Genomic DNA, 144,179 nt, shown 5'->3' on the forward strand with positions numbered 1-144,179 from the left:
CAAATGAGACAGGGAGGATACCAAAAAAATTGTTGTTATTACTACCAATGGATTGTAGTCTATGATTGTTCTTGGTTGACGGGTACTTGCCAGCTGGTAGCAGGTATGCAGATGGCAGATCTTTCAGGCAAGGTCACAGAATAGGATGATGAGAACCAGGCAGATAACAGCTCCAGAAGATTCTTATTAAGTTGGTGTTGTCTAACTTGAAGTGCAAAATCAAAGGTATCCTCCATTTTTTTTAACCTACTCCACATAAAGAATTGTTGACTTTATGAGTCAGATACCTAGGTTGTGACCCCAGGATATTTCCCAGTAGATAGTCAGCAGCACACAGCAGGGTAAGCTAGTCATAGGGCAAAATCAGATCAATAATCTGCGAGAAAATATCAGCTACAAATCTCAATACCAGATAGCTGGGTCATAAGTTCAGACTGAGGCTGGTACATGGATAGTCACAGAACACAGGAAGTCAAAACATTACAAACAGGAAACTAACCAGGAAACTTACCAGAGAATGATACTACGCACCGGAACTCTGGAGCTGATCTTTTTTTAAGCATCTTCACATTTCATATGCAACACTCACAGGGAGAGGAGGTTCAAGATGGCAGCGGTGATGAGAGTAGTAGACCCCAAGGTGGCTACTGTTCCTCTGCACCAAAACTTCCCTCAATTCACACCATTAACCCCTTTACCTGCTGGTTTTATTACTACATGATGCAATTCACGCATCTCTTTTCTCTACACAACATTAAGATTACAATCAAAAAAATCTTCTGATATGTTTTCCAAATCATGCTTAATCAGCTTAAAGAAATACCCACAAGTGGACTCAGCGACAAGGGGGGAAATGCTGTTGCAAGTCCCTGATGGCCTGCCTCTCTTATGGCGAATGAAAACATCTATCTATCTATCTATCTATCTATCTATCATCTATCTATCTCCTATCTATCTATCTCCTATCTATCTATCTATCTATCTATCTATCTATCTCCTATCTATCTATCTATCTATCTATCTATCTTCTATCTATCTATCTATCTATCTATCTATCTATCTCCTATCTATCTATCTATCTATCTATCTCATATCTATCTATCTATCTATCTATCTATCTATCTATCTCATATCTATCTATATCATATCCTATCTATCTAGCTATCTATCTATCTCCTATCTATCTATCTATCTATCTATCTATCTATCTTCTATCTATCTATCTATCTATCTATCTATCTTCTATCTATCTTCTATCTATCTATCTATCTATCTATCTATCTATCTATCTCCTATCTATCTATCTATCTCCTATCTATCTATCTATCTATCTATCTATCATCTATCTATCTATCTCCTATCTATCTATCTATCTATCTATCTATCTATCTATCTCCTATCTATCTATCTATCTATCTATCATCTATCTATCTATCTATCTATCTCCTATCTATCTATCTATCTATCTATCTATCTATCTATCTATCATCTATCTATCTATCTCCTATCTATCTATCTATCATCTATCTATCTATCTATCTATCTATCTATCTATCTATCTATCTCCTATCTATCTATCTATCTATCTATCTATCTATCTTCTATCTATCTATCTATCTATCTATCTATCTCCTATCTATCTATCTATCTATCTATCTATCTATCTATCTATCTCCTATCTATCTATCTATCTATCTCCTATCTATCTATCTATCTATCTATCTCCTATCTATCTATCTATCTATCTATCTATCTATCTACCTACCTATCTACCTATCTACCTATCTATCTATCTATCTATCTATCTATCTCCTATCTATCTATCTATCTATCTATCTATCTATCTATCATCTATCTATCTATCTCCTATCTATCTATCTATCTATCTATCTATCTATCTATCTATCTCCTATCTATCTATCTATCTATCTATCTATCTATCTATCATCTATCTATCTATCTATCTATCTATCTCCTATCTATCTATCTATCTATCTATCTATCTATCATCTATCTATCTATCTCCTATCTATCTATCTATCTATCATCTATCTATCTATCTATCTATCTATCTATCTCCTATCTATCTATCTATCTATCTTCTATCTATCTATCTATCTATCTATCTATCTATCTATCTATCTCCTATCTATCTATCTATCTATCTATCTCCTATCTATCTATCTATCTATCTATCTCCTATCTATCTATCTATCTATCTATCTATCTATCTATCTCTCTCCTATCTATCTATCTATCTATCTATCTATCTATCTATCTATCTACCTATCTACCTATCTATCTATCTATCTATCTATCTATCTATCTATCTATCTATCTTCTACATTAAGTGTCTTTTAAACAAAAGTTTATGGGCAATAATTCTATATCTTTTCTAATCCATATATTTTACCTTTGAGATTGCCTGCATTTGTTCTTGATGTTGGTACATTTTTCTTTCCATTTTATCGATGAGGTTCTGAAACCGAGGGAAGACCCCACCGTGTCTATAGGCTCTTTAGTTAAACAGATTTAAATCATGGCAATTATGCCACCAGTACACTCTATTGAAGCAGAAATCTTCCAGATGTCTTGGAAATTACTTTGTTCTTACTTCCTGTAACTCCTGCTCACACTAGAACCTAGATCTTATTCAAATTTTTTTCAAATGCCTCCAACTCAAAGTTACTTCCCTGCTTCCCAAAGGGAACAAAAATTTGAATATTATCAGGATAGGCTATATACCCAGGTTATCACAGCGTTTAGGGAGACAATTGCAACTGCTGGCAAGTGTCCTCTGCCCATTCCCAGGCCAACTCACTCAACCAGCACTCCACCTCCTCTGTCAGTGCCACAAGTGTCAAGAGAAGCAAAAGCAGCAGCAGCCAGGCCCTGTACAGTATCTGTAAGATGATGAACCAGAAATCAGCTTGCAGCACCAACCAGGGTCAGAACAGCTAACTGACATCCACCGGCTGCACCAGTACGTACAAAAGAACTTAGTGTGCACTTATAGTCCAGCAGATGACGCTAGGTTCACACCTGCGTTCTGGTCTCCGTTCTGTGGTTTCCTTCTTGTGGTTTCTACATGCAAGAAGACGGAAACCACAGACCAGGTCTGGCCGTGAGCGGTTGTGAGCGTTCTATGCTCTCCGCCGCGAAACCGTTTTTTTTAAAACCGGACACAGAGTACTGCATGTCCGACTCTGTGTCCGGATTTAAAAAAACGGTTTCGCGGCGGAGAGCATAAAACGCTCACCGCCGCTCACGGTCGAACAGCTTTCTCACCCATTCAAATGAATGGGTGAGAAAGAGTCCTGCAGGTTTCCGTCTCCTGCTCTGTTTTTTGCAGGAAACGGAAACCTGCAGAACGGAGACCGGGTGCAGATGTGAACGAGCCCTAACTCTGACACCATAAAATTTTGGGCCAATAAGTGTGGAAGAAACTGGCCCAGCTGATGTTCTGAAACCCATAACTTTTTTTATCTTTCCATCAATGGAGCTGTGTGATGGCTCTCTTTTTTTGTTGGGTCATATAAAATTTTCATTGTTTTTTTGGCTGCTGGGATAAACAAAAATGGTGATATTGGCTTTTTTTAAAAAAAAATTATGCTATTTATCATGCCAGTGAAATAGTGTAATAATATTATATGTTGAGTTGTTATGGATGTACACAACATATGTGTATGTTTTCTTTCATTATTATTTTTTAAAACCTGCAAAACATTTTATTGGGGATAATGGAGTTTATTTTTGGTCTGCTTAAAAAATATTTTATTAACTTTTTTCAAGCTTTCCTAGGTTACTTTAGCACTAGGAAGTTCAATCACCTGCCCAATACACTACAATACATGTGTATTGCGGTGTATTGTACCTATTACCAACTTGTAACTGGCATTCTATTAGGACATGCCTCTAGCAGGACCTATTAGAACGTTTATTATGGCAGTCACAGGCTATTGCAACCCATCAGCACCCTATGTTTGCATTGCAGGGGCCCTTTGGGAGTGCCAGTTACACTGACAAACGCCTAAGATGCTGTAGTCACTATTGACCACAGAGTCTTAAGGGAGCCACAGAATCTGTTGCAGCGGGAGCCTTGCTGTCAGTTACAGTTGGGCTCCCATAGTGATTGCATGGGGTCTGCTTCAAAGCCCCTGCAATAACCACCATGTACATGTACAGTACATGGGGATGTGGTAATTACCTGCATTTCCTGATGTACATGTATGTGAAAATGTGGGAAGGAGTTAAAGGAATACTAGCTATTAGAGATATTTTTGTCGGCAGCAGTATTATTCCTATTATTACTTTCTCTGGCATAGAATTCAGTTTAAAACGTATTTTTTTTTTATTTAGTGATGTTATCTATAGGTAGAGGTCGCTCTACACAATGGGAACTTGCTAATTTGTTCATGGGGCACATTGGGTCCAATTGTGCCGTGCAGTCCCCCTTTGCCAATAATATTATTTTTTAGAAGAGGTTTGTTGATGACCTTTTTTATTTGATCAGGCTACATAGCAGAAATGCAGGTATTTGTGGAATTTGTAACATAAATATAATATTACTTAAGGTATATCATTTATGTTGAACCATTCTTTGTCATATATAGACATAGAGATCTTAGGTTTTTTAATTACCTGACAACTCTATTACTACAAAAAATTTTTTTTTAAAGCCATAGATACAAATCTTTTGTACTATATCTTCTACACTGACAGAGAAATGTACCATATGGACAATATTTGTAAGAATAGTGCTTTGAATGGTGATTTTAAACGGCAGGCTGCCATCTTTTGTGGAAGGTATTTGGATTAAAAAAAATAACCTAAGGGGGTGATTAAAGATGCATATGTCAAAACAAAAGGAATCTCATAAAATGAGTGTTTACTCAATATGTCTAGACATACACATGATAAAGGGCAATTGGGTTCTAGAAGTGGCACCAGTGGTGATGATTATGATAATAGTGAAGGTAACTTTAATAAACATACCTTTGTGACATTACAAAATTAAAGATATTTTAAATAAGCATTGGATGATTTTACAAAGCAATCCTTTATTGAGAGATCTTTTTTACCTGACAGACCCTAGAGCATAGGTGAGCATTTTTATCATTAAGGTACATTTCAGTTGCGCATCATCATTTGTTATATATCTGATACAGTGGTTTTGCAATTTACAGTATATTGGACGTACTACACTTACCATACATATTAAAGGGATTCTACCATTAAAAGCTTTTTTTTTGTGTGGATAAGACGTCAGAATAGCCTTTAGAAAGGCTATTCGTCTCTTACCTTTTGACGTGATCTCCGCTGCTCCATTCCTTAGAAATACCGTTTTTTACCGGTATGCAAATGAGTTCTCTCGCAGCGATGGGGCAGGCCCCAGCGCTCAAACAGTGATGAGGGCGTCCCCACCGCTGCCAGAGAATTTTCTCCAGCGCCGCCTCCTTCTTCGTCCGCAGTGTCATCTTCAATGTCTTCTTCTGGCGCAGGCTCGTAACTTCTAGGTGTCAGGCCTTGAGCAGAGCAGACTGCGCAGGCGCACAGGCCATGGGAAAATGCCCGCTAACAATACTGTGCAAGCGGCCATTTTCCTGTGGCCTATACGCCTGCGCAGTCTGCTCTGCTCAAGGCCCAACACCTAGAAGTTACGAGCCTGCTCCGGAAGAAGACATTGAAAATGACGCTGTGGACGAAGAAGGAGGCGGCGCTGGAGACAATTCTCTGCAGCGGTGGGGACGCCCTCATCGCTATTTGAGTGCTGGGGCCTGCCCGCATCACTGCGAGAGAACTAATTTGCATACCGGTAAAAACTGGTATTTCTAAGGAATGGAGCAGCGGAGATCACGTCTAAAGGTAAGAGACGAATAGCCTTTCTAAAGGCTATTCCGACCTCTTATCCACAAAAAAAAAGGTTTTAATGGTAGAATCCCTTTAAGTTAAATAATCACTGCTACAATATAAAAAACAACATACTCAAACAGTACACTGAATTCTATGCCCCAGGTGAAGAGCTATCGGTGCCAGTACCGTAGCTCTTCACCGTCAGAAGGGCGTTCTTGACAGTCAGTCAGGAACACCCTTCCTCACAGCAGCGCCTATAGCGCTGTACTGTGAGAGTGGGAAGGAACACCCCCCCCCCAGTACTCGTCTATGGAGGGATATGTTCCTCCCTGCTCTCACAGTACAGTGCTATAGGCGTTGCTGTAAGGAGGGGCGCTCCTTACTGAATGTACTTGCAGTTTTCAGTTTAATCAGTGTGCAGGAGAACACACACAGCTGTAGGAGGAGGAAAAGGATTTCTTATTCTTCTGTCCCTGTCACCTCGAATGACTCCATGAGTACCATGGACTTTTCTTCATGATATCAGCCCCCAATTGTCAATCAGAGAGCCACATCCATAACAACCCCTAAAATTAAGTACTTTCAGTAATAATATAATAATAATAAATTTTATTTATATAGTGCCACCATATCCTGCAGCACTGTACAATTTGTAGGGTTCAAATACAGACAAAAAGATACATTACAAACACCATACATGAAAAAACCCATTTAAGTCAATGGGAGGCTTTTTTTTCAGCGCTGAATCTGAGGCGGATTCCAAACCACATTCTTCGCCATTTTCCACCGTGTTAGTGCACCCTTAAGGCTAAAATGTGTTACATCAACAAAGGGTTAAAATGCAGAGAAGGCACCAGGTTTACGTGGCAGCTAGATTTACATAAGCCATAAAATATGTAATGAAACAGTCATTTTTGGGAGGATTTTTGTAATGTGACTGTTAGGGGGTTAAAGGCTGACCTTCAGCTTAGCTACCATTCAGATAAATGTGATTTGGTCTGGAGTACCTGGTCTGATATTACACAGAGAACAGGACAGTCTACTTCTTATACCATTCTCAGTGTATTGGCTGCTAGTATGATCAAATATGTATTTGAAATTGGCCCATGTATGTCCAGTTTGTAAAATTTTATTATGGTCCAAAGTATGGGACTGTTGAATTATCCCCTATTTGATACTGTCAAAATCACTGCTTCGTTGTCATTTGAACTACCACTGATGTTATATTAACCCTGAGATAGTAATCTTGCTTCCTGTATGTAAAGATAAATATCTTCCTCCATTTTCCTAAATTGTTTTCCTGTAATTCTCTTCCGCCTTCTTTCTCTGTGCTGAGCATCTTTCATATTCCTTATCTATGATGTATAAACAGATATTGCAACTGCAGAAGTATTTCTCAGGATGCGGTATGGAAGGAAGGTGCAAGGTTAACTACCTCTGTGCCCTCATATATAGTTTATAACATACTGAAGCTTCGTCATCAAGGTGGCAGGAGCTGCAACAATATAAAAGAGTTAAAGGGAACCTGTCAGCAGTTTTATGCTGCCACAATTACGAACAACAGAAAATATCAACAGGATCCCTCACTACAAAGTACTATTTTATATTTCAAAAAGATGTTGGATTTAAGAAAAATCATAAGAGAAGACTTGAAATTGTCTAACACAAAGACATCCTTTGTTGCTCATTTTGAAGTACAGGGCTAGGCAGGGAGGTATGGATGATTTCAAATAACAGTTACAAACTCATTTTTCAACGAAGCTCAAATTGTATTTTTTCAATGTGTAGCTTGGATGTTGCCATTACAAAAATCAAAGAAAAACAAAAGAAAAAGGGAAATTAAAACATTGATTACGTACGAAAAATTACATCTGTTAAATGGCGTCCGTTTTTGTCCATATATTCCTGTATGAATCGTCTTCCGTAGTTGCTTTGCTGCAACTGGTGGACAGCCATCAGCTTATAGGGATGAAAACGCAGGTCCTGGTGTAAAATCTGGCAAACTGATCGGTCCGACATGCAAAGAGCACGAGCATGCCGTACGGCCGAACGTCGAGGGCTAGTTTCAACTGCTTGACGCACCATTTTGATGTTTTATGGGGTCCGTACCGTTCGGTCACCTCCTCATGCAGTTCCGGGTCTCAAAGAACCTGTTCGTTGAAAGTTATTCATCCACTTCATTATCGTGTCAAACTTCGGAACACGACCACGATGGCCAACGCTGAAATGAATCCGGAAACATCTCTGTGTTTGAATGACAGAACGGCCATTTCAATAAAGGTGTTGTACACGAACACACAATGCTCTATCGACCACGTCTCCATTGCTGCTAAAATGGCGGCTACTGACGAGCAGATACCCCCACTCTTTATCCACCAAGATTATCTCCACCTTGTGTGGCGCCCTGTTCAAATCATCCATACCTCCCTGTCTAACCCTGTTTTTTCATACTATGGGCAACAAAGACTTGTAAACTTAAAGGTGATGTCCAGGAATTGGAGCAACCTGTGTGGAGGCTGGGAGAAGTGTAAAATAAAAAATAAAACTCTGTTGTCCATCACCAGTATCCATTCAGTCTCACAATGTTGCCTGGATACCAGAAGTCCTCGACTTCACATGACCACTGAGGACTACTGGTATCCAGAAACATAATAACGTCTATAACATAACTGGTCAGAATACTAAAGTAAGTAACTAACTTAAATCTGTACATCCACCAAAGAAAAATAAATAGATAAAAAGGACACCCTTTCTATATGGAAGGCCTATTTCTCAGGGCTCGGCTAGATATAAAGTGAGCTATTATCCAGAAGCCTCTTACCTCGGCTAATACAAAGTGGCCTAACCAGTCAGTGTAATAGGCATGAAGTACAGTACATCACCCCTTTCTTCACTTATTGGGCTCTTGTCCTCCTCTCATTTCTCCTCTTGACTCACTCTGGGATTTCTTTGGAATCTGTTTTGATCTCAGAATGTATCAAAGTATCAGATGACATATAGCCGATAGAAATGTATAAGGAGGAGAGAGAGGAGGTGTCAAGTAAAAGAAAAGCAGAGATGCATGGCATACACATGCAAGCAGCACTTTCCTCTCCGCATGATTCGTGAGTTAAACAAACGGACCCCATTATAGTCTATTGAGTCCGTGTGGATTCTTAGCTAACCGCTTTTTAATGTGTTCAGTATTCTGTTGGGGGGGGGCAGATTCCCTAAATGGAATACCAAACGCAGATATGAACCAGGCCCAGTGGCGTAACTAGGAATGGCGGGGCTCCGTGGCGAACTTTTGACATGGCCCTCCCCCCCACCGACACCGAAGACCTCGACCGACCCCCCCTCGCATTCCTGCGCGCTCTATTATGCCCCATAGTGACCCCAGTACACAGTATTATTCCCCATAGTGACCCCAGTACACAGTATTATGCCCCATAGTGGCCCCTGCACACACTATTATGCCCCATAGTGGCCCCTGTACACAGTATTATGCCCCATAGTGGCCCCTGCACACACTATTATGCCCCATAGTGGTCCCAGTACACAGTATTATGCCTCATAGTGGCCCCTGCACACACTATTATGCCCCATAGTGGCCCCAGTACACAGTATTATGCACCACTGTGGACACCCATGAACAATTATTATATTCTGGGGTCTTTTCAGACCCCAGAGTATAATAATCGGAGACTGAGAGGAAATACCAACATAAAAACCATTGTCACTTACCTATCCCCGGCTCTGCTGCAGTCCTCGGTGGTGTCGGCCATCTTCAATGACGTCCGGAAGTCACATGACCCGGGACTCAGGCCCCAGTCATGTGACATCAGGGATGTCACACAACTAGCCCCGAAGCCTGTATGGAGTGCGGAGAGATACAGTAAGTAGCAGTGTTTTTATCCCTGCCAGTAAATAGGGCCCGTTACCAGCCTATTAAGAGAAAAAAATGCAGCGGTAGCGGCTGTCGTCAGGTCCTTAATGTCCCGGGCCTAAGCTGACTTAATATGTGACACTATGCATCAAAAAATGTGTGTAAATTTTGTGGGAAACTTACTGTATACTGGGTCATTACACTGGCAATCTACACAGCATACTGCACTATTGTATTAGATTTTTCTTTTTTTTTTTTTACTTACAAAAGCCGCTAAATGTACATCCAATTCACATATGAACACAAATTTGGCCAGGTTCACACAGCTGTAACAATAAGGTAATCTGTTTTCTGTATTAATCCCATTGTAATACTTCTACGCAGGAGGTTGACAACATTTTTGCATGGCATAACAAGTACCTAATACTTGATTTTTCTTTAAATCAACATATGTACCAAAAAGGTTTGCATCAGATTTTCAATTCCTTGTTAATTCATCATAATTTAAGCAGGTAAAAGGTCTGGAGTTGATTCCAGGTGTGGTATTTGCATTTGGAAGCTGTTGCTGTAAACCAACAACATGCAGTCAAAGGAGCTCTCAATGGAAGTGAAACAGAGCATCATTAGGCTGAAAAAAAAAAAGAAATTCATCAGAGAGATGAAAATGTGGAAATGTTAGAAGTGGCCAAGTCAACAATTTGGCACATTCTGGTAAAAGAAAGAGTGCACTGGTAAGCTCGGAACATAATAAGGCTTGGACATCCACAGTGATGACAAACCCCTTCCCAACATATGGACATGAAGAACACTCTCCCGAATGTAAGTGTATCAGTACATAAAGTGAAGTCTTCATGAGCATAAATACAGAGGGTTCACCACAAGGTGCAAATCTTTAATCAGCCTCAAAAATAAAAAAGCCAGATTAGTCTTTGCCAAAGAACATCTAAAGAAGCCAGCACAGTTCTGGAACAGCATTATATGGACAGATGAAACTAAGACTGATGGGAAGAATGAAGTATGGCGAAGGCCTGGAATGGCTCCGGATCCAAAGCACAGCATTTCCTCTGTAAAACATGGTGCAGGTAGTGTGATGGCCTGGCCATGCATGGCTTCCAAAGGCACCAGGTCACTAGCGTTTATTGATGATGTGACAGAAGCAGCCGCATGAATATAGGGATATACTTTCTGCTTAGGTTCAACCAAAAGGTTGATTGGTACCACGCTTCACAGTACAGATGGACAGTGAACCAAAACATACTGCGAAAGCATCCTATGAGATTTTTAAGGCAAAGAAGTGGAATATTATGCAATGGCTCAATCAATCACCCGATCAAGCATGCCATTCACTTACTTAAGACAAATCTTAAGGCAGAAAGATCCACAAACAAACAACACCTGAAGACAGCTGCAGTAAAGAGCTGGCAAAGCATCCCAAGGAAAGAAACCAAGCGTTTGGTGGTGTCTATGGGTTTTAGACTTTAGGCAGTCACTGCTTACAAAAGGATTCTCTAAAAAGTATTAAAAATGAACATTTTATTTATGGTAACGTTAATTTGTTCAAATACTTTTGAGATTTGAAATGAGGCTTTGTAGAAAAATGGTTGCCGTTCCTAAACATCTCACAGGATATGGGGCAGCACAGTGACTTAATGGTTAGCTCAGTGGTGCTGAGATTTTAATCCAGTCAAGAACAATATGTGCATGGAGTTTATGTTCTCTCTGTGTTTGTGTAGGTTTTATGCTACACTCCAAAGACATATTGATAGGGAATATCGATTGTGAGCCCTATGTGGTACAGTGTTGACAATATCTGTAAAGCACTGTGGAATATAATGACGCTGTGTAAGATTAATTGATATTTTAGTTCAGCCCCTTGAATTTAACCTTAACACTTCTACACTTCAATTGCATCCCATTTGTTTTCATTTAAATCCAAAGTGGTGAAATGCAAAGCCTAAATCATGGAGATTGCGTCAATGTCCAAATATTTCTAAATCTAACTGTATGCTCCATACTACAAGCATGAAGATCGAAGGAATCAGAATCATCAGACATAATTCCTGGTTATTAGCTGCATCAATTGTGGTTAGTGACATTATATTTGTAATATATTCTATAACATACTAAACATTCTTGTAAAAAGAAATCTCATATTAGCTAGAGTAAAATAATGGGAAGACACTTGTAGTTTTATAACTAAATAAAAAGATATAAGAGTTACATCACCATCTAGTGGAAGTTTGTGGAATTCCTAGACAATTTACAACTCAGTTGAACACATGTTCAAGTGAACAAGAACCAGCCTGTTCCTGTATTCCCCAATATAAACCCCTACAGATGTTTCTGTAGGTTTAGGGGGCCTTTACACTACCGCTGTTAATGTCCGTTGCTGTCTTCCATCATAGGATGACAACAACTGACATTAAATTGTGTCCTTTCCCATTGACTCTAATGTAAACAACATGAAGGAAATTAGTTTCCTTTTTGTTTGTTTACCTTTGTAAAGGAAGATAAAATCTTGCATGCACAACTTCATCAAAAAGTACTTTATCAAAAAGTAGTTACAAAAGTAAACTGAGTTTGGCTAAAAAAAAAAAGCAGCAAAATCTTCAACAAAAACTCTTAGTTTCTGCAATGTGAGGTCTTAGCCTCACTGTCAGAAAGGAGAAAATGATCCATTTAATGACAAAAAGTTAGTTGATCAGCGTTTAGTCTCAGAGAAATCTGTGAAGGGGGCTGTGGCACAAAAAAGGGCTCGATTACTGTGTGGGGAGAACTGACAGTGGATGAGAATGATGGGGAGCTTGTGTGTACAGATATGTGAATAAACCTTCATAGTAGTCTGGCCCAAGAAAGATATGAAAATAAATGGATAGTAGCAGAGGGCCAATAGGGGGAGGTTACACAGGGATGTCCAAGTTCAGTTTTTGCACAAGGTCTAGTGACAGACCCTATTTCCTATGAAATCTGCAACATATTTAGCATCTATTTAAAGAGGGTGTTTCATCACCTCCGCCAAGTCCAATTCTTTGCGTCATTTAATAGGCGTCACTCCACTGATTCTGACACAGTTGGAATGTTATCTCTAGGCCTTACTTTTCCTGAGCAATATGTACAGTTAGATTCTGTACTGTCAGAAGGCAAGGGCTGTGATTCTGATACTGTGAAAGTCTGATTGAAACTCTGAATCCCTTACCTGCTCCTGCCTGACATTGCCTACCTGACAGCAGAGAGACTGTGTAGAATATCAAGTGTCAAAACTAACGGCATTGGTTGCTCAGGAATGGTGGGCAGGGCCATTTTAATGCAATGCGGGGGCCCTGTGCAAACTTTTTGAAAATGAGCCCCCCAATGGCCCCCCTTAAATTAGTTTTCCCAGCTCCCTCGGCCACCAATATTAAGTTAAATTATAAAAAACACATAAACATAGAATACTCACCGAACCTCGTTCCCACAGACCTGCAGGCTCCGGCTGTAATGTCTGTGGATCGGCGCTTCCTTGCTGCACACAACATCATCCAAAGACTCTGTTCTCCTCTATGATATTCAACCTCTATCTGTGTTATAAGGACACATATAGAGTTGAAATCACTGCCTGCGCAAGGAACAGTGGGACAGCACCCAAAATGTGAGACTGTTCTGTTCGATTTGGGGTGGTAGAGGGGGCCCTCATAACCATCTAAGGCTCTATTCACACAGAGTAACGCCAGGCGTCATTTGTGTGTAATTTGTGTGTCTTTTACGGCCGTCATAAAACGTTTACATAGAGTTCTATAGGAAAAGACATCCGTAATTTACGGCCGTCATTACAATGACGGCCGTAAATGACGGCCATCTTTTCCTATAGAACTCTATGTAAACGTTTTATGACGGCCGTAAAAGACACACAAATTACACACAAATGACGCCTGGCGTTACTCTGTGTGAATGGAGCCTAATAGTATGTGGCATCCACCCCCTCATATATTGTATGTGTGTTAGTTAATGTTTCATTAATATTTTGCTCCTGTGCTCTTTTTATCATATTATGCAATCGGGGTTTGCGTGCTAGCATCCTGCATAGCCATGTATCATCTGGTATTGGGTAAGTGTGGCCTTTTTCTGTGCCACCTACTAAGAAAGCGGATGGGGCAAAGCGAACAGAGGTGAGACCTTCATGGACCAATATATTAAAGATTATTAATTTTTCTAGTGTTTTTAGTTTTAATTTCTGATGTATTCTTCTTCCAGTATGTGCCAGTATTCTTCAAAGGGTCTCGTAAAGGAGTTTTCCCTTCTAAGCAGCAGTGTACCATTCCAATCATTTCAATGGGAGTGCTAGAGATAGCCAACCACTTCTCCATTCAGAATTACAAACAAATGTTCCCCATTCTCCTGATTAGTTGGTGCCTAAGCAGTCAGAACCCCACTAATGTGTAAGTGATCCACTATTATATGGAAAGGGGATAATTTGCTTTCATGGAAAATTCCTTTAAAAACTGTGGAACATCTGATGCCAGCCAAGCTCAGATAAAGGCCTCATGAACATTATCGGATGCATTATCGGATGCAGTGTCAGTGTGCTAGATTTTTTTTATGGTTAGCAGACTGCCTCATTCCTTTCTATGGCCCCATACACAGGGGCTTAGCCATAGAGGTATAGAGATAGCAATCACTACTGAGCCCTGGAGCCTCAGCACATCTTAAGAGGGGGCCCTATAACATAGTTTGTATTGGGGACCACCAGCTTTAAGTTTTAACCCTCTGCCCATACACAGAGGCACAGGCAGCATTCAGTTGTCATCCATTTTCCCTTCATTTGTTTAATCATGGCCAGGCTACATGCTCATGTATAAAACACTGGTCTTAATGAATGGGCCATATTGTTCTTATGGTCCAAGGTCAGGAAGGAGGATTAGGGAGGGGGGATATAAAATGTGTGTCTCCAGGAAAATATATGAATATGTATATTTAGAGAGAGAGAGGCTTTTTCAGTCTAGTCATACATTAGAGAGACAGTAATTTTCTGAATCACTTGCCAGTCCAATTGGCCTCTGAAGGTTTTTCTGTTGGCCAATAAAGCCATAAGTTAAACGAACAACAATTGGCAGATCAATCTGGGCCTTGCTTTGTGGCTTTTGCTTCTAGTATGCCAAACTACATCTGACAACGACCAAAAATATTAAACACAGCAAATTGTTTTTTTTCCCACAAAAATATACATTTGGGGCTTCAAATAAAATCTGTAACGTATGACCTGACAGATGCACATTTGCTAGTTTTGGCTGTATTAGTATATTGCTATATGTGCAAAAGCATAGCTCAATGTATTGATCTGCTGTTTGTCAAGGGCAGTCACTTACAGCAATGAGGATAGTATTGTACAGTGTTGGCCAAAAGTATTGGCACCCCTGCAATTCTGTCAGATAATACTCCTTTTCTTCCAGAAAATGATTGCAAGCACAAACTCTTTGGTATTAATATCTTCATTTATTTTGCTTGCAATGAGAAAACACAAAAGAGAATGAAAAAAAAAGTCAAATCATTGATCATTTTACACAAAACTCCAAAAATGGGCCGGACAAAAGTATTGGCACCCTCAGCCTAATACTTGGTAGCACAACCTTTAGACAAAATAACTGCGAACAACCGCTTCCATCAATGAGTTTCTTACAATGCTCTGCTGGAATTTTAGACCATTCTTCTTTGGCAAACTGCTCAGGTCCCTGAGATATGAAGGGTGCCTTCTCCAAACTGCCATTCTGAGATCTCTCCACAGGTGTTCTATGGGATTCAGGTCTGGACTCATTGCTGGCCACTTTACAAGTCTCCAGTGCTTTCTCTCAAACCATTTTCTAGTGCTTTTTGAAGTGTGTTTTGGGTCATTGTCCTGCTGGAAGACCCATGACCTCTGAGGGAGACCCAGCTTTCTCACACTGGGCCCTACATTATGCTGCAAAATTTGTTGGTAGTCTTCAGACTTCATAATGCCATGCACACGGTCAAGCAGTCCAGTGCCAGAGGCAGCAAAGCAACCCCAAAACATCAGGGAACCTCCACCATGTTTGACTGTAGGGACCGTGTTCTTTTCTTTGAAGGCTTCTTTTTTTTCCTGTAAACTCTATGTTGATGCCTTTTCCCAAAAGGTTCTACTTTTGTCTCATCTGACCAGAGAACATTCTTCCAAAACGTTTTTGGCTTTCTCAGGTAAGTTTTGGCAAACTCCAGCCTGGCTTTTTTATGTCTCTGGGTAAGAAGTGGAGTATTCCTGGGTATCCTACCATACAGTCCCTTTTCATTCAGACGCCGACGGATAGTACGGGGTGACACTGTTGTGCCCTCTGACTGCAGGGCAGCTTGAACTTGTTTGGATGTTAGTCGAGGTTCTTTATCCACCATCCGCACAATCTTGCGTTGAAATCTCTCGTCAATTTTTCTTTTCCGTCCACATCTAGGGAGGTTAGCCACAGTGCCATGGGCTTTAAACTTCTTGATGACACTGCGCACGGTAGACACAGGAACATTCAGGTCTTTGGAGATGGACTTGTAGCTTTGAGATTGCTCATGCTTCCTCACAATTTTGCTTCTCAAGTCCTCAGACAGTTCTTTGGTCTTCTTTATTTTCTCCATGCTCAATGTGGTCACACAAGGACACAGGACAGAGGTTGAGTCAACTGTAATCCATTTCAACTGGCTGCAAGTGTGATTTAGTTATTGCCACCACTTGTTAGGAGCCTCAGGTAAGTAACAGGTGCTGTTAATTACACACATTAGAGAAGCATCACATGATTTTTCAAACAGTGCCAATACTTTTGTCCACCCCCTTTTTTATGTTTGGTGTGGAATTATATCCAATTTGGCTTTTTGACAATTCTTTTTGTCGTTTTCTATTGAAGACAAATTAAAAGAAGATAATAATACCAAAGAATTTGTGATTGCAATCATTTTCTGGAAGAAAATGAGTATAATCTGACAGAATTGCAGGGGTGCCAATACTTTTGGCCAACACTGTAAGCCATGATTGATAAACTACTTAAAATATCCAAATTTCCTCAGCGTCTTAAAATGACCAGTGTTCTTAGTCTTTGTGTACACATTTGTGTATACATCTACATTGTAACCTCTGGATGTATACAACTAAATACTTTCACAGCCCTAAATGGACTTTATATACAGACCTATCCACAAGATATTTTATCAGTATGTGATCTGTGGGGGGGCTGACAACAGAACCCCATACAGATTAGCTGTTCCAGCAGTCTCTAGGCTCTGGAAGTTGTTACAAGGGATGGGCCATGCATACAAGCTGCTTGTATTAAAATAATATGCAATTTCCTGGAGCCATCACTATCCTGTGGACAAGGCTGTTGTATTCCTGCTGCTTGAATAGGAACAGACTATACCTGCTCCCTGTCCACTGCATGGGGGCCAGCCGCAACAGCTGAAGTGTTCAAGGTCTAAGCATCAGATCCCAACAGTTCAGATACTGATGACTCATCCTACGGATAGACCATCACTATGAAAACTCCATTTGGAGCCAGTAAACCTCTTTAGTCTATAGACCCATGTTGCGAAAAAGCTGCTTTTTTGTTGCAGATATCGCTCCTTTTTTTTTTTTTTTTTTTGCCAAAGCCTGGATTGATATTAGCAGAAACAAGACGTGTGCTTCCTAAATATTTCCCATTCCACTTAAAGCCACTCTTGTCTTTGGCTCAAAAAACACAGAAAAATCTGCAACAAAGGAAGCAGCTTTTCCGCAACGTGGGCCTTAGGCCAGAAACGGTGCGATTTGGCCGTTGCGGTTTTGAAAATCACAGCATGTCAATTATATCTATGGAAACGCCGGCAGCTTCTCATAGATATAATTGTAACAGAAAGTCCGCAGAGGAAAAACTGTGTGACCTTTCTGTTTAAAACGCTGCGGGAAGACCCGCAATGTGTTCACGCTGCGGTTCTTCCCGCAACACTTTAGCGTTGCGTTTCTGCCCAGTAGGGCCTTAACCTTAGCTTAGAGGATGCTTTCCTCTAGAAATATTTCTTCTATAGACTTCTAGCTCAGTAATAGTTTCCATGAAACATGATGCATTTCTTTTTAGCTAGATTCTGTATGAAATCAGAGACGTATGGGGGACCCATAGACTTATATGGCTGCCATATTACAGCCACTCTACGGATACTGTAGTATGTAGAGCCTGCACCCTTAATAGTTACATCTGGAAATGATGCAAGTATGGAGCTAAAGTGCCTGTATATAGCTTATGATAGATAGATAGATAGATAGATAGATAGATAACAGAGTGTGCGAATCAGTGACAGCACTTCCCTATGTGTTTCTGTAGAAGTCCTAGTCACACACAGCACGGCGTTACTCTATCCCGGCTGACTCCCACTCTGAAGCTCAGAGCAGTGCGCGGGTCTCCAGCAGGGGGCGCACTACCGGCAGAGCCAGCGCTGTGAAGTGCAGACTCCTCCCTTTGTACTCCCGCAGACATATATATATATGTGGAGACCGGGCTTTGTAAAGTCTCACTCTCAGTCAGAGTGGAGGATCTGATTTCTCTCGCAGCCGCTACATCCGCCTCCTTTTCCCGGTACTTGTAGCGTGCTGGGAAATCACAGCCACCTCCATACACAACACTAACAAACACACGGGGAACAAAGAGGAGTGAGAGCGGCTGCCAGCAGCTCCTTTGTTGTGCAGGACCCGCGCTGCAGGTCTGGGTGGAGAGTTGTGTTGAGACGTCATTTCTGGGAGGAAAACTTCTTACACCTATTAAGCAACCAGTGCCTCCTTGTGCGGAGAAGTGGCCCGTGCCATGGGCAGGAGGGCAGTGCCCAGCGCTCTGCACATGTGAGACTCTGCTGCGCTCCGGTAAGTGTCCTGCTTTCTGTGTAGGGACTGAGGAGGCTGGAGCTGCTGCTTCGCTCTCGGCTCTTTCTCACAAGACTCCTGTCATGAATGACTTCCGTTGTGGCTTCCCATATAGGACAGGACGGGCCGCATGAGTAACAGCTAATGCGGGGAAAGGGAAAGCTGTGACCAATAAGCATTCAGCTCTTGTTGTTGTACTGAAGAGTTTTATTTACAAGCAGTGATCTGATTGGCTGCACGTCTTCTCCGTACTTTATCTTTTGCTGCTGTTGTGTGTCTGTGCTGGTAGTCACTAAGGTGTATGAGCTCATACAGATCATATGGCCACTTAGTGCTGGAGCTGAAGAGTTCAGTGCAGATAACAGGAACAATAGGTTCAGTACGTACAGCTTTGGGTTATCGCCCCTCTTGACAGCAGTCTGTCACTAGGACATTGTATTGGATAGACCTTGTAGCTACAATACTTCAGCCCTACAAGGGGCTCTGTGCTAGTAGGTATGGAGTGGTGTCTCACCCAGGCATTACCTGCTCAGGAGTCTCATGTGACATATTATCCTGTCCTATGCTTCCTGTCACAAGGCTGTGTCAGTGCTCTGCTCCTCAAATAGGGCAACCACCCAGCTTTCCTAGACTCCTGAATAGTCGGCCTGTGTATCCAATAAACTCTTGTGTATAGTTGGGTTTGCTGTTCTTAGAAAGCTGGGACATGAGCCCTTGTTGTGTGTGAATACACTCTTACAACACCACAACAGATTTGTTACAGAAATCTCTACTCCTGATATGTGTTGGAATGACGTTTTGATGACGACAACCCCATTCAGGTAGAATACTCTAGATATAATGGTTGTCAGCTAGGACTCAACTAATACGTATAGAAAGGACCGAGTTAAAGGGAGTTTAGAAGCTACCTCATATCTACTGGATAGGGGCTGAATGATGGAATCAGGGGCTTTCACTGTTTTGTTTGAGTCTGCCAGAGGTAGCAGAGCATTGTGAATGGGGGAGGCAGGAGCTAGTTTCTGAGGATCAATGTGGTACCCATCCATGCAAGCTGTTGGCCCTTTTCAAGTGGGTAGGTGATAACTTGCCATGTCGGATGGGATCTTCTACAGCGAAACAGTCATGCCTTTTTCTGATTCTGAGGGGTATCTCCTTACTTTCATCTCAGTGCTTATCAGGAGGTCACTCTATGTCAGGAGATATTTGGGGTAAGTTCACATGGCGGTTCTGTGGCTTTTACTTACTGATTATTCTCTGATGAATGGACCTAATCCATGAAATGTCTTACACCGCAGATTCTGTGGCTGAATCGGCAGCAGGAATGAATAAGACCTGGGAGTCAAATTCAGGAGGGAATTTGGTGCTGACTTTGAGGCAGAATCCACCATAAAGTGCCGGATTCCTCTGTCTGAACATACGCCTCAGATTCCTCTCTATTTTCCGGTTTCCCACATCAGAATGCCAAAGTGGCTTTCTGCTGCTAAGGCTCAGATGACTGGGCTTGACCAGAGCTGTGGAATCTGAAGCTGGATCGAGCCCCAATATCGGCGGCAGATTCCACTATGTGAACAGGCTGTTGACCGTATAATTTGCTGAACTTTGCAGAATATGGTTTATGTGATTGCCAAGACCAAACTGGAGTTGTAAAGGAATTTTTTTCCCCTGAAATTGGGCAATTGGCATGAGCCTCGTGTTTTTTTTTTTTTTTGTTTTTTTTTTCCTTCCTCTGGATCAACACTGTAGGGGATTATAGGGTTATAGGTTGGACTTGATGGACTGATGTCTTCATCCAACCTCATCTACTATGTAACATGACAACCAGGTACATCTGACTCTTCTCTCCCACAGTCACACTTTGGCAGATATGCCTAGTAGTTAATCTCGTAGTCACCATTTACTTTAAAGTACGGAATTTATTTGCAATCTATATGCTCTTATTTCTGGATTTTATTTATTTTATTCCCCCTTTCCATAGTCCATATAGAAGCTAGTTATTTTGGAGTCATGCCTTTTTCTTTTTTTTTCTGAAGCGAAAAATTGACAAAGTGCTCTGCTTGCTTCCTGCATTCAGTATTCACAGCTAATGAATTTGTTGGGGTATATTCACATGTGACAGGTCTAATGCAGTAATTTCTGAATGGGGATTGCAGAAACAATGCCTTTCATAGAGGTAAAGAGCATGCTCCATGCAGACTTCTATAGTATTTTAGTGTATGGTATACCTGGCAATATCTTCTGTAGTAATCTGTGCATATTGAGCGTATACAACAGTTAGGATGTATCAGATTGTGTTGGTTCTTGGCATCTCAGCCTCTTGTTCTTCACCACAAGTATTACTCTGATGGCATATTGTGCATTATTTTACCCAAAATGATTTTCAGATGTGTGCTTCTCCACTATTAATAAAGTTTTGGACTTTATTGCATTTTTTTTTTCCTTCTTCGTCTGCATTTTTTTTTTTTATCTTTTTTTTTTGAGTTGTAGTATTTGGCAGGGATAATTTTTTTTTTTTTTTTTTATTGAAATTTTTTTTCTTATTTCTTATTCACTAATATTTCACTTTCACTTATTCACTAAACATTCACTTATTCGCTATATTTGTACGTTGGTGAATAGCAGTTGTGATTAAATTCAATGTCCATTGTAACATTGCCAAAATAGGTCAAATGTCATGTTTTTTGTCTGCTTTCATGGACCAACCATGAAATAGCCATCCCTTGAGTGCAAAACAGATGTGAAAAAAAAAAAAAAGACTTGTAGGCTTAGGCTCTGTTCACAACTGTATTGTGGTTACTTTCATAACTCTGTTTCTCGGATGGTGAACGCCAATCTCCAGTTAGAGGGAGTCTGCCACCAGAACACAGCATATCAACCCACAGATTGATAGATGGCTAGGGTCATCTTTATCAGTGTTTTTCACTTGTAAATTATTGTCTGTTACTGATATATCTGTTTTTGTCAATCTGCAAATGGACTCTTTGGAGCTATTAAAAAAGGTAGTGATGTTTGCCTGTCAGGTCATTAAATTCTGTACCAGCACTAGTTGGGTTAGATGTGAAGAAGCTCTGCGTCTGACCACTACCCGCTGCGGTTACGGGCTTGGTAGTGATGACATGGGATTGGTCACAGCAGTCACCTGGCCCAGCCAGTGTGGGCACATGATATGATGGAGCATGTAACAAAGGAACCGAAGACCAGGGGTAGATTAATATTGTTGCTTTTATTCTCACCAATTCCTGTCTTTTCTGGAAAATGCCAGTTTTCTAGTCCCCTGGTCAGTTTTGATACTGAGAAACCTATCGACAGGAAGGGTAATCAGAATCAGATCAGTGAGGGTCTGACTCCTGGGCCCTATACCAATCGACTGTTCTGGGCAGCCCTTGGTGCCAGGTACTATACAGTGCAGTGTGAGTCAGTACAAACAGAACAGATAGCACACTGACTGCTATCTGTGTCATCGTTGAGTTTCACTGACCCATACTTCTCGATATTGTTTGGCTCTAGTCTACAATCCAGACACATAAAAACTAACAGAAGTGGATATCGGGCAATAGAAAATGTCATTGTGGATAATATATGGCAACTAACTATGGTCATGTGTGTGGGACCTAAGTAACCTGTGGCAGAATGCTCCATCTTCTACAGTGTGGCAGTGGCAGAGTACTGTACCTCTCCTGCTGTTCACTTGGATTTGGTGTGAAGACCAGGCTGGAACCTTTGCTTTATGTGCTGTAAAAACTTGATCTCTGGGCAAGTTGGGCATTTCTTAAAGAGGACCTTTCATCAGATTGGGCACAGGCAGTTCTATATACTGCTGGAAAGCTGACAGTGCGCTGAATTCAGCGCACTATCGGCTTTCCTGATCTGTGCCCCGGGTAAAGCGCTATCGGTCTCTTTACAGTCAGAAAGACGTTCCTGACAGTCTGTCAGGTACGTCCTTCTCCACAGCAGCGCCTATCACGCCGTGCAGTGTGAGCGGGGAGGAACGCTCCCTCCCCTCCTGATAATACTTATCTATGGACGAGCACTGTGAGCAGAGGGAGGGGGGCGTTCCTCCCTGCTCACACAGCACAGCGCGATAGGCGCTGCTGTGGAGAAGGACGTACCTGACCGTAAAGAGCTACAGTACCGGGACCAATAGCGCTTTACCCGGGGCACAGATCGGGAAAGCCGATAGTGCGCTGAATTCAGCAGTATATGGAACTGCCTGTGCCCAATCTGATGAAAGGTCCTCTTTAAATAAGGACTTACAGTAAATCAATACATTGTTTTAAAGACTGGAATTAAATAATGGCCCTCAACCAGACCTCAAGGAAACCATTACAACTCATGGCTCATGGTCTGGTCATTCTTTATGTGTAGTTTCATTCAGAGTCATTCACAAAACATATCTTTCTTAATGTTAGCCATCCTCTTAACACTGCAATCTCCCAAGCGTGCCTGGTGAGTCAGTGAAGTAGCTCTAGTAAGCTAAATGTGTCAGAATTTTGGCTTAAAAAAGACTTAAAAGTAACACTAGAGGTCTAAGGCGGAGATCCATTTTTATAATTTTTTTTTTTTTTTTTTTTTTTTGAGCCAAAGCCTGGTATGGATTAAGCATAAGGTAGAAGTATGTATTTCCCTTTCTTTTTGTAGTCACTCCTGGGTTTGGTTCAAGAAAATCTGCAACAAGAAGTGTTTAACTTTTCCACGACATGAGACCTTAGTCTAAATTAAATTTTTAGCATATTGTAGCAGATGTAACCTACCTGATGCCCCATTTTTCAGAATGGGATATCTATGTCCATCCAGTAGTTTAAACCTGAGCCATAGTCCACGCAAGACTAGTTTTTGTGCACTTTTTTTTTTTGTTTGTTTTTTTGGGTCACCCGTCTGGCTCTTAAACCGTACGCAATGTTTCCTGCTCTCTGCAGGGGGATATTGGTGTTAGTTTGTGTGAGGTGGCAGAAGTCAGCCTCTTTTGGCATCCGATTACTTATTTTGTTTCTACACCACGGTGGAGAGAAACTATGCCAGATTGCCAAACATATGTGAACTCAGCCTTAGGACATATTACTTCTGTTTTGCCAATTTCTCTATGTGCTATGCAGCCAGAAGAGCTTCCCTTTAATGACCTTTTTAGGTTAACTAACTTCCACTTCCACATGATTCATGTTCGAAACCAGTAGGGACAAACAGAGTTTTGTTTGTGTGAATATATTTTTCACAGGTAGTAATGTTAAAGGCAATGTAAAATTCATTTGTAGTCAACAAATAGTATTACCTCCTAAAAGGAAATCATTGCCATTTCCTTTAATAATTCAGTGTCTAACTTCAGGAAATGTTATTGAGGCATGTTCTGTAAAAAGCATTCACAAAAAAATACATCAATTACTATATAGCTTTCTCAGCAGATTGTGAACAGCGCCTTGCTGTTAATAAAGATGGCTTAGTTGTGCTGATCTTTAATGCAATCACTCCTGGAATTTGGCATGTGTATTTATTAACATAGAAATGTCAATGTCACTTAAAAAGTACCGATTCTCTCTGTATAAATTCAGCTAGTTTGTAGTGCATTATACCTTGGAAAATAGCTGTCCTCCAGAATAAACAAACTTAATCCACTGCTGCGTACAGGTGGCTACTCTTGAAGTCAATATCTGACCTATTAGAGTAAGTTCACACGGGGTTTTTTGGACCGGAACCGGAGGCGGAGGCTGCCTCAGGTTCCAGTCCAAAATACAGGTAGCTGCGACTGGATGCCGTATTAGGCCACTCTGGATTACCCGGTTTCCCCGAAAATAAGACATGTTCTTATAATTAATTAGCTCAGTGATTTTCAACCTTTTTTGAGCCGCGGCACACTTTTTACACTTAAAAAATCCCGGGGCACACCACCAACCAAAATGACACTAAAACAGTACATATTATACATATAGTTAATAATATAGATTCTAAATGGTTGATTCTTTGGTTGAAATAAACTGCCGCAAAATCTGCAACAAAAACGCTGCGTTTATGCAACGTGGGGCCTCAGCCTTACGCCTTCTGCATACAAGTGGCACGCATGTGGTTTTCACTGATATAAACATTAAAAATTAATTGACAGGGCCACAAATGCAGACAGATATAGGGTATGTATAGGACAGATATAGGGTAGGTATAGGACAGATATAGGACCTGCTCTATAATTTTCAGCTCTTCAATTTGGCCCAGATACACAGCCACAAAAAGAATGGCTGTATATATGGGTCCTTAGAAATGTATAGGTCTGTACTCTTATCCACAGTTGTGTATAAAAAGTCTGGTCATGTATATTACAGGTTACAACTCAATATGCCTCATATTAATAGCAGTGAACCCCATCATGTCCCTCACATTAACCCCCTGTGTGCTTTACATAAGGGATACTGATATGTGAGACATATGGAGGTGATAATTAAGTAAATATCTTCATTATATAGTACCCCCATATGTCACACATGTTATTAACTCTTATGTGAGCCACACAGGGGTTAATATGAGGGACATGATGGGGTTAATTGCTATTAATGTGAGGCACATGGAGTTACTAAAACTAAAGTAATAACCCCAAATGCCTGACATTCATAAGAATAGTTACTAACCTGGTGTTTTCTTTTACTTTCACTTTGTTCAGCTTCCTCTCCTCCTCTCCTATTCAGGGCTGCAGACGGCAGGAGCTCCTCCTCACATGTAGCAGCAGGTCCAGGGAGCCCTTATCCTGTGCAGTGAGAGGCTCACCTCTGATTGGTGGGCAGGGAGAGAAGGGGGCGTGTCCTACACCTCCGCTCTAGCTAGCAGAGCAGTGAAGGGACGCTCCGTCTACATTTACACAGGAACTGGCTGCTGTGCCAGCAAAATAGGTCTCCCGTGCCAATCTTGGCATGCGTCTGGGGAACTTTCCCCGCGGCACACCCGACCATGTGTCACGGCACACTAGTGTGCCGCGGCACACTGGTTGAAAATCACTGAATTAGCTAACGAAATATGACCTTTCTTATTTTCGGGGGATGTTTTATGCAGCGGCTGGAGCGGGGAACAATTAGCGGAGTGCCGGCATGACTGCTGGTTGTATGTGATCCAGAAGGTGAAGGGGGGGTCTTATTTTCGGGGAAACAGGGTAGGCCCAAATGAATTGGCCTAGTTGGGAGGGAGTGTCTTCAGGTAGATGTCATGAGATGAATCCGCCTGAAAGGATGAGCATCTCGCTGCTTTTTCCGGGAGCCAGAACAAACCACTCCCGGAAAAAAGAACTGACTGCCTCCCATTGATTTCAATGGGAGCTGTCTTTTTGGTCAGGATTTTGAGGTGGATATGGTCTCAAAATTCTGACCAAAAATCCCATGTGAACTTACCATTAGTCTTGATACTTCAGATATCTGCTAAATAATTGATATCTATCTCAACAAAGCATTTTTTCAAAGTTGTGGCTCCTCATCAGTACAGATGAGTGTTTTGGTTGGCTAGGTGAGATGCTATGAGAACTGCCTCATGAAATGTACTGATTTGAATCTCGAGAATCTTTATCTCCCATAAGGCAGCTCACAACCCATTCTTCCTTTGATGTTGGTGCAGTCTTTGGAATCAAAACACTAAGTGAAGCTATGGCTAAGCAGGACTGTCCACTTCACCAGCCCCCCCAACTCCCTGTCTTTGCCTCATTTAATAGGTGCTGCTCCATTTTGGAGCAGTTGGGAATTTTTATTTAGTCCCCACCACAGTGCACTACACTGCTTTGTCTGCTATATGACATTAATCTTGAGGCTCCCGATCAGTTATCTGATCTTTGGCCAGCTGATGGGACTCGCTCACTGCTCCCTGCAACTCTTTATTCCACTCAGGCTAGGTTTACATCTATGTTCAGGTTTCTGTTTAAAAAGCAGTTACCTGTGGACTATAATAGGGTCCATGTGGTTTCCGCTCGGCTTGCACCCAAAAAAAAGGTGAAAAATGCGGAGAGAAAAACGCTGCTGGCAGTGCTTTTCTCTCCGCATTTTTCAAGCAGAGAGGGGAATGGAATTCTCATATGGAGAGCCAACACCGCTGTGAACTCAGCCTCAGCTTGGCTGTGACAGTGTCTGTTATCTCTTTGTAAACTTCAAGATAACATTGATTTTACTGAAAGTCCTTTGTCTGAGAGCATGCAAGTGTTCGCCAACCCTGTGTAATAGACATTCACTGTGCATATTTGATCTGTATTATTATAACTTTATAGTAATTCTAACAAATATTCTCTCATGGTAAAGGTAATATATATCTACTGAGTTACTTCATAGTGTCCTGTCCATCAAACGTCAAAGCCCACCCACCAGCTTGTGGAAGAATTCAGGAAGTGAGAAGAGATGCAGGCAAACTGCTAAGACTGCTATCCCAGTAGTGCAGTAGTGTGTATGAAGCCTTAGCTTTTTTTTTTTTTTTTGCTGTGTGCTGTATCTGCAGCTCAGGGTGCATATTTTACTTTAAAGCCTGTATAAGTGCTATGAGCAATTTCCTGTGGAAATGAGGCTAGTGCACTGTAAAGTGATAGCTGTAAAACTTACTTTTTAGTAGCTAGTGTGTTTTGGCAGAGAAGTGAGAAATAATACTCAAGTCACATTTGAGATTCTGCTGGACGTCCAGTTTACAAGTAGTAGGGTTACAATGCATACATGGATGTATTGGCTCAGCATGCCTCTGCTGGTTACCCATTAGTCAGAATTTATTTTAAGATTTGTGTCCAATTACTGTACCTGTTATTTTTACAAGGTTTTTTTTTTTTTTTGTTCTTGGCAAAAAGACAAATCCACTGGGCTAATGAAAATGACAAGATCATGCGGATGGTTTGTGATCTGTGTTCAGCAGTTGTAGGAGTGGGGAGAAGGATAATGTTCAGAAAGATACAAGATACACTGCAGTCTTTTGTCGTAAGACTCTACTCCAATGTCATACTTCTACCTGTTTGTGGTTAATTTCGGGCTGTTTGTCAATGAGAAAGATATCGATCTCTCTATCTTTTTTGAGACTGGAAACTCTCCTATACAGGTGATGTAGTTTGCAAAATAACATAAGAAAAAAAAAAAAAAAACCCAATGTATAGAATGGGTTTTTGAGTTGTAGTGACTCTGTAAGGCGTGAACATACAGTTTTGAAACTGCAAATTAGTAAAGACAGTTTTCTGCCAGTATATCCCATATATCTATAAGCTGAACATCCTGGCCTACAGGCTGATGCACTGGGGCAGATTGTTGGCCAGAATTCTAGCTCCAGAAATGTGGTTTGCATGCAGTCAAAATTTCTTATTGACTTACTCCTTTGGCCCTTGTTAGACACTCTCTAATAAAGGGGAGTGACTGTATTGAGTGGTAAAGTCATGGCATGAGACAGTGTTTTAGGCTCAAAATAATGGTCAAAGTTGTTCCACCCAAGAGACGGCTTAAAGAGAACCTTTCATGGTTTGGGGCACAGGCAGTTCCATATACTATGCTTTCCCGATCTGTGCCCCGGGTAAAGCGCTATCGGTCCAGGTACCATAGCTCTTTACAGTCAGTAGGTCATTCCTGACAGTTAGAGATGAGCGAGTACTGTTCGGATCAGCCGATCCGAACAGCACGCACGCATTGAAATGAATGGAAGCACCTGGTACTTCCGCTTTGACGCCGGCCGCTTAACCCCCCGTGTGCCGGCTACGTCCATTCATTTCAATGCGTGCGTGCTGTTCGGATTGGCTGATCCGAACAGTACTCGCTCATCTTTACTGACAGTCTGTCAGGTACGTCCTTCTCCACAGCAGCGCCTATCGCGCTATACAGTGTCAGCGGGGAGGAATGCTCCCTCCCCTCCTGATAATACTTGTCTATGGACGAGCACTGTGAGCAGAGGGAGGGAGGTGTTCCTCCCCGCTCACACTGTACAGCGCGATAGGTGCTGCTGTGGAGAAGGACGTACCTGACTATCAGAAATGCCCTTCTGACTGTAAAGAGCTACGATACCAGGAACGCTAGCTCTTCACCTGGGGCACAGATCGGGAAAGCCGATAGTGCGCTGAATTCAGCACACTGTTGGCTTTCCAGCAGTATATAGAACTGCCTGTGCCCAATCTGATGAAAGGTCCTCTTTAAAGCAAAATAGGTGTAACATGCACAGTAGTATCCGACACATTTTTGGTACAGAAGTATAGATATTTATGTAGTACATAGAGTACCTCTGCCCTATGTTGTACTAAAAGTACCTCTGCCCTATCTTAGGGCAGAGCTACAGTTATAGCGAACCTTAACTGGACTTTTATTGTGATCTCTCATTGCAGAAAGTTATCAGATTAAAGTTAAAGGCCTCTATATGTACACCTCTGAAGTACAGTAGATATATATTGCATGCCTTATCTTGTGTAGTTCCGCCATACCATGTCTCTCGTGACACTGTTCTTATGAAATGATGCACGCACACTGTTTTCCTGTGATACTTCCTTTATGTAGCACATTGAGATGTGAGGGAATAGAAATGTTACATGTAGTTGTCAGTAAGCATTCATTCAAACAGCTTTCCTACCCAGACTTTGTAGTGACCATATACAGTAAATGTGGCCATGTTTAAAAAAGGTGTTTTATGTATTAAAACCATCACTTCTTGAAGCAATGGGATCAGGAAACCTGCTCTACAGAGGAAGCTTTGATGTCCCTCAGCATGTTATTATATTGACAAGGTAGACATGAAAGCGGCTCCTGCTGCCCTGACCCAAGCCCTGAGTAAAACCTGCATGGAAATACAAGCTAATGGAAAATGATGAAATATTAGTTGCAGCATGGAAGGCAAGTGCCGGTGTTCATTACAACCACAGCGCACATTCTTGTCCTGTGGCTCCCCTTATCCTCATGCTAACTTTTCCCACAAGTCTGCGCTAATGCTCAATTCCTGTAATGTACATTAATGCAGCCAATTTCAAGCAAGAAAAAAAAGCCTATAGAAGTTACTGATGCTGACTTCTGTGTTCATCTGTCTTCGTCACTATAGTATTAGGGCAGTGTGAGTTCTATGTGGTTGAGATGGTAACAAATGGTTTAGCGGTACCTTATTTATTTTTACTTTGGCTATGGTCAATTCTTACACACAGGCTCTTAGTTTCCTGATGTGAAATGGGTTTTCCCATCTCAGGGGGCATTCACACGATCTAACGCGTCGTTGATTCTGACACATAAACTCTTGTTAGAATCAGTGTTGCAAAACAGAATCCCATTGACTTCAGTGGGTTCTGTTTAGCTCACGTAACACACTGAAATAAATGGGAGGCTTTTTAACCCATTGATTTCAATGTGTTACGCACACTAAACGGAACCCATTGAAGTCAATGGGATTCTGTTTTGCAACACGGATTCTGACATGAGTTTACGTGTCAGAATCAACACTGCGTTTCATTGTGTGAATGCCCCCTCAGTGTTTCGGCAGCGTTGCCTACAGTCTGCTCTTCTCACTTCCTGTATTTCCTTCCCCTTCCCCTCTTGCTAAATGGGACACAGACCACTTATGTAGGTCGCATAATATGCAGATGCTTGTACAGAATGGACTCAGTGTTATCTATGCGTTTACATAGAGATATAGCAGAGCCGGCTTTATCAAAAAATTGTAATTATCTGAACGATTGTCCTGATGGCAAGAGCAGTGAGAAACATCACTTGTCCTGTCTCACAGGTTCGTGGTTAGCAATGTTGTGTAAACAATGAGAGGAATAATGTCACATTGCAGGCAAACAAAGCAGGATTTCTAAAGCAATATATTTAGGAAGTCTTCAATTTACATAAGCAATCAGTGTCTGACTGTTCAAGCTTACAGCACTTAACTTACAGTACTCTGCCCACTTTTTCCAATTGAAAAAAAAAAGTACACTTTAGTATATATTATCTTGCTGTATTTTCTCTATAGTTGGGAAAAAGAGTATACTGACATATATTACTGCAATGGAGATCCAAAGGACACTATCTTCCTCCGTCAGGTGAATTGGAGCTTTTTCATTTGGCGAATTGTGGCTCTAGATATATTTTGCCGATCTGAGCTTTGTCTGGTGTAATAGGTCTCGCATAAGTCCTTTAGGCTGGGCCATTTAGCGGATGAATAGTTTGCTCTAGCCGTGTATGATGGTCTATTTTAAGTGCATACAAAGGGGTAGAAGTATCAATTAGAGATGAGCGAACACTAAAATGTTCGAGGTTCGAAATTCGATTCGAACAGCCGCTCAATGTTCGTGTGTTCGAACGGGTTTCGAACCCCATTATAGTCTATGGGGAACAGATACTCGTTAAGGGGGAAACCCAAATCCGTGTCTGGAGGGTCACCAAGTCCACTATGACACCCCAGGAAATGATGCCAACACCTCTGGAATGACACTGGGACAGCAGGGGAAGCATGTCTGGGGGCATCTAACACACCAAAGACCCTCTATTACCCCAACATCACAGCCTAACAACTACACACTTTACACACTCAATACCACCTCTCTGACAGTAGGAAAACACCTTGAAACATGTGTATTTGGCACTTGCAGTGAGGAGAGCTTGTCACCAGCAGTGAATTTGGCCCTTGTAGTAAGTTGAGGTTGGCACCAACATTTGTTTTGAAAATCAGGGTGGATTGAGCCTCTAACCAGCAGAGTTTGGGCAAATTCATGGTGGAGGGAGCCTCTAAAAACCCCAGTTTGGACCAATTCATGGTGGAGGGAGACTCTAAAAACCCCAGTTTGGACCAATTCATGGTGGAGGGAGACTCTAAAAACCCCAGTTTGGACCAATTCATGGTGGAGGGAGCCTCTAAAAACCCCAGTTTGGACCAATTCATGGTGGAGGGAGCCTCTAACCAGCCCAGTTTGGACCAATTAATGGTGGAGGGAGCCTCTAAACAGCCAAGTTTTGGGAAATTCATGGTGGAGGGAGCCTCTAACCAGCCCAGTTTGGACCAATTCATGGTGGAGGGAGCCTCTAAACAGCCCAGTTTGGGCAAATTCATGGTGGAGGGAGCCTCTAACCAGCCCAGTTTGGACCAATTAATGGTGGAGGGAGCCTCTAACCAGCCCAGTTTGGACCAATTAATGGTGGAGGGAGCCTCTAACCAGCCCAGTTTGGACCAATTAATGGTGGAGGGAGCCTCTAACCAGCCCAGTTTGGACCAATTCATGGTGGAGGGAGCCTCTAAACAGCCCAGTTTGGGCAAATTCATGGTGGAGGGAGACTCTAAAAACCCCAGTTTGGACCAATTCATGGTGGAGGGAGACTCTAAAAACCCCAGTTTGGACCAATTCATGGTGGAGGGAGCCTCTAAAAACCCCAGTTTGGACCAATTAATGGTGGAGGGAGCCTCTAACCAGCCCAGTTTGGACCAATTCATGGTGGAGGGAGCCTCTAAACAGCCCAGTTTGGGCAAATTCATGGTGGAGGGAGCCTCTAACCAGCCCAGTTTGGACCAATTAATGGTGGAGGGAGCCTCTAAACAGCCCAGTTTGGACCAATTAATGGTGGAGGGAGCCTCTAACCAGCCCAGTTTGGACCAATTAATGGTGGAGGGAGCCTCTAACCAGCCCAGTTTGGACCAATTAATGGTGGAGGGAGCCTCTAACCAGCCCAGTTTGGACCAATTCATGGTGGAGGGAGCCTCTAAACAGCCCAGTTTGGGCAAATTCATGGTGGAGGGAGCCTCTAAAAAACCCAGTTTGGACCAATTCATGGTGGAGGGAGCCTCTAATTAGCCCAGTTTGGACCAATTAATTGTGGAGGGAGCCTCTAACCAGCCCAGTTTGGACCAATTAATGGTGGAGGGAGCCTCTAACCACCCCAGTTTGGGCAAATTCATGGTGGAGGGAGCCTCTAACCAGCCCAGTTTGGACCAATTAATGGTGGAGGGAGCCTCTAAACAGCCAAGTTTTGGGAAATTCATGGTGGAGGGAGCCTCTAACCAGCCCAGTTTGGGCAAATTCATGGTGGAGGGAGCCTCTAACCAGCCCAGTTTGGACCAATTAATGGTGGAGGGAGCCTCTAACCAGCCCAGTTTGGACCAATTAATGGTGGAGGGAGCCTCTAAACAGCCAAGTTTTGGGAAATTCATGGTGGAGGGAGCCTCTAACCAGCCCAGTTTGGACCAATTCATGGTGGAGGGAGCCTCTAAACAGCCCAGTTTGGGCAAATTCATGGTGGAGGGAGCCTCTAAAAAAACCCAGTTTGGACCAATTCATGGTGGAGGGAGCCTCTAATTAGCCCAGTTTGGACCAATTAATTGTGGAGGGAGCCTCTAACCAGCCCAGTTTGGACCAATTAATGGTGGAGGGAGCCTCTAACCACCCCAGTTTGGACCAATTCATGGTGGAGGGAGCCTCTAACCACCCCAGTTTGGACCAATTCATGGTGGAGGGAGCCTCTAACCAGCCCAGTTTGGACCAATTAATGGTGGAGGGAGCCTCTAAACAGCCAAGTTTTGGGAAATTCATGGTGGAGGGAGCCTCTAACCAGCCCAGTTTGGACCAATTCATGGTGGAGGGAGCCTCTAAACAGCCAAGTTTTGGGAAATTCATGGTGGAGGGAGCCTCTAAAAAACCCAGTTTGGACCAATTCATGGTGGAGGGAGCCTCTAACCAGCCCAGTTTGGACCAATTCATGGTGGAGGGAGCCTCTAAACAGCCCAGTTTGGGCAAATTCATGGTGGAGGGAGCCTCTAAAAAACCCAGTTTGGACCAATTCATGGTGGAGGGAGCCTCTAATTAGCCCAGTTTGGACCAATTAATTGTGGAGGGAGCCTCTAACCAGCCCAGTTTGGACCAATTAATGGTGGAGGGAGCCTCTAAAAAACCCAGTTTGGACCAATTCATGGTGGAGGGAGCCTCTAATTAGCCCAGTTTGGACCAATTAATTGTGGAGGGAGCCTCTAACCAGCCCAGTTTGGACCAATTAATGGTGGAGGGAGCCTCTAACCACCCCAGTTTGGACCAATTCATGGTGGAGGGAGCCTCTAACCACCCCAGTTTGGACCAATTCATGGTGGAGGGAGCCTCTAACCAGCCCAGTTTGGACCAATTAATGGTGGAGGGAGCCTCTAACCAGCCCAGTTTGGACCAATTAATGGTGGAGGGAGCCTCTAAACAGCCCAGTTTGGGCAAATTCATGGTGGAGGGAGCCTCTAACCAGCCCAGTTTGGACCAATTAATGGTGGAGGGAGCCTCTAAACAGCCCAGTTTGGGCAAATTCATGGTGGAGGGAGCCTCTAACCAGCCCAGTTTGGACCAATTAATGGTGGAGGGAGCCTCTAAACAGCCAAGTTTTGGGAAATTCATGGTGGAGGGAGCCTCTAACCAGCCCAGTTTGGACCAATTAATGGTGGAGGGAGCCTCTAACCACCCCAGTTTGGGCAAATTCATGGTGGAGGGAGCCTCTAACCAGCCCAGTTTGGACCAATTCATGGTGGAGGGAGCCTCTAAACAGCCCAGTTTGGGCAAATTCATGGTGGAGGGAGCCTCTAAACAGCCAAGTTTTGGGAAATTCATGGTGGAGGGAGCCTCTAACCAGCCCAGTTTGGACCAATTCATGGTGGAGGGAGCCTCTAAAAACCCCAGTTTGGACCAATTCATGGTGGAGGGAGCCTCTAAACAGCCCAGTTTGGGCAAATTCATGGTGGAGGGAGCCTCTAACCAGCAGAGTTGGTGGAAATCAGGGTGGAGGGAGCCTCTAACCAGCAGAGTTGGGGGAAATCAGGGTGGAGGGAGCCTAGTATTAGCAGAATTGTGCAACGCTTATGGTGGATGAGTATGAGGATGCGGAGGAATTGGAGAGGTTGAGTACAGACATGGAGTTTCATGTTGGGGTGCTTTACACAGGTGGGCACAAAAATGACGGCTCTACCCAGTGGTGGTTCATTTTTATCAAAGTGAGCCGGTAGGCACTCTCAGCTGACAGACGGGTGCGCTTGTCAGTGATGATGCCACCGGCTGCACTGAACACCCTCTCAGATAGGACGCTGGCGGCAGGACAGGACAGCACCTCCAAGGCATATAGGGCAAGTTCAAGCCACAGGTCCAACTTCGACACCCAATACGTGTAGGGCGCAGAGGGGTCGGAGAGGACAGGGCTGTGGTCGGAAAGGTATTCCCGCAACATGCGCCTATACTTCTCACGCCTGGTGACACTAGGACCCTCCGTGGCGGCACTTTGGCGAGGGGGTGCCATCAAGGTGTCCCAGACCTTAGACAGTGTGCCCCTCGTTTGTGTGGACCGGTGAGAACTTGGTTGCCTACTGGAGGAACTGCCCTCCCTGCCGCCAACGTCACATGCTGGAAACATCTCCATCATATTCTGCACCAATTGCCTGTGGCAAGCATTGATGCGATTGGCCCTCCCCTCTACCGGAATAAAAGACGAGATGTTGTTTTTATACCGGGGGTCAAGGATAGCAAAGATCCAGTACTGGTTGTCCTCCATGATTTTGACAATACGCTTGTCGGTTGTAAAGCACCCCAACATGAACTCAGCCATGTCTGCCACAGTGTTAGTTGGCATGACTCCTCTGGCCCCACCGGAAAGTTCAATCTCCATTTCCTCCTCATCCTCCATGTCTACCCATCCGCGCTGCAACAATGGGACGATTCGAAGTTGCCCGGAAGCCTCCTGTATCACCATCACATCATCGGACAACTCTTCTTCTTCCTCCTCCTCCTCCTCCTCCATTAAACGCAGTGAAGCGGACAGATGTGTGGACCTACTCTCCAGCTGTGACGGATCGGATGCTATCCCTAACTCCTCTGTGTGATCTGAGTTATCCCTGATGTCAATCAGGGATTCTCTCAGAACACACAAGAGCGGGATTGTAAGGCTCACCATCGCATCCTCAGAGCTCACCCTCCTTGTGGACTCCTCAAAGACCCGTAGGATGTCACAAAGGTCTCTCATCCATGGCCACTCATGGATGTGAAACTGAGGCAGCTGACTTTGTGGCACCCTAGGGTTTTGTAGCTGGTATTCCATCAAAGGTCTCTGCTGCTCAACCACTCTATTCAACATCTGAAACGTTGAGTTCCAGCGTGTGGGGACGTCGCACAAAAGCCGGTGTTGTGGCACATGCAGGCGTTGCTGGAGAGATTTTAAGCTAGCAGCGGCTACTGTCGACTTGCGAAAGTGGGCGCACATGCGCCGCACTTTCACCAGTAGCTCTGGAACATTGGGGTAGCTCTTTAGGAAACGTTGCACCACTAGGTTGAAGACGTGGGCCAGGCATGGAACATGTTGGAGTCCGGCAAGCTCCAGAGCTGCTACCAGGTTCCGGCCGTTATCACAAACGACCATGCCTGGGCCCAGGTGCAGCGGCTCAAACCATATTGCCGTCTCATCGAGGAGGGCATCCCTCACCTCGGAGGCAGTGTGCTGTCTGTCCCCCAAGCTGATCAGCTTCAGCACAGCCTGCTGACGTCTACCAACGCCAGTGCTGCAACGTTTCCAACTCGTAGCTGGGGTCAATCTAACAGCGGAGGAGGAGGCGGTGGCGGAGGAGGAGGCGGTGGCGGAGGAGGAGGCGGTGGCGGAGGAGGAGGCGGTAGAGGAGGAGGAGGAGGGGGGTGTTCTTCTCGTGTCCCTGCCAGGAATGTTAGGCGGGGAGACGAGGTACATCGGGCCAGTTTGGGAAGCAGTCCCAGCCTCAACTACATTCACCCAGTGTGCCGTCAGTGAAATGTAGCGTCCCTGTCCGCATGCACTTGTCCACGCGTCGGTGGTCAAGTGGACCTTTGTGCAAAGCGCGGAACTAAGGGCCCGCCTGATGTTGAGTGACACGTGCTGGTGCAAGGCGGGGACGGCACACCGGGAGAAGTGGTGACGGCTAGGGACGGCATAGCGAGGTGCCGCAGTTGCCATCAGGTCCAGGAAGGCGGGAGTTTCAAGAAGCCGGAACGCCAACATCTCCTGGGCCAGCAGTTTAGCGATGTTGGCGTTCAAGGCTTGCGCGTGTGGGTGGTTAGCAGTGTATTTCTGCCGCCGCTCCAATGTCTGAGAGATGGTGGGTTGTTGTAAAGAAACGCCTGATGGTGCCTTTGATGGTGCAGGAGAAGGAGATAAGACAGGACCAGGGGAGGATGAGGTAGAAGTCAACAAAGTGGCGGAGGCAGATGAAGTGGTGTCCTGGCTCGTCCTCTGGAGTGCATCGCCAGCACAGTCGGCAGTGGCAGAGGCAGAGGCAGTGGCAGTGGCGTGAACGGCAGGCGGCCTTTGTCCTGCCGTTGCTGCCTGCCACTGATTCCAGTGCTTGGATTCCAAATGACGGCGCATTGAAGTGGTGGACAGGTTGCTCTTCTCAGAGCCCCTAATCAATTTCGAGAGGCAAATTGTGCAGACAACACTATATCTGTCCTCGGCGCATTCCTTGAAAAAACTCCACACCTTCGAGAAACGTGCCCTCGAGGTGGGAGTTTTTCGGGGCTGGGTACGAACAGGAACATCTTGGGAGATTCCGGGTGTGGCCTGGCTTCGCCTAAGCTGCTGACCTCTGCCTCTGCCTCTAGCTACCCTTTTTGGTGCTGCACCTGCCTCAACATCCACACTACTTTCCCCGCTTGACATCCCCCCTGTCCAGGTCGGGTCAGTGTCCTCATCATCCACCACTTCCTCTTCCAACTCCTGTCTCATCTCCTCCTCCCGCACAATGCGCCGGTCAACTGGATGCCCTGACGGCAACTGCGTCACATCATCGTCGATGAGGGTGGGTTGCTGGTCATCCACCACCAAATCGAACGGAGATGGAGGAGACTCTAGTGTTTGAGCATCTGGATACAGATGCTCCTCTGTTAGGTTCGTGGAATCGTGACGTGGAGAGGCAGGTTGAGGGACAATGAAAGGAGCGGAGAACAGCTCTGGGGAGCAGGGACAGTTTGGGTTATTGTTCTGTAAAGCTTCGGAATTTTGGGAGGAAGGAAGACAAGACTGTTGGGTAATAGGAGGAGAGGAGGCAGAGTCTGACTGGCTGCTGGACAATGTGCTGTAAGCGTTCTCTGACAGCCATTGCAAGACCTGTTCCTGGTTCTCGGGCCTACTAAGGTTTGTACCCTGCAGTTTAGTTAATGTGGCAAGCAACCCTGGCACTGTGGAGTGGCGCAATGCTTGCTGCCCCACAGGAGTAGGCACGGGACGCCCTGTGGCTTCACTGCTACCTTGCTCCCCCAGAACCATTCCCCCGACCTCGCCCACGGCCTCGTCCACGTCCCTTTCCGGGAGCCTTGCGCATTTTGAATTCCTAGTTAGAAATTGGCACTGTATACCAGTAGTAAAAATTGTGGGTGCACGTAACCCCAATATATTCTTTGAATTACCAGTCAGAAACTGGCACTATATGGCAGTAGCAAGAAATGAGGGTATTTGTATTCCCAATATACTCTTTGAATTCCCAGTCAGACAATGGCACTGTATACCAGTAGTAAAAATTGTGGGTGCACGTAACCCCAATATATTCTTTGAATTCCCAGTCAGAAACTGGCACTATATGGCAGTAGCAAGAAATGAGGGTATTTGTATTCCCAATATACTCTTTGAATTCCCAGTCAGACAATGGCACTGTATACCAGTAGTAAAAATTGTGGGTGCACGTAACCCCAATATATTCTTTGAATTCCCAGTCAGAAACTGGCACTATATGGCAGTAGCAAGAAATGAGGGTATTTGTATTCCCAATATACTCTTTGAATTCCCAGTCAGACAATGGCACTGTATACCAGTAGTAAAAATTGTGGGTGCACGTAACCCCAATATATTCTTTGAATTACCAGTCAGAAACTGGCACTATATGGCAGTAGCAAGAAATGAGGGTATTTATAACCCCAATATATTCTTTGAATTCCCAGTCAGACAATGGCACTGTATACCAGTAGTAAAAATTGTGGGTGCACGTAACCCCAATATATTCTTTGAATTCCCAGTCAGAAACTGGCACTATATGGCAGTAGCAAGAAATGAGGGTATTTGTATTCCCAATATACTCTTTGAATTCCCAGTCAGACAATGGCACTGTATACCAGTAGTAAAAATTGTGGGTGCACGTAACCCCAATATATTCTTTGAATTACCAGTCAGAAACTGGCACTATATGGCAGTAGCAAGAAATGAGGGTATTTATAACCCCAATATATTCTTTGAATTCCCAGTCAGACAATGGCACTGTATACCAGTAGTAAAAATTGTGGGTGCACGTAACCCCAATATATTCTTTGAATTCCCAGTCAGAAACTGGCACTATATGGCAGTAGCAAGAAATGAGGGTATTTGTATTCCCAATATACTCTTTGAATTCCCAGTCAGACAATGGCACTGTATACCAGTAGTAAAAATTGTGGGTGCACGTAACCCCAATATATTCTTTGAATTACCAGTCAGAAACTGGCACTATATGGCAGTAGCAAGAAATGAGGGTATTTATAACCCCAATATATTCTTTGAATTCCCAGTCAGACAATGGCACTGTATACCAGTAGTAAAAATTGTGGGTGCACGTAACCCCAATATATTCTTTGAATTACCAGTCAGAAACTGGCACTATATGGCAGTAGCAAGAAATGAGGGTATTTATAACCCCAATATATTCTTTGAATTCCCAGTCAGACAATGGCACTGTATACCAGTAGTAAAAATTGTGGGTGCACGTAACCCCAATATATTCTTTGAATTCCCAGTCAGAAACTGGCACTATATGGCAGTAGCAAGAAATGAGGGTATTTGTATTCCCAATATACTCTTTGAATTCCCAGTCAGACAATGGCACTGTATACCAGTAGTAAAAATTGTGGGTGCACGTAACCCCAATATATTCTTTGAATTACCAGTCAGAAACTGGCACTATATGGCAGTAGCAAGAAATGAGGGTATTTATAACCCCAATATATTCTTTGAATTCCCAGTCAGACAATGGCACTGTATACCAGTAGTAAAAATTGTGGGTGCACGTAACCCCAATATATTCTTTGAATTCCCAGTCAGAAACTGGCACTATATGGCAGTAGCAAGAAATGAGGGTATTTGTATTCCCAATATACTCTTTGAATTCCCAGTCAGACAATGGCACTGTATACCAGTAGTAAAAATTGTGGGTGCACGTAACCCCAATATATTCTTTGAATTACCAGTCAGAAACTGGCACTATATGGCAGTAGCAAGAAATGAGGGTATTTATAACCCCAATATATTCTTTGAATTCCCAGTCAGACAATGGCACTGTATACCAGTAGTAAAAATTGTGGGTGCACGTAACCCCAATATATTCTTTGAATTCCCAGTCAGAAACTGGCACTATATGGCAGTAGCAAGAAATGAGGGTATTTGTATTCCCAATATACTCTTTGAATTCCCAGTCAGACAATGGCACTGTATACCAGTAGTAAAAATTGTGGGTGCACGTAACCCCAATATATTCTTTGAATTCCCAGTCAGAAACTGGCACTATATGGCAGTAGCAAGAAATGAGGGTATTTATAACCCCAATATATTCTTTGAATTCCCAGTCAGACAATGGCACTGTATACCAGTAGTAAAAATTGTGGGTGCACGTAACCCCAATATATTCTTTGAATTCCCAGTCAGAAACTGGCACTATATGGCAGTAGCAAGAAATGAGGGTATTTGTATTCCCAATATACTCTTTGAATTCCCAGTCAGACAATGGCACTGTATACCAGTAGTAAAAATTGTGGGTGCACGTAACCCCAATATATTCTTTGAATTCCCAGTCAGACACTGGCACTATATGGCAGTAGCAAGAAATGAGGGTATTTGTATTCCCAATATATTCTTTGAATTCCCAGTCAGACAATGGCACTGTATACCAGTAGTAAAAATTGTGGGTGCACGTAACCCCAATATATTCTTTGAATTACCAGTCAGAAACTGGCACTATATGGCAGTAGCAAGAAATGAGGGTATTTGTATTCCCAATATATTCTTTGAATTCCCAGTCAGACAATGGCACTGTATACCAGTAGTAAAAATTGTGGGTGCACGTAACCCCAATATATTCTTTGAATTACCAGTCAGAAACTGGCACTATATGGCAGTAGCAAGAAATGAGGGTATTTATAACCCCAATATATTCTTTGAATTCCCAGTCAGACAATGGCACTATATGGCAGTAGCAAGAAATGAGGGTATTTGTATTCCCAATATATTCTTTGAATTCCCAGTCAGACAATGGCACTGTATACCAGTAGTAAAAATTGTGGGTGCACGTAACCCCAATATATTCTTTGAATTCCCAGTCAGACACTGGCACTATATGGCAGTAGCAAGAAATGAGGGTATTTGTATTCCCAATATATTCTTTGAATTCCCAGTCAGACAATGGCACTGTATACCAGTAGTAAAAATTGTGGGTGCACGTAACCCCAATATATTCTTTGAATTACCAGTCAGAAACTGGCACTATATGGCAGTAGCAAGAAATGAGGGTATTTGTATTCCCAATATATTCTTTGAATTCCCAGTCAGACAATGGCACTGTATACCAGTAGTAAAAATTGTGGGTGCACGTAACCCCAATATATTCTTTGAATTACCAGTCAGAAACTGGCACTATATGGCAGTAGCAAGAAATGAGGGTATTTATAACCCCAATATATTCTTTGAATTCCCAGTCAGACAATGGCACTGTATACCAGTAGTAAAAATTGTGGGTGCACGTAACCCCAATATATTCTTTGAATTACCAGTCAGAAACTGGCACTATATGGCAGTAGCAAGAAATGAGGGTATTTGTATTCCCAATATACTCTTTGAATTCCCAGTCAGACAATGGCACTGTATACCAGTAGTAAAAATTGTGGGTGCACGTAACCCCAATATATTCTTTGAATTCCCAGTCAGACACTGGCACTATATGGCAGTAGCAAGAAATGAGGGTATTTGTATTCCCAATATATTCTTTGAATTCCCAGTCAGACAATGGCACTGTATACCAGTAGTAAAAATTGTGGGTGTATATAGCCCCAATTCTATTGCTAGGGGACTTGCAGGGTATTTCTGGGGTGAAGGTGGGGGGGCACACCGTTGGAACGGGTATCGGGGTATATATCGGGTATACGGGAATACACTGACAGTGTATTCCATTCAGGATCCTGGGAAAGCTGGGTTGCGGCGATTGAGCCCGTCAGTGCCACGTTACACTGACAAGCTTCTCCCTGGAATTTAGCTCTTACAAGAGCTGTTGGTTGTCTTCTCCTTCCTATCCTAGCCTGTCCCTGCCTACCCAGAATCTAAGCCCTAGCTAGCTGGACGGAAACCTCCGTCCTCGGTGAATTGCAAGCTCAGAATGACGCGAAGCTGGGCGTCGCTGTTCTTTTAAATTAGAGGTCACATGTTTTCGGCAGCCAATGGGTTTTGCCTACTTTTTTCAACGTCACCGGTGTCGTAGTTCCTGTCCCACCTACCCAGCGCTGTTATTGGAGCAAAAAAGGCGCCAGGGAAGGTGGGAGGGGAATCGAGTAATGGCGCACTTTACCACGCGGTGTTCGATTCGATTCGAACATGCCGAACAGCCTAATATCCGATCGAACATGAGTTCGATAGAACACTGTTCGCTCATCTCTAGTATCAATCTTTTCCTTATTTCTATTTTTTTTTTTTTTTTTTTTTTTTTTTTGGAATCGCTCCAGGTTTTGACTAGAATAAACTGCATGTATGATTTTAGTTGCAAATGCAAAAACTAATCCCTCAAACAACTAAATCCTTTGGTATAAAGTAACTGTTGGTTAATATAGGAAGTGTATAGGGCTGCTGTCTGCCAATGTGTAGGCAATAGGGAAGGCATGTACTGTAGTATGGTAGAGTGTTTGGAGCAACCAATATTTTAATTCTACAAAAATAAAGTATTTCCAAAATGCAAAAGTATTGTACAGAATTTTGCTAATAAACACTCACTGCACATAGCACGACACATGCAAGCCTCACCCATTTATTGTTAGCTGGGTGTGTCTGGAATGAGGTGGGTCATCTGCATCCTGTCCTAAATATCATTGTATCAAGCCATATACCGTGTAGAAAAGATCCTGGGATCTGTGTGACCTGTCTGTGGGGCATTACAGTAAATAACTCATCTTCCTACACGTGCTCTCCATTGACAACTGCCTTGGAGCATATGTCTGCTCATGGAAAAATGATAAAGGAAGAGAGAACTATTGCTTCAGCTCAGTTCCTGTTCATTTTCAGCTGTAAGTGCTGAGGAATCATTTTTATATTGATCTAGGAAAACTGACCTTAAATAAGAAGTCACTGGAAAATAACTACTACTTCTAATAGTGGATCGATATGTATAGGACAGCATTAGGAAATAAAGGGTGAGAGAAGTGGTCTTCAGACCCTTGGGAAAATGCACTACGAATAGTGCAATGTTAGCGGCAGCTGGGGGAAGGGATTGAGCTTTTAACAAGAGGAGAAGAATAACAAGCCTCTCCTCTTACAGATGCTACCGTATTTATACCTTCACTAACAAAGACTAAGAAAATAAAAGATCAATACAGATGTCATGAAGAAGTGCACACCATACAGGTGACATTCACCCCTCATACAGATAAAGCTCTCCGTAATTGTACGGTAGAAGGAATCTAAAGCCTTGGCTTTTAGACCAGGTAAATTTACATATGAAGCAGTTCTAAAGAAAACTGAAATGGTGTACGTTAAAGCGAACCTGTCACCAAGTACAAAATGGCCCCTGGATAATACATGCTAATTGTTTATGATCATGTATTATACATCCTTAGCATTTATACTTCACATTATTGCTCAGAAATTGGATCTCCTGCACGCTGGAAAATGTTACAGGGCAAAGGGACTTGTATAGAACTGTCAATCAATTTTGAGGGAAGTTTGGTGGTGGGTGGGCAGAATGCTTTGACCAAATATAAAAAGCTTCAACAGTTGCGGTTTTTTTTTTTTTAATTTGCAATTGTATTGTTGATTATATGTATTACTACTATATTATTTAAAATGAAATGATGAAGTTTACGGTAAAATTAAAAGGAGGTTCTAAAACGCTGTTCGACAGGCTCTATATGGAATCCCACGGTACATTTGTTGTTTGCCGAAGCTTAGTGTAGGGGCCTTAAAAACCTGCTCGTCTGAGCAACTAACTAAACAGAACTGATAACCTAACAAAACAGGAGCGATATTGTCTCACCAGACTTGGGTGTTACAGGACAGAACCATACACCTCCTCCATGGAACTGCAATGCAAGAGTTGCAGCCTTTTCTGGCCCAGTAATGAGCCCAGGATCTACACCTGTTCTGAGGCCTACTCCAGATCCGCCCTGGACCACACATGTCAGAAACCTGGGGCTGATATATCTGGACTCCAGCACTCGACTGTCACCTTCTCACAGTGTTTAAAAATAAATAAATAAATAAAAAATGCTGCTGCCAGTGACAACAGGAAACTCCATGATCTGTGACTGCAGATTAAACAATAAACCTTCATTATCTTCCTATGTGAAATATTGTAGAGGAAGATGTTCCATATTTTCCATAAAAATACCAGTTCAAAACATAATGGCTGCGGGGGGCGGAGCCTGACCGCGCATCGTGATGGACGCTTAATCCGAGTGCTCTGTCACAGGGACCCGTTTGAACACCTATATCTAGCGAATTTTCAGCGGCAACATGGTTAAGATTGGGGGTGACCGATTCAAGGATCCCCCGGATTCGAGGGGTCCGCATACTTCTCAAGCAGGACTGCAGAAACTCTTCAAAAAGCAGCCCACGGCCTCTCCCGCTCATGCCAGGAAAATGGCGCCGGAGGACGTGCGGGGACAGGAAGCTCCTTCTCAGGACTCTGATGGTGAGGATACTCTGCCGGACGGCAGCCCTGCCCCAATTTCTAAAGGCTACCTGAAAAAGGTTTTGTTTCAAGCGCTGGCCCCGGTTCAAAGTGAATTATCGGCACTCCGGGCCGATTTTGATTCCATCACCAAGCGTGTGGATCTGATGGAGACCCATCAGGGGGAGGTGCTGCATGCGGCATCTTCCATGTCTGACCGGTTAGAGACTCACGCGGCTCACCTCAATAACTCTTACCTTCTCCTAGAAGACCTGGAGAATCGGAACCGCCGCCACAACCTGCGCATCCGTGGTCTCCCAGAGACTTATTTGCCCGAACACCTACAGGATGTTATTGCCGCTGTCTTTGCATCACTGGTAGGCCCCGAGGAAGCTGCTGTCATGGCGGTGGAACGAGCCCACAGGGCTGTACGCCCGAAGCCCAACATAGATGAGTCTCCGCGTGACATAATATGTGCTCTCTTGAACTCTGCACATGCTACCGCTCTCCTTCGGGCCGCCAGGGACACATCTGACTTGGCATACGAGGGACATGCCTTACGCCTCTATCAAGACCTGGCTCCCTCCACACTGCAAAAGCGTAGAGTCCTTAAACCTCTTTTGGACCAACTGCGGCTCAAGGGTCTGAGGTATGCGTGGTTATTCCCTTTTGGTCTCTCGATATTGAAAAACGGCAGACGCTACACTATCCACTCTCCTCAGGACCTAGACCCCCTATGGGACATATTGGATATCCCGCGGATTTCCCTCCCTTCCTGGCTGCCGGTCCAAGAAGACATTATTCCCATACCTGTTTTTCCAGCCTCTTCGGGTTCTCAATCTCGCAGACTGCGTTCCCCTAGGAAGGGGAAGCCATCTAAACAACTGGAGTCTGCGTCTCCCGGACGCTCCCGTTTTGGAATAACTCTTTGAGCATCACTGCCTTCATATGTGGCCTTATTCCTGTTGCCTTTTTCAATGCCGCCCAAGGTGGGCTCTGGTGTGCCGGCGTTTTCTTGTTTCTTTGCTGGACCGGTGTGCTGGTTCCGTTTAGTACGGGTTGTATGTCTTAATCTGTTATCGGTGGGTTCGTTATCTGTAACGTTGTAAATTGTCTTTCCTTGACATTTCTTACTATGCCTATTTAACCTGTGCACTGTGCGGTTGCATCTTACCAGATCCATTGTATTTACATGTTCTTATTATCTCTCATTGGCTGATTACAAATAGGGTCTGCTTTATTACGAGTTGACCTCTCGACAAGGTGTTTTTTTTGCATATTTTGCATTTCTGTTTTCTGTGTTTGGTCCTGGCCTGTTTTTTGTCTTGTTCCTACCCCCACCTTTCCTTCCCTTTGGTCCCCCGCCCCCCCCCGCTTCTCCCCTCCGATGTCCATGTTCCTCCCCCCCCCTCCCCTATGGTAGGCTCATTGTCATTTGTTGTCTTTGCTTGGTCATAATACGTTAGATTTACCTCGCCTATGTTTTGTGTAGCTAACTCCTATTGGCTATACTGCATTTGCATGTTGTTTTTTTTTTTTTTTTTTTTTTTTTTTTTTCTCCCTGACCGAGTGTACACACGGTTGCTTTACTGAGTGCTTTGGGCGACTTTGCATACTCTACATATTTGTCCCATACCTGTCCCTCCCCTCCCCTCAACTTCTCCTTCTAGATGCCATAGTTCCTTTTACCTTCTCCCCTCCCACCCCCCACCCCCCTCTCTGGAGGCACACTTTGCCCTCATCCCGAAGGAGGGAAGGGACTCTACTCACTGCAGCAACTACCGTCCCATTTCTCTCCTCAATCTAGATGTTAAAATATGGGCAAAAATCCTAGCTAGTCGTTTGCAGCCCCTTGTACCGAACCTCGTTCATGAGGAACAATCTGGTTTCATCCTAGGCAGAGAAGGGAAGAACAGCACAGCAAAACTGCTCCCCTTGATACACCTGGCTCACCGGCGCAATATCCCCCTGGTCTTTCTCAGCGTAGATGCTGAGAAAGCGTTCGACAGGGTTGCGTGGGACTTTATGCTTGAGGCTTTACGTCGATTCGCAATACCGGACCAGTTTATAAGGGCAATTTTTTCTCTGTACTCGCAACCCACTGCCAAACTCAAAGTAAATGGAATACTTTCAGACAGCTTTGCTATCACCAACGGCACCCGGCAGGGATGCCCCCTATCCCCGACCCTTTTTGTGCTGGTATTGGAGTCTTTGTTGCAAGCCGTCAGACAGAATGAGGTGATCCAGGGCGTCCGAGTCAAAGACCTGTCTATTCAGTCTACAGCATATGCTGATGACGTCTTGTTTATTCTCTCAAACCCAGTAGAAGGCCTGCCAATATTGATGAACATTCTGTCCTCTTATGGTGAGCTATCCGGTTATAAGGTGAACTTCTCGAAATCTGAATTGTTAAACATCACTCTCCCTCCACATATAGTCTCTTCCCTGAAATCGGCGACTCCCCTCCCGTGGTCCTCAAAACCACTCAAGTACCTGGGTGTACAATTGACCTCACACCTTGATGCCTTGTACACTGCTAATTTCCCCCCCCTGCTGGCAGATCTGAAAAACCGGTTGGCCGGCTACGACAACCTTCCTTTGTCCTGGTTCGGCAGGAAGAACCTTATAAAGACCTATTTGATCCCCAAAATTATTTATCTTATGGCGATGCTTCCTATATCCTTGCCCACTAGCTTCTTTGCTTCCATCCGACGCTTGTTTACTCAATTTATCTGGAGACATAAAACTCCGCGGATTTCCTGGCAACAATTGACCAAGCGGAAAACTCAGGGCGGAATCGGCCTTCCTGACATCCAGAAATACCACACTGCCATTCGCTTGTCCTGGTGGTTGGACTTAGCCTCCCCACTTACCTCGGAGTTGCCTGCGGTCTTCTTGCAGGAGAGCTTGGACGCCCAGCTTGCTGCTGTGCTTTGGTTCCCAAGATTGCATCGCATTTGGTCCGCTTCTTCATGCCCCCTTTTTCACCCTTCTGGCACATGGCCCGACCTCCTGGAGGAACTGCTGCCCCAACCTTCTCCGATTCTCCCACTGTCCTTGGCTCCTTACCTCGCGGACTCGCGCCTTGCAGCATTTACGGACTTTTGGTCTCGTTTCCGTAGCATGTCCCTCAAAGATGTCTTCTCTACGGAGAGTGTTATGTCCGAGGAGGAGATGTGCTCCCTTACCCCTAATGTTGCTTTTACTTTCCTCCACAAACAGCATTTGTCTACTGTTCTCCGTCAACTCCAACAAAATTATACGCCTAGATCCAACTTAACTGCATTCGAGAAACTGCTTCTTTCAAAAACCGCCATGATCCGGAAAATATCGCACTATCAGTCTCATTTTGTCGATCCTCCTCGGCCCTATAGGCCGAAGTATATTACTGCCTGGGAGGCAGAGCTTCAGGTCTCTTTAACGGATGACGAGGTTGATGTTGTTTTATCATGCTCTCACGGTTTTTCCCCTTGCATAAGTCTTCAGGAGAACAACTATAAAATTGTCTCACGCTGGTATAGAACCCCTGCATGGTTGTTCGCCAAGAACTTGCACACTACTGACAAATGCTGGAGATGCTCTGCTGCTATCGGTACTCATCTCCACATCTGGTGGTCTTGCCCCGTGATACAAGAGTTTTGGCAGAAGGTCGAAAAGGTAATTCGTGAGGTCAGCTATCCGTATTTCCAGCTCACCCCTGAAACTGTGATTTTTATCCTTGTCTTCTGGGGATTTCACCCCAGGTAAAGATCGATTAGTTACCCACCTGTTGTCGGCTGCAAAGTCGCTCATTCCGTTGTATTGGCTTAACTCGAGTGCTCCCCCACTTTCGGCCTGGATTGATAAAATTAACCAGATTTCCCGCTTTGATGAACTTATGTGCTGGTCCGACAGGTCCCATGACCGTTACGTGAAGACCTGGACCCCTTGGATCCTACACAAGCACTGAGTAGCTGCATGTCCATCGACCTGTTTCCCTCTCCCCCCCCCCCCCCTTCCTCTCCTCCCTCCCCTCTTCTTACTTCCCCTTACTTCCTATTTCTCTTCCCCATCTTTACCCTCTTCCTGCTTCTTCCCCCCCCCCCCTTATCTCACTTGCCCCCTGCCTCTTCCCCGTCCCCTCCCTTCCCTTCTTTTTCTTCCTTCTGCCCCTCTCTTCTCCGCTCTTCCTTCTCTTTTCTTCTTGTCCATCTTTATCTCAGATTGACCGTTTAAAGCCTGATCTCAGGTTTGATTACACTTTCGTGGCTATCCTTATGTTTATTTTTGTAGCTTGCATGCTACCTACGCTTGGTTTACTGTATCCGTAAGTCACATGTGCGTTTCTCCAAAGCCCTTCTTTTTCTCATATTGTTTCTTATTGCCAACGGAAGGTTCATTCCATTCCCGCCTTCATGGAGAATGTATTAGCTTCCTTTCACATTTTGCAATTTTTAGTTGTATCGTTCTTTTAAAAATGTTAAAAAAAAACCAATAAAGCATTTGAATTGAGAAAAAAAAAAAACATAATGGCTGCTGTAGGTGGAGAACAAACCAGTCAAACTATAATAACCTGTATAACTAGTCTCCTGCAAGACATGTTGTGGCATGGCCCTAAATCATCTTTGAGATAATTTTGAAGTACATTGTCTAAGGCTGATATACAGTAGCGTGTAAAAGTTTGGGCACCCCTGGTCAAAATGACTGTTATTGTGAACACTTGGGGTGCATTCACACTACTGATACGCTGCCTGGTTCTGAACGTTAAAACACATTCAGAATCGGCGGCGTATAAAGCAGTTCCTATTCATTTCAATGGGAGCCGGCATACGAGCACTCCCCATAGAAATGAATGGGCTGCTTTTTTTTCTCTACGAGCGCTCCCATTGAAGTGAATGGGAAGTGCTCACGTGTACGGCTAGCTCTGCTCAGTCCGAGCCGTACACGCGAGCGCTTCCCATTCACTTCAATGGGAGCGCTTGTAGAGAAAAAAAGCAGCTCATTCATTTCTATGGGGAGCGCTCGTATGCTGGCTCCCATTGAAATGAATGGGAACTGCTTTATACGCACTGATTCTGAATGTGTTTTAACATTCAGAATCAGGCAGTGTATCAGTAGTGTGAATGCACCCTTAAGTAAGTTGAAGATGGAATGATCTTTAAAAGGTATAAAGTTAAAGATTAAACACAGTTGTCTAACTGTAAGCAATATCAGTATGCTATGCTTGAGTACAATTTTAGTCAAAAAGGGAAAGGAGTAGGGTGCCCAAACGTTTGCGTGGGGCCAATATATATAGCCCCCCCCCAAAAAAAAACAAACAAAAAAAAAACAAAAAAAAAACATATATGTAGTATTTGGGTTTTTTCAAAAAATACAATGGGAATGTATCATCTTTAGTGTTACGTCTCTTGAAGATCATTTTATCTTCAACTTGTTTAACTGCTCACATTTTGACCAGGGGTGTATAAGCTTTTGCCTGCCACTGTAAGAGTAGACCGTATATGCAATAAACATACAGTATGGTAAGCTGTACATCCCAACCAGCAAGAACTGTGGAACACCATGACGAGGATCATGTGCTTGTTATCAAATTTAAGCAAACACAGAGGGGTTTCGCCAGCTTTAAACCTGATAGCTACTAACCTTTTACATTTTGTGAAATCTTCTATTTTATTTCTAATTCTATTTTCTGTACACTATGAAGATAATCCTTTAAAGGGATCCTATCTTTTGAACACTTTTTTTTTTTTTTTTTTTTTTTTTTCCCTCCGTAACATGGCAGAATAGCCTTAAGAAAGGCTATTCTTCTCCTACCTTTCCTTCTCTGCGCCGCTGTTCTCCTGCAATCCCGGATTTTCTCGGTATGCAAATGAGCTATCTCGCAGCACTGGAGCGTGTCCCCAATGCTGCCAGAGAGCTCTCCAGCACCGCCTCCATCTTCTGCAACGGGGTCTTCTTCCGGCGGCGGCGTCTTACTTCTAGGCCTAGGGCAAGCCAACTGTGCATGCTCACGGCCACAAGAAAAACGGCCGCTTCCACAGTATTGTAAGCGGCTATTTTCTCGTGGCTGGTGGGAATGCGCAGTCGGCTTGCCTGAGGCCTAGAAGTAAGAAGACGCCGCCGGAAGAAGACCTTGTTGCAGAAGATGGAAGCGGTGCTGGAGAGCTCTCTGGCAGCTTTGGGGACGCGCCCAGTGCTGGGAGAAAGCTCATTTGCATACTGAGAAAACGGGATTGCAGGCGAACGGTGGCGCAGAGAAGGAAAGGTAGGAGACTAATAGCCTATTCCGACATGTTGGGGAGAAAAAAAAGTGTGCAAAAGATAAAGGGATCCTAATAGTCCCACCATGGGGAAACTTCAGTGTGTTACAGCAGCATGATAATACAGATACAGGATAACAGTAAAATATTACAGAAGGAGACACCCAAAATGCGAAAAAATATGGGAACTGCTATCTCTCCAGAGATTCTCTGTTAGGCCTGCTTCTCGATAGATAGATAGAATGTCTGTCTCCTATCTATCTATCTATCTCTGCAAGGGCTCTCCACCCGCAAGATAGCTGCAGATCCCACTCTGCTACCTCTCAGTCCCATAGAATTGAGTGGAGTGCAAGACCTGTGTGTCCTTGTTATCTGTGGAGGTCTAGGAGTGCGGACTCCAATTGGTCTTCAATTTAAAAGCTGTCATTGTGGGTAAACCCCAACTTACTCCATGTCTGGCCCTGGCATTGATCAGAATAGGGCGTTAACTATATTAACAGTTTTGCTTGACGCTTTTCAGTTTTATGTTATAAATTCCAGACTACTTTAGTAACTGAGGATTACACTTGATCTTCATTTGCAGTGGGAACTACCACAGGGAGCGTTGATGGAAAGTATATGAACCCAGAACATAAAAACTGCATGCGAGAAACAGTGACAGTGATTTATTCTGAATTACTTGACTAGTGCTTAGCATTGAGCAAGGCATGTGTAAGGGCATGGCAGCCAGATTCGTAACGCCTGTGTGATTCAGCTGCTGCCCTTTGTTACATTGTGTATTGCATATATCACTTTATGGCTAATCAGGGATTGGGTTTGGTAGAAAAAGGGGAATAGGAGGCAAGTACTAATACTTGACTGTCTCAATCTGCACTGTATTGTCCATAGAGTCTATAAAATACAATACTCTTACTTTTTATAAAACTGTATATTATTGCTGAAAAAATTACTTTCTCTACTTGATATCCACTTGTCTCTGCCCTGTCTGTTGCATTGATTACTCTCTGTTCACTGGTACTATCTGTCTTCACCAGCAGGAGAGAGGAGATGAGTTTACAGCTCACTGCTATCTATAGAAGTCTAGGAAGAGAACTGGAAGGAACCTCCTGTTCCCTCTAAATGCAGGACATTGCAGCAAGCCTGTACTCTCCCTACAGTGGGGGAATTGGAGACAGTTTTAAAGAGGACCTTTGATCAGATTGGGCACGGGCAGTTCTATATACTGCTGGAAAGCCAACAGTGCGCTGAATTCACGCCCCCTGAATGAACGCCCCCACCCCTCCTGATAATACTCGTCTATGGACGAGCACTGTGAGCAGAGGGAGGGGGCGTTCCTCCCCGCTCCACAGTATAGCGCGATAGGTGCTGCTGGGCAGAAGGGCGTCCCTTGCTAACTGTCAGAAACGCCCTTCTGACTGTAAAGAGCTACGGTACCGGGACCGATAGCGCTTTACCCAGGGCACAGATCAGGAAAGCCGACAGTGCGCTGAATTGAACTGGTAAATGTCTCATGGATTTCTCTGGACTATGAAAAAGCATCCCAAATAATTCTCTATCTGGTTAACTATGCCTTCCTGGAAATTGCCCCATGTTGCAAAACACACAGATGACCTAGTTAAGAGCTTTAACTTTGGTTTGGATACCATAGATGGTATTTAGGAACAGCTTATATGTTCTGAAAATGGATATATGTCCGTTAATAGTACATACCCTTCAGCTCATTTTTTTTGGATGTATTTATATATGTTAACAATTTATATATATATATTTATATATATATATATATATATATCTGATAACAATAGAAGGAATTGTATAAAGATGTTACTGCGAGGAATAAATTGTTTCAAGACTTTGTGGTCACTATTACCACGTATATATATTGCCGTGATTGCAAGCATACATACATATGATGTATGTATGACTGGTGACATCTGATCTAATAAAACAGGAGGAGTAGGGTGAATGCTTTGTGGTCAAGCTTTACTCAGTACCAGAAGTTTCAGGGTTAGTCATTCTCAGGTTTGAGCACCTCCTGAGTGCTGGCTGTGAAGCTTTGTAGCTTGTTTTCTACAGCGGCAACGTAGAATTACAAGAAGGTAGACATTCTGCTCAGTAGGCAGAACGAGGAACATGGTGGACCAAAGGAATGAAATGACTAGCTGGCTGCTGTTGTGTTTTGTGTGTTGCTAGCGATTGGGCTTTGACAACTGGTGTTAACACTAGTACACAGTGGGGCAGAGTTATGAAGATTCGAAGCTGCTGAAGCTGTTGCAAATGGCTGTGCAATTAGATAAGATTTTTGTATTATATCCTCCAAAAACAGAACTGCTGAAACTGGTTTGACTGTCACACTGGATACCAGAATTCCCCGAATCATCTGAAATGGGCCACCTTTTGCTTGTCACAAAGGATGGGTATAAGTAGCAATCCATTTTATTGACCAGATTTTTTTTTTTTTTTTTTTTGGGGGGGAGGGGTTTGATACGGATATCTTTAGGATGGCCTGATTGCAACAGTCCCATATTACAGGGGTTTTCTGACATTACAATATTGATGACCCTTTCTAAGGGTATTTGTCTACAAACTTAAATAGTTTATGTTTATAGGCCGGGGCCCCACGTGATGCAAACGCAGTGTTTTACAGTCACAGCAAAGTGGATGGGATTGTAACGAATCCCATCCCCACTTTGTGGTAAAATACTCCCAGCAGACACTCAGTATTTCCAAAACACGGTCACTATACCTATAGGGAAATCGGTGGAGTTTCCATATATATAACTGAAGCAGAAAGTCTGCAGAAGAAACTTCTGCGAACTCTGTGCAAAGCACTGTGGGAAGAATTGTGGTGCGTTGCTGCCGCAGTTTTTTCTGCAGCGCTTTTTTTTTTTTTCTTTGCAGAAGCCAAGAGTGGTTACAAAAGTAATTGGAGATATATAGGAAGTTCTTACACTTCAACTTTCAGCTCAATCCACTCCTGACTTTGGCTCAAAAAAAAAAAACCCACAGCAAAATCTGCAACATAAAAAGCTGCATTTCTGCATCATGGGGCCTCTGCTTTAGAGGACATTTCAAGCCTTTGCCCTCGTACTAGAGATATTGGTGCTGTTAGTTTCTATACTGATATCACTGCACTGTTTCCGAGGCTGGCCTCAGTGTTCTCGCTGGGCAGTGAGGAATGCTATCCTTCACAGTACAGGTCAATGAGTAGCATAGTGGTGATGTTGAGCTGTGCGGCTGGCACCTTCTGACAGTGCAGTGATATCTAACGGTGCTAATATCTCTGGCATGTACCTGTATATATGCTGAATTCAGCACAATGTCCACTGTACAGAGATAAGTAACATGGCTCATGTTAAAGTGCTGGAAAGGTTCTCTTTTAGCCCCAGCCCTACCCTTTTTCACAAAGGTAACAAAAAATTCTGTTGCATATTTTTCTTGCATACACTACCCTGGACAGAAAATGGACCTTGGTGCTAGAGAGCTCCTTCATTTGTCTACCCCCCCCCCCCCCAATAAAAAACAAAACAAAAACCAGCCCAGTGTACAGGGGTGAACCATGAGTTTCTGCCGCCTGAGGCGGATGTCAGAAAGCCCCCCCCCCCCCCCCCTCGGGGCCGAGCGGAGCGAGCGTCGTTAGCAGGCAGGGAGAGGACCTGCTCTCTGTCTGAGCGTGAGGGGCGGCCGCTGGAGCAGCGCTGCTTCCACAGGGCTGCCCCAATCCACCGCTCAGTGACGCTAAGCCAGTCCAGGACAGCTTGTCCTAGACTGGCTTAGGTCAGCAAAAAGGGCCCTAGCATAGCGCCGCCTGAAGCGGTCGCTTCAGGTCGCCTCATGGGAGGTGCGGCGCTGCCAGTGTATACCGATGCATAATGACAACTATTTGTATCATCCTTGGTGTGCTATTTCATGGGTGGTTATCTCTGGATTGTGCAATCCATCTTCCTCTACTGGTTCCTCAGCAGGAAATACTTGTATATAACCTTTCCCAGTATCATTTCCTCTTCATTAGTAAATAGGAATCTGGAGCAGGTTCAGGCACAAGGAATAATGTGACTTTCCCAGATTTGTGGTTGGTTGTATTTCCTTTATGTTTCTACATATGATTTGTATGTAAAGAGCACAGGAACACGGGTTCAGAAGTGTCTTCCCGAATCATAAGTTCTCCAATCCATTTATTTAGCTTCCTAAAAGCTGTAAGGAGCTATGCACTTGTGTGTTCATCACATGACATGGAATGATTTTCATTCATGGTAGTAAGCAGAATGAATGATGGAAAGCTGAGATCTAGAAAACGTGAGAAATTTATATTGGAAAATTGTATAACCCTTAATTATACTAACCATTACAGTTTGTTTGCTAAAACTTGACAACCCAGTTTTAACCCATATGTTCTAGTTGCAGCTATCATTGTGCTTACCACTTCAACCCATCCCCAGGTGTATTCAGCTGCTACCGCCGTGTTACAGAGCACAGTACAGTGATAAACATCACACCTCTATGTGTCACTTTTTGTAGATTTAAAGAGAATGATGCAGTATGTGCAAGAAGAGATCTGGAAAACTGTGAGGAATTGATACAGAAAGTATATTTACATTGCTCAACAAACTAGATCAATAACTATTTCCCAGAAAGCCTTACTAATAAGTTTGTATGCATGTGGTCTTGAGCCCTGTTAACATGTTAAAAGGGCACATTAAAAGTACATCAGAAGTAGATATTGCCAGTGCTGCTGGGGAATTTTCAGTACTCGTGATGTTTGTCCTGTTCTGCCCACACATGTTATACCCCTTCCTCAGATCACATACCTGTCCCAATGAGATTTGTTTCAGCCTTATAATCATCCCCCTTATAACGTTAACATGGCAAAACTGTTCCAGACATAACATCGCCATCTGAAGCTGCAGGGTTTGTCTAGACTTGTTTCTAGAAGACTTCCACTTCTCTGTGTTTACACCTTTTGCTTTTTTTTTTTTTTTTTTTTTTTTTTTTTTAAATGTAGATTGTGAGCCCCATTAAAGGATCACAATGTACTTTTTCTTTTTTTTTTTTTCTTTCCTATCAGTATGTTTATTATAGAATGGGAGGAAATCCATGCAAACACGGGAAGAACATACAAACTCCTCGCAGATGTTAGTCCTGGCGGGATTCGAACTGCAGGACTCCAAGCACTGCAAGGCTGCAGTGCTAACCACTGGGCCACCATGTTGCTCCCACCTTTGCCTGTCTGTATAGTAAAGAATAGAGCCGCTCTGGTCTTTGGCTGGCCTTACACGACCGTAATGTGAGTCCGCAATTAAGGGTTTTCAATTGCGGACACATTATATTGAATGTGGCCTCTTACACCACCGGATATTTTATCCGTGGTGTGGCCGGGCCGCAACCGTGGTCCGAAATTTATAGAGCATGTCCGTAATGCCCGTGAATTGTGGCACTGCACGGACTCTTCCATAGAACTCTCTGGGCGAGTGCGGCAGGACACGGACATCTGCGGAGTGTATGTTGCCGATCAGCAACATGCGGACCGTAGAATCATTACGGTCATGTAAGACCAGCCTTTGGGGTAGTGAAGTGTAAACTATACCTTGAAAGCTTGGGGAAACTTTATACCGTAGCATTTCTTACTGTAAATGTGCATGAAAATTAGACTTGCTTCTTTAGTTTCTACCCAATTCGACTGCATGGATTATCAGCAGCAATCCCCAGATTACATAGGAATATGCACTGGCGATAATCTGTATCGTTTATCCTACAATCAGCCAGCCAATGAACGTTCATCCAATAGTCGGTGATCGGCAGCACTATTATTATTGACAGTGAGTGCCCATTGCTGATAACTGCCCTGAATATTGGCTCATCTAACAGGGCCTTAAGACATATAGGATAAATATCTGATAATCCACTGTCAACCTAATGTACATGGGGAGGGAGACGGCTGTCCCCAGATGTACACTGTCTGACGCAACCAAGATTGGACATATTCTTCAAAGAAATTTCTGGCAATGACTTATTCTCCCTTCCCTAGTAAAATTAACTTCCATATTTTGCCATGCCTAGTGTGCTTGTGTAAGATGAGCGAGGGGTACTAACTGTTTACTTGGTGCTCAATTGTTTCCTCATGTTTAACCACCATAACCTCTTATGAAATGTCTGGCAGCATAGTGTCCATAAATGTTAGCTCTCTTCAATGATCCAGGAAATGTTGTTGTAATATGACAATAATCAGTTGTCTTACCATGGGACACTTCCAAGGAGGCATAGATGCAAATGTTCTAGTCATAAGCTTCTATACAAATCTACAAAGCCTGGTCAGACCACACACATAATGCTGTGCTTGGTTTTGGGTACCTGCGTATAATAAGAACATAGAGCTGATTCACCTGACGGTGATGGAGGGAAGTATGGGATCAAACCTGGAGTTAAGTTTGTTAAAAATATGGCTATGTGGCAATTTTATTACAATGTGAAAATAAATCAGTGGATGGTACAGTGGTCATGTTATATTTAGGGCTGTAATGATGACAAGGCAACATCATCTACCTCTATAGGAAAGAAGGTGTGTTTTCTTTTTTTTTTTTTTTTTTTTTTTTTTGGTTTTTTTTTTAACCATCATAGACAAGGATCCCTAAATGGAGCAGCAACAAGACTATGAAAACTGTTGTGTACATGGAGTATAATAGTGTATCGTTCTATGCAGATTTGAGCAGTACAAATAAATGGTGGTATGATCCAATAGATGGAGTCTTCATATATTGACCAGTTTCCTCTGTTTCAGGAAAAGCTTAACATCACACAATCATGCAGTCTCCAGACTACAGGGGTGGATCACGCCTCTTCCTCCAACCTCAGAATGGCAGCAACATGCGATCTCCGGGCTACGTGCCTGGTAGAATTGTTCCGTTACGTCCACCACCACCTCCAAAGACTCCAACAGCCAAATTCAATTCCTCTGGGCAAGAAGCACATACAACATTTGGGTTTTCAGGAGATGGACAGAACAATCACGCACAACTTATTCACAGGAGAAGACACAAAAACACTCTAATTTGCTTTGCAATTTCCAGTCTGACTTTTTTTATTATCCTTGCTATTGTACTAGGAGTATCTTCTAAATATGCCCCTGATGGTAAGTGCAATATTTGTGCATCCATATCCTCTTATTGTGTAAGCTATTCATGTAATGCAAATACTTCCACACAATTTTTTTTTTTCTTCTTTTCTTACCTATCTTGGCATATGCCCAGTATTAATTATACCTCTCGGGGGGAGGGGGGGGGGGGTAGAGAGTGTTGGTTAAGGGCTTTAAGAAGAACCTAAATGACTTACTTTTCTTAGCCCTCTCATACAACTTGTGCACCGCAATGGTGTCAGAAGGGGATGTATATTTCAAAGTTAGACGCTGCCATATCCCTATTGTAATCTTTGGGTGCCTTTTCTTAATTCCTTTTTCCCTGCAATATCCTCTTGTTCAATCGCTGCTCCAGTTGGGTCCTCTATTGTAGCAATGACCAAGGCTTCAGCTAGCTGTAACAGAAAATTTCACCCATTGTTGTTGTTCTAATGGAGTCCATGCATGCTACTTTCCCTTTAACTAAACCCCACCCAAACAGCTGTTCCCCACATCAGTATATAATGGGAGTAGGGAGATGGGGGGCCGATTTTTGGTGCCTACAGTACTGATTCTGCGTTAAAACTACTGCTTTGTCTTTGCCATTTGTGTGTGTTTATTTTGATGGAGTTGATGGCACATCTGGCCCGGTTTACCTTGATTTGAAGAAAATTTATCCAGTCATTGATCCATGTTATGGGGTATTTTCTACTGGGCTGAAATTGATTTAAAGTGGTTGATCTGGAATTAAGATCACCTTAACTGTTCTGGTGGTCACTGGATGATGGACTCTGGGGTTACGCAGCCCTCAACCCCTGGGCTGTTCTGCCACCTCCTTCTCTGCCATCACCCGGGTCCATCATCCAGTACACACTGGATCAATTAAAAGTAATCCACTCCTCAGACAACCCCTTTAAATAAATTGATGTAGTGCACACAGATATGTTTCTTTTCTACTATATTTTAGATATACCAATATAAATAGCCACCCAGGTGACTCAGCTTGTGCATTTGACGCTTTTTAAAGGTGTGTGTTTGTGTTTTTTTTCTCTTCCCCCCCCTCATCAAAGCTGGTTATCTAATGCCGTATGTCAAAACAATCAAATCTGGTTTACATATTGCTTCAATAGGAATATTATATTAACACATGGCAAGTTTGAGGATTTTTATGGGAATACGGTGGTATTGTATCTAATATTTAGTCTTACTAAAGAAGTGGTTAAAATGCCATTCTGTTTCATGCAATGGATGCGTCATTCTCATGGGCGTTCCATGTGCATTCATTGTGTTCCTATGTAATTTGCATTGTTCTTGCCTGAAAGACCTGAATGATCTGAGATGGTTGCAACAACAAATGTTACAATAATGGCAATAATAGTAAATTTCCTATTTTAAATGTATAACTTTATTTTTTTTTTTCAATGAAAAGATGTATAAAGAGGAGAGAATACTCTTGCTATTATAACTCTGCTCTGAAGCCACAACTTGACTCTCAGTTGACTTCGTCAGCTTTACGAGTTCCAGCGCGCAACTGGAGTGAGACCTCCCAGGAGTGAGCTTACTGTGGTCAGAGCATATGACTTTGCTAACTAATGGATGTTGTAACTGTGTATAAGCCATGTTGCTGTGTGTAAAGAGTTGTGACACTTAGATTGGTGCAATGATGAAAAGAATTGTCAGCGGGATGTTTTACATGTGATATTGGAATCCTCTCGATATAATTAAAGCCATGCTAGAGGTGTGTTCTCATATGATTCATGCTCCCACATAGTTAATGCAGTCATCCAGATGGCTTCTCTACACACTTCAGTTTTTTGCAAGCCTTGTGCTTTACAACTGGGAATGATATCACTTTGCAGAAGGGAAGCCCACTAATAATGAATTCCATATTGTGCTTCTGTATATTCACATTCACCCTTTCTGGCCCAGAATGGTATAAAAGTGCATCACCCTCACCTTCCTAGATAGTTTCTGCCAGTTATTTCTAAACCTGTGCTCAAATATATGGAAGGGAAAAGATATTATTCACGTAGCTAAATGGTGAATGTCTTTAACAAAGAACCAGGTTCGCTGTTTCATATTTATTGACTTTTTTTTTTTTTTTTTTTTTCTTATTGTAGAAAACTGTCCAGATCAGGATTACTTCCTCAGTAACTGGAATCCTGGTCATGATCCAAATAAGAGAGTGGTCATAAGGAAGGGGGACCTTTTGCGTCTACAGTCTGATGCCACAGTGCACTCTATAACCATCCAGGATGGAGGTATGTACCGCTAATGCTTCATTAGTCAATATTTACTTGCTAATACACCTAGACTTTATCAGATATATATCAATAAACCTTTCATATGTAATGGGCACTTGTGGGCAGTGCTTCCTCCAGGCTTTGCTGTGATCAGCACTGCAATTGTCCAAATGCAATAGGACACTGTCCCCTCACTGACAACTCTGCATTAGTGCTTTGAAACTGAGCATTTGTATCACGTAAGGTCTCCCGCTGACTAAAGACACACTCAGGACACTTAGCTTCTTGCTGAAGTACAGTTTATAACTGTAGATGTTGTGGTTCTTTAGTGGCGTTCTAGATTGTAAAAGTTAGGCCTAGTTCTGCAAGATTCCAGGCCCCATGATGAATGCTTTTACAGATGTGGGTGATGCATTGCCTGCATTCAGGGAACCTACCCTATTACAAGTTTCCTCAAGCTGCATCTGGTTCATTGGCATCAATTTGAGTCTTGTAGACCGAGTCTGCTACACTCCTCCAACTGTCTAACATGCTTCTAAACTGACCACTCTCCAGCCACCCCACTGTTTGAGAGCCTTGAAAAAGGCCCTTAAATAAACAGTCATTTCTTTGCAGGGTAACCTGAGCAACAACTTGAAGTCAATGGATCCCACCATGGGCGAGCAACAAACTTCTTCTCATGCAGTTCAACCCATAGGTGCAACTTTGAATTGTGCACCAACTCCCTAAACACGGAACAGCTTCCAGGAAAAAAACTACAAAATTTAGAATATCGACATATAACACAATATATGATGCAATCTCAACATTTCACAATATGTAATATAACAGTAAACAGTCTTTGGAGAATATGTGCCAGTTCACAAAGCGGAAAGTGTAGATGCATTTGAGGCAGATTTCAGTCTCTAATTCCTCTCTGCTTTCTATAGTGCTTCTACTCGTTGATTTAGCCTTAGATGGATGGGGCTAATCCCCCATATTGTCTCTAGCTGCAGAATCTGGGGCAAGTTCAAGCAGTTCAAAGAGGAATGTGAACTGTAGAGGTGGAAACTGCTAAATAATACACCTTATAATTCTTATCCTAGCCAGAAATCGTGTCTACACACACACATCCTTCCAGCTTTATAAACATCAACTTGTTGGCCTGATGAAGATGCTGCTATAGTGTTGAAACGCATTGTGTGTACCTTTCTATGTTGTCACTATCATTGGATTAAAAATTAAATTTGGACAAGATCCTTGTCATTACTAATGTCTAATACACTGAATTGGCTGCGCCAAATATTTTTAAATAATTTTCCCTGTTCCCCTCGCTATACAACTAAAAACACATAAAACAAAGACTCCTCGCAGGAAGACTGATACTATAATATATTCCCTACAATGAATAAGCAAGTGCTACAGTCCATAGGAAGCTAATGACATTGGACACACTTTTATCAAACCATATAAGGGCTAGTTCACACAAACTTTTTTGGCAGCGGATTTTGAGGTGGAAAATGGCACCCATTGACTTCAATGGGAGCCTCTTGCTGCTTTTTTTTTTCCCGCTAACTAATAGCGGAAAAAAAGAAGCGACAAGCCCCCTTCTTCCCGCAGATTCTGTGGCTGACACAGCTGCGGTGTGAGACTCCCTCCCGATGAGGCTCATTCATTCAGGCCTAATCTGGCGCGGAATGTCGCGACAGAATGCTGGTGCACTACATCGGCATTCTGAAGCAGCTAGCCGTGCGGTATGTTCGCACGTGGAATTCATTTTCCGCCGTGTGAACATACCCTAAGCTAACTGACACCAAGTGTATATATGTAGAAATGTTTAGTATAATGTACACAGAGCTAGCAAAAAAAATAATATACTAAACCAACATAGACGACCCATGACAGAAGAGTCGCCAAGCCTTTGTCAAGTTTCCTATGCACTATAGCATGTGCATATATAGTTATTTATTCTGGGGAATATATTCTCAGTTTCCCTGTGATGGATCTTAGTGTCATGTGTTTTTAGTCGTATAATGACTTTTAATATTTAATAAATAGTTTTGATTTTATTTTATTTTTTTTAGATTAGAGTACTGTACCGAGCCAAAAGTTAACAGCCCTTAAGAGATGTTGTTCATTCCAGAATTGTATTTTAACCCTTTTCTTGCCAAGCACGTACTTTTACATGCTTCCAAGGTGGCACTTCAGTAGCTGAGGACATAGCTACTACGTCCTTGCTACTGAAGCCCATAACTCTGTCAAAAATTGGGTTATCTCGATAGTTTTGGTGTCATTATAAAGCCAAGAATCTTGACTTTAAAATGGCAAAGCGATCTGATGACCTAGAGGTCACTGATCACTCCCAAAACTGTTAATACATGTAGATTCTGCTCCCTGTTTTTTTCTATAGAAATGTAGGGGAGGCGCTATAAAAAGTAGTATAGTGAGCTGAAAATGGCAGTGAGTGCTGCCATTTTCAGCTTATATGAAAACCAAGAGTCTGCCCTTTAAAATAAGCTATCAATCAGGGGATCGCTAAACGCAGCCGTCAACTAAAAAAGACGGCGGTACTGCTCCGCGACAGTAGAAGGGGAGGGGGGAACGCTCACATAAAGCTTTACAGTGAGATGAAAATTGCAAGCAGCATCGCAATTTTCTTTTTTTTTTTTTTTTTTTTTTTTTTTTATAAATTCTTTATTTATAAGCAAAGAGAATACAACAGGTAAAACCGTGAGATCCTCCATGTACTGGATGTCCTCTACTTTACGGATCCAGTGGCAAAGGGAAGGTGGAGCGGGGGATTTCCAGAGAGCCGGAACACAGGATCTGGCAGCGTTAATCAGATGCCGTATTGCCAACTTACGATATACCCGGAGGGGAACACCAGAGAGATGCAGGAGAAAACAGGCCGGCGTAGTCTGGAAGATTTGAGAGGTCAGACTGTGGACACCATCAACATCGCAATTTTCATCTCATTGGAAAGCTAGGAACATGAGCTATAAAATAAGCCAGCGATCAGCTGACCAAAAGGTCGCTGATCGCAGCTATCACATAAAAAAGACCACGGTACTGCTCAGTCTGTCCCTCTTATCTGTGGTGCTGAAGAATGGGCAGATGAGATGACAATTGTGAATCTACCCGCAATTTTCATCTCTCTGTAAAGCTTTATGTGAGCTCTCTCTCGTCCCCTTAAATAGTGCCGACACTGTGCGGTACCGCTGTCTTCTTTAGTTGACAGCTGCGATCAGCAACCTCTTGGTCAGCTGATCGCTGACTTATTTTATAGCCCATGTTCATAGCTGCCAAATGAGATGAAAACTGTGACACTATTCACAATTTTCATCTCACAGTTGCACTTTATACGATCGCTGCACGATCTTCAGCACCATAGATAAGAGGGACAGAGGGAGCATGCTGTCTTTTTTTTTTTTTAATCTGATAGCTGTGATCAGTAACCTTTTGGTCAGTTTATCACTGGCTTATTTTATAGCTCATGTTCCTAGCTTTCATATAAGCCAGTGATAAGCTGATCAAAAGGTCACTGATCACAGCTATCACATAAAAAAGACCGCGGTACTGCTATTTCTGTCCCTCTTATCTGTGGTGCTGAAGAATGGGCAGTGATCGTATAAAGTGCTACTGTGAGATGAAAATTGTGACACTCGCAGTTTTCATCTCATTTGAAAGTTAAACATCTGAGCTTCAGTGTAAGGTAACATCTGGTGACCAATAGGTCTGCATAGAAACTGTCCTTACCTGTCTAAAGTGAGGAGCCCAGGAAGCAGTGTCACTAAGCACTTCCACCACATTCACTTACACTAACAGAATAACATTTATACACGTACATACCGCTTTTTAAAACGCTTAGCACCTTACCCTTGTCCCTGATATACTGACCCCATTCCCCTTGTATTATCCAGACATTGAAGGTGGTGGAAGAATAGGGAAGGGAGGAAAACAAAGATTGTTAAAAGCAAAAACAAATTTGGCATAATAAAGTCAATAAGTATCTAAGAGCAAAAAGAAAAAAACGCATCTTCAGAGCAGAATGGTGCAATTCAAATGGGAATGGCAATGATAAGGAGGTCAGTATACAAAGAAGTGCAAACGGCCATAACAATTGGAGTACCAACAATAATGGCAACCATGATCTGGTGCGCGTGACCCGTTATGGAATTGCACTAGGGGTGGAGAGGGGAGTCTTGGCCGGGGATTTCTTCTATCTTCCATAAAAGCGGACCAGAGGGCCCATCTGGAGCAGAAACTGGAGAAGGTATGGTTTTTGGTGGCCAACATGTGCTCCAGGGTGAAAGCCAAGTCCACATGATGGATCAGCTCACTTATTGTCATACAGGGTGTAAACTTCCACTACCTCACTATCGTGGATCTGGCCACTAGAATTATCTGACCCAGCACCACATGCATACCCGTGGGGAAAGACCCAGTGTCCAGAAAGCATAACGCCAACTCGGATGTATTTTAATCTACAGTTTAAAATATATTTTAAGTCTTCTTCCTTTTGTTTTTCTTCTATATAGGCAAACTGGTCTTTGAAGACAATGCAAGTGGCTCAAAAAACATTACTCTTAGGACTCGTTTTATTCTAATAAAGGATGGCGGAGCGCTTCATATTGGAGCAGAGAAATGCAGCTACAAATCCAAAGCAAATATTATACTATATGGAAGATCAGACGAAGAGGGTAGTGTGCCGATATTTGGGAAGAAGTTCATTGGCGTGTCACCTGGTGGAACACTGGAATTACATGGATCTAAAAAGTTATCGTGGACTCTATTGACAAAATCTGTTACTTCGTCTGGACTTCCATCTGGACCATACAGCTTTGAACGTCAGTTCTTTAGAGGTCTGAATGTGAGGGTTGTGGACCAAGAAACTGCTCAGTTGTTAGATGCGGAAAAATTTGACACCTTCAGTTCTGAAAGTGACAGCAAGAAGCTGGAGGATTTCCTTAAAGGTCTCCCACCTGGTCGTATTGTTGCCATGGCCGTGGGTGATTCTGCAGAAAGAAAGCTACTTCAAGAAACTCTATTAACCATTCAACGTCTTCTTGGTAGTAAAGTGAAAGGCTTGGCATATAGGTATTTGAATTTTAAAATCTATGCTGGCAAATTTAGAAAAAAAAAAATTGCATAAGGCAGTGACTTATATGGGGAAAGGTTTTCTGGCTTTCAGCTTGTTTATTGCATAGGCACATCAGTAAATAGTACATACCAAAGTGTTAACCTGGGTTTAGATCACTTTTGTAGATTATTATATGAATAGCATCAGAATTTCTATTCCTTCATTAATCATAATGTAATGTATTGTAATGTATATCTAGTGCTGATGTTTGTATAATGGACTTTTTTTTTTTTTTTTTTTTTTTTTCCCCCACCTCCGGCAGACAAGCTTGGGCTCTTGTTAGCATTGTTGGTGGGGATAACTCCTCATGCAGCGAAAGTACTAGGGACTATGAAAATCATAGCACTCGAGGAAAGGCAGAAGCAATGAAGGTTTTCACCACTTTGGATGGACAGAGGTTTGCAGTGAAAGCATACAGTGAATGGAAAAATGGTAAATATTCTTGGTTTAGTATTCCTGTTCACTTGTTAGGATGCTTTTGGTTCCTCAAGTATAAATAAACCACAAATAGAAAAAATACGTAATTCAGCTCACCATATTGATCCTATATATTTTGTGGCCCTGGGAAGCACAGAAACCAGGTGAACTCAACCAGTCAATCAATGTCCATATGTAGTAAAAACTCCAGCGTTTATTAATAATAAATAATATTTCCTACCGTGGAATTTTTCTACAACTTGATCCTGGTTGACGCTGGAGTTATTGCTACATATGGACATAAACCATGACCAAATTAATTTTTACTCTCCAAGCTAATAATCAAGATGTTAAAGGGTAACTCTAATATATTTAAAGTAATGTCCTATCGCTATGGCTATGATCCTTGATCAGTGAAGGGAAGGTGGGGTGTAGCTAGGAATGGCTGTGCCCCAAAGTGAAAATATGACGTGAGGCAGCAGGTAACTGTCTAAAAAAAACAAAACAAAAGTGGTCCGCCTGGCCCACTAATATCCCAGGCCCTGTGTCAACTGCTACCCTGGCAGTTATGCCCCGGCAGGGGGGGGATGAATTCTGGGATCCCCACCACTCCTGTGAATGAAGTCCAAGTGGTACTAGTGTCCTTTTTTTCTGTATTTCACTACAGTGTGACACCGCAGCCATTCATTATTGTGGGAAGTGCACAGTATTGCCATCCCTATATTCCCTGGATTGATAACCAAATTTATGCTGTTTTATCCAAGCCTTTGGGTCTCTCAAACAACCTTTTTACTTTCCAATATTAATGTCACTTTTAGTCCTTGTTTCTTTTAATATCTTTCCATGTCATGTGTATCTTCTCCAGGTAAATCCTTTTCTGGCTTTAACATTGAAGCTGTTGATGGTGTTGTGCTAAATGTCATGGATGATGTGCGCAGTTGGCAGCCAGGAGATCAAGTTGTTGTTGCAAGCACAGACTATTCAATGTATCAAGCTGAAGAATTTACCCTTCTTCCATGTCCAGAATGTAACAAATTTCAAATTAAAATAAAAGGTAAAATAATCCTTACAAATATCAGTTACTGATGACAGATGAGCAAAGAAAACAGAGTCTCCATTCAGATTCTCCCCCCCCCACACACATACATACACATACACACATACTATAAAACCAGTACACTCCTAGTCCTGCCCTCAGATGAGATGTGGATACAATTGTAGGAGAGAAAGTAAAAAAATATACTAACATACAGTGTTTTTTTTTTTTTTTGTATGTTTAGGTTTTGCAAAACTGCACATTTTGCCATAACTTTGAAATTATTACAGCAAAAATTAAAGCTTGGTACTATTGGTGAATAATGCTGTACAGCAGTGAGCTGGGTGTCATATTAAGGGCTCGTTCACACGTGGGCAAAGTGGCGGATTTTGACAGTGGATTTCACTTCAAAATCCGCCCCTTTACAATGGTGGTCTATGCAGACCGCTGGGCTTCTTTTTTCCACTAGCGGCGGGCTGCTGCTAGCGGAGAAAAGAAGTGACATGCCCTATCTTCAGGCGGAAGCCGCGGCGCGCTGGGCCGTGGCTTCCGCCTAGCGGCAGCACCCTCCTGTGTCAGCTCGTTCATTTGAGCCGACATAGGAGGGGAAAGCCGCGACCACGATGGTCGCGGTAGGTGGGTTTTGACCCGCGCGGAACCCTGAACGTGTGAACTAGCCCTAAATGTTTCTGCTATTTAGCAAACTTTGCAGCAAAAGCACAATATGACTTACAGATATGAATAGACCCTAAACGGGTTTCTGAGAGTTAAAATAAATAAATAAATAAATAAACCTAATAGGATCAACTTGTCGGGATAGGGTTCATTTATATAATGCTGCTTCCTGACAATCACATGTTATAATCACATGAGTACATTGTCCATGACCTTTTATAAGAGGACAGCAGAACAAATGCATTTATGCTGATGTTGAAGCATTTTTTGTGGTTCTGTATTTTACTTAGTAAGTGCTATCTTAACAATGAGGCTGTTCATTATACAATGTTATCCTTGGATGTGTGTGTATGTATGTGTGTGTATATATATATATATATATATATATATATATATATATATATATATATATATATATATATATATATATATATATAAATTTTTCGTATGAAAGGTTTTTTTTTTTTTTTTCTCTTTTTCCCATAAAATATTGTCTTTTAAACACCTGCAATTTTTTTTTTTCCTCCTTGACTGTAGATACTCCAATGTATTTCCATATGGGAGAAATCATAGAAGGTTTGGATATGCGCGCTGAAGTGGGAGTCCTTACAAGGAACATTGTCATTCAAGGAGAAATGGAGAAGGCTTGTTACGGGAGCAACCAATGCCAGTTCTTCAATTTTGATACCTTTGGAGGACATGTTAAGGTATGGCAAATAGAATAGTTAGGTTTTTACTTTTTCAAAAATAGTTTAGATTAAATAATTTAATCCCTAAAATTAAATTGCAACACTAAAAAACCTATCAATTTTTTTCGGCAGCTCTTAAAGAGGTATTCCCATGTACATAATTATTTTCAAATTTGTAGATAATTAAGTTAAACATTTTTGCAAATATAAGTAATTAAACTTTTTGCAGAGTTTTAAAGATTTTCTCTAAATATCTTGTGGTCACAGTTTGTTGTCTTGATCGGTTACCAGTGGATACGACCATGAATGCAGAAACTTTCTAAGGTCAGAAAATCAGCCATGATCTCCTTATTGTGGCCGAGATATCTTCTGATACATGTAATGTCCCTGCCTGATAACCCGGCTACAATAAGAAAATCATAGCCGGGTTCCTGACAAGTCCCAGACCTTAGAAAGTTTCTGCATTAGTGGTTGTATCCATTGGCAACCGATCAAGATAACAGACTGTCACCACTAAGATGGTTAGAGAACATCTTTAAAACTCCGCAGAATTTGTAATTACTTATATTTGCAAAAATGTTTAACTTTTAATTATCTACAAATATAGATATGATTATGTACATGGGAATACCCCTTTAAGCTGTCCTGCTGCTGAACTTGTTCCTCGCACCGCACCTGTGACTGTTCCAGCATCTCAGCAGCTCTCTGGGACGCCATATAATGAGCGTGTTGTTGGTCCTCATAATCCCCCCCCCCCCCCCTCGAACTCTGACTTCGGGCTACCTACATGGCTCTCGTTTTAGAATTCTGCAACAAATTAGATTTTCTTTTTGCCAGGATGTTTAAAAGTAGCAAACTGCCAATTTAGATTAAGGCTAAGGCCCCACTGGGCGGAAACGCAGCGCTAATGCGCTGCGGGAAGAATCGCGGCTTGTACGCATTGCGGTTCTTCCCACAGTGCTTTCAACAAAAAGTTCACAGCGTTTTCCTCCACGGACTTTGTTACAATTATATCTATAGGAAAGCTGCCGCCATTTCCGTAGATATAATTGACATGCTGCGATTTCCAAAACTGCGACTATTTTGGAAATTACAGCGTGTCCACGCTGCTATTTTTTTCTGCAAAGTGGGCATGGGATTTGCATGAATCCCATCCACTTTGCATGTACTGTAAAATGCTGCGTTTTTTTTTTTTTTTTTTTTTTTCCTACAGGGTCCTACAGGGAAGCCTGTGATGCACTGAATAGGGCCTTCCTCTGGATTGAAAGGGAAGGGATTTAAATGAATGAAATCCAGGTTTGAGCTAGGTTAACACTAACCATCGGTATGAGATGCCGTTCATTGTTTAGATAGATGTAAGAAACCTTGTCATAGCCTCTCGTGCCTGGTAAACTTATTCCACCAAGAGATCTTTCTTCACTGTGAGGATGAGTTTAACTCGCTCATTGATCACATTCCTTTGAGGTCTATGGGGAGGCGAGATGGCAGAGACTAAGCAACCCAGTGAGCGAGCAAGCACATATAGTCTGATGCAGGAAATGGTACCGGTAAGATGGTAATAATGAGATTTTTCTCTTGAACACTTTTGCAGGAGTGACCAGTATAGATGTGAATAAAGACTCTCTGATGAGAGAGATTTTGTTCTAATCTTCTCCAGAATGCCTGCTTTTAATTCTCTCCTTTTCCTGCTTCCTCCTCTTAGTTCTATGACCTGCAGGTTGATATCAGTGAAGACAGGTCTTGCAGTGAAATGAGCAGTTTATCGGTCAGGAGAGGAAACCATAACAGCAGAAAAAAGCAGATAGATAGATAGATAGATAGATAGATAGATAGATAGATAGATAGGATTACAGTATTACAAAGTTTATTTCCCTGAACTATTAATTTACAACAAAGGATCTGAAACGACAGGTACTCTTTAAATATGTAGCACAGTATAGTTCACTTCATTCTGACTAAATTTCAATTGGACCATTAATAACTTAAAATATATGTTACATATTGATATTTTCCATGTCAGAGCTAGACAACGGCTGCTGCTGTTTTAGCAACTAATCCAAAGGAATTCACTAAAGAGAACCTGTCGGGTGTTAAGATTAGCACATGAAAATTTACTTTAAAGCCAGGGTCCCACATTTTGGCAGTGGCAAAAAATAGCATGTTTAACGCTACGTGCAAATTGAAAGGGATTCTGCCTAATCCCATCCACTAATTCCAGAAAAAAATCTGCAGTGGAAATACCGAGTTTTCGAAAATCGCAGCATGTCAGTTATACTTACAGAAAATGCTAGCATCTTCCGTATAGGTATAATTTCACAGCATTTTTTTTCCTGTGTCTCTATTTCTAAAGTAATGTATTTAGGAAACCTCTTACTTTTACATAAGCTAGCAGTATAGATAGATAAAATCCTTAGGTGTAAATACACCTTTAACTAGTCACTGGGCAGGAGCAGTTTCACCTAGTCACGCAGTCATCATACTAAATCACACCCTGTGACGCTGACAGTTGGGTAGGGCATCAGGCTGACGTCTGACAGTATGGGACATGTCAGCCACGCTTCATAGGGTGTGATTTGGTAATGACTAGATGAAGCTGCTGCCCACCCACATGAATAGTTGAGGGAAATTTGCATGTGGCAGTCGAAGGTTTTAAAAACTTGACATTTCAATATGAGAAATCTTGGTGAGGGACACCATAGGAAAGGTCATTACTTTTATGCTTCCCAAGATGGGGTAATTTTAGGGTGAAAAAAACACCTGACTGGTTTCTTTTATGTTGCAATTTATGTGTTTATTAGACCTAGGCCTCTGATCACACTACCAAAATTTTTTTTTTTTTTTTCCCCCTAAAGATCCCACAGACTCTGTGTTTGATTCATGACTGGCCTAAGTGTTGTTTTTTGTTTTTTTTTCTGTGTATATTTTATTGTAGCAATGCTTTCATCTTTCCATAATTCAATTGTCATTTCTCTCATTACGTGTAGCTCGTAATATGGAATTCACAGTAATCTTGGAAAAATAACTAGTGAACCTACAAAGATTATTTAAATGAATTGTAAAACTTTCCTCTACTTTGTATGTCTGGTTCCTCCCTCCATAACTCTGTAAAATTGGCCATCGGACTCTATTCCTTGCAGTCTATTATGTCAGGGTTGTTTGGGACCTCCAGGAATGAGGAAAAGGTTATGAATGCTTCTTTATGAATATACCTGGGAAATGTGAACTAATAATGAAATCTGCCATAAATAGCCATCAACTGGCTCACCCTGCTCTAACTATACAGTAACTACAGAAGCTGTGTATTTGTTTTTGTCCCCCCCCCCCCCTTTCCTCCCTGTGGTCACTGAGGGCTGAATTACATAATCTTGTACTTTTTTTTTTTTTTTGGTAGGTGTTACAGAACTTCACTTCTGTTCATTTGTCCCATGTTGAGCTGAAGCATATGGGTCAGCAAGTAATGGGAAGTTACCCTGTGCATTTTCACCTGTGTGGGGATGTGGATGAAACTGGAGGCTATAGTCCTGGAACCTATGTGGAAGGCCTGTCTATTCACCATAGCTTTTCCAGATGTGTCACAGTCCATGCGACAAATGGCTTGTTGGTATGTATACCACTCAACCTGACATACTTGTCCTACTGTAAAAGTTGGTTGTCATCCAATAAGTGGAATATTAAAGGGTCTGTCGTCCAGTTTTCCAATTTTTGAATGCTAAATCTTTCCAGTTATTTGTGTTTCTAGTTTTCCAAATGCTATGTAAGGCTGAGGCCTGGTTCACATCTGCATTCGGTATTCCGTTCGGGGAGTCCGCTTGAAGACTCCCCAAACGGAATACTGAACGCATTAGAATGCTGTGAGCAATGAAACCACACGGACCCCACAGATTATAAGGGGGTCCGTGTGTTTTCTGCATGGTGTCCTCATAAATCATGCGGAGAGGAAAAGTACTTCAAGCAGCACTTTTCTCTGTAGGGGGACTATTAAAGGATTATCCTTATCTCATCTTACAATTGACATTTAGCACTTTTATACAGTGTACGTGATAAACTGATCACTGAATGCCCTACTGCTTGAACTCCCACTGATCAGGAGGAGGAGTCTGATGTAAGAGGAGGAGTCTGAGTGGGGCTGTGAAGAAGCGCACACACAGTAATGCCCTATTCACTATCTATGGGACTGTTAGGCTCCATTCCCACGGAGTAACACGCCGCTCATTTAAACACAAAAACACGTGTCAGAGCGAGGCGCTTCAAAACAGATCCCATTGATTTCAATGGGTGCCGACTTGCGCGTGCTACCCATTGAAATCAATGGGAGTCTTTATAACCATTTGACTTCAATGGGTAGCACGCGTAAGCCGTCACACATTGAAGTCAATGGGATCTGTTTTGAAGCGCCTCGCTCTGACACGTGTTTACGTGTCTAAATGAGCGGCACATTACTCTGTGGGAACAGCTCCTTAGACACAGAGTACAGTACGCGACTCTTTCCATCAGTCCTGTGTATAGTGGGTACTTGTCCATTGTGGGAAGACTCCTCCTTTTAATTTGGCTTTCAAGATGGTTAAACTGTTGTATGACAACCTTCTATAACATTGCCTTCTCCAAAGTAGACAAAAAAAAACCCTCTTCTCTCCAAGAAGAAAAAAAATCCAGGTTAATTCTCCAGTAATCATTGTGGATTATTTTGCTCAAGTTATTTTTCATATCTAAAACTTTCCAAATTGTGAAACTGTTGCAAAATCTTTACAAAGAAATATCAGCGACGCTCGATTTTCCTGCCAAGCAGCCAGTAATTTCTTGGAACATGTACAGACCTTGAAGACAAATGGCTTAACGTTTAGTTAGCAATACCCAGTTTTAGTATTGGCGTAAGTTTACAATTTGGGGGAAAATGCATTAAAATTATTTTTCCTTCATTAGGTTAGTTTAACAGTTGCAAACTGCAGTAACTGAAAGAATTCCTTGCTGACGGACGCAAGATTGTGCCTTCAGCTCTAAACCACTGTATAATATTGGATGTACACATTTCTGTTCACTGTCTATCCGGTAGCCATTTTAATTGTGTAAGTGGCCAATTGCCTTTATCTAGATTTTTCTCATGTGCCAGAGAGATATAGTTAGTTAGATTAATACCCTAACAATATTACTATGGTTATTTCATCATGAGGAAGAGAGAATTGGTCCTGTATTTGTGTATAAGGCCAACTCAGGCCATTCTTAGGGAGCGTTCACACTACCGTCGGTGCCTGACATGTAGTGTCCGCTCCTAGTGTCCGCTCAAAATCTGTCACGGACACTAGATGTGTCCGTGACACCTGTCATTCACTTGAATGGGCATCGGGTGCGTTCTTTTGCACTCTGTGCCCGTCCTTCCCTGTCCGCAAGAGAAGATGTCCGACTTCTCAAGCGGACAGAGGAACCCTGCATGCAGGCAGCATGTTATTGAGTAAAAGGGTTCATATATAGGTTTATGGGAAAATATTCAGTATGGCCTGTAGGTTCAGTTGAAATCTGCTCTTTCTATGTTGAGAAGTGAAGGTGTATCGATCAGTGACTGACCGCCTCCCCTCAATGACTGTGCATACGGAGATAACTGTCACTCACTCATAGGACTGCCTTATTGACTTGGCATAGAAACTGACATTTCAATGGATAAATGACAGGTTATACTGACGTGTGCGTGCGTGCGTGCGTGCGTGCGTGCGTGAGTGTTTTTTTTTTTTTTTTTTTTTTTTTAAACCGGACACAAAGTCCTGCATGTCCAACTCTCTGGTTAAAAAAAAAAAAAAAAAAAAACTGGTTTAGCAGCAGAGAGCACAAAACGCTCACAGGCGCTCGTGGCTGGACAGTTTCCAAACCCATTCAAGTGAATGGGTTTGAAAACTGACTGCAGGTTTCAGTCTCCTGCCCAGTTTCGGGTAGGAAACGGGAACCTGCATAACGAGGCCGGGGTGCAGATGTGAACCCGGCCTTACCGGTGTTTGCAGGTTTATATCAGTGGCAAGAGGAAAATAAGAGTGAGGGTCAGTGCACACGACCATGTGTGCATCAGAGTTGGGACCTACATTTGGTCATGTGCGTGGACTGTTATGACAGAAGGTAGTATCCCCCTTACAGTTGGCAGGCCATAAGATGATTGATCTACTTTGTATGTAATCTGTGCATGGTTACCAAGCTTTAAAAAAACAAATAAACGTACTGCAGGAAAAAAAAACAAAAAAACCCTAAAGCAGTGACAAACCAGAATGCCAGTAAGGAAGTGTGGGTACTATTCCGTTATCGGGCCAGCAGCAGCGCATTTCAGCACCAGCTTTCGGGACAGCAGTTCAGTTCAGCAGCGGGAATTACAATGACATCCGAGGACTGCTGGCCCGATGCTTGTGCCCAGTAGCCAGTACATCAATGACCCCCCCTCCATCTCCTCCTCCTTCCAGTGCTGCCCCCCAGCTCTCCTTACATCTACCCCGTACCCTCTCCCCGCCACATGACTAAGCCGATGCTGGCCCGATGATAGAGGCCGTGCTTGTGTGTAGTAGGCAGTACATCGATCGATGCCCTCATCCTCCTCTTCCTTCCAGTGCTGCCCCCCAGCTCTTCTTACATCTGCCCCGTACCCTCTCCCTGTAATAGGCCTCACCGTAAATCTTGAGCAATGAATGCTACTAGATAGCCGCCGGACGCTGCAGAAAGTTTGTCCCTCCGGCTCGCTGTAGCTCACCGTTCCTATAGTCGGCGTGTTTCTTGTCAGGGCCTGGATTGAGCCCCGGTGTCTTTCCTTTCGGTCTCGGTACTAGCGCTGAGGTGAGGCCTAGTCGTGTGGCGGGGAGAGGGTACGGGGAAGATGTAAGGAGAGCTGGGGGGCAGCACTGGCAGGAGGAGAAGGATGGGGGAGGGGGGTCATCGATGTACTGGTTACTGGGCACAAGCATCGGGCCAGCAGTCCTCGGATGTCATTGTAATTCCCGCTGCTGAACTGCTGTCCCGAAAGCTGCTGCTGAACTGCGCTGCTGCTGGCCCGATAACGGAATAGTACCGAAGTGTGTTTACTGAGTGGTTGGAATATTTCTTAGATTAAAAGCTTACATATTTTCTGATTTTGGGCAGATAAAAGACACAATTGGCTATGACACGCTGGGACATTGTTTCTTTCTGGAGGATGGCATAGAACAAAGGAACACACTGTTTCACAACCTTGGACTTGTTACCAAGCCAGGCACATTATTACCCACAGACCGAAATAACAGCGTGTGCACAGCTATGAGGGATAAAGTATATGGAAACTATGTTCCTAATCCAGCCACTGACTGCATGTAAGTATTTGACAGCGCAAAAAACGCTTTTCATGTTATTGTGGATTTTAAAGCATATCTCCAGTTATAAAACAATTGTTACATTCACCTGCACTATAATATATTTTTTTTTTTTTTTTTTTTAAATGTAGATTGTGAGCCCCATAGAGGGATCACAATGTACTTTTTTTTTTTTTTTTTTTTTTTTTTTCCCTATCAGTATGTCTTTGTAGAATGGGAGGAAATCCACATAAACACGGGGAGAACATACAAACTCCTTGCAGATGTTCTTCCTGAGGTATTTGAACCCAGGACTCCAGTGCTGCAAGGCTGCAGTGCTAACCACTGAGCCACTGTTTTGCCCCTTCCTGTACTATAATTTTATGAAGAAAACTTTTTGTAATGTATGCTTAACACAAATTTCATTCTCCTTTTTCAAGATCTGTTGCTTTTACATATTAGCCTATAGAGACTAATAATAGCTGCCACACTCTGAGACTGAGTGAGGGAACCTTTCTAACATTGGTGATCTTTAAGATCAGACCCTACCACTGCACACAATGAGGCAATAAATCGGTTAAGGGCCTCTTCCTCCCCCTCCCCTCTCAAGAGTTCTATATGTGAGCTGTATACAGTGATGGGCTCGGTACAAACAAACTTAGAGTGAAGGATGAGGTAAGCAGTGTAGTAAGTGGAGAAGATATATATCACAAGGTTTCCTATATTCAAACTCATTCATTTATGATTTTCTTTAATAACTGGTAGTACGCTTTAGTAAAATACTTAAAGGAAAGAAAAAAAAAAAAACTGAGCAGTGCAGTCAGAGGTATAACGGTGAATGGAGAAGAGGTACTAGTCAAACCGGGGCCCTGGTGCCAAAGGCGGTCTAGTGATTGCTATATATAGCCACACCAGTATTATGAATGGCACATGGTAGGGCCTTGTGTTAGATTTTTGCCCTTGGACGCAGGAATGTCTAAATACATATGTAGACTGTGTGAGCCATGTATTCTTGCAGATTGTCTACTCTCAGGAAATGCCTGCCTCCATGATAGTACTTTGTCTCATACTGCATGCTTTCATTTTTGATATTGATGCTCAGATTGGCTTTATAAACTGCAATGTTGTTGCTCCTTTCAAAACAAGGCTTTCCTCTTGCTATTCGTAAGCTGGCTATACAACCTCCCCAGTAGCTTATTCAGGCTCTGTTCACATCTGCATCGGACATCCATTGAAAAATTGCATTTTTTATAATTGAAAAATGTTCTCTGTGCAGGTATCTGTTTTAAAGTGATGGACCCCATAATCAGTGTGTTATCACTATTTTAGCAGTCCGCTCCTCCGCAGTGGAGATGCAACACTAGTGTAAACCTAGCACCAGCTGACAGCTATTCCTCCCCGTATACACATGACCATTTGATTCATCTGAGTGTATATTGTATGTGTTCTCTGTGGTAAAATCGTCTGTCTGTTGCATCTCTACTGTGAGAACAATGTTAAAATTTTACTCATCGGACTCGAGACTGGATGCAGACATAAACCTATGCTCAGTTACACTTTAATGGCACAACCTCTTTAGGCTAAGGCCTCACAGGGTGTCCCACAGCAAAAAGCTGTGGTGGCAACACATTGCAGTTCTTTCTGCAGCGCTTTAGACAGGAATTTCAGAGATTTCCTCTGCGGACTTTGTTTCAATTATACCTATGGGAAAACCGCTGGTGTTTCCGTAGGTGTAATTGATATGCTGTGATTTCCAAAACTGCGCCCATTTTGGAAATTGTGGTTAAAAACCGTGGTGCGCACATGCCATGAAGTGGGCATGGGGTTCGCTAGAATCCAATCCAATTTGGTGTGTGTGTGCGTGTGTGTGTGTGTCTTGGCATTTCCACCACTGGCTTAATCGTGGTCTATACATCCGGTAGAGCCAGCTTTAAGGCTTGGAGTGGGCAATATATATTTTATTTATTTTCAAAATATCATTTTCTTTCGATTGACAAATGTAAAAAATAAAATCCTAGCTTTTGCCCGTATAAACAGTCAACTCTTCGATTGGCTTATTTCATTTTATACTTTCTGTGCAAAGTATTTATGTATAACCTTCTTTTGTTGCTTTGAATGCATTTTTTAGGGCAGTATCAACATTCTGGATAGCAAATCCTAACAATCACTTGATAAGTAATGCAGCGGCTGGCTCTCAGGCAAGTTTTAACAATGAAACCTTTGCAGTAATTGTAATATTGTTTATTTTTTGTATCAAACTATTCTATCGCTTTCAGATTTTGAATCTGATTATTTCTGTGAGGACTTATGTATTTTAAAGGGTCGCTATCATTGGGAAAACTCATTTTTTACTAGGCATATACTTGCATAGCCTTTCTAAAGGCTATAAACATATACACTCGGTATAAGTTTGGACTTATAAATGCCACCACTCGCAGGGGATTCTATTCATTGGCTATAGTGATTTTTAACTAAGCATATATTTGTGTAGCCTTTAGAAAGGCTATTGCAGACATACCTTTCATTCAGTAAACCTCCCACCCTTTTTTTTAATTAACCCGCTTTTATTGATATGCTAATTAGTCTCCACAGTGCACCCGGAAGTGTCTGTGATGTTCCCTGAGCACTACTTGTGTGATCTGTGTAAACTGGGAGGTGAGAGCAGGGAAGGCTGCTTCTGGTAACTCATCAACCTTCCCTGCTCTCACCCCCCCATTTACATAGCTCACACAAGCAGTGCTCAGGGAACATCACAGACACTTCCGGGTGCACTGTGGAGGCTAATTAGTATATCAATAAAAGCGGGCGAATTCAAAAATGACTGGGAGGATTACTGAATAAAAGGTATGTCTGCAATAGCCTTGAATATTTTTTTTTTTTTTTTTTTTTTTTTTTTTTTGTCTGATGCCTATGGTGAAATTGTGATCCAATCCACATGTGAAACATGGTTTTTGCTGCAGATTTTTTTTTCTTCTGTTTAAATATGACTAATGTACCTCCTGGTATAAGGAAAAACAATTGTCCTGCAATTCTTTTATAAGCTCCCCAGTTTATACTGCTTCTATGACTTATCTAATACAGTCCTATGAAAAAGATTTATATACCCATTGTACTTGTGTATATACAGTCCTATGAAAAAGTTTGGGCACCCCTATTAATCTTAATCATTTTTAGTTCTAAATATTTTGGTATTTGCAACAGCCATTTCAGTTTGATATATCTAATAACTGATGGACACAGTAATATTTCAGGATTGAAATGAGGTTTATTGTACTAACAGAAAATGCGCAATATGCATTAAACCAAAATTTGACCGGTGCAAAAGTATGGGCACCTCAACAGAAAAGTTACATTAATATTTAGTAGATCCTCCTTTTGCAAAGATAACAGCCTCTAGTCGCTTCCTGTAGCTTTTAATCAGTTCCTGGATCCTGGATAAAGGTATTTTGGACAAACAATTCAAGTTCAGTTAAGTTAGATGGTCGCCGAGCATGGACAGCCCGCTTCAAATCATCCCACAGATGTTCAATGATATTCAGGTCTGGGGACTGGGATGGCCATTCCAGAACATTGTAATTGTTCCTCTGCATGAATGCCTGAGTTGATTTGGAGCGGTGTTTTGGATCATTGTCTTGCTGAAATCTCCATCCCCGACGTAACTTCAACTTCGCCACTGATTCTTGAACATTATTCTCAAGAATCTGCTGATACTGAGTGGAATCCATGCGACCCTCAACTTTAACAAGATTCCCGGTGTCGGCATTGGCCACACAGCCCCAAAGCATGATGGAACCTCCACCAAATTTTACAGTGGGTAGCAAGTGTTTTTCTTGGAATGCTGTTTCTTTTTGGACGCCATGCATAACGACTTTTTTTTATAACCAAACAACTCAATCTTTGTTTCCAAAATGAAGTTGGCTTCTCCAAATGTGCTTTTGCATACCTCAGGCAACTCTATTTGTGGCGTACGTGCAGAAACGGCTTCTTTCTCATCACTCTCCCATACAGCTTCTCCTTGTGCAAAGTGCGCTGTATTGCTGACTGATGCACAGTGACACCATCTGCAGCAAGATGATGCTGCAGCTCTTTGGAGGTGGTCTGTGGATTGTCCTTGACTGTTCTCACCATTCTTCTTCTCTGCCTTTCTGATATTTTTCTTGGCCTGCCACTTCTGGGCTTAACAAGAACTGTCCCTGTGGTCTTCCATTTCCTTACTATGTTCCTCACAGTGGAAACTGACAGGTTAAATCTGAGACAACGTTTTGTATCCTTCCCCTGAACAACTATGTTGAACAATCTTTGTTTTCAGATCATTTGAGAGCGGGCTGTCCATGTTCGGCGACCATCAAACTTAACTGAACTTGAATTGTTTGTCCAAAATACCTTCATCCAGGATCCAGGGACTGATTAAAAGCTACAGGAAGCGACTAGAGGCTGTTATCTTTGCAAAAGGAGGATGTACTAAATATTAATGTCACTTTTCTGTTGAGGTGCCCATATTTTTGCACCGGTCAAATTTTGGTTTAATGCATATTGCGCATTTTCTGTTAGTACAATAAACCTCATTTCAATCCTGAAATATTACTGTGTCCATCAGTTATTAGATATATCAAACTAAAATGGCTGTTGCAAATACCAAAATATTTAGAACTAAAAATGATTAAGATTAATAGGGGTGCCCAAACTTTTTCATAGGACTGTATGTCACCGGCCTATTACACCAAGGTGGAACACTCCAGTACTCATTTTATGGGGGTTACTGGATGTTGGATGACCACCAATCAAAATTGATGACCTAACCTAAGAATAGGCCAGCAATATTCAAATCCTGGAGAACCTCTTAAGCCTGTGTCCTATGTAATACAGGCTATTCTACAATTATTATTTTTTTTTTTCTCTATCTGTCCACACTGACTGGTTTCATGTAAGGGAAAAATAGGCATTGAATTGCAGCATGTCTGTGGTACCACAATGTGAATAAGGCCTGATGATTATTTTATGTAGTGTATCTGGTAGGTTTAGAATTTTCCTATATATTCTTTCCCTTTGTATCCCAATGATTTTTCCATTCATGGATACTTAGAGTTTGACGTGTTGGAGTACTTGGGTAGTAGTGGTCCAGCCTCGGTGCTGACCATCATTGTTGACTTCTTAATTCTCTATCTGATTGCTGTATGTGATGAGCTTTAGCTAAAAAATATCTTTCTATATTAAAGGATGCAGGGATCTGGTATGTATTCCACAAGTCTTCAACTGGAGAATCCCACGGGCTCTATCCAGATACCAAATCGGAGCTCACGCCACTTGGTATATTTTACAATAACCGAGTCCATTCTAACTTTAAGGTAATACACGTGTAATTCTATCTCTGCTTACTCAAAAAGCTACTTTATTTGCTATTGTTTTGGTTCCAACATATTCTGTCATCATGAACAATGGTGGAATATTCCAGCAATGCCATCAATGTCTAATCTAGCAATCAGCAGGGGACACAACAGCATTAACCTTCTCCCTTCTGGGTGGCTGTATTGATGGCTATTGTTGAACACTACCCTACTGATATATAACTGACCTGTTATTAGCTTTAACTCTTAACATGTTTCCAAGAATGTGTGATGAAACAACCCCTTAACTACTCTAGAGGGAATCGGCACATAGTCTGAATGTGGTGTGGATTTTTAGATTTGCTTGGAATAGAAGTAGTTTAATGTAATATATTAAGGAGAATGAGCCTTGACTTTCTGTATAAAGATTCTTATTTTTTTCCCCATTTTTAGGCAGGATTGTTTATTGATAAAGGTGTGAAAATTACAAATGCAAGTGCAGAAGACCCAAGGGAATATCTATGTTTGGATAACAACGCCAGGTGATGTTCAGTTTTATCTTCCAATACTCTGTATTGACAGGTTCTGTAGTCCCCTGCCCCAGCAGAAGGGTACACTTAATTCATGAATTAGGCACATCCTCCCAGTGCCCTTGTGTCTAGGTGCAAATCTACGCCAGCCCACTTTCCAGAAAGTCACTAGTGGAATTAAATAGCCACAATATTTCACACCACAAAAGTGGTATAACAATTATGATGCATCCCCCCCCCCCCCCCATTATTCCTGTCATCTGCAGTGTTGTCACTGATACCTGGTGGCAATACAAATTCATAAATACAACAGTTTTTGGTAGTACAAGGTATCGGGCATGGCTTACTTTTCATTTATTCAGTATAGGTGGGTTACAAAAAGGGATGCCAATCCACATCTGTATCCCCCCCCCCCCCCCATACATTAGGTCAAAGGAGCCCTATGCCTTTATGGAAATGTAGAATCTATGTGTGAGCTCACTTTCAAATGACAATATTTTGTATCAATAACTTGGAAGTCAAAACCAGGAGGGGAAAGTACCTATATACAGAGTGATGGAAAGATTTGTGCATGGTCGGTTTGTTGTGTGTTTGGGGATTTTGGACCCACTCCTGGCTTTGGTGTATACATACTGATGCAAAATACTGCTGTTAGTGAGGTCTAAATGTGAAGCTGGTATATGAAGCGTTTATTAATGAACATGTGACCAGAAATGCACCATTGTGGCGCTGCAGGTAGACCGAAATGTCGGTTTCCTATTCCTCGCTGCGCCATGTGAAAGGAGAAACAAAGAAGAGAAAGCACTTTTTTTAATGGGAAATCAGTTTAATCACTGTTACGTATTTACAAGAATTGTTGGAAGTGCTGGCCTCCTACCTCGATGCAAGCAGTGCAACGCCGGGAGATGGATTGACACACCTGTACAGACTCCTGACATGGCCCTCACTGCAGCCTGGATGCAGTTCACGAGCTCCTCGTGGTTTGGCATAGGCGTTCACAACGGACTTGGCATGTCCTCCACAAGAAGGAAAAAAAATAAAAAAATCAAGTGGGGTCAAATCCGGCGAGCGAGGGGGCCACTGCACAGGTCCACCGCGTCCGATCCACCGATTCGGCCATCGGTTGTTGATGGACGATGCAGCCAAAATGGGGAAGTGCTCCACGCTGCTGGAGCCACATCCTTGCCCCTTGCATCCTGCTGGAGCCACATCCTTGAAAGGCAGGTCTTCGAGCAACATCGGCAAATCATCCTGCAGAAATGCCAGGTAGTTGTTGGCGTTGAGTCTCGGTGGGAGGAAAAAGGGTCCTAAGATGTTGTCTCGCAGAATTCCCGCCCAGACATTTGCAGAGAACTGATCCTGGTTCTGGTGAATAAAGTGGGGTTTGGGTTTCATGTACTCCCAGATGTGGCTGTTGTAGTTGTTGAAGAATCCGTCCCTGGTAAAACAAGCTTCATTCATCCACATGACCACCCCTGCAAAGACTGGATCCTGCACATTCTGCTGGAGGTACCACCTACAGAAATTGACGCGAAGCAGGTAGGCAGTTGGCTTCAGACCCTGAACATTTCGGAAGCGGAATGGGTACAGGCCCTTTGACACTGCCAGGTAGTCATGAAAAGCATGAGACATGCTGTCATTATCATATGTCAGCATGAAAATAGTTTTTGCATTTTTCATAAAATGTATTGGGGCCCCCCCTTCCCCAGTTGATATGTTTTCCATGTTCTTCTGTTGTTTCTAGCCCAATGCAGTAATGATAAAACCAGGCTAGAGAGGAAGAATAAAATAGTCTTTCAGTAGACTGAACGAGAATAGCAAGCCACAGAGATTAAACAGATTTTTGGAATTTTATACATTCATGTTCAGTCTCGGAATAAAAGCTTGCTTGCTTTTTGATCTATTAGCACAAATGAGGAGGTCGGGGTCAATGAGCCAACGCGTTGTAAGACACTTCATACTGTTTGCACTGCATATATGAATTCTTTTTCTTTGTATATGATATAGTCTTTTGGATGAATGTGTGATTGTATTCATAATATCTACTTTTGGCTGAATGTGTCACTCATCTGTTGCATATACTAAAGGGAAGATAAAGTGCCCATTTACACACACAAGTATTTTACATTCCCGCAGTGTGAGTTTATTTGACTCTCATTTTAACATTGTGTATCATTTCTACTTCAAAGTCCTTTCCATCTCTCAGTCCTGAGGGTGGTGGCATGTTTATCAGAGGCATTTTTCTTTTCTTTTGGGAGCCTATTCCTAGCACTCAGTAGCCTTTGGCAACGTTCTACTTCCTAATCGTTCCGCCCTGTGTTCGTGCTGACAGTATAGTCAGCAGTTCTTTCTTCATAGTCCTCCATCCCAAGAATTGATGAATTTCAAAGTTTATACAGAGTTTTATTTAACCATCTTACAGCTGTCTGACTAGAATATATTTGGACATGTACAATTAATGCAATATTGCATATACAGCAATTTATCGTATACCTACACATTGTAGATGTGAAATGATCTCTTCATAAAAAGGTAAAATATAGTAAATCCAAATACTAGAAGTATGATATTTACACATTACAAGATGCACGTTGCAGTCTCTATCCGTCAGTTTTTACTATATGAATCAGAGCTACAGAATTGTAAGTAAATGGATTTTCCTATTGAAAGCATGCACACTAATCTTGTGTTTCTGTCCCTTGTGCAGATTTCGACCCCATGTTGACGCGGATCCTCTAAAGCCAAGAGTTGCTGCGCTAATTGACGGCTTGGTTTCTTTTAAAAACAATGACCATGGTGCTTGGGTGAGAGGAGGAGACATTATTATAAGTAACTCAGGGTATGTATGAGAGTAGTTCTAGACCTGGATGGTGTTGTAGAGTGACTACAAAATGTTTACACAAAACTGTGATCCTCTGATCCATTGTCTGGTAGGGCTGCAAGGCTAATAAAATTAATTTGGTTAATTCACCCTGAGGAGTTTGACACTTCTGTTTGGTGTCAAGAGCTGAGCGGGCGCCATAGCCACAGGTTCTGGGCTGTTTCATCGCAGCACCTGAGGTTTTCTATTGAATTAGTTTGGTTGCTTTAGCAGTTGGGAGCCTTCTGAAGGCTCCCAGATTTGCCATTGTATATAATTGAGACCTGCCTCTAGCAGGCTTTAAAATATATATATTTATTATATATAGAATTTTAGCATGGTGTATACAGTGGCTTGCAATAGTATTCATGCCCCTTGAACTTTTTCACGTTTTGTCACCTTACAACCACAAACTTAGGATGGGTTCACATCTGCGCCCCAGTCTCTGCTTTCGGGTTTGCCTTCTGCTGACAGGAGATAGAAACCCGGCAGACCGTGTCCACCCGTGAGTGACTGAGTGTTTTGTAGTCTCCACGGCGAAACCGTGTTTTTTTTTTTTTTTTATATAAATTATACTGGACACAGTCCTGCATGTCCGACTTTGTGTCCGGTTAAAAAAAAAAAAAAAAAAAAAAAAGCTTTTGCCGCGGAGACCAAAAAATGCTCACGGCGGACACTTTGCAAACTGACTGCCGGTTTCCGTCTCCTGTCCAGTTTCTTGGGCAGAAGATGGAAACCTGAAAGCGGAGACCGGGGCGTAGATATGAACCCGCCCTTAAATGTATTTTATTGTGATAGACCAACACAAAGTAGCAGATAATTGTGAAGTGGAAGGAAAATGATACATCATTTACAAAATTGTAATCAAATGAAAATCTGGTAGGACAAGAAATCTGCACCAAACAGATCAGACTCCTTCTATTGCAAGGTCACCGAACTTTAGTGTGGTGTTTTTTTTTTTTTTTTGTGTCTGTAGACTTTGCACAGGGTCCCCCATCTGATTTACTTTTAAAGGGAAGAAATAAGAAAAGGCAATAATGACTGTGCCACCCTCCCATTTCTGTGTTGCTCCCCTTTCTAATGTAATGGGCATGTGTAGTTAGTGGCGTGTAAAGGCTTATGTAAGCGATTTATACTGTATTACAAAAAATGTGGATTTACCATTGCTGGTTGCGAATGGTTGCCTTTTTATATATTTTTCGTTTGTGCATGCATGCACAAGAGATAGATAATTTGTTTTATTTCATTTTTCTTGCAGGTTTTCTGACAATGGAATTGGCCTCACATTTGCTAGGTATGTATCGATGCTTATAACTCAACTAAAAACACACTTCAATTTTAGAAGTACCAAAATCACGTGATTGGAGCGATTAAAATATTTCTACTAGATCACTCATGAGATCACTTTACTATTTGTGGAGGGCTTGGTGCTTGCCACTTCGAAGCAGTGTCTGACTGTGGGAGTCTGTTAGGGTTATGGTATTTAGTTAATGATATCCCCTTTCCACAGAATGTGGCATAACTTGCTGATTGGTTGGGGTTCCAATATGAGAAGGGGGTTCATTTTCCTTGGCCGAATGGAGTAGCAGGCCGAGCATTTGCATTACTGTTCATGTCACTGTAATGGACTGCTGGAGATGAAGATAGCAGGGGACAATTCGCACTGACAGAGTATGAATGGTGCCGCAATGTGCATGCTTGTCCTGCCCCTCCATTTGGATGGGGTTATGGTACCCCCCCATTCTTGTGAAGAGTGCGTCTCCCAGACCCTCACCGATCAGCATGTTATCCCCCTATCCTGTGGACAAGGGATGAAATCAAAGGTGTTACAAAAAGGAAGGTGTGTGTTGGTAATCTGTTTTTCTTTTCTGTTTGGACATAACTTAGCAAAAAAAATTAGTCCTATTTAGCCATAAGCTGATGTGTTAAAACGTGAGAAGAATCTTCACATTCGTACTTGTGGTGTGTGTCATATTGTAAATTAATCCTTTTCCAGGAACTGCCAGCTCAGTTCAAGTCAAGTGAATGAGGCTGACTATTTTTATTAAAAAAACAAACAAAAAAACAAACTAGACCTCTAGTTGACTTGGGAATTGGTGTCATAAAGCAGAAAAGGATATTAAATAATGGGGTTGCAGGTTGGACTGTCCCATTTATTTGCTTTTTACAATGACCTGGGAGTGAGCACATGCTATAGGAAGTTATGCTGCTTATTTCCTGACTTCATTGGTTGGTTTAGTAGTACTCTGGGAAGCCTGCCAAATAGTATATTACTAAATGGTTTCCAGTTCTGTAACATTAAGGAGGTCATATAAATGGACTCTTTACTCTACCGGCAGCAGTATTTACATAGTAACTTCCCATCCAGACTGGAACTTCTAGATAGTAGGGATTGGCTCTAGTACTTTCTTTTTAGGAACAATATGTCCTTATGTGCTAGGAGTATTATGCATCCCAGTTTCTTTGTTTTATTGTTAAATTGTAAGTTCACGTTAAGGTATTCAGAATTAATTTGCTGTCCGATAATTAAAACATAAAGGAGTTGTCCCACCATAACATATGACTGACTGAATTGCTGCAATGGAGGCACTTGATTCAGGTGACCCTAACCTATTTATCTATGGGCCAGGTAAATTTAGCTGGGTTATGGTGACAGATTCCATTTTAACATCATATTGTCTAGCTATTGTCCTATTCATCCCCTTTTGAGAATGATAGAACACCAGCAGACTACTGATTCTTGCTTTACCGTCCTAACTACAGTGATATGAGTATTTTCCCCATTTCACATACATACAGTTAGTGTGTGTGCGTATATAGATGTGTGAGCACACGTTTGTGTGTGTGTGATGTGGTGTTTTTTTTTTAAATATATTCCCCTCCCCCTCCCCTTCCTCTTTAATTCCATGCATCTAATCGATAATGCCTTCCTTTTCTGCAGTGATGGAAGTTTTCCAAAAGATGAAGGTTCCAGTCAGGAAGTTTCAGAATCTCTGTTTATAGGAGAAAGTAGAAATTACGGATCACAAGGAGGCCAAAACAAATACTGGGGGACTGGAGGAGTGTATAATAGAAATCGCACACTTCCTAGAAACAGGTACAACTAAACTTCTGTTAAAAAAAAAAGTCATTCCACCAAGTAAAAAAAAAAATATTTTTATGTAGGAATATGTATATTTGACTGAAGCACAGTGCTCACATGAAATACTATCCTTTCAACAGACTTTGCATTAAGGAAAACACAGCTGTTCTACAATGTTTGGCTTTAGGTTTGGTCTGATGCTGGAGCTAACTTGGAGCTTTCTATCACAACCAAAGTCTTTTTGTTCAGTACTCATCAAACTGTGTCCTGCATGGTCAAATGCAGCCTAAATTAAAGGGGTGAAATTTTTGAGTGAGACTGTTACAGTGGATGATAGTTACTCTACAGACCAGTTCAGAGATGACTACAAACCTCAAGCAGAGTGGAAAACTGCAGAATATAAATCCTATAATGGCCAGAAATTGTGTTATGCTTCATGTACACAAACATAGAAGCTTATCTGATTGTTCCCATGATTGTTTGTTCTGGATCGCTACCCCATGTAAACAATGTCCAGCACTTTGCTGAGAAAATTCTATTTGTTGATGGCATCTTTTCCTTATCTGCACATATAAATATCATTGTGGTTGGCAGCAAATCCACTTGTGTAACCAGGTTATGATGCTGATATTAAAGGACACCTGCATTCTAAACCACCCCTAGGTCCTTATAGACTGAGTTAGGGCTACTTGGAACACAAAACTACCAATCTGTGCCTGTATTTTTAGAAAAAAAAAATAAAAACCTCTTACCTTGTGTCTTTACTCTGACTGCACAGCTGTTCAGGGAAACCAAAGCAGTACAACTCCGTTTTAGTGCATATATGCCTTGTGCAAGCTGAGGTATACTTCATCAGCTTCACTGAACTGCACAGTTGTCAGGAACACTAGAGGGGAGCATAATTTATTGATTTTTATTTTTTGTCTACCTCTGTCATTTTCTGGCCTTGGTTTTGAAGAGTCAGACTGGTTTGGACAATGAAGTCAACTCTTTCTAGCATTGTGATGTTAAAGGGAAGCCTCTGTGAAAAGGTGCCGTTCTACGGATTCCAGCACAGTTAGAATTTTTTTTTCTCTAGCCTCCACTGTTTCCGATGAATAAGTGCAGTTTGTTTTGGTGCCTGATGTGCTATTTAAGAGGACCTTTCATGTTTTCTGACATTAGCGGTGTTATTTACTGCTACAGAGCTGACCGTGTGAAGGCAGCCTTACCCTGAGTTTACGCTCCGCTCATTCTGAATGTAAACTCGTTCAGAGTGAGCGGCGTAAAAAACAGATCCCATTGACTTGAATGGGTGCCGGCATACGAGCGTATAACATTTAAAGAATAGGTAAAAAAGCCTCCCATTGATTTCAATGCGTAGCGTGCATATGCCGGCAGCCATTCAAGTCAAGGGGATCTGTTTTTTTACGTCGCTCACTCTGAACGAGTTTACATTCAGCATGAGCGGAGCATAAACTCCGTGTGAAGGCTCCCTAAACAAGCACAAGGCGAAAAGTGTGTAAAATGTGGAAGTGAATTGTGAAAATCCATTGGTCTTAACAAGGAGTGAATTTTAGAAGTTTCCCACTACATGCATGGAATTTTCTGGCCAGACTTGAGCCCACGTATTTACTGCAAACATCAGTCCTTACAACCACACATACTCATCTATAATCCATATACATTGCCATGAAACTTAATTCTTGAAACCATATTATATTTTAATTTACATTTAACTTCTGGAGCACTGGGTTATTCAATCTTTGATGCATGTATATAGAATTATATATTTATAAAAATATCCTCCCTACTCTTACCCCATTGTGGTTGTGACACTAATGAGTAGGTGTTTTTAATTAACAGGAGACATGGAGAACTTCATATGGAAATACCATAGAGAAATTAGATACATATTTCTCAGTGTGAGAGCTATACTGTGGCTTGGAGTGCATAAAATTGCTTTCCCATTGTTGGTTTTTAGATGTGTTTTGGGTGGTGGGCTATGAACATATTTAAAATGAGCATTGTATTAAAAATGAATGTGAATAAAATAGTTGAGTAGACCTCATACATTATGGTCTGAATGCTCTCTCCATGTTTTTGTGTTCTATTGTCGGTGAGTGGAAAGCTTTGGAATGGTGTGAGACTGAGTACAAAAATATAATTAATGGGAGTGTTATTACTGGCGGATCTATATAGAAGATTGATGTGAAAACTGCTAAACAACCATAAATTTCCCTTTTTCACATCTGTGCGGCACTCGTAAGGGGTCCCTCGTAGATTTGAGTCCATTGAGAGATATATAAAAACAGGCAAAATGGGACTAGCGCCTTTCACAAATCAAATGCAGAGTTTGCAGTACATTTTTACGTTCTGGTTATGAATTTGTCCTGAGCGCTTGGGGTCCATTCACATGGAGTAAACACGCGCTCATTTTGGCAAAATACACGTGTAAAAAAAAAAATACTAGTGTTAAAATAAGACTCCCATTGACTTCAATGACATTTTTTTTAAACGTCAAAATACATGTGTAAAATGTCATTGAAGTCAATGGGAGTCTTATTTTTACACGTGAATTCTTTACACATGTATTTTGCCAAAATGAGCGCGTGTTTACTCCGTGTGAATAGACCCTTACTAGGGTAAATGGTCCCACTATGTATTTAATGGTGTTTTATGTGAGTGGATGCATCGTGCTTGATGACTTACGATGTACCTTATGTTTGATCTGTTTTGTTTTTGCTTTTCAGGACTTTCCCAATCAGAGGTTTCCAGATTTACGACGGGCCAATTCGTCTTACAAAGAGTACTTTTAAAAACTTTGTGCCAACACCTGACCGCTATACAAGTGCAATTGGCTTTCTAATGAAAAACCCATGGCAGCTCACTCCTAGGAATAATGTTTCATTTCTTAAATTTGGAGCTAATGTAAGTATCTGATTTCTACCTTCCTTTTTTTTTTTTTTTTTTTTTTTTTCCTTTCTCCCTTCTTGCCAGATATCCAGTCTCTACATGCATTTTAAATGACTTTCTGTGGAATGCATTTTCTAGTATATAGAATTTACTAATATCCTCCCCCCAAGACTCTCAATATGTTGTCAAGTACTTTTGTCTCATGCTTTAGCGTATTGGTTCTGAACCTTTGGGTTGTGACCCCTTTGGAGGTTGAACGACTTGTCTAAACACATTTCTAATGGTCTTAGAGGATCGCTTTCTCGATTCCTATCTGTCTCCAAGCATGTCCGCCCTCCAGGGCTGCTGTTAGGAGGGCAAATTGGGCAACTGCCCAGGGGTCTTTGGGATCTGGAGCATCAGGCCTTTAGCTGTTAAAACGTAAATAAAACTGAGTTTGGTATCTTGGTAATCGTACCAACCCGTAGAATATAGGTTACATGTCATTTTGGCTGTACAATGCCGTAAAAACAAATGCCAGCTTCCCAGTATATTGTAAGGCATATTAGGTGGTACCAATATGAAGTACAATTTGTCCTGCAAACATTAAGCAGTCCTATGTCTCTATAAATGGAAAGATATAAAAAGTTATGGGGTTTGTAAGGCGGGGAGTCAAAATCGAAAAAAATGCTGGTGGCAGAAAGGGGTTAAAGTGAAAATGTCATCAAAAATCAGGAGTTGAAGTGAAGAGTCATATATAGAATAATTTAATTTTTTTTTTTTTTTTTTTTTTTTGGCTGCCTAGCTGGTCGAGAAATCTTGTGTATTGTCAATTTTAAATGGTCAATGCATTCCCCCACAGCTTGCTTGTTCTTCCCTTCTTTGTTCCCCATTGTACCCATTTACAATTGCAAGGTTCTAGCCGGATATCTTTGCTCCCCAGCTCTCATTAGTGCATTGAACATGCAATGGATCACATGAGCCTTTTTGTTGTAATCTCTTTATCAGCGTTTCAGATTATTGATTCCTTTGTACCTCCTAAGATATGGTTCAGTCCTATCTTCTGTATACTTATACAGGTAACATTCTGCTCTTGTTCTTCAGTTAAAATGGTCCACTACATTACAGAATATTTTACTGAATTCTGTAAGATAGGGTATGATCATTTCTATGTAAAATGAATGGCCGCTGCTCGCAGAATCCAGGAATTAGAGTCCTGCTTGGATGGTCCGCATAAAAGAAGCCTTTAGATCCAGCCAGGTACAGTCAGAGGCCCAGTTTTAAGTCTGGTAATTCTTTCCAGAAGTGCAAACATTGAAGTTGCAAATGTTGTTTCAAACCTGGAGGGGATCGGAGCCAGCTTCTCTTCTAGCTGGAGTATTTAATGTCTGTCTGAGGGGATACCAGATACGTTAAACTGCTGTAGACTAGTGAGATTTTTTGTGTCCTCGTTTAGAATTTTGGACATTGTTCAGTTTCTCTACTCGCTAGACATTCCTCTTCATGCTAGAGAACATGGCAGTGATCCCTGTGCATACAGTGGTATTCAGCAGAACAGCAGCTCTTCTGCCACTGCTTTATTCTGTAGGTATGTATGCTTTCCTAGTTCTGCTTGTAGAAGAATTATGTCATTACAGCCAACAGGATGCTTCATGATTACACAGCGCTCTTAACCCCTTAAAGACAGATTTAAGTTTTACCTCTCCATTCAGAATGTTTGCCGTTGACATTTCTGTATGAAGCCTTGTCTTTTCCAGGTTTAGTTATAGTTGCACACATCAGCTCGTAGTGCGTATAAGCTAACAATTATTTTATACCCTCTTAAAGTTTTTATATGGCATTTTCAGAGCTCTAGATAGCGACCAGAATGGTCTCCAATGTGTCTAAGAATTTGCAAATGGCCTCCAGGCTTTTCAGCAGAGAGCCGTGACCTACTCTGCAACAGTCTGCAAGGTAAAGCCTCGCCTCCACACTGCCCAGCTGAGAGGACTGGGAGGAACTCTTAAACTGCCTAAAATGTGCACATAACTTGCCGGCAATTTAGGAGCTCAGATGGGCATTGTAGGGGATGGAGCTATTAATGTTGCAGCGTGTGACACAGCGCTCTGCACTAAATCTCAGGCGTGACCAATGACTCACACTTTGCGGTAGCTGCATGTGTGTATCTCCTCTCCTGCATGCGTCTGCCAGTGATTATACTGTATAAACTTGGGAGTAATTGGTGACCACGTAAGGGCAGGGTTTGGCTGCATTCGGCTAACTCCACTGTGTGAGCATGCACCCTAAGACACATCCATTTCAGTGCAGAATGTAAAACAATACAAATGTGTCTGCATGAGAATTGACCTATGGTGCAGATTTCAAAATCTGCAGAATGTCGATCTCAGTCAAACTTAAATTTTAATTTTTTTCTGACAGATTGGCAGAAAATAGTTTCAAAATCCAAATGCTGAAATCTGCATATAAACGTGTGAAAATCCACACCAAAATCTCCACCCCTTTGTGCGCATTATGCAGATTTTCTGCATGTAGATCCTGATCATGTTTATATGTCTTTATTTAGAAATGGAAATAGTTGTTAAAAGTTGTCAAACTGTTAAATGTCAGCTGTAAGGAGGTAAGGGATGTGGCCATTTACGCATTGTGAGGTCATATTAAAGGGGTGAGAACGGGAGAAGCATTAGTCTAACTGCCGCCAGACTGTATGTATTTACACATCTAAGCATACAGCATTGTGATCCCCCTGTTTTCCGTGTGGGACAATCTCATGGTCTACCACCAACATATCATTTGTATTGTTAGCATAGAGCTATTAATTGTAATATCAAGGGTTTTATCTTTTTAAAGCGTGACTTGTAGTGATCTTGATGTAAAAGTTGGCATGTATGTATAGTAAGGTATCAGATTTTTGAAGTTAGTTTGTTGCAATTGTTTAACTCCTTGAGGACACAGCCTTAAAGTATCTTCAGGATGAGGCCTCGTTTCTCTTATAACTTTATATGGTAAAAAGTTAGAGACGCGTTAACTTGGACAAGTGAGACATTGCCACATGTGGAAGTAAACTAATGTTTGATCACATGGAAGGGAAGGAGTGACACTGGGTGTTTGAAAAGCGGACTTTGCTTGAATAGTTTTCAGGTGCAAAACAATGAAAACCCTCCAAAAGTAACATTTTGGAAACCCCTAACAGAATTTATTAAGGTTTATAGTGAGCATTTTGAACCCCACAGCCATTTCACAGGTTTTATTAGCTTTCGGATATGTAAATGAAAAATTACTAAAACGTCACTTTATCCCCAAAGATTTCATTTTACATGGGATTAAACGAGAAAAAGCACCCCAAAGTTACCATGTGTGCAAACCTAATGGAAGTCCACCTGAAGTTGCTGACATCAACTATGCTAGCAAGAATCTTCTATTATATACTGGAGATCTTGTGGACATAAAGACTCCTTAATGCACATCCTTTTGGACTGTCCCTTGATCACTCCAGTGCGGCACAGAACTTTCCCATTGCTCTTTTCTGTTTTAAAAAGCCTATCTCAATAGATCCTGTACTCGCCCTTCTCTCCTCACATCCACTAGGTGAAAGACGTCTTACTTCATAATTTTACTAAACCCAAAGGCCTTTGATGGCTAGAAATTGGAGATCTCACACTCCACCTACACATTTGTTGTTAATTCAAGCCTTTTCCCAACATTGTTTGTAGAAAGAAAAAAAAAAAATTCTTCACACCTTGAAACTGATCTATTGCAGCGTTCAATGACTGGTTTGTTTTTGGCTTCAAAAATTATTCCTCTTAATCCGGATATACCATTTATCCCTAATTAGAACCCTCAGCTCTGGAGCTGAGTAAAATAAATGGTAGGTAACTATCCTCTTAGCAAATCCTGGCGTATGTAAGCCCCTTACTGAAATGCTGCTTTTAGCAGTGGTGAGTAGATTAAACATACCCTTAACCCCCACAGATGGTTGCCTGTGAATCTACTAGAAGTTGTAGTACTTAGAATGTATGGCTTACAAACTTCGTGGAAATTTTTTTTTTTTTTTTTTTTTTGGCTCTATACCTAATGAAGACAAAATGTTCTGCACATTGTGCTGTATAATATGTGACATTGCATATGTTCTGCTGTGCTTAATTATTGTACTTCAAGAAAGAAAGAGGATGAACAATTGTTTCTTGAATCTTTGGACGCTCTCCATGTATAAATCTTCCATAGAACAGACAGCATCTCTTGATTATAGCATTGCTTCCTTTTGTATATTTTACTACCCATCTGGGCCAGCTTTCCTATATTAAACACTATGGAGGTTAATAACATGTGTCTTAACTTAAGCTGAAAAACATTTCGTAGTACTGTTCAATGTTCTGTACTGAATAGACGGAACTGAGCTCATTTAATAGTTACATGTACTCAAGAATGATCTTGGGTTAGGGCTAGTTGGCTATTTTGACCGTGACAACCATTGCAATGTTGCCCTACAAGATAACTGATTTAAGTGAATCGAGTGACCGCTATCTCACAAAAAAAAATTATTCATAAGCCACAGTTGTCAGCTTTGGAATCACATTGCCACCCTATTTAAGGGGATATTGTCACTCCTTTGGGAGAGACCACCATATAGGTGTGTGGAGACTTATTAAGCCTTTAGCACTCCACTTCGCAAGGGACCATGGGAAGAATATGCAAATCTGTCTTCCATGATGTAATTAGGAAGTCAGCTGCTGCCTCAGTGTTGCAAACCAATAGAGGGCGCTCACTGGAATGTGCAAGACTGTCTTCCCTGATGTAGTTAGGAAGACAGAATTCCAGTGAAATAACCCAATAAAGGTTTGCAACCTATTCGTTTACATTAGTTATAATGTTACAGGACAAAACTGCAATCCTGGGTGTTCGAAAGCAGCCAAAGTAATTATGTAGCCCTAGCCAAAATAGGGCTGCCCGACTCATATTTTCTGATAATGTGAAGCACTGTTAGTAGGGTCATAAACTTCACAAATAAGGACACGTCTCCCCATACTTCAGGGGCTGCATCTCTCTTCATCTATATACAGGACCCATAGGTGGCATCACTAGTAATGTTCCGTCTCTGCTACGGGACCACTGCAGCCAATCACAGGCCTATCGACAAACTGTGACCGCTGTGGTTTGTGAAGAAGTGAACACTGAGGTCTGTGGTTGACTACAGTGGTGACGGGGACCTGCAGTCAGATGAATGGAGCTGCCACCCCTGCAAATGGTGGCACGGAGAGAAGGGAGTACTTGTTTAAGTTTATGACCACAATGCTAAATAATAAAACTGAGTTGGACAACCCTTTAATATTGTTTTCTTTGCTAATGGTAAACAGATCTTTGTTCAGTATTGTGTTTTATGACTATGTATTATCTATTTTGATGTCAGCTTTTTGTTTTCTTATTTTCCAGGTATCATTGAGGGCATATTTTGGTCAGTCTGGGCCATGGTTTGAAACTGGTGACATGGATGGAGACAAAAACTCTATCTTCCATGATGTGGATGGTTCTGTATCAGGTTATAATGATACCTATGTGGCCAGGATGGACAACTTTTTGGTCAGACATCCTAAATGTGTCAATGTTACAGAATGGAATGGAGTCATCTGTAGTGGAAAATATGCACAGGTTAGAATACTAGAAAATTAATGGGTTTTGTTTGTTTACATAAATCTCTAATTGTTAAAAGGATTTTTTGACAATAAACTGATGATAAAGGGATTCCCTTCTTAGACCCCACTGTGGGGAAATTTGGCAGAACTTATGAAGTTTCCACCACAGCACCACCACAGGGGAAGTTAAACATTACAAAGTTTCCATTTGAACATTAGTTTGCCTATATAATGCAGGGCAGGATGACGAACTCCAGAGTAAGAGACTCTCTATAAGGCTAAGTTCACATGTGAATTACGTGTGGTGTAATTTGGTCTGGAAAAAAAAACGCTTCCTAATTGGGAACATGCTGTTAGCGGAAAAAAGAACGCTAGCGGTCTCCATAGATCTTCATTGTGAGGGGGCGGATTATGACGTGGATTCCACGCCATAATCCGCCCCCTCTCTGCCCATGTGAACGGGCCCTAACTGACAAGCTGTCTGGCCAAGAATTGAGGGTCCTGGAGAGAAGGAGATATCTATAATATCAGATTTCTCTAATGGGGAAAGTAAGTTTTCTATACTGGCCATCCTTTTTATCAGTGTGCCAGTACATTATAGTCTTACCAATACCTACAATACATGCAGTGGCAACAAAGCGGTTTTCTGGTATTAAGAGACGCAGCTGCCACAATGACAGTTTGTACACATACATCAACATATTTAATAAAAATATAACCAACTACTGGCTGTCATCTGGTTGAGGCATTCACATCCTCATTCTTTACTTTGATGGCTGGATCCATATGCTAATATGAAGTGTCTTTTTTGCAAATGATTTGTTGGGGTTTTGGCTTTCAGAATTCTAAAATGGATTCAGCTATGCATTGGATCCATCAGTAAACCACCTTAGGCTTCTAAAATGGGAAGTTAAGAAGGTGAAATTTAGCATGATTAATAACACTTACTTTACTGTGTTTTTAATACATATTCATATCTTTATGTATTTCTCCACAAGGTATATGTTCAAGCACGAAATCCCCAGAATCTCACCATGTCCATTGTGAGAGACGAGTACCCTTCCAGTCCTATGAGTCTACGGGGAATTAACCAAAAAGCTCCTTACCAGCAGTATCAGCCAGTGGTGATGCTGGAAAAGGGGTACACCATTCACTGGAATGCTCAGGCTCCACAAACTACTCACCTTTACCTTATTAACTTTGACAAGTAAGCAGCTTCATGGTGTATACGTCCTTTTGTTTATCTGATCTACACTTCATGACGAGAATTATGTGAGCACCAGAACATGACGTTTACATTAGAGCTATTTGGACATCTTATTTCAAAGAAGCGCATTATATGGAGCAGTTTCAATTCTTTACTCTTACAGCCTTTAATCTGAACTGTATTCTAGAATACAACCTAGATATTCATTCACTGGTGATATGGACATAGGGTGCTGGTGCTTCGCATTCAGGAGGTGTGAAGGAACATGACTAGTCACCACCACCATCTAAATAGGGTTATAATTTTATGACTCTTACATTGTCTGCTTGTGTGCCACTTTATAGGGTCCTTCTCATGTATAGTAGTGAATTATTATCCCCATTTATTTCATAGGGGTGATTGGCTTAGAGTTGGTCTTTGTTATCCTCCGGGCACAAGCTTTCAGGTGACATCACAAATAGTGAAGAGCCAGACTTTTCCTGTTGAGGAATATCAACCTGTATCCTCCATAGAAGAACTGCAGAAGAGGCGGACAGAAGGGAAATTCTTTTTTGATAACAGCACAGGGTAAGTTGTGTTCAAACCAAACCACTGTAGCTACTTTTGTTGTAAGATAATATCTACAACAAGTCTTCTCTTTTCACTACACTATTAAGTGACATTTCATCCCCCAAAGATCCATCCAAAGTGTCAGACTGCCCCCAGGGACACTAAAAGCCAGGCACATCCTGGTTTTGTGCATCACATGATCCTTTACTGTCAGACACTTTTCCTATCCTCCATTTGGCACTTTGATGGGCTGTTCATTGGACACAGTTAACACAGTATATCTCTAGTAGGGTATCCTGCATGATTTTATTTTAATAGGTCTGGTACAGTAACAAGTTCTCTTTGAAATTTTTACTAGTGAAGTTTTTCCTATTACCTTGTTTTTCTTGGCTGTTTTGAGTTTGTTTTTTTTTTTTTTTTTTTTTGTTTTTTTTTTTTTTTTTGTTATCCTACTCCACTTTTGCCAAGTCTAGCCTAGGTAATCTTTGCATAATGTAAGTTGTCTTCTCAGAACATTCATGACACTGCTAAACATTTTTTACAATCCAACTGCTCTCTAGTACATCCAGACACATGCTTTTCAGATTTAGACTGAGCTTTCCCTCGGAGAGCCACTTCTTCTGAGCTGGTTCAGCATGGTTTACCTATAGTGAACACAACACACAGAATATGGGAAAACTTCATCTGGTTGGACCTCCAAGGTGCATTTCCCTTGAGGCACCACACTACTGTGCATGGAAGACCAGCGTGAAAACTCCAGGAAAAACTCATACCATTTTCCTGCCTAAGTGTTGCTTCACAACTTCTATCTTCTGATGTTTCTTTTTAATCTCTCATCCACCTCCTCAGACCCTGCATGAGGTATAAGATACTGAATCCATTTTTCCTGGAGTTCTCCATTTAACAGTGGGCATTGGAATAATGTAAAATGACAGAGTGCTTAGGAGGGTGACCTAAAAACTGTTGGCTGACAAATATCTAATATGTTTGGCCCAATTGCTTAAAGTTCACTTTTTTGCTTAAATTATTTATACTTTAAAAGGTTAATTCCGGAAAGGGCACTATAATTGTGCAACTACCAAGATAATGGGGGCTGATGGTTAACTTAAGAGGACCACTTAAATCTATTTATTGACCACATTTCTAATTGCTTTTTTAAAATTCATTTTAGATTGCTTTTCCTGTTTCTCCAAGCAAAACACAACCGTGACAGCCACAGCTATTGCTCTTCTCAGGGATGCGAAAGACTTATGATCAATGCCACATTTCGATCCAAAGCAACTAGCAACTGCATGACCAATGCCTACCCTAAATATGCCAAAGCACCTTCAGCCACAAAGCCAATGCCAGTTAAATCAACTGCAACTTGCACAAACTGTGGAGCATCTCAGGTATTGATAAAGTGATTGATATCAAATCAGACCTGGTTAATTCATCAAGAATAATTATATATTTGAAGTAGCGCATACCCATAAACATTTTTATTCTCTGGCCTCTTAAAAAGGTACATCAGTGACAATATCCCCTTAACCATGTAAGGTACGCTACTGGTGGCTATATCCAGGAGTTATCCACTCCCTTCTGGTTCTTGGCTGTATCGTGACCAACAATAGGACAATGTGAACAAGAAGTTGGTTCTATTTCTTCACATGACACTAACCTCTAGGCCATCATAATAGGGAAGGAAGACCTGTTTACAGCCAAGATGTTAAACTGTAACTTTGACTATCCAGCTGACCTCAGATAAGGACCAGAAGGGAGAAAATAGCTCAAATACGTCTACTAGTAAGACTATTACCTTCACTACAGTTTACATATTGACCTTTCTACTGTGCCAGAGAATACACATTTCAGTCTACATAACAAAGTAATCCAGCCACTGATACTTATGAGTAAACCCACCGGTCACAAAATTTGTGGGTTTTGTGTTGCTTCCCCATTCAAAGACTATGGGACTGGCAGGTAACAGACTAAAGCACTTTATCTTAATCACTCTCATTGAATTTGGAATGGAGCAACAACGCAATGCTTGACTGCTGCTGAGTTCAAGTTCATAGGTCCCTCGTTCTCATGATCCAATTTTCACCTATATTTTTAGAACCATCTACAATTCATTTGAAAATTCTTTAGTCTTTCATTTCTTTCACATTTTATAGTTCCCCTTTGTGCTAAAATTAAAAATGCTGACAAAGTGAAAAAACAGATGGTTAGAAATCTTTCTACATTGGATAGAAAAAACTAAAATATTGCCTTGACATGGGTATTCAGGGCCTTTATGCAGTACTTAGTTGAAGCACCTTTAGCAGGGATTACAGCCCCCAGTCTTCATTCTTCTCCATTTGATGCCACAAGGTTTGCACACCTGGATTGTGATATTCCCCCTCCCCTTCCTTTCTTATCTGCAGATCTTCTTCTCAAACCCCTGTCAGGTTGGATGGGGACGATCAGCCATTTTCAGGTCTTTCCATATTAAGCCTTTCTCATGGTTTTGCTCCATTGTGCTATCCCTCAGCGTGAAAATACCTCAGGGTATGAGCCTGCCACCACCATGCTTCACTGTAGGGAATGGTATAGGGCAAGTGATGAGCAATGCCTGGTTTTCTTCAGAGCTGACTTAGAATTGAGGCCAAAAAGCTAATTCTTCATTTCATCAGACCAGAGGATTTTTTTCCCTCAGTCTGAGAGTCTTATGTCCTTTTTCATTGCAAATTCCATACTGGCTTCCATGTCTTTTAAGGAGGAGAAGCTTTTGTTCTGTCCCCTCTGCCATAAAGCTGCTGTTGGTAGAGTGCTGCTGTGATGGTTCACCTTCTGGAAGTTTCTTCCATCTGCACTTAGGTTCTTCAGTTCTTGATCTTACCAAGGCCCTTCTTCCCCCGGTTGCTCAGTTTGGTGGGACGGCAAGCTCTAGGAAGTGCCCTGGTTGTTTCAAACTTTTTTCCATTTAAGAGTTACCAGGGGTGCTGTGCCCTTGGGTAATTCCAGTACAGAAAAAATTTCAGCTTACATAGATTGAAGAAACCTCTCGCATGAGAGAAAGAAGAGGCCCCCAGAGCTAAAATTTAAAGTATCGTAAGACTATTAATGCTTATGCCCATGCAACATTGGGTATTGAGTGCAGATTTATGGGACTTCAATATAAAATGTGCAAAAGTAAAATGGTCTGAAGACTTTGAAGTTGCAATTGCTGTAATGTTACAGCACACAATGCATCTGAAATGTGTGAATGTGCTGCCATAATGGTTTCAATTTGGTGGAATATGTCAGATTTTCTCCTAGCAGTGTTTCTCAGGGTTTTCTGTACATAAGTTGCAATAGAGACCGTATGGAATTAGAGGCATGAGGGAGAAGCTGGGCCCTAGGAACTTCTACATATGTCTTATTAAGGCTCTGTACAACACAAAGTTGTATTCCAGTCATATGCATAAAATTAAAAGGTCAGAATGACCAGAGTTAATTGATTTAATTGAAGCGCAAATATGATAAAGGATTACAAAAGGGTTCTTCATCAGTCCTGAAGAGAAATTTCTCTGGCTGCTCATATACAGAAGAATAGTCACCATTCACAAGGGTGAATAGGTTCACTAGTGACATAGTTGCACCCCATGTTTGCTTTTTATGAGCAGAGTTTCTCAAGAAAACCGGACCCATAACCAACTTTAAAACTCATTAAAAAAACTTTCTGCTGTGACCTTCAAATTTACGAGGTTGACCTCCAGATGTGTATTAAGAAATGCATTTCTTGGAAAGATTTGAATGGGAGATTGTAACTATCCTTTCCAAAAGAAGTTGAGATATTTGAACTTTCAAGATTTAAGACGCTCGAATGTTGTGAAGCTACACCTCCCAACATGGTCCAATCACTTCTAAGGAAGTTTCCAGAACAGAGCAAGTATGCATGCCGGGAGTTGTAATTTCACAATGGCTTTAGTGCCCAAGTTTGCTTACCCCCGATCTAAGGTATCAAGCAAAACTGCCCTTTGAGCAGTTCCTACACTCTCTAGGAGCCAGAATGATACATGTTAAGTTTTTATACATATTTGAGGCATCCAATATACTAAGTGTATTAAATCTCTTGAATGAATTCCAAATCCGCTGGTTATGTAATTGGCTTTCTGTTCAACACACTCACTGTATTGAGAGATTTTTCATTTTGGCTGGAATACCAAAATATAGCCGCACACCACACTTAAATGGCAAAGCTGAAGACATCCTGTCTTGTGTGAAAGCATAAATGACTGAATTGCAGAGCGTGGCACCAGTGTTCCTGAAGTGTAGTGGCTGCACACAAGCTGTTCTTAGTAAAAAGCAAATAAAATCTGTCTCCTCTGTTTGTTCATGGCTGATGAATGCAAGGAGCTATTCTCAGTCTAAACACTTGAGTGTTGTGGTAGCAAGGTGCAGTATCTTATTGCTTTTTCTTAAATTGAAGTGGACATTGGAGGGACAATAAACAGTAAAAATACACAAAAAAATATTCCAGAACGTTCTACCTCCATTATGGCCCTTCTCTCGGGTGCCAAATGTCTCCTATTATAGCTGTACCCCCTCCTAACTGTCTGGCAGGTTGTAAGACAACAGTGAGTGCAACTATAGTCCTTGCTTACTTTTATGTCTAGAAAGGACCTGACCTATACGAGTATGTTCGGACTTGTCTGTCTGTTTTCTGTAAATACCAGTATTTCCCATAACGATATTTCTGGAGTGGCCCAATGTAGAGTTCTATTACTCCTCCTGTAAATTGTAAGTACCTTGACACCTGGGTGTTACCATTTGTGGTGTGTCCTTATACAGTCTGCCACTGCGCCATCAGTGCTGTCAGATTGTATATGGACACTTCCCTTTGACAAGTGCAATGATACTAGTTGTCACTTTAGCCTTGTTAGAACTTCATTTTGGAGTATCTTCGGAATAGCAAAAGGTTCTTGCTATATCATGAGGGATACTGATATTTGCTAAAAACACAGATTAGAAGAGTTGGCAGGTGCTTTCTAGAGGGGGTATCCAAATATTCAAAATTGTTCTATCCTTAAGATACTGTGGAGGTGGTGAAAGGTCTGTCGAGTACTATTCGAAACTCCAGTTTCGAATAGCATGCACCCATAGGAATGAATGGACGTAGCCAGCACGCAGGGGGTTAAGCGGCCGGCCGCCGGCAAAGTCTGCGTGCCGACCGCTTCCATTCATTCCTATGGGTGCGTGCTATTCGAAACGGCCGTTTCAAATAGTACTTGCTCATCTCTAGTTATATTATGATAATTTGGGTAACCCCTTTTAAGCCAATTTAAGTTTTCCAACCAGACTGACAAATGAGCTTATTTATGGTATTTTCTGAATCTGGGTCCGTATATACTGTATCTAATTTTCTGGAGATTCAGCCTGAATATGATGGTCTGAACAGTAGCTTGCTGGTACATTGCCTGCCATTACATTTAGCTACCAAACTACAAAACAAAAAAAAAATGCACGTTGTACTTCAATTTTCCCAATTTGTAAAATTGTATAAAATGGGGATTTTATGATTTGATATGTGTATTTTATGTTCGGTTTGTAGGTTGCCTTTACCAGTGATCCACATAATATCTACCTCCCTGTGGGTATTCAATCACTTAGTAAAGAAGAACTGCGACAAAGGGCTGCTGAGTCTTTTATTTCGGTAAGAAACTGTGTTCTTTACAAACAACTAATCTAAAGTACAAAAGTGTTTTTTCTCTAAAAACCTTAGTCCTCTTAACATTGAATGTTATAGTTATTAATAAGCCCTATTTATCTTATTTAATACTTTTCTTTTATATAAACTTGGAGGAATAGCCAATACTTTTGTAATCAAGGAAAAACATGATTTTGATATCTTGCCATCCTGCCATGTTAAATTCTTCTTCTTCAGCTGCATGTTTTAAAATAAGACATGCTAATTCAGGGCTTATGAGTGCAGTGGGCGGGGGTGTCGCTCAATGATTGTATTCCCATTCATTTTACTCATTTGACTCATAAGGCTCTCTTCACCTCTGCAATTATTGATTCCATTGTTCTGCCTTGATATATATGGTGCAGCATATCACTGACCCTTACAGCACCTGATGGTGCTATAATGGGGTCTGTTGGGTTTGTCATGGGCTCAGCATAAATTATTTCTTTTAGGTTTTGTTCTAAACATTATGCAATGGGATCAGCATGACATTGAAATTTCCCCACTGTGGGACTATAAAAGGATTATCTTATCTTATCTTATTGTTGCTGCCATTTTAAACATAAGCTACAATACAGATATGAAAAGAGCCTTGAGCTATAGCCGCCAAGGAGTGTGCCGCAGTAAAAAAAAAAAAAGTCAAACTCATTGTGGTTTTTCTCGTAGTGCTTTTCATAGGCCGCAGAATTTCTGCTTGAATTATACCTATACAGAAAATGCTAGCATTTCCATTCATATAATTAACATGCTGCGATTAAAAAAAACAACAACACTTTTATGAAATCTCACTGTCTGCTGTGGATGGGATTAGCCAGAGTTCCATCCACTTTGCAGGTACCATAAAACGCTTTGGTTTTTGCCACAGCGTTTACAGTACATGGGAACCCTGGCCTCATTGTGTTATTTCATCATCCCCTGTGTCTAGTACGATTTTTAGGACTATAAAACTATTAGAATTTTGGTAACGGAAGGGTGAGGAAAATGCCACCTTTTAGTTCTGCACTGAGAAGTACATTGTCCTTTGAGCATAGAAAGTAAAATATTAGCTGACTTGCTATTTATTGACTTTAACTTTTTGGCTGTCATTCTGTCCAGGGATTTCTCTATTTTAGGTTCCTCCAGCAGTGAGGAAATTTAAATTCACTTTAACTCTAAAGTTTTCTAGCTTCTTCAGAAAGATTAAAGGGTCTTCTTATAAGAAATGTCATCATAGGTTTGGATGAGAGGATGTCGGAGAAAAGCGCTTCTACTCCTATTATGGTTGGCAATCTTTTTGTTGCCTTTGTGTATTTTCAGGTTAATGGCACAAAGTATTCCTTCCAAGAAGTTGGTTTATTCGTTGTTGTCATTGACGCTTGCACTGGAGCTGTAAAAGAAGACTTGTACTTTCCACAAAAAGATTTTGAGCAACTGGAAAAATATTTAGAATATAAGGTCCCCCAAAGGTGGGTGTATGTATATAGTGTATTTTTTTTCTTCTTCTATAGCACATCTATTTTTATGGAAACATGCATTGTCCTTACAAAGCTGACAAAGAGCACAACATAGTATGATTTTAGATTGTTAAAAAATTTTTTTAACTTCCTCCAAAACAACATAAACACATCTTTTCATAAATGGATAGGACAAGTGCATATAAGAAGCTTTATTACTATTAAAAATGTAAAAACTAAAAATTTCTCCACTAATGAAGCTGCTTTCCTCTCCCTTTTTTTAAAGGGGTTGTCTGAAGCTATTTGATACTGATGACCTATGCTGTGGATAGATCATTAGTAATACATAGGGGTCCAAAACCCCAGAAATCAGCTGATGCGGCCCCCAGAAGCCATATGCTTAGTATATAGCCAGAAGCAGCCCTGCTCTTATTCATGTGAATTGGAGCAGAACTGCAGTTCCAGGAGCTACCACTACAATGTATGGAGCTACGTAAACTTTATGGAACTCGCCGTCCGTACAATGTAGCTGTGGTTCTGCCTTGAGCTGCAGCCCCACTCCCACTTGAATGGGAGCAGGGTTGCTTCTGACTATACTTTAATATATGGCTTCTGGCAGTCGCATCCACTGATTGGCTGAGGGTCGGCCAACCCAACCAATCTGATACTAAAGACTTATCCTATGGTCATCATATGAGTTATCATTTACAAATACCTTATTTCGGCAGCTGAGATTGTTTACATGCTAGTCATTTAAATGTGTTATATAAGTAGCAATTGAAGGTTGGGCTCGGACTACCACGGCATGAGCCTTCCTGAGGGACTCTCCTACCAAGGCAAATGGATAAGGAGTTAAGTGATGTAGAGGCAGATCTCAGGATCCTCATCTACTGGCTGTACTAGATGGTGTTTACTACAATTGCCTTGTTCTGGTGGATCTAGCATGTTACTTTTAAGGGGTTGTTTAATGAATTCAACCCCTATCCATATGTCCTATAGCTAAAACGTATATCTGCTCTGTCGTGATTGCTCGAGCTGTTATGGGTTTCTGAATAGCCTATTTGTGATGTTACATTTGTCCAGCAGATGTTTGCTGGCAAGCTCAAGGAAACGCTTTTAGCTTTATTTTAGTGTGTAAATCCTATTGTAATTGTAACTGAGTTTTTCTTTTCTATACTAGGTCAATAGTTGCCATTGCTTCACGTGGAGGTATAGTGGATTATGGTAAACTTGCACATAAATTATATGACCTTGGTACAGCCAAAGTGCCATTTCTTCAGAAGAATGGTAAGTTGCTGATAATACTGCATTCTCTTACAAGAAGCTGAAACTAAGTGACCATGACCATCAATGTCAAACTTCTGAAAGTCCATTTTAGATGAAGAAACGTTTTGTTTAATTTCAGATTTGGGATGTTTGGCTTCCAAATTCTGGTGGATATCCACAACCAGTTTATAAGAAATTAGAGTTAATCTTTCCAATTAACCCTTTCACATGGATGGATTTAAATGATTGTTCTTCTGAAATCTAAGGGTTGAATGGTTGCTCATTGTATTAATGTTTAACAGAATTACGTCACATCTGTTTTTTGCTCCACATTTTCCAAAAGGCTTAACTTTTAAAATTCTGCTCAGAGCTGTTTGAGGGCTTTGTTTTTTGTGGGACAAATTGTACTTCATAATGAAACCATTTAGTATTCTGTACAATGTCCTGGTGAATAAATAAAAATACTGAATTGGTAGAATTGGAGGAAAGATTGTATTTACATGACATTCTTATGCACTTTGTTCTTACTGTATTCATGATGCAGCTAAAATGACACGTTGCCTTTAAAAAAAAAAAAAAAAAAATCTTTGAAAGGCCGATATCCTGATTGCTACTTAATCACAAATTTTTGGGAGGCAAAAAAGGTGGAATAGAGACTTGGGCTTGATTGAATAAGGCTCCTGTAGGGTTAAAGCCTGCCATGAGTGCCTTTTGGGTGAGGGTTATTACTGCTGATAGTGGGACCATAAACTAGTACTTTCCTTTTCCCAGGCCTCCAGGACTGGTAGCTCTTTGTTTGTATACAGGTCCCCCCCTGCTGATGTCGCCATTGACTTCCCAGGGACCACTGCAGCCAAACACAGGCATCTGGTATTGTAATCTCTTGATAAACTGCACATGACTGCTGTGACATGCTGTTTATAAAGAGGTCAAATCATACAGCAATTGGAGCTATGGTGTGCCAATCCAAGTGTCTGAAGGACACACACAGTTACACCAGATATTATTACATAAGCAAAAGCACTGATGCCCAATATTAAAACATAACATTTATTTATTCCTATATAAAATACCTTGATCCCTTATAAAATATCCTTGTGTAAGGACAACAGATAGTCAAGCTTTCAGACTCAGCACATGAGTATTATTCTTTCCTCACCCATGTAGCAAAGCCCAACCGTCTATCAGATGTAATAAATAGAAACGGTCTTACCAGGTCTAGTCGCCGGCTGGAGTACTGTAGACAAAGGGTTAATTCAGGAATCCTCCCTATACATATTCTCACAATGACCCTCAGTTCCCCGTAACTCCCGCCCTGACAAGGGCAGTCCACAGCTGTCCCTTACAGTTGCCTGGTATAATACCGTATATATCCCTACGCGTTTCCTGGCACCGTATTGCGCCAATCATCAGGGGATTTTCAAAAACACTAAAGTATCCAAGTACTATGCCTACCCACAGTGGTGAGACTAGACTAACTTAGCTAGACAGTGCTAACTAGCATGACTACCAATAATGACTATGATAGCAAATGAGGAACGATACCTGGTTTCTTTTTAAAGCCATCCAAGCTCCACCTTTTCTTCTGTCACCAAGTCCATTCCCATACAAACTGTCCGGAGATTTCGCGCCCTTTCCGCGCCTGGTGATGACGTAACATGGGACCACGTCATCCCCCTTCCCCTTCTCTGTAAACGGAGTGCCGAACAGAGATAATGCACATGCGCATTCAGCGTCAGGCGTCTCCTAGGAGATTCTCACGTGCACACTACACAGCTCGGCCGTACAGTGACGGCCGGCACTCACATGTCTTAACTCAGCAGCTCGTGTCTCAGCAGAGAGGGCCAGGGGCTGGCAATGCCTTAGCCACGCCCTTCATCCATTGATCTCTCCCCCACTCACAGTAACCTGGCAGTGGGGGCTCCTAACTACCCAGGACATACTGCATACTGTTAACCCCTTACTCTCCCATCTCTTTTTAAAAAAGGACCTAGACGGGTGTTCTTAAAGGGGCCACATATACAGCTAGAGCCGCAACTATATTGCTCCTAGAGCATTTTTGGCCAGTTCATTACAGTTAATTTTTATTCTACAGAAACACCTTTTTTCGAGGCTAATAAATTGATGGTTAGGAGCATGTGTATCTAAACATCCCTCCCCTTTCGCATTTAAGATTAGATAAAACAACAAAAGTTCAGTTGTTCATTTAGCCCCCGAGGGGCCTCCGTTTTTAACCTGAAAATCCATCTTGTTTCACACTAACGTTTTTTTTATTCCAATCACCCCCTCTCGGGTTCGGTTTTACAACATCAATCCCTGTGAACCTAAGACAATTTGGATTCCCCTGGTGCAATGTATTCACGTGTCTCGCAACAGGGGTATCAACTGGGTATACCCCTGTTGCGAGACACGTGAATACATTGCACCAGGGGAATCCAAATTGTCTTAGGTTCACAGGGATTGATGTTGTAAAACCGAACCCGAGAGGGGGTGATTGGAATAAAAAAACGTTACAGTGTGAAACAAGATGGATTTTCAGGTTAAAAACGGAGGCCCCTCGGGGGCTAAATGAACAACTGAACTTTTGTTTTATCTAATCTTAAATGCGAAAGGGGAGGGATGTTTAGATACACATGCTCCTAACCATCAATTTATTAGCCTCGAAAAAAGGTGTTTCTGTAGAATAAAAATTAACTGTAATGAACTGGCCAAAAATGCTCTAGGAGCAATATAGTTGCGGCTCTAGCTGTATATGTGGCCCCTTTAAGAACACCCGTCTAGGTCCTTTTTTAAAAAGAGATGGGAGAGTAAGGGGTTAACAGTATGCAGTATGTCCTGGGTAGTTAGGAGCCCCCACTGCCAGGTTACTGTGAGTGGGGGAGAGATCAATGGATGAGGGGCGTGGCTAAGGCATTGCCAGCCCCTGGCCCTCTCTGCTGAGACACGAGCTGCTGAGTTAAGACATGTGAGTGCCGGCCGTCACTGTACGGCCGAGCTGTGTAGTGTGCACGTGAGAATCTCCTAGGAGACGCCTGACGCTGAATGCGCATGTGCATTATCTCTGTTCGGCACTCCGTTTACAGAGAAGGGGAAGGGGGATGACGTGGTCCCATGTTACGTCATCACCAGGCGCGGAAAGGGCGCGAAATCTCCGGACAGTTTGTATGGGAATGGACTTGGTGACAGAAGAAAAGGTGGAGCTTGGATGGCTTTAAAAAGAAACCAGGTATCGTTCCTCATTTGCTATCATAGTCATTATTGGTAGTCATGCTAGTTAGCACTGTCTAGCGAAGTTAGTCTAGTCTCACCACTGTGGGTAGGCATAGTACTTGGATACTTTAGTGTTTTTGAAAATCCCCTGATGATTGGCGCAATACGGTGCCAGGAAATGCGTAGGGATATGTACGGTATTATACCAGGCAACTGTAAGGGACAGCTGTGGACTGCCCTTGTCAGGGCGGGAGTTACGGGGAACTGAGGGTCATTGTGAGAATATGTATATGTAAGGGGGGAGGAGGAAGGGAAAGACACGGCAGCCGACTGACTACCGGGGCTCTTGCAGGAACTTTTAGGATACAGCGGTTCCACGGACAGGCACAACCACACCAGACACGAAGTAAGAAATATAAATTTTACTCTATACCCTTTTGGGGTGAACTCCAGGCTAACAGGCCTGATGAAATCAATAATTACAAGACACTCAGCCGAGGGCTGAGACCCCTGAGTGACACTGCACCGTGACCTAATATGTCAGAACTAGTGAACTATGCCTTTAACTAGCGGCTACATATATATAGCAGCTGCAATTTACCTATTAATACCAAGCTAACAAAACAATGTAAGTATGCAGAGGAAGATCACCTGCGGTGTCACACTGGGGTTAACAATATCACAGTTTACTATTTAACTTACCCACTCCCCAATATCCACATTTCAACACACTACCCCAACCCTGCAGGGAAGACTTCAGCAACCGGTTTTGTTTTATCAGAAGTTGGTGCTTAGCTGCACAAGTCTTAGTGAAACAAATAACTCCTCTTATGACATACTTCTGGTACTATAATCCAGGATATAGTGTCTCTTTTGAATAGCAGGACAACACGTGCTGTATCTCCGTTTGGATAGAACTCGCTTTAAAGCAAAATGGCCGGAACCAGTCTATGCTAGGTTTTTGGCGCCAAAAAAAAAACAAAAACAAAAAAAAAACTATTTACTGCGTGTATACACTATTCACCCTTATGAAAGGTGAATCGGAGCTCCGCTTACCCGGGTTAGCAAGGGGGCGAACAGTCAGATGGACTTTCCGAAGGAAACAGGAATTTCTTTGCCTCCAGGCAACTGGAACACGGTGTCACAAGGGCTGGTCCTTCTTGTCATCCGCTCCGCGGCGTCTGCACAGCAATCGTCTCCAACTCTCCTGACATGGGAACCAGCAACAGGTTCGGGCTTCTCCAGAGCTGGCCCTGGCCTGAAACAAGCGTTGCAGGGCAGCGGATGGCAATGGATTGTCCCTCAGATCTCTCACTGCTCACAGCCAGCTTCTTCTCCCCCACTACAGCAGTCCACTTCCTCAACTCGTCACTTCCTGGTTTTTCCTTTACCTAACACAGCGGCATCTTGTGGTCAAAAAGAATTACTACAATAGAATTTTTCATTACAGAAACATCTCCTTTTACCACTGCTATTATCACATCACACACTTGTCAGTGAGAAGTGTTCTGAGACTGTATAGCATTAGTCACCCCGTGACACACCACCCCACTAGAGGTCGGCGTCCTCGACAGACCTCCCCAGACGAACTCATCCTGGGCGTATCGCTGTGGGGGAACCCCAGCATTAGACCTTGGCGTTCTGCGTAAAGTCGGGGCATCAGTCACTTCATTCCCACAGGTCGGCTCAGGTTCCTGTACAGGAGCAGCCATTAGTGTCGTCCCCTCCCGTGGAGGTAAGATCACCACGGCTGGAACCGTTTCAGACATGGGAACTGGTACATCCCACCACTCATCGGGATCAATCTGTGCAGCAGGTGTGAAGGTTGGGGCTGTCGGATTCAACCGATGCACCTCAGTCTCCGTTGTGGGAGTCTCTGAATTACAAGGTCTGAGCATATTACGGTGAAGAGTCCGGGTAACTCCTTCACCCCTTTCAGGCTCTATCTCATACACTGGTCCGTCAGGGATGACCCTTCGTTTTACTCGATATGGCATTGCCTCCCACCGATCATCCAACTTTCCCGAGGGTCTCTTGGCCCTTACTAACACCCTGTCCCCAGGTTGGAAGGGTTCATGTTGAACCGGGGTCTTGTCTGGGTGACTGGACAGTCGGGTTTTGTCAATCACCAATCGGTGTATGGTCTGCAGTTTTCGACGGTGTAGTTCTACCCAGTCATCGGGCGAGCAAGCGCCCTCTCTCTCAGGATTTGTCAAGTTCAATTCTTCAATCTCCCGTCCGGGATGCCCAAACAGCATCAGGTATGGCGTGTAGCCGGTGGTACTATGGACCCGATTATTATAGGCCCAGAGCAACTCAGCTAAGCTCTCTGGCCACCGAGCTTTTTGATCTTTCTCCAACGTTCGCAACATCTGAAGGAGGGTGCGATTGAATCGCTCACAGGCCCCATTCCCCTCTGGGTGATAAGGAGTCGTCCGGGATCTGTGGATACCATACACCCGATACAACTCCGACATGAGCCGCCCCTGAAAACATGCCCCCTGATCTGAGTGAATACGAGTGGGGCACCCATACACTTGGATGAAGTGCTTACACACAGCCCTGGCGGCAGATTCGGCAGTCTGATCTTTCGTAGCTACTGCTACTGCAAACTTGGTAAAATGATCGGTCATTACCAAACAGTACTGATGTCCGCTGTTGGAGTGTCCTATCAGGACATAATCAATCATCAGCACCTCCAACGGCGCAGTGGTCCTAATCGTCTGAGTGGGGGCCCTTTGTTCTGGGGGTTTAGCGAGCTCACAGGCCCTGCAGGCTTGGCACACGTCCTGCACTGTCTGCTCAAGACCAGGACAATAGACAAATCGCTGGAGCCACTTGAACGTTTTATCAGGACCAAAGTGGGCCCCTCTCACATGAGCCTCACGGGCAACTTCCCTGGCACTGGTACTTGGTATTACTAGTTGCCATCTCACCTCCAACTCAGTCTCTAAATATACTTTACGGTACAGTAACCCATTCTCACACTTCAGTCTATCCCACTGTTGCATTACTCTTGCCCCCATAGGTGGCAAGCGTTTGCGCTCCATCGGGGTAGGCCACTCCTTTGCCATCACCCACTGCTTGATCTTTCTTAGGGTCACGTCATCATTCTGAGCATATACCCAATCTCCATGGGTTTTCCCAAGCAACACTGGTCGGTCTGTCACCACCCCACTTGTCCGTGCCAGTATCACAAACAAGGGTATTCTACCCAAGTGGGGAACCTCTGAGTCTTCCAACTCTCCATCCTTATCTCGTCCGGAGTCATCCGGCGTCACTCGAGACAGGGCATCCGCATTTGCATTTTCTCTACCGGATCGGTACTTGATCTTGTACTTGTACCTGGACAACCTGGCCATCCATCGCTGCTCCAAAGCACCCAACTTTGCATTGTCTAGGTGCGCCAAGGGATTGTTGTCGGTCATAACAGTCACTTCCGCTCCTGTCAAGTATTCTGAGAATTTCTCCGTCATGGCCCACACTAGGGCCAGTAGTTCCAGCTTGAATGAACTATAGTTGTCAAAGTTCCTCTCTGTCTCCCTCAGGGACCGGCTTCCATAGGCTATGACCCTCTCACGGCCATCTTGTTCTTGGGCGAGCACCGCACCTAGGCCATGGAGACTCCCATCTGTGTATAACATGAAGGGCTTGTCAAACTGCGCATAGGCGAGTATTGGTGCACTCGTCAGGGCTTCCTTCAACTCCTCAAACGCCTGTTGTTGTTTCTCTCCCCATGGAATGGGCTGGTTCTTTGGCCCCCGGGAGGTCCCCCTCAGCAATTCGTTCAGCGGTCCTGCCTTCTTTGAAAAATTTCTTATGAAGCGCCGGTAATATCCAGCTAGGCCCAAGAATGCGCGAAGTTCCCTGAGGGTTCTTGGGACAGGCCAGCGTTGTACCGCTTCCACCTTGCTGCTTGCCGGTTGCACCCCCTCAGCAGAGACAATATGCCCCAGGTACTCAATCTGTGTCTGGAACAGCTGGCACTTCTTGGGCTTGACCTTGAGCCCATGCTCCATCAGGCGCTTCAGGACTTGTCTCAGCCTCTGAAGATGTTGTTCGAAGGACGATCCGAAGACCACAATATCGTCCAGATAGATGAGCACTGACTCAAAGTTTAGGTCACCAAGACAATACTCCATGAGTCTTTGGAACGTGCCGGGGGCATTGGACAATCCAAAGGGCATCCTTCTGAACTCATACAAGCCCATCGGCAAGATGAACGCTGTTTTCTGTCTGTCTTCTGCTGCCATTGGCACTTGCCAGTATCCGCTCGCCAGGTCTAGGGATGAGAAGTATTTCGCCTTTCCCAATGCGGATAAGGATTCCTCGATCCGCGGCAAGGGATAAGAGTCTCTCACTGTCTTTGCGTTCAGCTTCCGGTAGTCGACACAGAAGCGTAAGGTGCCGTCTTTTTTTCGGACCAGCACCACCGGGGCAGCCCACGGACTCTGACTTGGTTGTACCACGCCATTATCCAACATTTGATGTAACATCTCCTTCACTTCTTGGTACATGTTTGGTGGGATCTGTCGATACCTTTCACGGATTGGGGCCGTGTTCCCGGTCGGTATTCGGTGCTCGATAGCAGACGTACAGCCAAAGTCTTCGTCATGCCTAGAAAATGCAGCTTGGAACTCCCATAGGGTCTCTTCCACTAGCCGTACTTGGTCTGGACTCAAAGAGGGACGGTTTATTCCCATCATTTCCAGGATCTTCCTCCCATTCCACTCGGGCGTGGGTTTTTCAGGTTGATCCATCTGTACCGCCAAGGTCCAAACGTCCCCTCTCTCTTCCCTAAGAGTAAAGGGTCTTCTCCGGGCTGTCTCACCCTGGTGTAGGAAGACTCTGGCGACCTTGACTCTCCTTGGTAGGGTCACTTCATGATCCTGTAGATTCACGCACCGCACCGGCACTCGCCCGTTTCGGACTGTGGCCACCACTCGCCCAAACATCACACCAGTTATCTCTTCACACCGCTCTACCGGTTCCAGCTCGACATCCAATCCGTCCACATTCAGATTGGTCCCCACAGGCAACATCAATGTCCGTTCCTGCCGGGGAGGTATTTTTACGGGCGCACCATTCGGGGTATACACCGCCCCCAGCCGGTGGTTTTCAGGGAGTCCCTTCTGGATTCGGCAAGTCTGGACAATTTGCCGGAAAACTTGCTGTGTTGGCCTATGTGCCGTAGTCCGCTTCCAGTACTCCGGTCCTTTCTTGGTGAAAAGCACGTGGTTCAGGTCTCGCAACACATTCATGCCTAGAATCACCGGGACCTCCGGCAAGTAGGTAGACTTGACAAGGATAACTCCCTTGACTCCTAATTCTTGGCCACAGGCCCGAAGCCGCATCCAGACTACCCCATGTACAGGGATAGTTCCATTATCTGCCGCTCTCAGTCGGATAACCATTCCGGTGTTTGGTCGCATAAGGTGGCCATGGTGCCGTTCAAAATAGTCTAAGGGCATTGTTGTCACTTCAGAACCCGTATCCACTAGGCAGGGGACCTTCTTTCCCTCAAAACTCACTTCCAGCACGGGGCTTTTTGCGATCAAATCATGTGGGCTTTTTGGAGCACTTGGGCCCCCTGATACCCCCGCGGTGCGCCCTCTTATCGCGGAGGTCTCCCGTTTAACGGCGGTGAGTTGCTGGGCCTGGCCCTTCTCGGTCCTGGGCAGTTCCTTGAGATATGCCCGAACTCTTGACATTGCCAACATTGAACATTGCTATAGTCCCACTCCCGAGGTGGTGGCCTCTGTCGCAGTTGGGGGTCAGGAGGAGAGCGATACCACGGCCGTGATGGAGATGGCCTTCCCTGTGGTTCCTCTGTTTGCCACATGGGGGGTCTTGCTGAGCATTGACATGGGGGCCCGTCTGAGGGAGTTGGTAACGGGTTCCCAGCAGCAGGAGTCTGTACCCTACTCTGCACCTGGCTCAATTGTTGGGTTAGCGCATCTATAGTACGCTGCATTTCTCTCATCTGGGCCTCTGTCTCACCCCCTACAGCATTGGTCATCACCCTTCCAGCTCTCTGCATGGCGACCTGACCCACCTCTGGCTCCTCCATTTGAGTCCTGGCGATGGTCTCCTCCAGAATCTGGACAAAGGTCAGGGTCTTGTCCGCCAGCACGCGGTTCTGTAGTTCCCGCCTCACCGTACTCAAACATAATCCCCGAATAAAATAGTCCCTCAACAGCTCGTCATCTTCCTCAGGGGCACGCTGGGCGTGGGATTCGGCCCTCCGGACATCAGCTAACAACCCCTGTAGTTCATTAGCATACTCAGGGACGGTCTCCCCCTCCCCCTGTCTCCGATTAACAAACCGGGCAAGTAAATCAACTGACGGGGCACGGTTCCCGTAAACCTTCTCCAACCTGTTTACTATGTCTGTCACCGTACTCCTCTGGGACTCTGGCAGTAATGTGATTGTCCGTCGGGCATTCCCTTCCAGAGCATTTATCGCTACCTCCGGTTGGAGTTCGGGGGCTAGATTACACAGTTTAATCGCACTCCTCAGTCGTTCAGTCCAATCGGTCAGCAACATGTTATGTCCGTCAAATTTAGTCAGTTGGTTTAAGATGGCACCTGCTGGTAAACACCTGACTGGGGCTGTCGGTGCAAGGGTAGGTGCAACAGGCGGGAGGACAGCACCTACAGCCACCCCGCCATTAGGCACACGGTCCGCGTCCACCAAGGGCGCGTCCCCAGATGCGTTGTCCATGTCCATGGTGGCACCGTATCCTGCCGACTACGCCAAAAATGTAAGGGGGGAGGAGGAAGGGAAAGACACGGCAGCCGACTGACTACCGGGGCTCTTGCAGGAACTTTTAGGATACAGCGGTTCCACGGACAGGCACAACCACACCAGACACGAAGTAAGAAATATAAATTTTACTCTATACCCTTTTGGGGTGAACTCCAGGCTAACAGGCCTGATGAAATCAATAATTACAAGACACTCAGCCGAGGGCTGAGACCCCTGAGTGACACTGCACCGTGACCTAATATGTCAGAACTAGTGAACTATGCCTTTAACTAGCGGCTACATATATATAGCAGCTGCAATTTACCTATTAATACCAAGCTAACAAAACAATGTAAGTATGCAGAGGAAGATCACCTGCGGTGTCACACTGGGGTTAACAATATCACAGTTTACTATTTAACTTACCCACTCCCCAATATCCACATTTCAACACACTACCCCAACCCTGCAGGGAAGACTTCAGCAACCGGTTTTGTTTTATCAGAAGTTGGTGCTTAGCTGCACAAGTCTTAGTGAAACAAATAACTCCTCTTATGACATACTTCTGGTACTATAATCCAGGATATAGTGTCTCTTTTGAATAGCAGGACAACACGTGCTGTATCTCCGTTTGGATAGAACTCGCTTTAAAGCAAAATGGCCGGAACCAGTCTATGCTAGGTTTTTGGCGCCAAAAAAAAAACAAAAAAAAAAAAAACTATTTACTGCGTGTATACACTATTCACCCTTATGAAAGGTGAATCGGAGCTCCGCTTACCCGGGTTAGCAAGGGGGCGAACAGTCAGATGGACTTTCCGAAGGAAACAGGAATTTCTTTGCCTCCAGGCAACTGGAACACGGTGTCACAAGGGCTGGTCCTTCTTGTCATCCGCTCCGCGGCGTCTGCACAGCAATCGTCTCCAACTCTCCTGACATGGGAACCAGCAACAGGTTCGGGCTTCTCCAGAGCTGGCCCTGGCCTGAAACAAGCGTTGCAGGGCAGCGGATGGCAATGGATTGTCCCTCAGATCTCTCACTGCTCACAGCCAGCTTCTTCTCCCCCACTACAGCAGTCCACTTCCTCAACTCGTCACTTCCTGGTTTTTCCTTTACCTAACACAGCGGCATCTTGTGGTCAAAAAGAATTACTACAATAGAATTTTTCATTACAGAAACATCTCCTTTTACCACTGCTATTATCACATCACACACTTGTCAGTGAGAAGTGTTCTGAGACTGTATAGCATTAGTCACCCCGTGACATATAGGGAGGATTCCTGAATTAACCCTTTGTCCACAGTACTCCAGCCGGCGACTAGACCTGGTAAGACAGTTTCTATTTATTACATCTGATAGACGGTTGGGCTTTGCTACATGGGTGAGGAAAGAATAATACTCATGTGCTGAGTCTGAAAGCTTGACTATCTGTTGTCCTTACACAAGGATATTTTATAAGGGATCAAGGTATTTTATATAGGAATAAATAAATGTTATGTTTTAATATTATAAAGAGGTCACCTGTGAGGTCTTTGGCTGCAGCAGTCACCTGCCACAATCTGTATACAGGTGATCATAGCTGCCACTGCTGGAAACTGAGGCTCAGGGAGAGGTGACTATGTTTTGTTTAAGGCTCCACTAGCAGCAGTATTAAATTCTAAAAATAATAATAATGAAACCGACAATCCCTTTTAAAACTTTTCTTGGCCTTCAATCCTGGTATGCCTGTGTAATGAAGTAGAGAGTTGCAGGTGGATGTGGAAGAGGGAAGACTTTCATTCTAATCTTTTCTGCATTTTCTATCTTTTCTTTTTCTTTTCCTTTTCATTCCTCCCTTCCTTCCGAGTCAGAGGGTGAGCAGTTGCATATCTAATCTCCCCTAGTGATGTGAATATGTATGTGGACATAAGTGCCACGTATGTTTTCTGCACATCACAAACAGCAGGTTTTGTGCATCTTGGGCTTTGGATGGATTAGACTTCTAGCTGCAAACAAAGTTTGTGGTTTTTTTTTTTTGTTTTTTTTTCCCCTTAAAAATTCTGCTGCAATAAAGGTTTGCACAAAAGTATCTACCAGTGTAAAATATTAGTGGTATTTTCACAATGTGCTAAATGTTTACATTCAAAACAAAGGTACCGTATATTCTTGAGTATAAGCTGACTTTTTCAGCACAGTTTTTATACTCAATTCAGGGTCCAACCCAGGGTTGGACTGGCCCACCAAGACCCAACTATTAATCCTCATTTTGTTAATACAAATGCATTGGTCATGGGCCCCCAATCGTTTCCTTAACTAATGCATTTGCATTGGCAAAATGAGACACAGAGCACAGGACCCGCATAAATTAAACAAACTGGGAGGTCCTTTAGTGCTACAGTAATGATATAGGAAACTCCCCCTTCTCTAGCAAGAGAGATGAAAGCCTAGGAGCCCCAGCTGCTGCCCTGCATTGAGGAGAGGAAGCTAAAATAAAGTGAAAGTAAAGCGCACAGGTACCTGCTTGAGCTACTATAGGTATTTGGGGTTATTAATTTAGTTTCAGTAACTCCATGTGCCTCACATTAATAACAGTTAACCCCATCATGTCCCTCATATTAACCCCTGTGTGCCCCATATAAGGGTTACTAATATGTGAGGCACATGGGGGTACTAATAAATGACCTTAATTATGAAGAAACCTAATTATTACCTCCATATCTCACATATCAGTAACTCTTATGCGAGGCACACAAGGGGTTAATGTGAGGGACATGATGGGGTTAACTGCTATTACTATGAGGCACATGGAGTTACTAAGCTGTAATGCACATGACCAGACTTTTTATATTCGGGTCGGCTTATACTCGAGTATATACGGTATAATGCTTATCACTGTAATGTGCACTGTATCATGGTGGGGGCATTTGAACATGCTTTTAAATACCAAGCAATTTGTAGTACTACTTAGTATGCTTTTATTTACTCTTGTAAAACTGACAATTTCTAACCTTCTCTGCATATGTTTTCTTTAGGTAGCATTTCCTTCATTGGATATAATGGAAACTTTAAACCCTCTTGGACAAGACTATTCACGAGTCCTGCTGAGCAGGGCATTGGACTACTGGATAGTTATATTCCTTTACAGCATGATGCTTATGAATGTCGAAGAGTCGTCTCGAAAAAAAGAAAAGATATAGAACTATTGAAGAGAGCTTTAAATACACATTAGTTTAATCTTTGCCTAGGGGCATCCAAGCAAAATGTGAACTAACTTATTTAATTTATAGCAGTTACACTGTTATCCAGCATAAATCATGTTACTGTGTTTATTACAGCTGTGGGCCTAAAATCAAAGCCCCAATGCCAATGCACCTTCTAGTTGTATATAATCCTTAATGTTTTCACTTTTTTAATACTGTTTTGTAAAGATAGGTTTTTGCAGATGTTATGATTTTTGGTGGTTTTGTATGTGCTGTAAACTGTATTTTTATACTTTTTTTTTTTTTTTTTTTTTTTTTTATTACTGATATTTTATGATTGTTTTTATGGATATGACTGGAAGCGTTTTTAAGTGCGTGTTTCTTTGCACCGTTGTTTACTTGAAAGATATTTATCATTAAAATCTTTCTACAAATCAATAGTATTGGTATTCACTAATCCTTAGAGGAGGTATAAATACAGTTTTATGTGTAACTTTATTTCTTGGGTTAGATGAACAGTTTTTAACTGCAACCATTTTTTTCATGTTTCCATTGTAGCAAAACCCATATAATAGGGCAGATTTCTTATGCCTTATACAGCAGGTTTTTGTGTTTACTGCCACCATGTTAGTTTCCACAAGGACACCAGATTTATTCATTTATTTCACGTATGAGCTTGCAAAGATGTCCATGCAGGAGAACCACCCCAGCAGAGGAGGCAACTTGGTGAAAAATTCATTCCTCCTAACTATCCCCTAGGTTTCACATAAAGCATTAGTTATAGCAGTAGCAAAAACAGGCTCTGCATGCTATTTGCAGGCTCTGATTACTCTATATGTTAGATCCAATTGGAAAAAAAGGATCCTTATGCAGTAGGGCCTAATGCCCTCAATTGAGAGAAGCAGATGATGTCGTAGAAATTAGAGTTGTGTGATCCTGATAAAGGGAGTTTACCAACTACACGGTCTACCAATATGCATTTGGACACCCATGCAAATGAAGATATCTGTGGTTGTGATGTACGTCACGCCTTCCACCATTAAATAGGAAACAGCCTTGGCATTAGTCACATGCAAGATGCCATGAAGTGCAGAGTTGTCTGATTTTGAGAAAGAGGTAATTGTCGGGTACCACAGAAATGGTTGATCCTTAAGGGACATAGCAAGTGAACTGAATTACCCAAAATAGACAGTGGCCTATGTGATTATGAAGTGGAAGATGAACTGTGATTGTCGGAATGTGCCCTGAGTCGGCAGACTTCCGAAATCGGGAGATGGAGATGCACGAGTGCTGGCCAGAGAAACCGCACCCAACTGATGGCTCACATACACCAGGAGTTTCACCAGGCATCCGGGAGTATTGTGTCTATCAATACCATCCGTAAGGAAGCATCTGCTGGGTTCTACCAACTACCGAATATGAATAAATGTTGTTTTTCCATTCTACCACAGGTGTTCAAATACTTATTGGTAGACAGTGTAGACTTGGCCTATAGAACTGGCCCCACAAAGTTACAGAGCTGAATGCACTGAAAAATATACCTTTCATTGTAATTGTGGTTTCAGTAGATTTGCGGTAAAAATGTTTGAAATGAGAGCACTCGGCGCGCACACCTCAGCACCTGGAGCACCACTGAATCTGTTCTCTTCGCTCCTGTCTCGAGCCAGTAGCGTATTTTGCAGCGGGAGTTGGTATTAAATCCTGACTTGCGAAGCAGAAATTCTTTACACTTTGTGGGACATTAATCAACAATTTTTTTTTCACCTGATTTTGCCGTTACACCTGCGTTATGACGTGTTTGCGCCTTTTTTCTATGATAGAATTCCCTATCCATCACTTTGTGATTTTGGTAAGAAAAGTAGGCGTGCCTGGTTAGGCGGGCATGTGTTTGTCGGATTTATTATTTACATCTTTTTTAAAAAGGCAGAAAGTCATTCCACTCGGGGAAATGCGAACAAAACAGTGCGGACTACAGACCATAATTGTACAAGCATAAGACACATGCAAAATTGTACAAAGTTGGCAGGCTTAATATTTACATCAATTTTATTAATCATATTCAATTACTTGTGTAGAATCCTAAAATTTATTGTCAACTCAAATGCATGACTGCATCAAGAATGCAGAGCAGAGGGGTAGCTAGCGGGGAGGGGTAGGGGGCAGAGGGTGCGGCGGACCTGGCCACACTTCTCCTTTTAAGAAAAAAATTTTTTTTTTTCTTTTTGGATTTTGTGGGCAAAGTTTGCTCTGAGACAGAAAAATCAAATCTCTTCATTGCACAAGCTGAAAGGATTTGAAGCCATATTTGCAGATTCAGGGAAGTCACTTGTTTCTGCTTCTTTAAACACTATTCTGATCTGCGTCTGCGCCTTATTTATTATGTAGGCAAAAAAAAAGGCCAACGCATGGCGAGGACTTGTGCATGAAAATCAATAGATCATGCCAGAAACTGAAAGGGCACAACTGAAGAAAATTTCTTTGAAAAAAGGACATTTGATAAATAACCCCCATTGTATTTCTGTTAAGAACAGTGGGAGCATGAGAGCAAGTGCAGAATTATCCTGAATCCTATCCATTTTGCAGGTACTATAATACATTACTTTTTCGCAGCATGGGGCCCCGGCCTAAAAGACTTGTTTTCTTCCACCGGTAGACAGGGAGCAATGTACAGTATTGTGCAAAATTTTTAGGCAGCAGCAATAAAAAATGCTCAAAAGTAATTGCTTTCAGGACAACAAACGCACTAGAAAAAGCTTCTCCTTTTTTAAAAATTCTTAACTGGTTATTGTTGTTCTAAGCTTTGTTACTTAGTAAAGAAATCCTTATACTTTTGCCACAGCCTTTAAACCTCCAGATTGCACAACTATTTTTGAGGGCCTTCAATAATTTGGATAAACCTAATACTGATGTTATCAACATCCCCTTGTACAAAAACACCTTCGCATACACCTTTTTTTTTTACCCCTACTAAAACTACAGTACAGTGATACCTCGGTTCTCGAACATAATTCGTTCCGGGAGGTCGGTCGAGAACCAAATTGTTCGAGAACCGAAACAAAAAAAACCATCGGAAATAATGGAACCTGGATTAATTCGTTCCAAGCCCCAGAAAATGCCTATTTACTGGCCTAATTTGTATATAATATGTAGAAAAACATGAGTCTCAACAAGAAATAAGAAATAAAAGTGTATTTATTAAAACAAAAAAAATAAAATGTATTGTACAGTACAGTAAATTGTGTTTCATTTACTGTACCTGTACCAACCTTTATGGCAGGAGGGAATGAATGTGGAGGGAGGAGGGAAGGGGGATGGTTATTGTTCTGATGGGAAGTCCTCTTCAATAAAAACAGAGGGTAACTGCTCTTCGGGTGTTTCTGTTCTCTGTCTCTTTTGCTGAGGAGAATCAGAATCTTGCTCTGCAGTTGCTTGTCTGATTTCTTTATGGAAGAATTTGTCAATGGTTTGCTGTTTTTTTTCTCCTTTGCAAAATTTTGCGGAAAGTGGACATAACATTGTCATTAAAAATGTTAACTGCTCTATTTGCTACCACTTTATCAGGGTGATGTTGTTCAACAAAATTGGCGATTTCTGCCCATTTAGCACACATTTCATGAATAAGGCCACTAGAAATATCCTCCACTCTCTCCTCTTCTTCAGAAGAAATTTCTTCAACCATATCCTTCTGCTGTTGTTGTTGTAGGTGCATCAGTTCCTCGGTGGTTAACTCAGCAGCGTGACCTTCCACAAGTTCGTTGATGTCATCTTGTTGAATGTCAAGGCCCATGGTCTTTCCTATGGCCACAACATCATCAACCACAGCAACATCTTCATCAACGACAGGAGCTGACTCGGGTTCTAAAGCCTCACTGTCCCTTTCAGGCCAAAGTTTTCGCCATGCAGCATACAATGTGCGATGAGTGACATTACTCCAAGCAGTGTCAATCAAGTTTACACAATTCAGGATGTTGAAGTGTTCTTTCCAAAATTCCCTCAGAGTTAACTGTGTGTCATTTGTCACTTCAAAGCACTTCTGGAAGAGGGCCTTTGTGTACAATTTCTTAAAATTGGATATGACCTTTTGGTCCATGGGTTGCAAAATAGGGGTTGTATTGGGGGGTAAGAATTTTACTTTTATGAAGCTATAGTCATCAACTAGATCTTCTTCTAAAGCTGGGGGGTGAGCAGGAGCATTGTCCATCACTAATAGACATTTTAATGGCAAATTTTTTCCTGTCAGGTATTCCTTCACTCGAGGTGCAAAAACTTCACGCACCCACTCTGTAAAGAATTGTCGGGTAACCCAAGCTTTGGTGTTAGACCGCCACATCACAGCCAATTTACTCTTCATGACATTGTGTCTTTTGAATGGCCGGGGATTGTCAGAATGATAGACAAGCAAGGGTTTTACCTTGCAATCACCACTTGCATTTGCACAAAACAAAAGAGTAAGCCTATCTTTCATAGGCTTGTGCCCTGGTAGTGCTTTTTCCTCTTTGGTTATGTAGGTGTTGGCTGGCATTTTTTTCCAGAATAATCCGGTCTCATCGCAGTTGAAGACCTGCTCAGGAACAAACCCTTCTGCCTTGACATAGTCACTAAATTCTTTTATGAAGCTATTAGCAGCCTCCTGGTTTGCACTAGCTGCCTCCCCATGCCTAGTGACGCGATGTATGCCACTTCTGTGTCTGAAATTCTCAAACCAACCTCTGCTGGCTTTAAACGTGAAAGCACCTTCACCACTTGTACCAGGTGTTTCTGTGTTCAGGTCACTAAATATTTGGAGTGCTTTCTCACAAATAACGACCTCATTGATGCTGTCACCTGCTAACTCTTTTTCTTTAATGAAAATAAGGAGCAGCTTCTCCATTTCCTCCATTATCTAAGGCCTTTGCTTAGTTAACAGTGTAACACCTTTGGCAACACTGGCAGCCTTTATAACAGCTTTATTCTTAAGGAAGGTAGAGATGGTTGATTTTGGCATGCCATACTCTGCAGACAGATCCGACACACGTGTGCCCTGTTCATATTTGCCAATGATTTCTTTCTTGAGTTCAATCGTTGTTCTCACAGCTTTCCGCTTACCTTTGTCTGCATTACCACTTCTGGCTTTCTTTGGACCAATGTCTAAGGGTTAAATTCAGTGTACAGTACAGTACAGTAATTTGCAGTACAGTGCAGTACTCTCTCTCTCTCACTGACTCACAATGATGACGCAGGTAAGGCGCTGGGCCGAATGAACGCCATTCGGCTCAACTCGGCTAATCTCGGACGTTCGGCTGTTCGAGTTCCAAATATTTGTTCGGATTCAAAGACAAAATTTTCTCGAATTTCCTGTTCGAATACCGATTTGGTCGAAAGTCAAGGCGTTCGAGAACCGAGGAATCACTGTATATACTCGAGTATAAGGCGACCCGAATATAAGCCGACTCCACTAATTTTACCACAAAAAACTGGGAAAACTTATTGACTCGAGTATAAGCCGAGGGGGAGAAATGCAGCGGCTACTGGAAAATTTCAAAAATGGTGGGAGTTTTTGGGTGCAGTAGTTGCTGAGTGCTGGGGAAGGGGAGGGGGTGTTTTGGTTGTCCTCAAGCTCGGGGAAGAGGCAGACAGTTTCTTTTTCCCCCCACTTGGAATTCAGCCTGGCTGAATATAGGGTATCTGCAGTGCTCCTATTAACCCTTCCCGATGGAACAGGAGCACTGCAGATCCCCTATATTCAGTAGGCCGGGCACTTTCAGACACAGGGATACCTAATGTGTATGTGTTTCACAGTAATTTTCTACCTTTACATGTGTTCTAGGGAAAGGAGGGATTTAGAACTTTTAATATTTTAATTTTTTTTAAGCTTTTTTATTTTTTTCACTATTTAATGGGAGATTTTATACATTGATATTGCTAACTCAAGTATAAGCTGAGGGGGGCTTCTTCAGTCCAAAAACTTTGCTGAAAAATTCGGCTTATACTTGAGTATATATGGTAAATATACAATGTTTGATAGAATTCATAAATCTCCTGGGTTATCTATGCATGTGGTGATCTGGATCCACACAAGGCCTCGTGGCCTTTTAGAACATAGAAGGTGCTGTGTTGTCATTAGGCTACCATACCAGTGTGTGCTCAGGATTTGGGCCTATAACTTAAAGCAGCCTTCTCAGCTTGCTCTCCCAAAGGCTCATTTGGTTTAGGATATGTTCAGAAATTACCTGATGTCTATTTTTTCTCATTGGTGGTTTAGTAGTCTGTTTTGTTGTAAATTTATCCCTGATGTTGAATCTTTAGCAGGAGTTGTGTCTCAGACTACCTCTCTAGATACTGTAGTTATACATTAAGGGTACTGAATTATGGTGGGTTCACACTGTTATTAATGTTTGCGGTCATCCGTCACAGGATGGGGGCAATCTACATTAAATGACAGAAACAACCAGCCTGTTGGGTGTCAGTCTGTTTTCACCCCAATGTAAAAAAAAACACAACAGAAGCGGTTAAGTATGCAGGAATTTTTCTTCTGTTGCAAAAGTAAACAAACACAATGGAAGACATCTCCCGCCATATTGTTTATATTAGTGTCATTGAGAATGGACACAGAGGGTGGCTCCATTTGTCCATTACTCTTCTACAGTTAATGTCTGTTGCTGTCATCCTAGGACATAAATAACGCAGTGTGAAACCCCCTTACATAAAATTTTTGAGCTTCTAATGGAATAGTCACCACAAAGAGGACCTTTTAACGTCAACTCCTTAAGGCTAAAGCCACACATTGCATAAACTCAGTGGAATTAATGCTGTTTTACAGTACCAGCAAAGTGAATGAGATTTTGGTTAATCCAATCAACACATGGAATAAATGGCTGTGGAAAAGCTGCTTTTTCAAAAACACAGCATGTTAATTTTAGCTGCAGAATGGCAAGTAATTTAATAGGGGAAGGAAAAAAAGCTGAGAAAAACACAACATAAACCCAATAAAAAAAAACAGCAGGAAATCCTTTATTAAGGTAAACTACCAAGGGCTCCAATCAAAATTTGAATGGTATTAACTTTTTAAATTTCTGACATATGAAAAATAGGCCTTAAGGCAAATCCCCATGGAGCAAAATGTATCGTGCATGGGGTTAGCCAGAATCCAATTGCCTTGCAGGTACAGTAAAACGTTGCGTTTTTTTGCAACATGAGGCTTCTACCTAAGTGAATGTTTGGTGCAGCTTCTGCTTCCAGGATTTCCATTTTTTGCATTAATGGGTTCCCCCAGTTGGTACTCAAGAGAAGAAATCATATGTGTACCTTTCTCCATTATCTAACTCATATACTCCTTTCTGGAATGTCAAGGGACCTTATTCTTCTGATATATGGGGGATCCTGAAATGGTTATGCAGTACACCATTAGTACATGCCTTTGCCTGCTCCTGACATGTGTTCCCTGTAGCCTGTATGTAGCCCCTGGGCCTCAGGTTGTTTACCCTTGCTTTATGGTGCGAGAGAACTCTCTCCAGCGCCTCCTCCATCTTCGTCAGCAGCATCCTCTTCTTCTTCCGGCGGTGGCTTGTAACTTCTAGGCCTTGGGCAGAGCAGACTGTGCATGCCCACAGGCCACAAGAAAATGGTCACTTGCACAGTAGGAGACGAATAGCCTTTCTTAAGGTTATTCCTACGTGGTACCTGGAAAAAATTGTGTCTGAGTGATAGGTTCTAGAGATGAGCGAGTAGTACTCGATCGAGTAGGTGTTCGATCGAATACTACGGTATTCGAAATACTCGTACTCGATCGAATACTACTAGCTGTTCGAAGTTAAGATTCGATGCAGAACCAGTGTTGATTGGCAGAATGCTATACATTGCCAATCAACACTGGTTCTTCTCTTACCTTTAGAAGTCTTCTCCCTGCGCAGTGTCCCCGCGTCCTCTTCCGGCTCTGCATTCACTCTGCTTAGGCATCGGGTCTGGGCAGAGCCGACTGCGCATGTCCGCGCGGGCATGCGCAGTCGGCTCTGCCTAGGCCCGATGCCTAGCAGAGTGAATTCAAGGCCGGAAGAGGACGCGGGGACACTGCACAGGGAGAAGAATCCAGCCCAACCCTCACTCATGGACTTGGTAAGTAGAATTTGATCGAATGTTGCGTACCCCTGAAACAAGCATTTCCCCCCATAGACTATAATGGGGTTCAAAACCCGTTCGAACAGTCGAACAGTGTGCGGCTGTTCGAATTGGATTTCGAACCTCAAACATTTTAGTGTTCACTCATCTCTAATAGGTTCCCTTTAATATAATTATGTACAACACCATGAGATTAATGTAATCTACAGCACCATGGAATTAATGGTGCTCTATAAGTAAATAATACTTTTCAAGACCTCTACAATTCACCCTGACATGTTGGATAGCTCCTGGGCCAAATCCTAACTGATGGCAACCCATTCTTGCCAGATCAGTACTTGAAGTTTATCACAATTTCTGGGTTTTTGTTTGATCATCCTCTTGTTGAGAATTGACCACTTTTATCAAACTGCCCTTGTTTTTCTTGGAGAGCAGTGGCTTCTGGAAGAATGTCTGGAGAAGAAATGGTGATAGCAACCATGAGTCCTGTGTCACGTTAACAGGAAAAAAAAACAAAAAACATTATATCACTAATTTGTGGGGTTGATTTTTGGACAAGTAAGTGGGCTCAATAACAAATTTACTTAAGAACACTGCCATGGATAAAGAACGATATCTAAACAGCCTCCTTTCCCAACCATCCAGGAGCCATGTGCAGTCCAAGGAAATCTCAGATTGCATATTGAATATGCTTTTTGGATTGAGAATAACAGATTAAAATTGGACATGCTCTAATATTTTTTCCCAAGGGCTAAGGATCTGCCTGAAGAATCTGAAGTATGTGGGACCCTGTTGATTTCAATGGGTCCATGTGCAGTCCATCAGATTCTAACTACATGCCAGCCATTGAATTTGGACAAGACTGAAACTGCTCTTACTCACATGTAAAGCTCAAGTATGGAATCATAGTTAAATCATCTAACCATTCCGCTTCTATTTCATGAATTGTACTTGAAAGATAAAAATAAATTCTACTTACATGATCAGTATCTCAAGACAGTTTCCATACATGGAGCCTGTTCTACCAATGCAAATGTATTAATTCACTGAGTACTTCTCAACTCTCACATAAGTTGAACTGAACAAAAAGAAGCTAAAAAGCTAACATTTATTGATATCAATAAAATGGCTCTTTTTTCCTTTATATCTATGAAGCACTTTTTCCATTCAATGCCAGAATAGATGTTTTTTTCGTATACAGCACTGGGTGTTTCCCAATAGTGTCTGCCATAACATTGGATTATCATTTAAGCAAGAGAAGGGATCCATATAATATTGGAGTGGGTCCATTTGTCATCAATATCTGGTCATTATCTGGCATATTCACCCTTCTGATCACTTTTATTTTAGAGTATTTTATTGATATCAATAAATGTTAAGTTTTAGCTTGTGTTCGGTGAATCAATGTAAACGTATTAGTGGAAAATATACTGGAATATAATAAGGCCATCAGGCCATATGCTTGTATAATGCATGAGCTCAGGTTTCAGCAAGGTATGGCCGGAAATATATCTGTTTGAGATGTCTCTACTGAGAAAATGCTATAAATGGTTTGTATATTTCACATTGACATTCTCCTTAGTGGGACATCATTTGCACAGTGCTTCTACTGTTCCCATTGACTGTATTACACAACATCAGCAGAGCAGTCCTGAATGTATAGTGTTCATTGCCTGGAGGATGTGTAAATGAATACTCTAGATTCTTATTATTACATGTGCTAGGATTTTATTATCTCCCTGGTCTGATGTAGCACTGTCTCCAGCTAAGTACATTTTTATGGTGAGGGATTTCCGCTTTTAAATGACATCGGACCATTTCATGTATGGCAGGGGCGTATTAAAAGTTAATTTGATTTATCTACAGTGTACAGTCTCCAGCTGTCTTCTTGGTAATGTACTGATACATTGGTTCAGCAACACAAGACTGAACCCTTCACAGATCTTGTCAACTATTTTACCTTTACCGCTGTATACAGAGTATATTGCTTATAAATCGGCCATTACATAATGTTTGCCATTTAAGGAAAAGGCAACATTTGACAATTTGCAAACATTATTTAGTCAATATTCTACAAATATTCGATTGGTATGGCAAATTCATTATATTTACATAGTTTATATGCCTTATACTATAGACACAATCGAACTATATCCTGGAGGTTAAAGAAAGGCACATGGAGTCCCTGGAGCCATTGTTTAGTGTTCAATATGTGTTGTATATAGAGATTAAAAGCTATTGTTTGATGAATAATAATGTAAGATATTTGTCTGTACCAGAATTTGAAACAAATTGCATTTCTATGCCTCTGTATGAAACTAGATGCATTAAGAGACAAGGTAGGTTACTATGAACTCCATGCTTTATCACCACTCCATACAACTTGGACGCTGTACAAAGCCATAGTGTGTCCATATACATAAGGCCACAGTAATGAAGCTATATATCAAAGAGATCTTGGAGAATGAATGTGTTAGCTTTTTTGAGTAGTTATCTATATTAAATAGCATCAATGGATCCAAATGGATACACACACAGACAAAATTGTTGGTCCCCCTCGTTTAATGAAAGAAAAACCCACAATGGTCAAAGAAATAATTTGAATATGACAAAATAAATAATAAATACAAATTCTATTAAAATGAACAAATGAAAGTCAGACATTGTTTTTCACTTCAACAGAATAAAAATAAATAAAACTCATGAAACAGGCCTGGACAGAAATGATGGTTCCCATAACTTAATATTTTGTTGCACAAACTTTTGATACAATCACTACAATCAAACGATTCCTGTAACTGTCAATGAGACTTCTGCACCTCTCAGCAGGTATTTTGGTCCACTCCTCATGAGCAAACTGCTCCACTTGTCTCGGGATTGAAGGTCGCCTTTTGCAGACGTTATGTTTCAGCTCCTTCTAAAGATGCTCAATCGGATTTAGGCCAGGGCTCATAGAAAGCCACTTCAGAATAGTCCAATGTTTTCCTCTTAGTTATTCTTGGGTGTTTTTAGCTGTGTGTTTTGGGTCATTATCCTGTTACAAGACCCATGACCTACAAATGAGACCACATTTTCTGACACTGGGCAGCACATTTCTCTCTAGAATCCCTTGATAGTCTTGAGACTTCATTGTACCCTGCACAGATTCAAGACACCCTGTGCCAGATGCAGCAAAGCAGCCCCAGAACATAACAGAGCCTCCTCCATGTTTCACAGTAGGGACAGTGTTCTTTTCAAGATAGGCTTCATTTTTCCGTCTGTGAACATAGAGCTGATGTGCCTTGCCATAAAGTTTGATTTTTGTCTCATCTGTCCATAGGACATTCTCCCAAAAGCTTTGTGACTTGTCAACATGTAGTTTGTTTATTATTACTTTTGTCAGATTTAAGTTATTTCTGTGACCATTGTGGGATTTTCTTTCATTAAACAAGGGGTACCAACATTTTTTTTTTTTTTTTAACTTTTTATTGTTTTTTCAAAAATACAATAGGTAACAGCAGTAACAGAAAACAACAGTATACGAATAATCAGTAAGCATATTAATACAGCAGTCAAGAAATATCAATTGGATTTGTGCTTATAAAAAGTGTATGAAGGCTATTTAAATGAGTTTCTGGTATGTTAACCCCTTCCCGACATGCGCCGTAATAGTACGGCGCATGTCGGGTCTGTAACTATGGCGACCGTCCGGGAGCCGCCGGGTGTCTACTGCTTTAAGCAGTAGACAACCGGCTCTAATGCCTCCGATCGGTCCCCGGACCGATCGGAGGCATTAACCCCTCCGGCGCCGCATCAAAGGCGCCGAAGGGGCCATTTTCCCGGCGGCGCATGGGCGCTGCCATTTTGACCGGGATCGCCGGCTCCTGGAGCATGCTCCAGGGCCGACGTCATGTTGCCATGACAGCCGGGAGCCTGTACAAGGCTCCCAGGCTTGTCTGCAAATTCTCTCTTTTGCAGGCTGGTCTATGCAGCCTGCAAAAGAGAGGATGATTTTTTGCAATGCATTGCCAATGCATTCAGTGGTGGATCCAGGCTTTGCGGGGCCCTGGGCAATTGACTGTGGCGGGGCCCTACTTACAAAAACCCGACATGTAGGTTTTTTCTGTCCGCTTGAAAAGTCGGACATCTTTAGGACAGGAACGGAGTGTAAAACAATGTACCCGATGTCCATTTAAAGGGTTTCTATCAGCAAAATAATGCTGATAGAGCCCCACATATGCGTGAATAGTCTTTAAAAAGGCTATTCAGGCACCGTAAATGTTATATTAACCCCCAGTCCCGTTTTTAAATAAAAGCATAAAAACAGATATGCAAATCTTACAGAACGTGCAACGGGCGGTGATGCACGATGCCGCGTCATCTTCGGGCACACCTGCCTCTTCTGTCTTCTTGGAGCGACGCCCTCTGGTCCCGTCTCTTCTGCCGGCTTCCTATTGGTCTTCTTCCGGCTTGAGGTCTTCAAATCTCGCACCTGCGTAGTAGCGCTTCCCTCCGCATCGCTACTGAGCAGGCTCACTCGCCATTTTACTTAATGGCAGTTCACAAGCGTGCAGTACGCTTGTGTAGTTCTACGGGGACTGGCAAGTGAGCCTGCGCAGTAGTGCTCCGGAGGGAAGCACTATTACGCAGGTGTGGGATTTGAAGACAAGAAGACAGAAGAAGACACGGAACCGTGTAGGGCGTAACTACAAGAAGACAGAAGAGGCAGGCGTGCCCGAAGATGACGTAGCATCGTGCATCCTCGCCCCCGGTGCACGTTCAGGTACGATTAGCATATATGTTTTAATGCTTTTATTTAAAAATGGAACCGGGGTTTAATATCACATTTACGGGGCCTGAATAGCCTTTTTAAAGGCTATTCACGCATATGTGGGGCTCTATTAGCATAATTTTGCTGATAGAGCCCCATGAATGCAGAATGTCACGGACACAGCAATTAACCCTATCATGTCCTTCACATTAACCTCCTGTGTGCCTCACATAAGAGTTACTGATATGTTAGATACATGAAGGTAATAATGAAGTATCTTCATTATTATTACCCCCATATATCTCACACATCAGTAACCCTTATGGTGAAGTACACAGGGGGTTAATGTGAGGGACATGATAGGGTTAACTGCTATTAATATGAGACACATGGAGTTACCAAAACTAAATGAATAACTCCAAATGCCTGATATTAATAGGAATAGAAACCCCCCCCCCCTCCCCCCTCCAGCCTGTACCTGCTTGTTCTGTCTTTACTTTCACTTTGCTTCCTCTTCTCCCTCTCCTGTGTAAGATGCAGGACGGCAGGGTCCATCTTCTGTAGAGCGATAAGCTCCGCCTCCTCGGCTCTCCTCACCCTCTCATTGGTTGACAGAGGGCAGCCAGAGAAGGGGGGTGAGGAGGGAGCGTCCTCTATCAGTAGCTGCAGCTCCCTGGCTGGCTGATGTCTATCAGCCGATGCTGCAGGTACACAGTGTGCTTCCGACATATACTTCCTAATAGGGAAAGTATATGTGTAAAGCACACTGTGTGCAGGGAGATGCAGCTACTGATAGAGGACCGACAGGGGGCCCCTGCAAGTGCTGGGGCTCTCGGCAATTGCCCTGCCGACCGACCCGAGTTTTGTTAGGTACAGGCCCTGCCGCGGGGCCCCGCTAGGCTTGGTTGCCCGGCTCGCCCGGCCCTGGATCCGCCCCTGAATGCATTAGCATTGTAATGGGGGTCTAATAAATGCAAAAATAATAATAATAAAAAAAAAGTAAAAAACAATATAAAAAAATATAAAAAGTATTAAAAGTTCAAATCACTCCCCTTTCCCTAGAACACATATAAAAGTAGTTAAAAACTGTGAAACATACACATGTTAGGTATCCCCACGTCTGAAATCGCCCACTCTACAAATCTATAATAATATTTTTTCTGTTCAGTAAACGCCGTAGCGGGAAAAATAGTCAAAAGTGCCAAACCGCCGTTTTTTCACTGTTTTGATTCTGATAAAAATTTGAATAAAAAGTGATCAAAGCAATAACATTTCCCGAAAATGGTAGAACTAAAAAGTACACCCGGCTCTGCAAAAAAAGACGCCCTATGCATCCTCGTACACTTACGTATAAAAAAGTTAAGGCCGTTGGAATATGGCGACTTTTAGAAAAAAAAAATTTTTAACACAGTTTTGGATTTTTTTTAAGGGGTCAAAATTTAAATAAAACCATATAAATTTGGTATCCCTGGAACCGTACCGAAACACAGAATACAGGGGACATATCATTTTGGCTGCACAGTGAACGCCATAAAACCAAAGCCCGTAAGAAAGTCGCAGAAATGCATTTTTTCTTCAAATCCACCCCATTCTGAATTTTTTTCCTGCTTCCCAGTACATTATATAGAATAATTAATGGTGGCATCATGAAGAAAAATTTGTCCTGCAAAAATTAAGACCTCATATGGCTCTGGGAGCGGAGAAATAAAAAAGTTATGGGTTTAGAAGGAGGGAAGTCAAAAACGAAAAACGAAAATCAAAAAATGCCATTGGCGGGAAGGGGTTATTGAAGAACTGTGGAAAGGTATAGTAAATGAAGGGGTGTAAGGCGTAGATAAGTGAAAGGAAAGGTAAAGGAGAGAGGAAGAAGAGAAGTCAAGAGGGGAGGTTGGGGTAAGAAGGGAGATAATTCGAAGGGAGGGCGAACGGGGGAGGGGGGAGGTGGGGGGTCCAGGGCTCACCATGATGAATATGTGATCCAGTTAAGCAGGGGGAAAAAAAATATAATGTAGATTAAGACGGCAGATTCCTCCAGGGAGACCAGATCTTAGCGAATTTGTCATGTGAGCGTGATTTCCAACTGGAGAGTTCCTCAAACCTAGCAATCTGATTCACTTTGGCAAACCATTCTGATTTCGTCAGAGGGTCTGGGCTCAGCCATTTAGGGGGAATGATGGAATTGGCTGCTGAGATTAAGAAAGAGATCAGGTTCACTTTAGACGGGGATTGAAGGGATAAGTTTACCATTTGGGGAGTGAGAGTGAAGGGGGTTGATGTTATTAAACGGATAGTACTTTGGACATCATCCCAAAATTTAGTCATGGATGGACATGACCACCAGATGTGCAATAGAGAACCAGTGTCTGCGTTACATCTCCAGCATGTATCAGTGTTGGCAAGCTTCATCCTATGGAGCTACTGAGGTGTGCGGTACCAACGTGTGAGTAGTTTGTGGGTACCAACAATTTTGTGCACATGTATATATATCTCAGCAATACTTCAATAAATGCAAACAATTGAAATGCAAAAATTGAATAGGATAAAAACTGTACAAATGTATCAATCTAAATACAGTCTCTTACAAACAGTATAAAGTCCCATGCAAACAAACAGAAGATTGGTGAAAAACAGGATTTAGGCCGGGGCCTCATATTGCAAAAACACTGTTTTACATTACCTGCATATTACAGAAAAAAATCATCAGTAGAAAAGGTATGATGTAAAAAATGCAGCATGCCAATTATTCCTACGGAAACTATGGCGGTTTCCGCATAAGTATTACAGCAAAGGAAAACTCTGCAGACTTTCTGTGAAAAAGCCTGTGGAAAAAAAAATGCATTTCCACCATGTTCTTTTCAACTGCGTTTTGTTTTTTTGCAGCAATTTACTACATTGAGCTTTAGCCTTAAATGGCAAAGATAATGTTTTGTATATCCCAATTATAGATGAGGTTTATGCAAGCACAGCGCGACTCATCCCTCCCAATTAAACAAATATGTTACATTGGCATTTTCACATCTTCCTCTGGTGCTGTGTATCAGTGGGGTGAGGATGCCAGTGGTAAGGCTAGATTCACATCAAGTTTTTATTATACAGTCCATGCTTCCATAAAATCTTTTTTTTTAAAATTAAGTTATGTCCAAAAAAATAGATCCTAAGGAAAGGGCATCCATTTAACGTAGACGTGAATGGTTAACTAAATACATCTCTGTGGTTTTATGTAGGAAAGAAAAGGGTGGCAGACTATGCTTTTTTTTCAGTTTTTTTCAGTTCTGCAAAAATCAGAGATGTGTAAGTTTTTTCAAAATTCATGGCTATGTAAAATGGATGTGTTTTCCTTTGAATTAGTTTGCTTTTTTTTTTTTATGGCAGCGTGAATTGTATAGTAAAAATGTTATGTGAAACTCACCTAAGTTAGTGCACTTCCATATCAGAGGCGCTGAGTCTCCGCATGGACAAAACAGCTTGCCTAATGGTAACTTGCACATGACGCTAACACTTCAGTGTTATGGCTTTTATAATGTGACAATAAAAATAGAAGTCACATTGTCCAGTCTCATAGTATGAGTTCAGCTGTGTCCATGAGCCTAGTGCTCAACCCATTTCCCCCACCTATTTGGATTGGCACAATTATATGTACAATTACATACACAACATCTGTCAATCACCAGCCAAAGAGGATTTAGGAAATGGGTGAGGCTTCAAATACAGCCAGACTCAAAAAATTACGATGGTGTATGCTTATATCAATGCTAATGGCACACTCTTTGGCTACTAATAGTACAGACCTCTATCCTTATTACTAGAGATGAGCGAACACTAAAATGTTCGAGGTTCGAAATTCGATTCGAACAGCCGCTCAATGTTCGTGTGTTCGAACGGGTTTCGAACCCCATTATAGTCTATGGGGAACAGATACTCGTTAAGGGGGAAACCCAAATCCGTGTCTGGAGGGTCACCAAGTCCACTATGACACCCCAGGAAATGATGCCAACACCTCTGGAATGACACTGGGACAGCAGGGGAAGCATGCCTGGGGGCATCTAACACACCAAAGACCCTCTATTACCCCAACATCACTGCCTAACAACTACACACTTTCCACATTCAAAAAAACCTCTATCAAAGTGGGAAAATACCTGGAAACCTTCTTTACTCCCCAAATGGATGGACACAAACCCCAATTTAAGCTCAACAAACAGTAACAACCACCCCTTTAAATCACGTTCCCCATGACAACCACAAATGGAATAGGCAATGGGAATTCCAAAAGCCCTCACCCTTAACTGTCATTTTGAGTGTGTGTGTGTGTGTGTGTGTGTGTGTGTGTGTGTGTGTGTGTGTGTGTGTGTGTGATGTGGTAAGACCTTCCAAAATTCACTTTTCTAGCCCTTAACATGAGCCCTTCCAAACAAAGTTACATGACCTTAAGCTGAGCTACCAGCAGAGATTGAGGCCCTTGGCATGAGTAGAGCCTTGCACCAGCAGTGTTTTTGGCACTTAGGGTGAGTTGAGCCTTGTACCAGCGTGTGTCCCTTAACATCAGGCGGGCCCTAAGTTCTGCGCTTTGCACAAAAGTTCCACATTAACTAGGCTGAATGGTACAAAGATTAGTAGGCCCGAGAACCAGGAACAGGTCTTGCAATGGCTGTCGGATAACGCTTAAAGCACATTGTCCACCAGCCAGTCAGCCTCTACCTCCTCTTACCCAACAGTCTTGTCCTCCTTCCACCCAAAATTCCCAATCTTCTCAGAACAATAACCCCAACTGTCCCTGCTCCCCAGAGCTGTTCTCCCTTCCTTTGACTGTACCGCAACCTGCCCCTCCATTTCGCGATTCCACGGACCTAACAGACGAGTATCTGTGTCCAGATGCTCAAACACTAGAGTCTCCTCCATTCCATCTCCGGTCGATTTGGTGGCGGATGACCAGCAACCCACCCTCATCGACGACGATGAGACGCAGTTGCTGTCAGGGCAGCCAGTTGACATGCGCATTGTGCAGGAGGAGGAGGCGAGACAGGAGTTGGAAGAGGAGGTGGTGGACGACGAGGACACCGACCCCACCTGGACAAGGCAGATGTCAAGCTGGGAAAGTAGTGTGGATGTTGAGGCAGGTGCAGCACCAAAAAGAGTAGCTAGAGGCAGAGACATGTCCAGAGGCAGAGGTCAGCTGCTTTGCCGAAGCCAGGCCAGACCCGGAATGTCCGAAGATGTTCCCTTTTGTACCCAGCCCAGAAAAACTCCCCCATCGAGGGCACGTTTCTTGAAGGTGTAGAGTTTTTTCAAGGAATGCGCCGAGGACAGATATAGTGTCGTCTACACAATTTGCCTCTCGAAATCGAGTAGGGGCCCTGAGAAGAGCAACCTGTCCACCACTTCAATGCACCGTCATTTGGAATCCAAGCAATGGAATCAGTGGCAGGCAGCAACGGCAGGACAAACGTCGCCCGCCGTTCATGCCACTGCCTCTGCTCACAGTGCTGGCGATGCACTCCAGAGGACGAGCCAGGACATCACTTCATCTGCCTCCGCCACTTTGTTGACTTCTCCCTCATCCTCCCCTGTTTCTGTCTTATCTCCTTCTCCTGCACCATCAAAGGCACCATCAGGCGCTTCTTTACAACAACCCACCATCTCTCAGACATTGGAGCGCCGGCAGAAATACACCGCTAACCACCCACCCACGCAAGCCTAGAACGCCAACATCGCTAAACTGCTGGCCCAGGAGAGGTTGGCGTTCCGGCTTGTTGAAACTCCCGCCTTCCCGGACCTGATGGCAACTGTGGCACCTCACTATGCCGTCCCTAGCCGTCTCAACTTCTCCCGGTGTGGCGTCCCCGCCTTGCACCAGCACGTGTCACTCAACATCAGGTGGGCCCTTAGTTCCGCGCTTTGCTGCAAGGTCCACTTGACCACCGACACTTGGACAAGCGCCTGTGGTCAGGGATGCTGCAGTGCTTATCTTTAATGACAGGCAGGGTGAATGTGGTGGAGTCTGTTCCCCGGGTGCAAACTGGGGTGGCCTATCTCCTCTCCCAGGCCAAAATTCATGGCAGGAGTAGACTGAAACCCTACGACGCTGCAACCTCCACCACAGCTACTAGCGGCAAACGCTAAAACACTGGTGTGGGGAGACGTCAGCAGGCGGTGCTGAAGCTCATCAGCTTGGGGGACAGACAGCACAGTGCCTCCGAGGTCAGGGATGCCATCCTGGCTGAGATGGCATTTTTTTTTCCCTGCTACACCTGGGGCCTGGCATTTTTACGCCTGTGATAATGGCTGGAACCTGGTAGCGGCTCTGGAGCTTGCCAGCCTCCAACACGTTCCATGTTTGGCCCACGTCTAACCTAGTGGTGCAAAGTTTTTTAAAAACATACCCAAATGTACCGAAGCTACTGTTGAAAATGCGGCGCTTGTGCGCCCACTTTTGCAAGTGCACAGGAGTCGCTGCTAGCCTAAAAACACTCTAGCAAGGCCTACATCTGTCCAAACACAGGCTGTTGTCCGTCATTCACACACGCTGAAACCCTACAATACCATATCTTGAGCAGGGTGTGTGAGCTGCACAGACCTTTGATGGAGTTCCATCTACAAAACCCAAGGGTTCCTCAAAGTCAGCAACCAAAGTTTCTGCACCATGAGTTTCCAGGGGTGGCAGAGTTATGGCTAGGGGAAGAGGCATGGATAGGGATGATGTCTAGGGGCAAAAGCAGTGTGGATGTGGAGGCAAGCTAAGCAGGAAAAACTGGGGGTACAAGCTAAGGCATGGACTGGGGTGATGTCTAGGGGCAAAAGCAGTGTGGATGTGGAGGCAAGCTAAGCAGGAAAAACTGGGGATACAAGCTAAGGCATGGACTGGGGTGATGTCTAGGGGCAAAAGCAGTGTGGATGTGGAGGCAAGCTAAGCAGGAAAAACTGGGGGTACAAGCTAAGGCATGGACTGGGGTGATGTCTAGGGGCAAAAGCAGTGTGGATTTGGAGGCAAGCAAAGCAGGGAAAATGGTGGCTAGAGGCAAAGGGATGTCCATAGGCAGCAAGGGCAAAGATGCAAAACTCTCCCGTTTCAAGAATTTTCCTGACTTGTTTCCCCACAAAACATTCCTGGGAGGAGGGCTGAAACACCACCCTCCTCCTCCTCCGCTGTTAGATTTACCCCAGCTACGAGCTGAAAACGCTGCAACACTGGTGTGGGGAGACGTCAGCAGGCTGGGCTGAAGCTCATCAGCTTGGGAGACGGACAGCACACTGCCTCTGAGGTCAGGGATGCCATCCTGGATGAGATGGCAATTTGTTTATCCCCGCTGCCCCTGGGGCCAGGTTTTTTAGCTTGTTGGAGGGCTCTGGAGCTTGCCAGCCTCCAACACGTTCCATGCCTGGCCCACATGTTCAATGTAGTGGTGCAATGATCTTTAAAAACATACCCCAAATTAGCTGAGCTAAGGGTGAAAGTGCGGCACTTGGACACCCACTTTCCCAAGTCTACAGTACCTGGAGCTAGCCGCAATACACTCCAGCAAGGCCTACATCTGCCTGAAGCACCTACTGTTGTGCGAGGTCACCACACGCTCTAACCCTAGATACCGTATGTTCAGCAGGGTGTGTGAGCAGCAGAGACCTTTGATGGAGTACCAGCTACAAAACCCAAGGGTTCCTCAGAGTCAGCTCCCTCACTTTCTGCACCATGAGTTTCCATGGGTGGCAGACTTATGGCTAGAGGCACAGGCATGGATAGGGGTGATGTGTAGGGGCAAAAGCAGTGTGGATGTGGAGGCAAGCTAAGCAGCAAAAACTGGGGGTACAAGCAGCCGGTGACATCATCACTGACAAGCACAGCTGTCTGTCAGCTGACAGGCTGACTTTCACCAAAATGAACAGACAATGGATAGACTCATCATATACATGTCAGTTACATGACAAATTTAGTGCAATTTGCAAGTCCAAGATGGTTTGGAGATCTGCGGAGAGGAATCTCACCACCTCTTGCGGGTGCCATCATTTGGAAGGCAAGCCCTGGGCTCAGTGGGTGAGAGCAAGCGCAGGATAATCGTCGTTTGGCCTGGCGGCCACTGCCTCTTCCACTGTTGACAGGGCTGGCGCTGCAGTCCAGACCAGGAGCCAGGACACCTCCACATCTGCCTCTGACACTTTGGGGAGTTCACCCTTATCCTCACCTTTTCCTGCCATTTCTCCTTTTGCCCGCGCCATCATGCGCCTCTTCCCAGCAACTCCCCATCTCCCAAGCCTTTCATTTCATGCTAAAGTACAGCGCAACCCACCCACATGCCCAAGGCTTCAACGGCCTCATCTCAAGAAATCTGGCCCAGGAGATGTTGGAATCCCGGCTGGGGGACACTCTGCCCTTTTTGGGCAGAGTGTCTACTGCGCCACCGCACTGTGCCGTCCACACCAGCACTTTCCCCCAAACATGAGGCGGTCCCTAAATTCAGCGCTTAGCCCTAAAGTTCCATGTGACCAGTTACGAATGGACAAGTGCATGCGGACAGGGACGCTACCTTTCAATTTGGGCACAGTGGTTGAATGTAGTTGAGGCGTGGACCGGGTCGCAAAATGTGGTGGCCTGACTTGTCTCCCCACACAACATTCCTGGGAGGAGGGCTGAAACACCACCCTCCTCCGCTGTTAAATTGACCCCAGCTACGAGCTGGAAACGCTGCAACACTGGTGTGGGGAGACGTCAGCGGGCCGTGCTGAAGCTCATCAGCTTGGGGGCCAGACAGCACACTGCCTACAAAGTGAGTCATGCCATCCTCGATGAGACGGCAATGTGGTTTTTGCCACTGCACCTGGGCCCAGGCATGTTGTCATGTGTGATAATGGCCGTAACCTGGGATTGGCTCTGTAGCTTGGCAGCCTGCAACATATTCCATGCCTGGGCCACGTTTTTAACTCATTGCTGCTAATCTTTTGAAAAAGGTACCCCAATGTTCCTGAGCTACTGGTGAAAGTGTGGCGCTTGTGCGGATAGTTTTTAAAGTGTATAGTTGCCGCTGCTAGCCTCTATGCACTCCTACAACGCCTGTACCTGCTGGAACAACGGCTGTTGTGCGACGTCTCCACACTGCTGGCACTAAACATATCATGTGTTGAGCAGAGTGTGTGAGCAGCACAGACCTTTGATGTAGTTCCAACTCCAAAACCCTCGGGTTCGTCAAAGTCAACTCCCTCAGTTGCTCAACCATGAGTGGCCATGGGTGGCAGACTTATGTGAAATCCCATCCCATCCATTGCACTGGACACGAAACATTAGCATGCGCTCAGCACAACTTCGGATATGGCAGATGCGTTAAGCAGGGTGCAGGGTACAACACAGACCAGGCCCGAGCACCAGGAACAGGTGTTAGAAATACTGCAGCATCTGCCATTTCCTTCCAATTTTGGGGTTTTGGACCCGCCACCGACTTGTCTGGACCTAAGTGGGGATCATGAGACACAGTTGCCATCAAGGCAAGCTGTGGTCATGTGCGGTTTGCAGTAAGGGGGCAGTGCGCAATTGGAAGAGGAGTTGGTGGATGACGAGGCCACCGACCCCACATGGACAGGGGTGATGTCTAGGGGCTAAAGCAGTGTAGATGTAGAGGGAAGCTAAATCAACAAAAAACCTGGGTAGAAGCAAAGGCATAAACTGGGGTGATGTTTAGGGGTGAAAGCAGAGTAGATGTGGAGGGAAGCTAAGCAGCAAAAACAGTGGGTAGAAGCAAAGGCATGCAAAACTCTACCCTGTTGGAAGACTTATTCCTAGGTCTGGAACACGTTAATGGCCCCCCTGGACAAATTACTGCCACTCAGGGGCCTAGTGTCACCAGGAGGGACAAGTATAGGCGCATGTTGTGGGAATACCTGGCCGACACCAGCTCTGTCCTCTCCGATCCCTCTGTGCTCTACAGCCTAAACTTATTTTCTCATCTTTTTTTCTGAACTGCACATCTCTTGCCTGCTTCCTTTGGGATCTTAGAAATGGTGGTCCACTTCCACAGATGGTAACTTCAATAGACAGTGTAACGGGAGTAGCTGAGGGATCGCTGTCTTAACCACTTTTTGGCACAAAATTAACTTCCAAAGCCAAATATGGTGCAAGTATATGATGCAAGGACACCTACACACCTATCTCTGACACATTGGGGAGTTCACCCTCATGCGCCCTTTTGGCCTGCACCATCATGCGCCTCTTCCCAGCCACTCCACATTTCCCAAGCTTTTCATTGCAGGCAGAAGTACAATACAACCCACCCCCAGGCCCAAGCCTGTAACAGCCTCATCGATAAACTGCTGGCCCTGGAGATGTTGGTGTTTGTTTATGCTTCTGGAGACCCAGGCCTTCCGTCAGCAGATGGCAGCTGGGGCACCTCCCTATGCTGGGCCTAGCCGTTACTACTTCTCTTGGTGTGCTGTCTCTGCCTTGCGCCTGCATGTGTCCCATAACATCAGTCGGGCCCAGAGCTCTGCGCTTTGCTGCAAGGTCCACTTGACCACCGACACATGGACAAGCGCCTGTGGTCAGGGATGCTGCAGTGCTTATCTTTAATGACAGGCAGGGTGAATGTGGTGGAGTCTGTTCCCCGGGTGCAAACTGGGGTGGCCTATCTCCTCTCCCAGGCCAAAATTCATGGCAGGAGTAGACTGAAACCCTACGAAGCTGCAACCTCCACCCCAGCTACTAGCGGAAAACACTGTAACACTGGCATGGGGAGATGTCAGTAGGCCGTGCTGAAACTGATCAGCTTGGGGGACAGACAGCACAGTGCCTCCGAGGTCAGGGATGCCATCCTGGCTGAGATGGCATTTTTTTTTCCCTGCTACACCTGGGGCCTGGCATTTTTGCGCCTGTGATAATGGCTGGAACCTGGTAGCAGATCTGGAGCTTGCCAGACTCAAACACGGTCCACGCATGGCCCACGTTTTCCAACTTGTTGGTGCCATGTTTCTTTGAAACCTACACCATTGTGCCTGATATACAGGTCAAAGTGGGGCCATTTTCGTAAGTGAGAACTAGCCTCTGCTAGGCAGAAAACATTCAGAGCACACTCCTCTCATCTTCGCACCGTTGGCTGGCGGAGGAAGACGAGGGGGTTGGAGTGGCATCTGATGTCCCTATCCCACACGAGGCTAGAGGGTGCACTTCAGTGCATCCCATTGCTTCACCACAAATGGTGTGAAGGGGAGTGGAAAATGGAGGAAATGGAGAGTGACCCTTACAGTTGGGGCCAGCAAAGGCATGCCAAGTAACACACTGGCACACATGGCTGACTTCATCTTGGGTTGCTTTTCAACACATATTTCACATCATGAAGAACAAATAATACTGGATTTTTTCAAGCCTCGAACCCCGGTCTAGGTCTAATGTCTGTTCCTTTCTTATATTAGGGGAGAGGGAAAAAAAATTACTTCAGTGATACGTTTAGCGTACATAGACTGACTATTAATGTGTATCCCACTTAGTGTTGTTAGGGTTACACACCGTCACAACCTGGCTAAAGCTTCTATAGCTGTTAATAAAGTCAACATAACTTTACGGTATCCAAAAAGACAGCTGGTACCGACAGAGAGCAAGACAAATGTCACCCAAAGCTGTGAGCTCTGAACACCCACAGTGACTTTGGCGTCATCATCATTATAAGGGAGTGGGTGGTAATAAATAACTTGGCAGTGCCTAAAACCCAAAAAGCTTATACAACTATATTTACATTAAGATACACAAATGAAACTTTTCAGTAGCATGTCATGAGACAAGCTGATAAGCTCTTCCTTTGTGCAGTGCTATTTGAAAGTTAAACGCTGCCTTTATTTTAATTCTGGAGAAGGTGCAGACATTAGATTTAGAACATGTTGTCTTCATTGTCCAAATCCTCTATATAGGTAACGCGTTTTTCGGGCCGAGCTGTCTGGGAACGAGCTGGTGCAGCACTGACAACCTGGGTGAATATGGCAAGAGCCTGAGATGTAGGGTGAATGAATCCCCAAATTATTTGTGGAATTCCCAGTCAGACAATGGCACTGTATACCAGTAGTAAAAATTGTGGGTGCACGTCACCCCAATATATTCTTTGAATTCCCAGTTAGACAATGGCACTGTATACCAGTAGTAAAAATTGTGGGTGCACATAACCCCCATATATTCTTTGAATTCCCAGTCAGACAATGGCACTGTATACCAGTATTAAAAATTGTGGGTGCACATAACCCCCATATATTCTTTGAATTCCCAGTCAGACAATGGCACTGTATACCAGTATTAAAAATTGTGGGTGCACATAACCCCCATATATTCTTTGAATTCCCAGTCAGACAATGGCACTGTATACCAGTATTAAAAATTGTGGGTGCACATAACCCCCATATATTCTTTGAATTCCCAGTCAGACAATGGCACTGTATAGCAGTATTAAAAATTGTGGGTGCACGTAACCCCCATATATTCTTTGAATTCCCAGTCAGACAATGGCACTATATACCAGTATTAAAAATTGTGGGTGCACATAACCCCCATATATTCTTTGAATTCCCAGTCAGACAATGGCACTGTATACCAGTATTAAAAATTGTGGGTGCACATAACCCCCATATATTCTTTGAATTCCCAGTCAG

General features: G+C 42.8%; 1 protein-coding gene across 1 annotated transcript; it reads left to right on the plus strand.

Moving 5' to 3' along the window:
* Positions 1-18,252: 18,252 nt before the first annotated feature.
* Positions 18,253-119,039, plus strand: CEMIP2 (cell migration inducing hyaluronidase 2). Its single transcript, XM_075278799.1, has 24 exons — positions 18,253-18,569; positions 57,354-57,704; positions 59,807-59,947; positions 64,447-65,005; positions 65,311-65,480; positions 66,331-66,519; positions 67,714-67,883; positions 71,257-71,466; positions 74,970-75,175; positions 77,283-77,352; positions 80,371-80,499; positions 80,932-81,020; positions 83,716-83,847; positions 85,127-85,162; positions 86,810-86,965; positions 89,683-89,860; positions 95,252-95,467; positions 96,450-96,658; positions 97,052-97,225; positions 98,379-98,598; positions 102,762-102,863; positions 104,193-104,341; positions 105,510-105,616; positions 118,562-119,039. Exons 2-24 carry the CDS (start codon positions 57,377-57,379, stop codon positions 118,756-118,758), a joined length of 4,137 nt encoding a protein of 1,378 aa, XP_075134900.1. The 5' UTR covers positions 18,253-18,569; positions 57,354-57,376; the 3' UTR covers positions 118,759-119,039.
* The last annotated feature ends 25,140 nt before the right edge of the window (positions 119,040-144,179 follow it).

Source organism: Leptodactylus fuscus, chromosome 1, assembly GCF_031893055.1.
Source record: "Leptodactylus fuscus isolate aLepFus1 chromosome 1, aLepFus1.hap2, whole genome shotgun sequence".
NCBI lineage: Eukaryota > Metazoa > Chordata > Amphibia > Anura > Leptodactylidae > Leptodactylus > Leptodactylus fuscus.

Bases quoted from the DNA above. Each gene is read 5' to 3' on its own strand.
- CEMIP2 (XM_075278799.1), top strand. From the start codon at position 57,377: ATGCAGTCTCCAGACTACAGGGGTGGATCACGCCTCTTCCTCCAACCT. The intron at 85,163-86,809 runs GTATGTATCGAT...CCTTTTCTGCAG, and splicing joins ATTGGCCTCACATTTGCTAG to TGATGGAAGTTTTCCAAAAG. The intron at 95,468-96,449 runs GTTAGAATACTA...TTTCTCCACAAG, and splicing joins GTAGTGGAAAATATGCACAG to GTATATGTTCAAGCACGAAA.